Here is a 115,573-nt window from a genome sequence, read left to right as displayed (position 1 = left end):
GGGGGGGGAGCGCCGGTCCCGCGCCGGTCCCGCGCCCGCCCCGCCGGCGATGGGGCTGCGCTGAGGCCGCCGGTGAGTGGGGGCCGCGGGCACGGCCCGTCAGAAGAGGGAGGGTCCGCGGGGCCTCCAGCGGCGACCGGGGCCCCCGCCGGGTCGCGGGTCCTGCGGCCGGGGTAGCCCCGCCACCCGGGGATTGTAGGGGGCGCGGGGCCGGGGCGGGGGCGCGGGCGCCCGGCGAGTCCCGGACACGTGCGCGCCGGCCCGGCTCCCCCGCGCCGCCCCGGGGCCGCCCCGGGCTTTGGGGCTCCCTCTGGGGAGTCTCCAGCCCTCGGGCAGCGCTCCCGTGGCGCTTCCTCCGTGCCCTCAGCCCGGCTCCCGGCGGGGCCCGCGGTCCCGGGCGCCGAGCGCGTTCCGCTGGCCGGGCACACGTCAGCGTGTGCTGCAGTGCCGGGGCCGGTGCGGAATGTCGGTGCTCCTGCACCGCAGAAAAACTTTCCCAGCACAGGATGAGGACTCAGTGTGTCTCGTCCTTTTTTCGGCACATGAGTCAGTGCGTTCTGCTGCTGCTGACAGAGGTTACCGGGTGCTTTTCTATCAGCTGAGCTCTGGAGACGGGGATCTCGCACTGCAAGCACCTCTGACAGCCACTGCGTCATCCCAAAGAGGAAGCCTGTTTATGCTTGTTCAGGGGTAGTGAGTGAATTAAACACTGAGAATTGAAATGGAATTGGTACTTTAGGTGAAGAAGAACTTGATGAGTATCTGCAGTATTGGCTCTAAAAGCCTGCTGCTACCACCAGTGCTCTGGCTTGCCTGCTGGGATCAGTGTGTCCCTGCAGGTGCTGTGGTTGGAAGGCAGTTTTGGAGCCCTTCAAGAAGCTGAGATAACACAGCCTCCAGCAGTGGGAGACGGTGAACTCCAAACTGTTCTAACATGAGTGCTGAGGGTTGTCTGGCCGTGCTGGCTGGCTGCTTCCTCTTTGTTTGACGTTGCTGAGAGTTTTATTCCAGCTTAGAGTTGGTTAATGTGTTTTTTTTCAATATGCACTCATTAGGACTGTACGGTATTTTCTTAGCAAGGGCAATCAAGGTTACATTTCATTTAGCCTATTCATTACCCTGACTGTTATTTTTTTTATTGTAGGTGACTCAGACGTTGTATGTATGAGATTTGTCCACACACTGGCTCTTCAGACAGGTTAGGGATGTTTTTCTGCCATCAGTTCCATCGTATCTGAAATAATTGCTACTTTTACCTTTTCTTAAAGTAAAACTGATTTTTGTACAACACTGTTATATCCTGTAGAATATTGATTTTCTTGAACCTGTGAAGAAACAGCTTTTTTTTTGGCATTATTAAATTTACTCTGTGGTATAAGTCAGGCCCTCATAAACTTAATGTGTGTGTGACAGTGTAATGGGTGACAGCACTAGGTCTTTACTGCATATACACTGAAGGGATGTTTCTTTTGGTACGTGGTATGACAGTGAGGGCTACATACTGCTACTCTTGTAAGCTGCTTTTGCTTGTTGCCTAATTACAAATACATTTTTACAAAGTTTAAAGAAAATATACTGGGTAAACTTTGAACTCAGCATGGAGCGTTGCAGTGTGAGCACCTGGGTCAGCAGGGAAAAACTGATGTGCTCCGAGGTTACCAGCTTGTAAAGTGCTTCAGAAAATGAGTAGGAGAGATCTTGTTAACTTTGCTTTTGGCTAAAGCTGACTATCCATGACACAGGGAGGCAAAAACAGTGAAAGGGATCTGAGCAGTTCCACAGACTCTTCTCTCCAGCAGAGGTGCTGGACAGCAGCTGCCCCCTTCCTGAATACCTCCCGGGAGCAGTGGTGCCTCCAGTAGTGCTTTCTAGACTTTGAGCTCATTATGCTCTCAGCCCTTAGTTTTTTTGTTGGTTGTCTTCTAGAATCAAGTATCTGTTCCTCTATTTCATTTGTTTCTGCTCTGGGGAGGACTTCATGACTTGGGCAGGCACTAATTCATCCCTAACAGGGAGAGAGGGATGAAACGTCCTAGCTGCCCGGTCAGGCAGCTTGCAGTGCCTGGCAAGGGAGTGTGGGGGCTGCTGAGCAGGAAGGGAAATTGCATCATGATGGCTGAGTGATTGAGAAACTTTGTGATTCAGTCCTGTTCTGCTGGTGTCCCATGTGACAGGCATGGTGCATCAGACAAGCTATTTTGCTGTGGTCCTAATAAATTACTTTAAAAAATAAATTAACAAAAAACCTGTATTGATGTGGAACCCTCAGATAAATTTTTCTCGTTTGCCTTGAGGAGGTAGTATCCTCACTGTCTTCTATGTGGAGTATAAAACAGTCAACAAGACACAGATTTTCAGTCATAAGGAGACAAATTCCTCTTGTTCTGTGCGAGTAAAATACCTTTTTATTGTTAAAGCCAAGTCCAAGTGGGTTGCCCAGGTCATAGAGGAAATCTGACATGGAAAGGTCAGGTTTTCCTCAAGCATTTTGACCATTGCACCCTTGTTCCTTTTTCTGGGAAGTTTCAGATACCGTTTGCTTTATTTCTGTAAACAACAGAAATCTGCAACAAGGGATTACTTTGACTTAGCTTGTCCAAGGTCTGTTGTAGAAATTATTACTTCTGGTGTGATAAATGTCCGAGTTTAGTGCTGTGCAGGCCAGGCAGAACGGTTGTAACACTTTCCTTGTTTAATGTCTCTGTGGTATGAACCTGATGGTAGCTGGCATGGAGAGAAGAGATTTCATTCCTTTCTTACCTTGTGAAACAAAGTCCTTTAGTTAACTATTGAATACTTTGAGTTTTGGAAATTAGAAAAAAAGGGTTTCCTTAGATTTAATTTTCTCAGTGCCCAAACAATATCAATGTAATATGAAAAAGTGTGTGCAGCGCGTGCATGCTTTTTTTGGGCAGGGATTACTGGTCTCCACAGCATGGCATCTAGTATGGTCATACCTGCTTTGGGTCTGGAGTTGTGCTGTTGTGCAGATGAGTAGGTTTTGTGTACTTTCAGTGGTGAAAAAACCCCAACATTCTGATTAGTGCTTGGGTCTCATTATGTTTAGCATGTGAGAGTTCATACAAAACAAATCCTAGTCCAAAAATCCTAATTTCAAAATTAACCATTGAAAAGAAATGTTTTAAATAACAATAAAGCTAAAATGTTTCCCTTTCACTGTTACACAATGAGCTAAAAATAGTTTTCATTCATAAAAAAGCTGCTTCCTTTGTTAAATAATCTGTGTAGCAGAGAACAAAAGTTCATTTTGTAGTAAACTGTGGTTGTATCATAGCTCCAAGCCTGACACCTTCATTCCTGATTGAAATAAGACTGTAAACTTTAATCTGTGGTTGCTGAAAGGCAGGCTTCAATAAAAAAGGATGGGTGATTCACAGTTTCTGTTCAGGAGTTATGGATGTGTCTACACAAGAAACTGAAGTGCTGTATCTTGCTGCTGGTTTTCTAAAATGTACAACTTCAGCACCATCTTTGTGGAGCTCTGTGTGTGGGTTGGGATTGGGAAGGGATCCTTCTGGCCGTGGAATGTAGCAACGTGCTCTGAAGCGGTGCAGTGTCAATGGCATTCATGATCCTATCAGTCTTGCCAGAATTAGCTGCATTTTGCATTCATTCTGTATTTTCATTGTGTTTTTCATTTGAAAGAATTTAGCCCTTTTTTTTTTTGTGATTCTGGTTTATTAGAATTGTGGCATTGCATCATTTATCTTAAAGCAGCTCTTTGGAAGAGGACCAGGTACTGGAACTGGTAGCAAGTCCATTACCTTTTTTAGTTGGATTGAGCTTTTTATGTGGTATTTAAGACTAAAAGACCATCCTTCAAAATCAAAATACCCAACTCTTTTTATTTTTTGACCTTTAGCAAAGTTATATGATGGTGATATTTTCAGTTTAGAGGGTATATATAGCAACAAAAATGGCAACTCCTTTAGATTTTATTCTAGCTAGAAGATGTCAAAATGAAAGGTGATAAATGGCAAGGCCTGTGAAATCAAAGCTCTTGATTCTTTCAAAGGGTAGGAGATAGAACAGTGTAATGGAAAGGATTTTGAGAAGCAGAGAAAGTACCAGCTTATATTATGAGCTTTTACTGACTTTGGATGCAAGATTGAAATATATGTAGGGTGTGAAAGTAGGTCACATTATGAAGAACATGGATAAAAGCCTAGTAGAGGCAGATATTGCAAAGGCCAAAGTGCAAATGGAATGGCAACTAGCAAGAGGCATAAAAGCCTTAAAAAGTATGTTAATAGTAGGAAGAAGATTGGGAAATGTCTCACTTGGGAGGGTGTGTATCTACAGAAGGTGCGGAACATTTGAAGTTCTTAGTGCCTGTTTTGCTTGTCTTCTTTCACATAGTGTCATGCAGGTGCTTAATCTTATTAATACTTGTGATAAGGTAGTATTTTACACTACAGTGTACTTCCCCTAGATGTTTCTGTGTCTGCTGACCCTGATAAGCTGCACTGTACAATTCTCAAAACAGCTCAAAAATATTGTTTAGAAATACTCAGAAGTAGTAGAAGACTGATAAAGGATGAGTCTTCAGTCAGTTACGGTGGAAGAGAGATGAGGAAGAGGAGTTGAAATCTGACAGTTCCCTTTGTCTCAGTTTTTTCCGTGAGTTGAGATTAATAAGCAAACATTCTATTTTCAAGTGCTTGCAAGATACAGTGGCATGAACTGATCTGTGGCAAAAGTAATTGTGTCCAAAGTCTTAGTGTCTTTTTACTGCAAAGCAAAATGCTCTGTGGCTATGGCAGAGGCAGTGGAGGTTCTGTCTCCTGATTGATTGATTTATTTATTTAATAAGATTTGCCTCATTTCAGTGGTCTCATAAGTAAATGGATGCATGATCTGGGGGTACATGATCCTATTTGGAGAACTGTAATTAATGATTCGGTGTTAAAATGAGAGGTTATGTTGAAGGGTTCTGTCCTGGGTACAGTTGCCTTTAATGAAAACATCAGTCAGCTAACTGATTAAATGTTCTTATTAAATTCTCGAGGCCTATGTGTTGGAGGACATGATGAGAGTTCAAAATAACCTCAAAAGTAGCATGGCATTCAATAGGGACAAATGCAGAGTACTGCACTTAGGCAGGAATTGCCAGCTGTGGAATTGCAGGGTGAGGAATAACTGGTTATCTACTAGAAAAAGGACCTGGGGGTGTACTGGATCACAAGTTGAACATGAGTCAGTGTCATGCTGTTTGCAGAAAAGGCAAATATCTTCCTAGGATGTTTAAACAGGAGTATTGTCTGAGAGATGTAAAGTTTAAATCCGTTGGCTTTATTTGCTGTTGGTATACAGTCAGTGTGCAGACAGCATCTGTTTTGGGTGCCAAAATTCAAGAAGAATTTGGACCACTTGGAAAGAGTTCAGAGTAGAGAAATGAAGTGATCACAGTTCGAGGAAACAACTTCATAAATGTGGAAGAAAATCCAAGTTATTTTGGCAAAAGATGAGGAGTTTAAGGGGAATGCAAGAGATTTCAAGTATTTAAAAGATTTGTAGGAAGGAAATGCTATTTTCAGTGACCGTGATGGGCAGGTTGAAATGGGATTAAGTTTCATCACGGAAAACATCGATTAAGCTTTTAACATTTCTCAGAGTAAAAATAGTACTTTAAGAAGTCTTTTACTGGTGGCCATGGAGAACCGGTTTGTATTGAGAAGGACTGGTATATGGTTTAGGTTGGAGAATAGAGTAAACTGACTATTGATGTCCCTTTCATCTCATTATATAAGATTGTAGTTTTAGTTGGTGTCAAGTTTGAGGCAAGGTGGGAGAAATATGCATGATTCCTTTTGTCCATCTCTTGGTTGTACCATTTGAGTTTAGACCTTGTAGAGGTTCAAATGCTTAGAACCGTGGTGCTTGTATTGGTTTGGAAACGTGGTGTTCTGGGTGTTACTCTCTTCTCTTGGATGCTGCCTCTTGCCAACGGAACAAGTTTTCTTGTGCTGTCAGGATGTTCTGCATCTCCATGGTGGAATTACTGCATGGTAGCAGTGTGTGTGTGAGTTAAGCAAAGCAGAGCACTGATGAATTTCCATTCATTTTAGTAGTCTTAGTAACTTCAGATTACTGCTTTACACATTTAGGTGATAATCCTTATAATGCACAGTTACAGAGGTCCAGCTTTGGCTTTGCAGATCTTTTTGAAGTTCACATGCTTTGGTGTATTCACCAGGACCCTAAATGATGGACCCATTGCAAAGTGGAAGGTCCAACTGTGAGTATAGCCATGCTATTTTGTATATTATTATTTTCATGCACTCTTATAATTGCTTTTGATTGTCTGCAGTAGTCTGCATGACAAAACAAAGGATCCAGCTATTCCTTCTATTTCAGCAATTGATTTGTAAGAAAACTGGAGTGTGTGAAAGCACTTAATGCTGTGCATTTTGCTGTCATCCCACGTCTCCAGATCAATGAAGAAAAGTACGGTTACCCTTATGAACTCCGCCCTTTAGATCTGTCATGGTGTTTAACGTCAGCAATAGCAAGAGCTTATCTTCTGGAGGCTACATTTAATGCAGCAGTAGATAGCAGGAGCTGAAAGTTCAGTGACGTGGGTAATGGTTGGCCTCCAATGTGGAGATCATACAGCGTGTGGGCAGTTACATTGCATTACCTGCCTGACTTTACCTTTACCCTGTAATAGTATTTATTGAACTGTATAACTTTTGGGTACAGATTCATTTCCTGAAAAGTCTTATTACTGTTGAATTGCTAGAGAATTTTTTCTCTGAGGAGAGGGTTAATTTTTCTTGCCTCTGTTTCTCAAACAGGGGGACTATTTTTATCTTAGAGGGTTCTTAACATATCTGCCATTGTCACTAGGTTTGAAGGCTTGATCCAAAGCCCAGTGAATTCAAAGTGTTGTTCCATTGGCATGAGTGGTCTTTGGCTGAGGGTGCTGCTGTCTGGAAGTGGTGCTTCTGTCACTGTAGCAGTACTCCAGATCTGACAAGCCAGCAAAAAGTTCTTTTCAGACCAATTGGTAATTCAGAGGGAAACATAAAAGGGCTGTCCAGTGTGCAGTTTTGCAGAGTGCATTCTTTAGATTAACCCTATCTTCAGCTGGTCTATTTGGTGAGGGCCACAAAAACGTTAAGTAGTGTTTCAAGAGAGGATCCTGCATCATAACCGTGCTTTATGGCTAGAGGCAACCTACTGAGCCTTAATACTGAATATTGAATTTTGAAGACTTGTGTTGTGGAAAGGAGTAATGGTGTTAAGTCCAGTTTGGACAGCCAGGCTTTAAATGCCAAGAGTATGGATGAAACAGCTTCTGCCTGTTTGTTGTTCTGTGAAGTTTTACTGCTGCAATGGCTGGCTATCTAGTGCTTGGGTGAGATCAACCTGTGATGAAGGGCATGCGTCTGGAGCAGAGGCAGATGTTATGTGTCTAAGTGAACTGAAGCATGTGGAAAACCACTATTATGCAGTCTCTGTTGGTTGAAAGTCTGCTTGGGCTCCTGACTTCTTTTGTTAGTTCACCTACAAATTTTAATTTTTGTTTGCAGTATAAGTTGCATTTTCTATGACCATTTCTTCTCCAACAGAAATAACTTTAGTAATGAACAAAGGCAACAATGTAGGAACTCATGTTTCACCACACAAATTGCATGGCTTTTGTAGGGGAAGAGCACAATGGAAAATAACTCATGGTCTTGTCAGCCTGGCAGTCCTTGCTCTGTAGCATGCAGATGTAGGTATCCCCATAGCACTCTTCCCTCTACCACCCTTTCCGTTATCCAGCAACATCCCTTCCCCAGAGAGAGACAGGTTTTGTCAGTAGCGAGACTGTTGGCATAATTGCATCCCGAGCATGTGTTATGGAGGACTTTTATGCCTCAAGCTGGTACTGGGATGCTGGTAGTGTTTGTAACACCAGTTCTTAGCCTGTGGTCAATTCAGTAGTGACTATCTGTGTGTTAAATTGCAGCTGTCTCTTTGCTGGAGATTGCTGGTCCACATAACTCCACTGGTAAAACAGGTCGTAGAAGTCTTTGGCTCAGGTTTCAGTGTGAAGTATTTTGAATTTGCATAGTCTGTATCTTGTTTGTGGAACAAATGTAGAGTACCTAATTTTTTTTCTGCTTGCTGTTATCCTCTGATGGCATAAATGATTGGGAAGAAATAGTACATTAAATGCCATAATTGTTTGTCCACCTGAAGTCAGGTAACACTTGCATGAACATTGATGGATGTGGTAGAAGAACTCACACAGCCTGTAGTCAGACAGTTGTGCTGGTTTATTAAGGTATTGTCAAGAGAAGACTGGGTTGAAAATATTTTGGTGTGCACCCTGAGAAAATACTTTTTGTTGGCCTATTGCTAAATTGAAGTAGTTCACCTTTTGTAAAACTCATTTTCCGTGGAGACTGTAATTTTTGGTATTGTGGACGTTGAGCTGTACTTGTGCAGTTCAGTTTGCTAAGTTTGTGGGGCAGTATTTTGTGGTGAATCATCTGCTTGGTGTTTCACTCTATCCTCCCATCTTATCTTTGCTAGATTCCTGAAGTGTGTGTTTTATATCTATGCTTCCCTCTGTCAGAGAACATCTTTGTTCTTTGGATACTAATTTTGATTTTAGCTAGGTTAATATTTCTTAATTTTGAAAGTGTGCTAGTGAATCTACTATGTATGGCTATGAAAATGGGATTGATACCTATAACATCAGCTTGAAAGATAAAAATTCAGTAACTTGTGGCTGATTAATTTCTTGATGTTCCATAGAAGTAACTTAATATTTAGAGCTTCAGACTTTTTCAAAACCTTTTTGATTGTTTTTCTTACATTCAGATTAAGTAGTTGCTTGGCAGTTTCTTCTTCTGAATGCTGTGGCCAAGGAGAAACCAAAGTACATACAATGAGTTCATACAATGAGTTGTGGCAGTGATTGAGTCTTTCACGAGTTCTTTTGTTTTACCTTGAAAAATGAATGCATTTTTAAAAACTCTGTAAGGTCGTTGTTATGTTTGATGGGACTCGATGAGGAGGAATGTAGTACTGAAGTGATGGCCAGTTTAATTCCCTGCTTACTTATGAAAAGTCATTAAAATATTTGTTTTACATCTCTCATCTGGTGAGCCACCACTGTCCTTGAGTGAAAATGTACTGGGTGTGATAAATGGGATCTCAGACTCACAGGGTGTCTGAGGTTGAGAGGCAACTCTGAAGGTAATCTTGTCCAGCCCTCCTGCTCAAGCACAAAATCATGTCCACATGAAGTGTATTTTTTTTTAAATATACATAATGGTATTTAATGCTCCTATTCCATAGATGATTTTTTTTAATCATCAGCACTCATGTAACCAGCAGATTAACTAATGGTTTTTAATTGATCTTAATTAGCTACTTGTGTAGTGTACTATTTTCTCATTTATTTGTGGCATTAATGTGTTATTTGTCACATGCAAATCCTTGTTGGGGATGAGATGTTGACAGATACTGAGGAGACATTGAAAGATACTGACAAGGATGATCAGAAGTATGGAATGACCTCTGGAAGGGAAGCTGTTAATTGTTTCTGCATGGAGAGGATTGAAGGGTGTGGGATAAAACAGTTTTATAAAATAATCAGAGGTGTCAGGAAGGGAGTAAATGAGGCATGACTTTACTGTCCCTTCAAATACAAGAAGTGGGAGGCTTCAGCTAAAACTGTTAGATTGAGGGTCCAAATCCTTCTCCATGAACTCAGGTGTTCTTTGCAGGATGTTGCCAAGCTTAAAATGTGCCCTAAAATGATTTTAAAAAACGTAAGAAAAATCCATTTACTGTTAAATAAAATCTTAGTATATTTGGCTCATGAAGCTCTTGAACTACAAGTCCGTGGGACTGGAGAGTGTGCACTGTGGAGCATCATTACGTGACTCTACCAATGCTCTCTCCTTGATTGCTGCTCTTCAGAATGCTGGGGAAGTGCACATTAGATCTGACCTTTCTGGACTGTTGTTTTGTTGCTCTATTAGCCTTCAGCCTGGCTTTCTGTTCTTTGAACAGAAACAGGGTATAGAATAAAAGCTACTCAGGCATTTATTGCATGCGAAGTATCGTGGCAGTCATTAATGGTGCTTTAGGAAGCTGACCTCTATTTTCACCCAACATTTATGAAAAAACAATGCTAATGGGGGAAATCTGAGTCAAGCATCTGGACCAGAGGTATCTGAGAAGAGACTGCTTTTGAATATTTGGCTAGACAGTGGTGATATTTCAGTTAGTGAGGTCAATGCTTGAGGAAAAAGCGCTCCTTGATATATTTAATGTACTTGAAACATTTCTGTCTTGCTTTTAAGAAAGCTAACTTTCCTCCTAACAGCAGAGAAGATGGATATAGTTACATCTCTTAGTACTGTTATACAAAATTTTATTGGCTAGGAAAGAAAGAAAAATTCTAAAAAAGGTATTTCAAATGCAGACATAAATAGTGTTCTAGACATGACATGTTAAGGGAGAACGTCTCCTTTAAGGTAAGCCTACGGGATGAAAGTTAACTATAAATTGAGTGATAAGCAAAAGCTATTACTTACAGGAGAAGCAAGACTTGAGACCTTTACTGACAGTCATCAGTGCTGAGAAGATTGCAGCAGTTGAAGGGAGATCTTGTATCAGATTTTTAGAGTCTGTTTCTGTTATACAGGAGATGTCTCCCACTGCTGATGCTGTGGAGGTCATTCCCAGGAGGCACAAAAGCACTGCAAAGTATCATTTAAGTGGAGCTATTTAAGGTAATGATGAAATGTGTTGTAGTAGGCTGCAGGGAGGTAATTTAATTTCATGGATTGTAGAAACCCTTCTCCAAAATATAACTGTTTACTAAATCTCTAAAGCTCTTCTGGGTTTGTAGAACTGTTCTGAATGACTGGGACGTAGTAGCTGGATGGACGTGGGCCAAAGTTTACATTGCAGGCATGGAGGCATTGAGTTAAATGTTACAGTCCTGTATGTCTGTTCTCTTCTTGACTTTGTCAACCTTCTCTTCATGGAAGGAAAGAGTGGAACTTTTTCCCCTTGGTTTTCTCATGTTACCTCATATGGTAGTTGTGAGAGTAAATTCGTTATTTTCAGGAGCTAAGCTGTCAGGTTGTATAAATTCCTGTGCATAAGGAAATTGTCTTCTACAGCACTCTAATCTCTGAATGGAACTAGTCTGCAGATTTTCCTGTTACTTATTTCAGTCACTGTAAATTTGAGATCAAGGCAAATATGTTGTAATACATGACATCTTAAATTGTATTAAATTCTTTTATACAATCTTGTAACTTTAATTTTTTGTGTTATATGATATTTAGAGTTTTAGCAGTTTCTGTCACGTGTGGTATTTCTATTGATTGATGGGTTGGTTGCACACAAGAACAACTCTTTCCCAGAAGTGTTTCTGATCTAAGTAAAGTGAATGTGCAACATACTTGAGACTCTTTGTAAATTTATTATGACTATTTTAAAAAAATGGTGTTTTCAGTAAACATTAGAAACCGCAGATTCAATGTATAGATTTTCTTATAGAATAAATTTTTAGAAATGAGTACAATTTGGTGCTGTTTCTGTTATTCTAGAAAATACTCTTGTGTGTGCATTTAGCAGTTACGTAGTTGAACTTAAGAATCTTTAAGTTTTACATTGTGGCTTCAGGAAACTGGAGGAATACTACTGCTTTGTCTGAGAAGGATTGGCTGAAAGCAGTGAAAGGTATTAAGTCATACTAAGGATGGGAAAGAAAAATGCTAAAGCCGATTGCTTGCTTATGATGGGTATGACTGTATGTGCCTCTGAGAAAACAAAAGTTAAATGTCTAAACTTTAGAAGAAAGTTCATCTCTTGTGATTAGTCTGGTTGTGCTTGATGATCTGCCTGAAGGCGAAGAGAAATTTGATTCAAATGTTCTTATGTTAAGCTCAAAAATATTTTCCAAGAATTTAGAGGAAGAGGAAAAAAAGTCATTGCCTCCTTTTATTGAGCATCCATACTACAAAAGCAAATATATCCCAGGAAGCAGATACTCTACATCGCACAATAAGGCGGCAGCCACACAGGAAAGGTTGGGCTCTTGGCACAGCCCCTGAGGGGAAATGCTTCCTTGAAAGGACCTATTGTTGCTGGGTCTGGGTCTTCGGACTCCCATTTCTCCGCTAGAATGGTTGTGGGTCTCTTGGTGCTGGCATGGGGCACGTTTGCCATCTCCATTATCTAGCCTTAATAGAGTTGGTTATTTAATCCGATAGAAGGACTGAGTAAAGTTCACGCCTTGTGTGAGAAAGGAATGTTTTTTTGGAAACAGCTTCAGTGCTCAGCTATTGAATGCTCATGTTGGGTGTAATGGCACCATGCCTTTGAAACAGCTTAACTTTCTCTTCCAAGAATAAATAAAACATTTCATTGTCCCAGTTGTCAGTCTGTGAATTCTAACCCAAATGTCTGGAATACTCTTCCAAGAGAGAAAAGAAACAGTAAGCATCCAAAATAAATGTATGCTTTGTTGGATTCCCTGACTGTGGGACAGGTCTTCTTTCCCTCATGGCAGCTAGGTAGGAGATCTGGAAACCTGAAAAGGAAACAAGGAAAGACTGTATTTCTGTGAGCCTGAGAGTGGGAACAAGCTTTGGGCAATTTGGCTTTTGGTGCTTGATTTATCAGTTTAAAATTTTCATTAATGTGAGTAGCTGCTACCTGAAGTCAGATAAATGAGATATAGAAAGGTTAGGTGGTAAAATCTTATGTAGTTGTCCTTGAGATGACCAACAGCTCTCCTGAGTTCTCTTCTAACATATCTTCAACTTGTGCATGTGCTGCTACATTAATAACACATTTCTAAGTGGTTTGAGAATAGTGATGTGAAGACCAGGTAGAAAGTAAGTTTTGAGTATAGTATTTGCTATAGTACTTCGTTATCATGATGAATTGTGTTTATTGTTAGATGTAGAATTATCTTTCCTTAATGTAGCATGTACTCTACTATAAACATTGCAATTGCTATTACAGCCTGCAAAAAATATACTTTACAAAGAATACACTCTACAAATGTAAATACAGTTTTGGTTTGGTGATTGTTGGATACAATGGTCTTCCTTAAGCCTAAACACAGAAACAAAAGCTTGTATTATAACAGAAAGCCCAAGATGGGAAGTGATAAAATAGGTATTGAGTGGAGGGCTTTGTTAAAATTTAGCTGGTGTACTTGTAAAATTTCCATGTATTCATTAAACTATTATGTCATTCTTATTGTTAGAGCTTGGTTAGTTGACTAAAGTGTTAAGCTTTGTTTGTAGTACAAATTATAACCTTAACTCCTTTCAAAATACAGTTGGAGGATTTTTAATCTTCCATAGTTCTTTTAGTTTGTATGTCTTACCCAAGCATCTGTTGTCCATTATGTGGATAACTTTGTATTTAAGGGTTCAGCTGCAAGATACTGGAGAATTGTAAACTGCATCGGCTTCCATTTTTGTAAGGTGCATTTCTCAGGGTTAGGGTGCCTCTCAAGGAGAGTATCTCTTGTGTTTGTAATGTTAACCACATGCTTGTAAAAATACAGATACGTTCAAATAATACTGAAAGCTTTACAAATGCATTTAAACTACACATGTAAGCTCATGGTAGTGCATGTTGAAGTAAATGTGATAACCTTTTGTTTTTTATGGCCACAAAAACGTGATAGCCCCAGACCTTTGACTAAGTTGTATATCACCTGTGGAGGGTTGTGTTTCAGTTTCAAGGTGGTTTTTGAGTGACATGGGTTTTATGTTTTGGAAACAGGCAAAGAGACTGTCCCGCATGGTGTCAGAATTGCCAGGTGGTGTGAGAAGTCTCTAGCATTGTGCTGCAACTCAGACATACAGATCCGTCCAAGTCCAGGGCGTAGCATAATCCCGTCTGCCCCAAACCATGGCTGTGGTCCTGGGTACGAAGTGGAAGTTGTCACTGCAACAGTGGCACACACCAGAGCAGCAGAAATGCCGAGTGCTGGCATACCTGTGTACAGAAGCTCCTTGGAGACTGAGAATCTGTAAAAAAGAACTTGGAAACTCATTCTTTTGGGGACATCACGAGACTAATGATGAATCCTGATAACACACTGTTTGGTGATGTCATAATGTGCATTTTAGCAGAGCTTTCTTATAGCCTTTTAAATAGACTCCTAGCTTTTTAATTGTGAGTCTATTAAAAATGGTCCTTTTTTCATTCTGAGTGGCTGCAGGTTCTGGCCATCTGTTTCAAAAGCCACCAGTGGAGAAATTTTAGGAAATAGTACATTATTTTTATAGATGCTGAAATAGGATATCTTAGGATATAAAGGAGAAGGACTGGAAAGTAAATATGGGACTTATGTCCAAGACACTGTGGGCAGAAATTTTGTTTTCATCTCTTGAAAGCTTGAAATGTGTTCAAAATTGCTTTTCAGTGATCGATTTTTAGCTTGTGCAGCATATTATATGCTACATTTTGAGAAGAATGTGCTTGTGAATATTTTTTAATCTTCGTTTTTTTCTGGTCCTTTCTTTTTCTTAGCCTTGTGTCGTTGTCAATTTATTTATTGTTACAGCACGTTTCAAATGAAGCCAGTGTTTTAGGTTCAGCTTTTCAGGTATTGTATGTGGAACTCATTGGCAGTTGGCATGGGCAGGAGCTGCAAGCTCAAGTAGCAATAGCTGATAAGACTTTTCCTTCTATTTTTATAGCTCCACTTAAAAGTGTGCTTTTTCTGGAGCGTGTTCTCCTAAGCTATACCTAGAACTTTTTCCCTTGCCTGCTGGCAATTCTGACATGAGGATAAATACTAAAGATGCATTGAAGGTGGATGTATCAAATGCGGCTTTGCATGGCCAGTGCTGCCAAGTTTGTACAGCCCGGGAGGTCTCATTAAGCAAGATGGCAAAAGAGATCTTGGGTCAAGAGCAGATTTTTTTTGTGTCTGCTGAGAAATGTTTCCATGGTCTGGGGGAAAGGTGTTCTTAATCTTTCTGGAATAATTTTGAAGAAGTATTTTCATTGTTTTTTACTGCAGTACTTAGATAAGAGATACTGTGTTTTATATGCATATGGGCATATTATAGCATTCAAATTTGAAATACATTTAATATTCAGAGCATCTTTTGGCATTTGGCCCAAGTGCAGAACTGTCTTCCAAAGCACCATCTCCATGGATGTTTCAAACGGCCCTGTGCAACACCTGGTGCACAGCCCTTGTAAGGTGATGTGGAAAGGTGGCTTCTATGGCAGGACAAAAGAATCAGTCTTTTTCAGTCACTTTAGAAAATGAACTGCCATCCTCTTCTGTTAATGGTCAACTATAGCCCAGGCTGAGTCTTCATCTTTCCCAAGAAGTTGGGTGTAGTTTGAAAAGGAATATATTCTCAGAAGATACATTCATTCCTCTTCCTGGCCTGTTACGGCTCTTCTAGTTTGAGTATTTCTTCATGTTTATTTTCCTAACTGCCAGTATGGCAGAGATGGAGCATTAGCTGATGTTCTGTGTACATAAGGCAATTCTCTTATCTCCATTATAGATCCATTGCATGAATCCAGAACACTTTTACTATAATGCTTGGAAAAAGTGGACTATTTGGTAACTGCTTTCAGTGTGTGGGAATCTCATGTAACTGGAACAAGAATAAGCCCTGGTGATAAACATTGCCTTTGTAAGGTCTGTTACCTTGTGAGGTTGATTCCTTATTGGGGTAAAGTGCAGAAATGTTTAATTTCTGCATGACATAAATAATGTTTGGCTTTCTAGTTTCAAAAAAACCCTTTTTTTCCTGTGTTTTGGCACCTAGTCAGCATACAGTTGAAGATTACTTCCAAAATATTTTGTTAATTCAGAAATTTTAAAGGCTTTTAATGGAATTGAGCTATTTAGAAACTTAATTTTCAACTCCAGAGCTGTAAGGTGTCTCTTAGCATAGGATGCATTTATTGTAAATAAGTTCTGAAAGAGGAGGTTTAGCCTTTTCAGTAGCCTTTTGGATCCAGGAGAGCCAGGCAGGTCACTTGCTGAGACAATAGATCAGGATGTCAGTAATATGAATCATGTTTGATCTACACCAGGATTGTTTTCTAGACAGGTCAGTCAGGGTTTTTTTGTCTTAATTTTCTTCCTGTATTAGTTTACAGTGTTTGATTTATTTAATGACAGTGATTACATTGGGAGCTGAGTAAGATTTACTCATATTAATCTTTGCACATAGGTGGATTTGAAGTTTGGCCTGTCTCATGCACGTCTCCTGCTTTTTCTGTCTGCCTTGCTACGTCTTTGTTTGCCCTTCATATTCTTGCCAAAGCAGAGCAGGTTGAGCCTTGTCTTGTACAGAAAAGTAACTTCTTTCTGTGATATTCAGATAGTGACCAACTTTCCTTTCTTAGCTTTGTAGCACTCGATCTCTAAAGGTCGTCTCATTTGGTTTGTCTGATTGCTTCATTTATGCCCTGTGATAAACTGTAAAATGCTGAGAGTGAAAAATGTGTGTATTTCTGAACTGCCGCCTTTGCCATCGATTAGCTCCTCAAAATGACTGTTGTTGTCCTGACTCGCAACCGCTGTAAATACAAGGAAGGGTTTGGTCCAAAGCACACATGCTTTTAGCTGGACAGATAGTATCAGGGCTCGTGCGTGGACCTGCAACTGTCTGCAGGCTCCTGGTGAGGCATTTGTCCTTTGAATAGAAGGAGCTGGACGGGCGGCTGATGCCTGGAAGCGCAGCCTCCGCGCCAGCCCGGCCACAGTCTTGCAATTGTTTGGCCACACTGGAGGGAAGAGGAAAAAAAAAAAAAAGCATTCCAAGCAGTGCCAAATTTTCTTTGATATGTTAATCTTTTGATAACAGTTTGAAAAGCCCTTGGAGACTTTTTTTAGATTTTAGACAAAATAGTTCATTTGTCAGGACTTCCCTTGTAGATAGGGTCTCCGTTATTAAGAACTGCCTCGCTAACTCATGGTAACAAAAGCAAGTGGAGAGGACAGCTGCTGGACTGCTTGGTGGTAAGAGAAACTCTTAGTTATCACAGGATTTTTTACAAATATCTGAAAAGAATAATAGGGAGTGTTTAAGATACAAATGTGTTAGTTTATTTACTCGTGTATTTTAAGCAGACAGGGGATAACATAGCATAAGCAAATGTAATAACTTGATAATTTTTTATGAATATCCACACATGGATTTTACTAGACTTTAGCTTTAAAAATTGTATTTTAATCTGAGAATTCTGGGATTTAAATTACCCACTGATTGCAGGAAATATGAAAAGTTTCTTTTGTAACTGTAATTTTTCCAGACCTTGAAATTTTTCTCTTGAAAGTATGAAATTTCCACTTATAATGAAAAACTGGAAGAATAAACTGATGACAGCAATGTGTATATATATGAGTTAGGGTATTATTATATGTAAGGATTGTGGAATTGGGACAAATGAATAGAACAGAAGCAAGATATCTTTGCTTCCTACCTCCCAAATCAAACTTTAGGGTAAAATTTGCACTGAAGTAGAATTATGCCAACTGTTAGAAAACTGACTTAAGGTAAGCCAATAGTCCTTTGAAAGTGTTGCTTGCAGAACTCTTCAGGTGTACTGATTGAGACTTGCTGTGGTGTTTTTATAACAATTTCTTTGATAGACGTGCCATGAAGTCACTTGCATCTTTTATACTGTTGCTACAAATGTTTATTGCCTATAAATATTTTGGTAAAATTGCTTGTTTAGTCAGGGTAGAACAACAAATACCTATTGGTGTAGTAATTCAGAAAAGGTGGAGCATTTTCTTCACTCTGGGGGGGATGCATTTAAGTTTTAGGCTCTGTAAACTGCTGTAATTTCTTCAGTGATCCAATTTGTGATTTACTTTGGCTCCAAAATAGTATCAAATCTGAAGCTGCAGGTGCTGTCCTGCTCACAGCTTCATACTCTTTAGGATGGAGACAAATAGGAAATGCTGTTTAACTTAGTTTTGATGTTCTGTATTTTGCAAAGTTGCAGATTTACTGCTTAAGCTTGTGACTCAAATATATGCTCTTAGAAGTACTTGCAGTTCAGACACTGTTCACCTGATCTCTGGACGATTTGTTAAATTTATGTAAGTCCCTAAGTTGTTCTAAAATGTTAGAAGTGATTTCATTCTCTTGATCTTGGTGGCAAGCAGCATTTCTTTTACAAACATTTTTGATATTTCCTTTTTCTGTCTCTAGAGTATGCTTAGCTATATAATAGTAGCACCATAAGTAAAAATTATGGGAATGGAGTGGCAGTAACTTTCACCATTTCCATTGGTTTTAACCCCTTTTTTAAAAAGGTTTCTATTTTCAGTTTGTTAAAGGGGGAGAGGATTTCTCCAGCTATTCACTCCAGAGAACTTGGACTGGAGAGAAATTGAGCAGCAGCATATACTGTGCATCAGAGACACATTATATTTGGATATTCCTATGTCCATGTTGCTTATTGCAAGTGGATTTCAACCTCACTTCAATTTGAGTACTAGTAAAATGTCATACTCTGTCATGGTCTGAAAAGTCCAAGGCTCATATTTAAATCGTTGATTAAAGATTTAAATGTTTAAATGTTTCATTTTCCCCCCCATATTATAGAAGAAAGTAAAGATCAAAAGTAGATTGCTAAAGTCTCTTCTGAATTGGTGACATTCCTTCAGTCTGACCCAGCAGCCTGAAGTCACCCAAGGAAGGCAGCCCTGTGGAGTCCCTGTGCTGGTGTTCAACCCCAACTTTCAGCAGGGCAGTGAGAGACAAACAAAGCAGTTACCTGTTTGAACTCTTGATGATGAGCCTGGGCTGATGCTGTGCTGGAAGGGATACGATTGGAGAAAGAGTGCTGTTCTTCGTTGTGGAAAAGAAATTATTTGCATGACCCATCAACTAAGAAAATATCTCTAATGTTGGCAGTATGTGCAATGTTGAGAATGTGTGTGTTAGTTGAAGGTTGTTCAGTAGATGAGTATAAAATAATGCAGATGGAGCTAATGATGTAAGTCAAAAATAGCCTCCTAATGCTCCTCATGTATTCCCTGTTTGATTCTACCCAGGTGTTCATAGAACTCATTGAATCATAGGAATTATTCCTGGTGTTCTCAATACTGAGATTTTCCCTTGTGCTTCTTCAGACCCACAACTTGATTCTCCTTCATTGTAGTGGAACAGCCCTAAATGAAGGCAATTGCACTTCTCTCTCATGGTATTCCATAGTGTGCCTGTGCTGACGTGTTGGCCATATGGAAATTCCAGTTGAGATCAATTGATCTGAAGTCTGTTTGCAGATATTTTGCTGACTGGTGCTTTCCTGTATCAAGTTGTTGCTCGGTGTGTCTGTCAGGTTGGAGTGTTGCCTGCAGGCACTGTTTTTGGTGTTACCATATATTATAGGAGGAAAGCGCGTGTTTGTTTAAGAGCACACTAGTTCAAGTATGATTAATCTAATAATTCTCTTCTGAAGCTGTGAACTCTATTAGAAGTATAATTCTGTAAATACACAGAACTTTTTTTGACTGTGTGACTTCTTGATTGAAAATGTGATTTTATGGTGTACATAAGATTGTTTGATGTGATTAATTCAAAGATTGTCCTCAGGAGCTTTCTTAGCAATCCCGTAAAACAGATTTTTAACTGGTTTCATATATACCTATATCTTTACCAGAATAAAAAGCTGCTTAGTGAAGAAAAGGGTCAATTTAAGCAAAAGTGTGATTTAGAATTTGCATGACTTGTGTGGTTTAATTTCCAAATAAATCTGCAGTGAGATTATAGATTACTGTTGGATAGCAATAGAAAATTTTCAGTTTAACAAGGCAAGGAACATGTGAGCTGGTGTTTCTATCAAAGGAGACAGTTGTTGCCAAGTTAGCTTCCTTCCATTCAGAACAAAATGCCAACTGTATCAAGCACTCAATTTATGAAGCACTGAGCTGCTTCTCACCTGAGACTGAGCTCTGTCGTGATGCAGTTCTCTGCTTTGAGTGTGTGTTTCTTCTACTAGGACCTTATTCAACAGTGGGAGTAGATTTCTGAGGAGATCTAGATTTGGGCAGTGAAAGAAACCGTTTCTGTTGGGTTCCTGCTTCATTTGTAGGGTTAACTGGAAAGGAGCTGGTAGGTTGCAGAAAACACGTGAGGATGTGATGATGTTGATAAGCTGCAGGAGTTGGGAGGAAGGACCCCTTGAAGTTGGCATTGCTGATGAATGTAAGTGCATGGATCTGAGGACTGGCTTTGAGGGAATCTGACTTGGAGTCTGGTGATTTGATTTGTGAAAATGTTGGGGAGTTAACGACAGCAAATAAGTTGGTAATGGTTGTGCTACTGAATACTAATAACAGCCTGAAAAAGCACAATAACAGTAACTAGTTGTGCTATGACTTAATACTTGAGAACTGGTTACATGCTGTGGTAGTAAATGATGTTTTCTGAGAGATTTATGTAAATGCAGTAAATAAAATCAAAGGCTGTACCATGTCAGTGTAGAGACTTATAGTTAATCCGTGTCTTGGCAGGTGAGCCCTGGCTGTTCAGTGGTTTTAACTGTGGTAGTTGGTCCTGTGGGAATATGATATGGGTGCATTAATTAGACATTGTACACAATTATCAGGACAGGGGTGCCCAAATGAAGGTTAGATGCAGTTTTAATTTCAAAAACTTAGCTTTTTGACATGGTACTTTTGATTTTACTTGTTTATGTGATGCTGAAAATTGTGATGAGCCTCGTAGTATGGTGTAGCCTTTGTAGTTTTCCCCTATTGCAATAAGGATCTCTGTACCCTATATTCATCTCGTAGACAGCTTCATATTTTTCATGTCTTTCCCTATTCATGAAACTTGTGATCATAATCTGTCCTCAAAGCACCTCAAGATCAGCAACTGTGAGAGATTTACAAAGAGAAATGAACCTTTTGATACAAATTGAATACTGAAAGAAGGGGAAAGACTGACCATTGAGCATGTCTTGATTTAGAAATACTAAACTGGGGACCAAACCTTTTTTAGCATGTACCTATTTTTCTGCTCGGATGAGAAATGCACATCTCAGGGGTACAGTGCCTTTCCTCTCGAAGGACAGCCCAGCTTCTGAAAGCATCTGATTGGTGCTATTACATATAGAGTGATACAAATGTGTAATATTGACCTACTTTTAAGCTTTTTTTTGCAAGTTTAATTTACATTTCCATCATGAAGCTTGTAGAATGTACTAAAAACTGCTTGCTGCACGTAGAATGTTAGTGAAATTGGTTCAAGCTTCCTCCCCCTCTTTCCAAGCCTGCTCTTTCTGCAGTATTTCACTTATATTCATCCTGTGTTCAGTTTTAAAGCTTTGTAGAGCTCCTTGGATCATTACTTCTGGAAACTAGTAACAGTGCAAATTTAAGATCTGTATTAATATTTGTCAGTGTTTTATATATGTGTATGCACTTACAGAAAGTTAACTTGAAACAACCTCAAACTTGGGTATAAAATCAGTGATGTTGCATCAATTTTTAATTCTTTTGTTGTTGAAGGTCTTCCATATCTCAAGTCGAGAAGTTCCATATCATACTAAACATGGAGAAAGAAGAAAAGAAATATGTCAATAAAGCAGAGGAAGACGAGATGGTAATGAATTCTGTACATCTATTTTTATACAATGAAAGAAACACAGTTTCAGAGTTTTCTGTCTAAAGTGGGCATATTACATCAGGAAATGGACTGTCTCAGTATAACTAATGTATCAATTTTATAAGGTTATCTGTGATAATATTTTTTGTTATTAAGAAATCTAGTTTTGGGATAGGAAAGGTTTTTGTTGAAAGCCTTTGCAAAGGTTTTGGATGATGGTTGAGGTCACTAGTCCAATAGATAACACATTTTGGTACTTAACATTTCTTTCTTAAAATGAAAATGGAAAAGAAGTGGGTTATGGGTTTTTTTGGTGGTGGTGGTTTGTTTTTGTTTGTTTGTTTGTTTTTTTTCATCTCCAAATGCTGGAGCTTTTTTCTTGTCATTTAACAGGCTAATGCTTCATAACATGACTGTGCTTTGCATTCTCTTGCATATTTTTATTTATGCAGATGAGACCCACTTCCGAGCACCTGACAAGAACTTTTGTGGGTATTTGGTAGCACATAAACTTTGCTTCCTATTGGAGCGATGATACCTCTTACTGTTTGTCCTGGAAGATGCAGCAATAGGCTTTGACAGGAAAATACTAGAAGCTGACTTTTAAATTTCTAGTCCATTTGGGTATATAGGAAAAGATATAGGAAAAGAAATGATAGGTTTCTGTGAATTGAAGTCTTTATTCCATTCTTGTGCACACAGCTGGGAAAAGTTGCTCTTCACCAGACAACTCTATAATACAGAGAGTAGGCAAATACATCGTACAACAGGAGATGCTTATGGCCTGATCACTCAAATAATTGCTTTTTGGAGGAAATAATTTAATTTTGCCCTAAAAAGAGGCATTAACTTCTCCCACTGTCTTTCACCCTCCTATTTTTATTACTGAGAAGTGTTTTGGGGGTAACAGAGAATGGGCTTTATCTCTGCTTTTTTGTCAGCTGAGAAGGTGGCAAAACAAATTTTTTGAAAAGCCTTTTGTTAGGGAAGGAGTTTAAACAATTTCAAATACTGTTTAATAAAAAGTAAAAAAAATTTGCAAAAAAGTTGATGTCAATGTGAACAATGGGTGGGACTCAATGGGAAACTTCATTGCCCTTTTACAGCAGGAAATATAATCTAATGATGTAATGTGAAACTCAGGAATGTAACACAGCATCCAGTAAGTCACTAAATTACTTTCTTTTCCTGGCTGTCATCATTTTAAGTTGGTGCTTGCACACTGAATACTTTGAGGTTTTTTAGTGGGAGAAGAGGATTTTTGTAGCTGGTGAAAGTTACAGAACCTTTGAGTGTGACTTGCAGTTTATAATGTAGCATTTCTTGTTAAATGGCAAGCAAAATAAACCACTAAAAGTAGTGTTTGATAAATATATTTACAGGTTTGTTTAGAAAGTATGAAATTCAGCCTGCAGTGGTAATTCAAAAGTGTATATGATAGCTAATCAAATGCTAATAGTGTAAAATCAGCATTTGACAAAACCACATGCTTTTGCTCCTAAATGCTTAGTGACCTGTGCTGTCTCACGGTCAAAAATGTCGTTCACTGAGAGTTTTAAGGCAGGTTGTGTTGCAGCCTCAGTCCTTGGGGAGCAGTGCAGAGAGGAGCCAGGTCCTGCAGAGAAATGTTTTGCACAGTGTGGGTGATCTGCCTCTGTCCGGCTTTTACTGATGTTGGTATTTCTGACCGAGCAAAACAGTGTTCCTTTTTGCTGCCACTCCACCATGTACTAAATGTTTTTATATCTTTCCTTCCCCCAGAGAAGCAAGAAGAGAAAATGGCTTTGAAATTTGATTTTCTTCAAAATACTGCATGCTATGAAAAATTAATGTTGGCATCCCGAGCCAGAGTAGTTAAGAGGGTCATTGTTACTTCTTTCTGCTTCCATGCAGGAGATCTCTGGCTATGATCTGTGTCGCTGGAAGTTGGTGCTAGTTACTGTAGGAGTGATCTGTTCTGGTGGATTTCTTCTCCTCCTCCTCTACTGGATGCCTCAGTGGCGTGTGAAAGCAACGTGCAAAAGGACTACGCTCAAAGACTGTGAAGTGGTTCTGCTGAGAACAACTGTAAGTCTGCTTCTCCCGGTTTGCAGTTCTTTGGCATCCCTCTTCCTGCTTGCTGGAATACACAAATCCTTGCCTGCAGTGTAGACATGGTTGTGTTTTACAGCATGGCAGAATTGTTGCTCCTTGGTACTGTATGTAGGTTTGCTGCCTGTATGGGAAGACTAACAGCTGTTTGCAGCTGACACAGCACAAAGCAAGTCTTTAGCTTTCCATTTTAAGAATTAAATACATGAATGCTGTTGTCATCAAAAGTTACAGAGCAGATACCTTTTTCATATAAGCTGATAATGTGGTTTGCAGGTTTCCCCTCCCTTGCTCAGCAAAGATATATTTGTTGAAATAAGGTGTAACTGTTGACCCCAGTGTGGTTTGATTGCAAGACATTTTCTTGCTGCACAATTGCTATGGGTAGTCCCTGGTTATGGTCTTGTGTTTAGTCCTCAGTTATCAGAAGGTGTGGGGTGGGTGCAGCTGAATGCTTAGCAATCCCATAGTTCCTCCTACTACAGAGTAATTGTGAAGGCCTGAATATGTCAAACTTCTGGTACCAAGACTCATTGCTTACAAAAAATAGATCTTTTGGTGCAAAAAATATGCTTTTAGAATTGTGGAAAGAAAATTATTCTTAAGGTAGCTGATACTGGGGATATGTTCTGTAATTATGAGTGGGCTCTGCTAATCTTTTATCTGCAGTTGACGCATTTTGCTACAGCTGTTGTAGTAAAATGCTGTTTAAATGCTGTTTCAACTAACTTATTTGCCCCCCTCTTTTTAAGGATGAATTCAAGATATGGTTTTGTGCAAAGGTTCGCGTTATGCCTTCTTTGGGAGCCAATCCTTTACAGAATCCTAACCCTATAGTACACAAGGTTTCAAATGGCCATGCTGTTCATTTCTGTGAATCTTCTGCAGAAGAGAATAAAAACGATTCGAAAAAATATTTGCCTGTAAGTACACCTGCAATACTGTGCTTGCTAATTATCAAGTATCTCAAGTACTGCTGAGAGTAAACACAATACAGCACACGTGAGCTTCTACTTTTGTCTAGAAGGCTGACTCATTCTTTGGTGGAACACAAATCTTCTCAATAACCTTTTACTGGAAACTGTGGAATGCTTGAAAGATTATGTTGAAAGAAAAGTATTTGTTTTTCAGTGAAGCTTTTCTACATTCACTTACTGTCACTGCCCAGAATAAAGTCAGTCAGAAGAGAGGTGTTAAGTGGTGCCAGTTTAATATCTGTCTCTGTTGCCTTTGCAGATTCGTTATTTCACGCATCACAGTGTGAAGTATTTTTGGAATGATTCAGTTCAAAATTTTGATGTAGTACGGTAAGAATACTTTTTGCTTTTGTGTTGTGCTTCAAACGTTTTTTAAAAGGTACAATAGAACATGCTGAAAATTGGTGTCATATTCTGAGGAGCTGTTTTAGGTCACTGAGTCTTTGTTTGAACCAAAGTGAGCGCAGGGAGATTTTAAGTCGGTGCGAGTTTGGAAGAAAGGTGTTTGTTTGATCTGCCTTGATCAAGCATGATTCCTGCAGGGTGACAGGCTGCATGCCTCTGCAGACTTTTTGCCTGTTCTTGGAGTGCTATTTGAAAATCAGAGCACCTGTTTATAGATAGTAGTTGTACTTCTATAAACTCTCAAACAGTTTGCTTCTGATGGAATAAATTACATTTTTTTGTGTTGCTGCTGAGCTGAACCCAAAGGGAGTATCTAGTGAGAAGGGGAATTCACCAAATATGTTGTTGCTCATCTTGGTGTAGGTCTGCTGCTACATTTTAGTCTAGTTGAGCTGAATTTGATCCCTTTTTTGCTACTCTTTAGTAACATAAACAGATCTGTTGCATTGATAAAAAATGCCTTCTGGTGGGCAGTGCTAGCTTGGGGTGCGTAGTAGTTTCTTTTATCCAGCAGCACTGTTGCATGATATTAGGGTTAAAAAAGAAAATTCTTCTTTCTGATGCTACTGATAAGTTCTTCTCATAGTGCCACAAGTTAAATGAGCACAGGCTTCTCCATTTTTGGCAACTGCCCATTGAAATAATTCATTCAAATCAGAAACAACCTCTTTTAAACTTAAATCAATGTTTACTGCGTTGAACCGTCATGTGGAAAAGGTCAAGCACTACATATAGAAAAAATTCATGACCGGTGACTGAAGGAAAGAAAAACAGCCAAAATTTCTCTAAGAAAAAACATACTCTGCCAGTGTTTTATGTTTCAAAAAAGTGTGTGCAAATGAAATGGAAAGTTATCAGCAATTAAAACAGTTTAAAGAAATGATCATAACGCAAGCAGTTACAAAACTGAGCAATCCTCCTCTGGGAGGGTGAAAATGTCTCAGTTCATGTGTAAATAGTTAAAAGCTTTGTATGCATTTTTTATGTTAAGCTTCCCATGAATTACAGTGGTGCAGGTAGTGACACTTGTCATTTAGCATTACAAAGTCCTGTTTTCATGCCTATAGTGTTCCTAAATTAAACTGTTCAAAGGGAACATTTCCCACAGATGAGATTGAGAAACTGTACTTGTATGTTAAGAACAGGTATTGGAAAAAAAATCATATGACTCCATGTGTTTAGAAAAAAATGTTGTTCCTTAGCATTAAAGCACTGACTTGAAACTTGGCATTTGTTGGCTGTTTGACTGTGCCTTTTGATGTTCTTGTGATAACTCAGTCAATTTATAAGCCCCGGAAAAAATCTCAGATATGCCTGTGAAGTTATGTGAGCATTTATTCAATCACATTCTTGCTGATAAGCCAAACTTTCATTTGTTTGATGTATTAGCCATGACTGAGCCTGACCACTTGTTTAGTCAGGTACAGTAGCTGAGCTGGACATCGTTATTTAGCTATTGAATAATAAAGAGGAGAAAGAGCTGGATCTGAGACACTCTGGATATTGTTAGAGCACTAAATCACTTTTTCACAAGGTCAGATAAAAGTGCCAGTTTCCTACAACTTTTCTCTAAAGTGAATGGTCATTTAGTGAAGTACTGGATACCACATGCAAAATAATAGCTGAGTTTATGAATGATAAATAATCTGAAAAGAAGTCTTAAAAATTTGTTCTTTGCCAAGATACATTTTCTTATTCTGCTCTTCAGTTTATGTGTATAAACCAAAAGTTGGTATTACCTAATAACATGGTAGACAATCAAGTTAATACTTGAGAAGAGACAGTATATGAGACAAAGACCTTTAAAGTAAAATCTGTAAGGCAGGCAACACACTTGTACTTGTGATCTAAGCACAGTCCTGCATCATGGAGAGGATTCACTCTCTGCAACTGCTTATACAAGTACCCAGGGACAGAACAGTTTGATCACATAATGAAAGATGTAGCACAACACAGAAGGGAGCCAAATTAAGATTTCTTGGGCAACTAATTCAGTTATGAGAGCTTGAGTTTCATATCATTGTTTTTATATTACCGTCATATTAAGATCACTGTTTTAAACACAGGAAATGCAAGTGTAATTGTTCTTAAACTAAATCAGACTTGGTCACAAAGCCAAAGAGGATGCAACTCTGACCTTGGATGTCTGTTTTGTTTTAGCTAGTGTCAACTGAGTCTCTGAGTGGGTTGATGAGTGCTTTATGTAATAAACTGTGTGCACACAGAGATTTCTTTTTTTTAATGCCCTGGGAATTCAGTCTGTACCAGTACTGTAAAAAGCAGAAAACATCCTGCTAGAAGTTCTGTCTTTGCATGGACATTGCACACATATGCTTGTTTGGTATGCTTATTTGCATATCAAGCACTTAATTTTTAGGACCCTTCTTAAATACATTGTTACATTCCTTTTCCTGCAGGAAAAGAAAAACTGAATCATTTGGGATAGAATGGGAGGAAAAGCAGTTATTAACAGAGATTTGTATCTTTTTTTAATTTGAAATTTTATTTTTTTCAGTAAAGAATGGTATTTTTAAAATCCTTGAGCTTAGAAAATTTTAGAGAAAACTTGTAAACCTGAGGGCAGGTTAACTCATCATTTTCACCTTTTGTTCTTTTATGAGCAGTTGGTGGAAATGTGGTCCGAGGCTTTAGGATGTTAACGCTTTCCCAGTGTTCTAGAGAATGGAAGTAATTGTTACTACATATGCCCAATAAAGAGTTGTTTGTTTTGTTTTTTTTTTCCACTGGGACAACTCTGAATCCTTTCTGATATGTAACTTACTAGATAGCCAGTATAAAACACTTATGTGGCATAGTGCTGGTTTTGTCATGGCATCTGTGAAAGCCTTTTGGAAGGTAATATTTTCCTGTGCATTCAAAGTGTGTCCATGAGAAAATGCCTGGATACTGGGCATGATACTGTCTGATTTACTGAGTTTGGTAGTTAAAATGATCCCATAAGTGCAAACATAATGATGTTTCAGGTGTGCTTGTTTATCTGCAGATCTTCTAAAGTACAGCATTTGCTTTCAGAGCATGTAGAAAAGTCCTGTGAAGATGAAAATGTAGACTATACTTTTCCTGGTCATGGATAGCATTTTGATAGCAAGATGCTGCAAAATAGCTGTGGTACAGATTAATTTAATAAATTGACTAATAATTATTTCTCAAATACTTCCATTACTGCTTAGAATCAAATGAAGATAATTTGAAGAAATATTGATGCGTATTGATTGCTCACTTTTTAGAGGCCTTTGAGTACTAATAATGCAAGTATTTTACTTCATTTTTTTAGGTGTGTTTTATTGTGTTTTATTTTTGATTGAAATGGGTATGACTATCCTACAGAATAAGACATGCCAACAAAAAAATCTGCTGTTAATGTTTCATTGGTAACTGCAGTTCTGACAAAACCAGCTTAAAACATAGACTTGGTTGTTTTATAATACAGTGCAACTCTTGGCAAAGACCTAACTCTTTTGAATTGCTGAAGACTTACTTTTAAATATCAGGTTTCTTAAATAACTCATTGACTTTTTCCTTTACTTAGAGGTTTAGATGAATCTACATTCTGCTCTGCAATTCACAACGAACACAGCACAGGACTGACAAAGGAAATGCAGGATTACAGGTAATATTACAGTATTGAGGTAAGAATTGTTTTTGTTCCATTACCTGTGCTCAGAGTGCTAACAAAACTAAAAGGCAATAGAGTGAGCAGTGTTTGCAGACAGGCTGCTACACTTCCTTCAAAGAAGGCTGTTAGATGTATTAAATCCTTGTTTTTCTTACCTATAGATTAAGTAAGAACTAGACTCTGATATTACATTGACTTACTTTTCTCAAGCAACACTGACCATGGTGTAGTGGGAATTGGATTGATTAAAGTAATTCAAAATATATTTCTGAAATTTTCTCTAGTGCTTAACATTTTGAAATAGGATGAGGGTACAAAAAGATTAGCTAACATTATGTTTTCAACCACTTTGACAGGTGTACAGTGAAATTTGGCAGTTGATATAAAACAACGTAGTTATTTTTTCCACATAACTCGCCTTTAAGCAGCATAAATGTTACCACAACATACTGTCATTGTTGAAGGGCGTGTGTGGGTTCAGGGGCAAATAGACTAATGCCCAGGGGAAAAGTCCATCAGGAGTTGTTTAGCTGGAAAGGTTCTTGCTTGCCTCAAGTTGCAGATTGTTGACAGCTTGAAGGGAAAGCTGAGCAAAATCACTCTGCTGCTACTTGGTTTCTTCTAGTGGTCTTTGTGAAATAGGGGATAGTGTGCTAGATGGCTAATGAGGATTATTGGATGCCAGGAAGTAGCAAACCTGGCCTAAACTGCAACTAATTTCTGATTATTAGGAAGAGCAGGCTGAAGCTTCCCAGATCTTAGAACTTTGAAGTGTGTCCCATAGCTTACGTGGCTCTGTCTCTGGTTGGTTGGGGCTAAATGCATTTTCCACTTTTTCTTTAAATTATGATTGTCAAGAAATAACTTGGGGGAAAATAATTACTGTTTTAGTATGCTACTTTAGACTAATGGTGTAAATATGCCTGTCAAGTAATGCAGATGGAGTGCACAGGTAGAGAAGAACCTAGTCTAGAAGAAAGGTCTTAAATGTAATTTAATGGCATGTAGTTCAGGGATTTCTTAGTTCTCAATTGTGAACAGCAAGCTGGACTATATGTTGTGATATTTATTGTTAGTATTCTAATTCATTGATACACTACCAAAACTAGAATAGTTCGGGTTCTGTTGCATTCCTGGCTGATTTTTTGGCAAGTGAGACCTTCTTAGAGGTTAAAATGTGGAAGCATCTGCTTGCTCATCATTTCATTTTCTGGCAGTTTGTGTCTTTTGCTACAGTTAAAGCCTTTCCCCTAAGATCATATTTTAAGGGCTTTTTCACATCACTGAGATTTAACCATCTTGATCCCATCAAAGCTTAGTTTCTTGCTCCTCCTTTCATGGTTTGCCTTTCTTCATTCTAAGAATAAAAGTAAGATACAGGACCTTGAAAACTGTATCTAACTGTAGGGTAAGAGATAACACTCGTTTGAACTTAGTTTAATGAGAATCACATACTGGCTTTCAGAATTACATATTTAATAACATTGGACCTGTACACAGTTTACAGGAAAATCTTGTTATGAAAGAACCTAAAATTAAGTTACAGTGTAAATTGAAGTATAAAATAATTATCTTTGTATTGGAACATCTCACTGTGTAAATGTTTTCTGATAAACACCTTTTGAAACAATATGATAAATAAAAGGTGCCACAGATTTAGTAATGTGTTATACTTTCCCATATCAGTGGAATTACTTTTACATCAGTAAGACTCATAATAAAAATCTTACCTTTTTTTTCTATTTTTCTTTTTTAACACAGAAAAGCATTCTATGGAGTAAATGAAATTGCTGTGAAAGTGCCTTCCATTTTTAAGCTTCTGGTTAAGGAGGTAAGATCTTTTCTTTAACAAATTAAAGAAAAAAATGATATCATTGAAAGTTACTGTAAGTGCAATGACTATTGACTATTGGAAGCCTTTCCCCAGAGCCCAGCACTGTAAAGCAAAATTATATGGATGATTTTTTTTGAGCTCTTCATCTCTCCTTTGAGCTAAGGCTCTAAGAGGCCTCCTTAGCTGTAAACTCTTCAGAGTTCACAACCTGATGCCTTAGCAAGGACATTAGAAAACGTGTCAGAATTCTTGGAAAGGATCAGCACCTTATTTATTTTTTTTTTAGTTAATTTAACACATAAAATGACAGTGTTCTCCATGAGGAGCCCAGATATCATATATTACAACATATGTGGTGTTGTTTATACTTCTGTTGGATTGGTTCCATTTTCCTTTTGTGAAGTGGATTTGAATAACTGGCTTGTTATCTATGTGCTGTAATAATGCACGATAGAATTTTGAGCAAAGAAATTCTCCAACCTGAAATAACAGAGTAAGAACTTGAGGTATCAGTGCATTTGTTAATAAGAAATAGAAAATAACATCCTGATAATTTAAGAATTATCACTGAAAGCGCATCAGATGTTTCCGTCATTTTGCTTTGAGGTGTAGGGGAAAATGCATACAGTCTTCAAAATCTGCATTTGTGTATTATTTTAGTGAGAACTGTGCTTTCAAGGGTCAAGGAAGTAGTGGAAAAGTGGGATCAGCTTGGCAGAACAGACAAAAACTATGTATAAAGAACTGAAATGTTTGTCTGCTTCATGGAGGATGATAATTCAGACTTTCTTCTGATGGAGAACCCATGTGACCTTTTGGTGTAACTTTAATGTTCTGTCACTCTTCTAGGTTCTCAACCCTTTTTACATTTTCCAGTTGTTCAGTGTGATATTGTGGATCACTGATGAGTATCACTACTATGCATTAGCAATTGTGATCATGTCTGTAATATCCATTGTTAGCTCTCTCTACACCATTAGAAAGGTAAGTTCAAAGAAAACAGATGTATCTTTTTGGATTTTTACTGATTGCCTTATTTTACTGTGAAATTGCCTACAAATCTTAAAGAATTTTTCTGAGTTATACAGGTAGAATGTTGTTACACGTTTTCCCTTTTTGAGTTGAAAGACTGTTGCTAACTTTCCATAGTGATGAATCAGTAGGTTGGCCTCAGGTAGCAGAAACACTACCCTACTTAAATAAAATCTGGACTCAAGTTTATGTACTAAGTTGTATTGACAGAGGTGATTCTGTCTTGCATTGTTTGCTTCTGTTTGAAAAAGCCCAACTGAACTGAGCACCAGTGTAACATGGGGATGTGTTAAATTGGTCATTCAGTGATGAAAATCAAACTAGTAATCATCCTTAAACTGCAATCTCTGAATTCAGGCCAGAGGGGGAAAAAAAGCCCTCTTACCTTAATTCAAGTTCATACAACTACTGCAGCTTTCTCTTTTTTATGTGGATGACCAAATGTTTTTATAACATTTTGCATGACAGCATATATTTATTTGCTTCCAGAGTGCTGTTTGAAGTAGGAGCCTGTACAGGTTGATGCACTCAAATTTTATTTGCCCATAAGTTTTCTAAATTATGTTCAAGAGAATGTTTTGAGTAACATTTTGTTGTTAAAGAATGTTATTACAGAATCTCATCGCTTCTACTTGTAGAGCTAGAATGTACATTTAGAAAAAGAAGAAGACAAGCTATGCTTTTCAATAACAATCCTTTCTTCCCTTTGCAGCAATATGTTATGTTACATGACATGGTAGCAGCTCACAGCATTGTCAGGGTTTCTGTCTGCAGAGGAAACCAAGGTAAATTTCATAGGTGGTTTGGAAGGTTGAATTTAAGTTGTTCATGAAATGTGAGTGTAAAGCGTGTGTGCATCTGTTCTTTCTTTGACCGGATTGAAATGCTTGAGTTTCTTAGCAAAACTGCATGGGAAAAGGAGAAGTTGCAGAGTGAAATGTAGATAGCATAATCTGTTCAGGATTAGCCTTCTGGATGGTATTTTTAGTGAGCATTGGGTTTGTTCTAGAGTAGGTGCTTGTCCTCTTCCTGTTTCTCGTTCTCTACCATTGCACTTACGTAACGACTTTCATTGTAGTTTCTTTCTTGGCTTAAAGATGTGCATGCATTGGGTCTCCATTACAGTTTATTACCCAGCAAGGGCTGCATGTTGGTTTCTAGACTTTTGCTCATTTGGATACCACAGCAGTTAAAGTTGGTTGGTTTGTGGTGTGTGATATTGCTTTGTAAGACATACATTTGTGTTGGAATCGTGTCTTTTTACTGAAGTGACACTAGTTAATTGTTAATATCTCTTGTACAAGCTTGATTCCTTTCATTTGTTATGATGAACTATAGTCATGTGTTTTATCTGTGATGGAATTGGTCTTATCAAAATCATTTCATGCCGTTATTGAAATGCAGTTTTAATTGTCACCACCTGAATCTTGGCTGTGAGGATCTTTATCAGATTTGTAGATGGTGGCTATTTTCAAGTAAACTTGTTTGTGTTTTAATACTCAGAAATAGAAGAAATCCTTTCCACCGACCTTGTGCCTGGAGATACCATGTTGATTCCATCTAATGGGACAATTATGCCCTGTGATGCAGTACTGCTCAGTGGTACTTGCATTGTAAATGAAAGTATGCTAACAGGTAAAGTAAGCTTGCATGGCTAAATGTATTAGTTTATTATACCTGTGTTTATGCTTTACTTGCAGTATATACTAGCAGAAGTGGATATGTTTATTTTGCTTGAAATGTGTCTGCTCTTGCAATTACACATGCTCCTAAATACTTATATACTTGTGTTCTGCTTATCTGCAACAGCAACCTGGTGCTTTTTGGCAGTCCAAATATGAGTGATGGTTTCTTATTGAAAAGATTTCTTTGTGATAGTTTGCCTTCCTGCCTTTTCACTTGGTGTTCTCAGTGCAGTTTGAATTCTACAGCATTGCTTCTTCAGAAAATTTTTGCCCAAACTTTTTAGCCTCTTCCAAGAGTGATGGTAGTGAATAGAATGTTCTATTGTATTTAAACCCACAAATTATTATCTCAAGTTGTGCCTGCATACGCTGAAACCAGGGACCTGATGTGTTTGAAGAACACATCAGTGAGTAGGATGGACTTTGTGTTATTCCTAGGATAATCTGCCCAAACTGACAGCCTTTAGAAGACTGTAGTTCAGAGATTGTGTTTTATCATGTTCAATTTTTTTGAATATACTTGAGCCTCTTGCTGTTGCTGGCAACTGATAAAAATGGATTGCAGCCCTAGCTTGAGTGCACTTGATCACCAAAGGAACTGAGAGTAATTTTCTTCAGCTTCTAATTTTTCTGAGTAAAGATGGGGTGATGCTTTTCAGCAAGATAAGGAAGCTTGTCCTGTTTCTTTCAATGAACTGTATTTTACACCTATGTGATTTGAAGTAAGAGGCACAAAAGCTGTATTGGTGAATAAGGAATAGAGTAAAATAAATAGCATTTGGGTAAGAAATCTGGTGAGCTGAGGCTAAGAGGTGAGAGACTACCTAATAACATGCTGGAAGGAAGATTGCTCCCATAATCTGCCTGTGTGGTGGTGAAGTGAGATTATATTGTGTTACTTGTAGTTGTGAAAGATAAAATGTCCTTCTTTGATCTTGCTTAGAGACTCTTCTTCCATTTAAGGTGAAAGTGTTCCTGTCACAAAGATTAATCTGCCGAATCCTTCAGAATATCCAAAAGCAATGGGAGATGAACTCTACAGTCCTGAAGTGCACAAACGGCACACTCTGTTCTGTGGAACCAATGTCATTCAAACCCGGTTCTACACTGGAGAGTTGGTCAAGGCTCTGGTAGTGAGAACAGGTATTGATTGCTAAGTTTGTCACTTGTTAATGTACTACTCCCTTTTGTAGGTGTATGTCAACTGGCTGATACTGCTAAGCTTGGATAAAGGAGTATGCCCCAACTAATTTGATAAATGTCCTAAAACAGTGATGGAACTAGATGGTCTGGAGAGTATCAGTGACAAGCAAGAAAGGGAATCAGTCTTCAGCATCAATTTAAAATGTATTTGAATGCATTTTCAGGCCCTTTAGATGTCTTCTATGGTGTGTTGGTTGAACTACACGGGTCTCTTGGAAAAGGTTTGACATACCATCAGATTGGGGGGGTAGTGGGGAACAGATGATTTTAGTGGAGTCTTTGACAATGCCAAATGTTTTCCTTTACCCGCAGTTTTGTCAAAGCACATGGCATTTACTTAGAAAAATTAGTTTCATCTCTCTATCTACAGAAATGCTTATTCACACTAATATGTAAAGGATTTGGGGTTAAATAATACAGATGTTTTATGAAAAACAATTGCACAGGCTAACATAGTTGTGGGATTCTGCTTTACAAAGATAATCTTAAGAAAATTAGCACAAAAAGAATGAACACAAGCTATAATACAAGATAGAATAGAATTGGATAGAAGAAATTGGACTATGTTGATTAGACTGCTACTTAAAGCACTTGTAGCTTCTTGTTCCTAAGATATTTGATAGTAAGAACGAAAGTAACCCTCGCATAGTGACATACAAGTAAAGATTCTTTTATCTGAGGGAGGGTGATGCCTCAAATTGAAGATAATAGAAAATGTAGTCCTTAAAAGAATTCTGGGAGAGCAGAACTCCATCTGCTTGTGTGCAAAGGCACGTAGTCCTAATCTTGTCATAAACCAGGATATATGATGGATCTGCTGGGACTGTACTCACAGTACTCTTCAAGTTAAGCCTTTAACATGACATGTTTGATGTTACAGCTGAAATACACATAAAATACTGATGAGCTAAATGTATTCATTTTTTTCGTTCTGAAACTCAGTTCATGAATATGTTAGTATGTATGTCATTGTGGCTTAAATTGTAAATAATTTAAAATTGGTTATTTTGTTTTAGAGAACATAATTGTTCACTGTATGTCCAGTGTGTTCTCAAGGACACCACATTTTTCTTTTCTTTTATTGTTTTACCCTGATGTGTTGTAGCCTATGTGGCTACAGAACCTTCTGCAAAACCATTAAAAAAATCAAAAGTAGTTCTTATTTTTTCGTTGACTACTATTAAATTACAAAGCATTCATGACTAAGTACATACAGACATGCTGAACTTCTCTGAACAGGCCCATGGTTTGTGTTCTGCAGTAGCAAATTCAAAGTCTGGAGGCTTTGTGCCTTGTCCCTCTTGTGGTGAGCTCATCCACTTTTAGACTGATGCAGTAGATGCTTTGTTCTGGTAGAATCCTGTATGCCACATATCACGGTGGAGGGCTCAGCCTTTGCTGTGGTGCCTTGCAGACTGGGTAGCTGTCAAAGAGCTGTCACTAATGCCAGAAGACCTGACATTGATGTTGAGGTTGTAGTAATAGACTTTGAAGTCTAAGCAGATAGAAAATGTTTCGGGCATACAAAATTGGGCACTGGCGTTGGCTTCTTCACAGGTTGAGGCAAAGGTTCAAGGAGGATCTTGGAGTATCTATTGGTTGTTTGACTGTAAGACCCTTAGAAGGGTAGTCACCTAGTTTAGGTGTCAAAATGTGGTCAAGAGATGGATTTCTCCAAAAGATGACTCTCTGCACTGCAGTTTTTTTCTGAATCTTTCATTCTGGCTGTCAAGGAAATTACAGCGACTTTCTATTTATGTATGTAATGTTGGACTCCAAGAATAACTTTATTTTCTTTTTGCAAGAACTGGCTTAATTAGACAATAAATATACCCACTAGCTCTGCACTGTGAGGGACAAAATGCAGTACAACAAACTGCCATGCCAAACTTTACTGGGTTTACTGCTGCTGCAGAAGAAGGGTTTGTTTGCATCAGCTCATGTCCTTGCCATAGGAGAAAAGCACTTAGTATGATGTGCACGTACATTTTTGAAGCACCTTAATTACAGTATTGCAAAACATCTGTTACCGGATATTGAGAAACAGTCATAATGAAATTAGTAGCTTAAGGGTTTTATTGAGGTTTTTAGTATATTTGAATAGCTTTGCTGTTGTTTGTACTTTTAATAACTAACTGCTTTTTATTTCTAGGCTTTAGTACTGCTAAAGGACAGCTTGTTCGTTCCATACTATATCCAAAGCCAACTGATTTTAAGCTCTACAGAGATGCCTATTTGTTTCTTCTGTCTCTGGTGGTGGTGGCAGGCATTGGATTTCTTTACACAGTTGTCAATAGCATCTTAAATGAGGTATGTTTTAATTTCTGGTCCAGAACTGCCTTTTTTTAGAAAAGGGTTGACTATGACTTCCAACACACTTCAGATGCTGAGAAACAATTTGATTTAAGTGAAAATTTCTTTGCTTTATTTTGTATCAATAGAATGAGAAAAACAGGGTTACTGAGAACAAAATGCGTCACAGAAGCAGAATTTGTATATATTTACAGAGAAACTTGAGTTTACCTCAATTTCTGTTGACCCAGTTACTAGATTTTTATCTTTGTTATACGTAAGATTGCCATCTGACTGATATCTAGTTGGAAGAAATAGGATACAGCACATCTAAAGCATGCTGCGGGCAAAAAAATCCTTATCAAGAAATTGATAACCGATAACCTGATAACTGTAAGTTTTTTGGTTTGTTGGGTTTTTGTTCCCCTCTCAAAGTTCGTCATTATTCAGTTACTATTTTAAAGTCATATATTTTCAGGGGGAAAAGTGGAAATGTGAAGTTATGGGTTGTGGATTATTTAGGACTGGATTAGTGTGGTTGCTGATGGTGGGTGAAGATTGTGCAAAATGTCTGGGCAGTCCAGAACATGCTGTACTGGGCTTTGCTCTTGGTAACACTTCCGTGGGATAGTGAATCTTTTAAGCAGTGAGATCTTGTTCATTAACTCTGACCTTTGTTGCAGGTTCCAGCTCATACCATCATCATCGAGTCTCTTGACATTATCACTATCACGGTGCCTCCAGCACTCCCTGCTGCCATGACTGCTGGCATCGTTTATGCACAAAGAAGGCTGAAGAAAATTGGCATCTTCTGCATCAGCCCACAAAGGATAAATATTTGTGGCCAGCTGAATCTTGTGTGTTTTGATAAGGTTAGGTAAACTTTGGAACTTCGCCATGTCTTACAAATGGGAATTTGTATAGACAAAAAAGGAAAATTACTTTTCGTATAAGTTAGATAATTTTTTATCTCTTAGCTTCCAGGTATTCAGTGTTTGCCATCTAGTAACTCTCTTAATTTATTCTTCTCTAAAAAGTTGTTATAATAGAGATGCTTTCTTATCTCAAGACTCCCAAGTCCCAGCTTACTACTGGCACCCCAGAAATGTGGGAGTTGAGGTTTATTAAGAGCTTTATTTAGTACACAAGCTTCTGAAAAATTGAAGCGTGAAGTCAGGCTTGTTTCTCGTTTTCATTCATTTCAATGAAAAGCCAAGACAGCATACTTTGTTATTATTCCTTAACAAAAACATGAGTGAAAGACAGTAATGTCTCTAGCCAGAATTCTTTGCTTCTGGTTATTTCCTAAATAAAATTTATTTTCCTCCTTAGATTTTATCTCAAGTAATAAGTACCCACACTAAATTTATTATTTCCCTTGTAAATACACTCCAATTGCTGTTTTAGCTATGTAAGAAAGTACTACTAAGGGTCAGTACCTATTTTCCATTGTTCCCAGTCTCTGAATATTGAGATGTTGAGCTATCATCTTTGGATTTTAAGGATCTGTTTCACTGTCCTGTCTCCAGCAAGGGGCATGATTGCCTTGAACGTTTTTTTGAAGTTATTTAGTGGATTTGGAAGTTAGTTACCAGCAAAAAAAGCAAGAGAGATACGCTATCTTTTGTCCTGAAGGCTTGATTTGTAAGTGAATTTGAAAGAAAATATGTTGTTCAGATGTAATTTGGCTAAATAGCTGTTAATTTTTGCTTTACCTGAGGATAATTTCTTACCATGCCCCTTGGTCTATTTTGCAGACTGGCACACTCACTGAGGATGGCTTGGATCTTTGGGGAATTCAGCGGGTGGAAAATGCTCGGTAAGGGTGAGCTCAGAGCTGATAGCAAATGTGATACTCAGTTGTGCTGTAACGGCTTCAGCGGAATAGAATAGAATAGAAAATTAAGTGTGATCTGATGTATGCTTGTGTTTCTGTAATGAGCTGTAGGAATGCCACTGAAACTATGGCTTAGGTGTAATTCAACTTGTAACTCCCTTAGGAAGCTGAGGAGGAATTTTCTTTGTTAAAGTCTGAGACTCCATTAGGTTCATAAAGCAAAACTGTTGCAGTTAAACTGTTGCATGATTCCTTAATCCTGTCCTCCTAAGTGATGACTTTTGGTCTGCTAAAATGAATGAGCTTAGCTAATTGAGTTAACGACAAAATGATAAGAGGCCTTTTTAGGAGGGATCAGACTAGATAGTGAATGAGTATTTGAAGTGGAGTGTTTGAAGGAGGAAGTAGTTGTGATGTTTTCTGAAGATTCCAGCCCAGAGTCTTAATTTGTTTTCTGTGATGTGTGAAAACATGAGTGAAGGGACTTACGCAGTCAATTTTCTTCTGTTAATCTAAACAAACCTTTTGAATTGGCTCATAATAAATAATTATAGTGCTAAGTATATTATTACTTCATTGTTTCAGTTTCCTTTTGCCGGAAGAGAGGGCTTGCAGTGAGAGCTTGCAGAAGTCCGAGTTTGTTGCTTGCATGGCAACTTGTCATTCCCTTACAAAAATTGAAGGGGTACTTTCTGGGGATCCACTTGATTTGAAGATGTTTGAAGCAATAGGATGGGTAAGTGCCATTTTTTTTCCTGAAAATCGCATTATGAGAAAGTCAAAGTTAATGAATGTATAAATTAGTTGATTTTTTTTAAATACAGATTTTAGAAGAAGCAACTGAAGAGGAAACAGCCCTTCATAATCGAATCATGCCAACAGTGGTTCGACCTTCAAAACAACTTTCCCCAGAATCCAAACAAGCAACAGATCAAGAAATGGTATAAAAATTCAAAACAATTGATTTGAGTTAAAGTTAAGCAAATACATTTTGCTATATGTCGTAGTTCTGGCTGATAAAATTGAAATGGGATCAGAACTGATAGATAGAAGAAACATGTTTAAACTGTTGTTGAAGGTAATGGTTCAGTATAGGCCAGTTTCAAGGTGAGCAAACTGAGTGTCAGCATTACTGGCTTACAAATTGGTTATAAAGTACAGTAATGCTTTTTGAGCTTATCCCTTTTAATATTAGTATTGTTACCAAATTCTTACTGTGCTAATGAAGTGCCTTAGGTTTGCTCACCTTGCAGTTTCAGTTAAAACGATGGTTTGTTAATGTCACTGCGTGGCATGGAATTCTTACCACTGTTGTACCTTAGAGATCTGTTAAGTTCTGAGTTAAAACCAAGATGTACTTGGCAGATATAAAAGTTTGTTCTACCCATATTTTTAGTGTTTTTTAATACTTCAGGAAGGGAAATACAAGCATATGACTGACTGTATATCCAGATTATCACAGAGCAGGGTAGTGGGAGGGTATAACAAGTCAGTTCATCTGTATGAGTTGTATTGTATAGTAGATAGAAGTGTCTTTCTTTTGTTCAGAACTCAGTGTACATGCACAGCAGTAATTACTGTGCAGTAGTTGACACATGAATGTTCTTGAAACTTATTACATGAAATTTTGGGGATATACTCAATAACTGTGGCCTCATTCTGAAACACTGTAGTATTGTAGTCATTTACATAGGCTAAACAGACACAGGTTGGACTGTGAGAGGTCTTGCAAATTCTAGTCAAGAAATCAAGCCCTAAAGTTCTACTATGTCTCACTTAAAGAGTACTGAACAGATGCAGTATATTTATATTCAGTTTTTATGACATCCATTGAAAATACAGTGGGACAATATCAAGAATGCTGTGCAGGTTCATTTACTGATTTATGTTGAAATAGTTTGTAGCTGAAGAAATACTTTAAAATGAATATTTACAGTGAATGTGTTTTTTCTTTTTTTCAGGAATTGTTTGAGCTTTCGGTAAGTGTGCTTTTTCAATTAAGCACCTGCCTATTTTTGTTAGAATGTATGTGGATGTAACTCTTTTCCTTCCTTCCTGTGTGACACAGACTGGTTATGAGATTGGAATCGTGCGCCAATTCCCGTTTTCCTCAGTTTTGCAGCGTATGTGTGTAATAGCAAGAGTTCTAGGGGAGAAGAGGATGGATGCTTACATGAAAGGTGCCCCAGAAGTGATTGCCAGCTTGTGTAAGCAGGAAACAGGTAAAGGAACAAACTATTTTTATTTCTTGTGTAGCTCAGCTGTAATATGAATATTTTAATAACTCTAAACTTGACCTTTTTAAAGTTCCTGTTGACTTTGAGCATGTCCTGGAAGAATACACTAAGCAAGGCTTCCGAGTTATTGCTCTTGCTCACAGAAAATTGGAGTCTAAGCTTACATGGCACAAAGTCCAGACTATTAATAGGTAAGAATGACTTCACTTTTTTAATAAGTAACAGGCTTTAAAAGCTGCATGCTTTGGATTAATATGTAATGTGTATTTTTGTTTAAATCAATTACTACTCTTCTTTAGCTTTCTTCTGTCTTGACATATATAGTTCTGTGCATCCTTTAGTCGTGCCCTGGACAATACACAGAAATTTAGGATAAAGAAGTCTTTTCTGCAGTGAAGTGAATTCAGAGGCACATCTTTAAAGCTGGAAACAAACTGTAATGTTATTTTTTATGGTGTTTTATTTACACTATTGTGGCAGAAAATCTTGTCTGATTTCTTTGTTTCTTGCACAGACTTATATCATCTGTGTCTATTAAAGATAAGGACATGTAGTGGAAACCCTCCTGTACATGTTTGATACAGTTTCTTCATCTCCTAAAGTCAGCATGTCTATTTTGTCATTGCGGGGCTTGTCAGAAAGGTCTGGAAGGTAGAAAGGTTTCTTCCTTCAAAGAGTAGTATTTCTTGTTGATTGTTTTTCAGCTGGTCTTAGTTTTGTGGACAGTGCTGTCTTTCCCACAGTGTTTGAAAGTGTAGCATAGCTATGAAAATGCCAGCTCTGACTGTGCTCTTTTGTATCAGCATTGTGTACAAGATGAAGAGTTTGTAAAGCACGTGCACACAAAGCAGAGAAAGGTGTTTTCCAATTTCAGGTGTGAAAATCTACAGTAGCAGTGGAATACCCAAGACCTGTAAATACACTGACTTTTTCATGTAAACAAGGTTAATTAGTTTCTTTACTTAATTAGCTAGTGTCTATTAATCTTACTAGCTTTGATAGCATAATTTGGTAGCTTTTATGTTAAGGCTCAGCTAATTCAGAAAATAGAGATGTGAACTCTAAACATATCTTAAAATTTGGCTATCAATGCAGTTAGCTTCAGAGGATGTTTTCTAGCAATAGCCTTTTCGAGACTGTAATTTCCTTTAAAAAGAGTTCTCGTGGAAGAAACTAAAAATTGTGCTTGAGACGAAACAACATTTTCTCATGCTGGTTTTCAACTAAAACAAGGGGAATAAGTATAAATGATTGTGATGATACATCTCAGGTCACTTTTTATAAAGCAAATTATTAACTTCATGGTTAAAAATACACATTTCCCTTTTCCTTGATAAACAGAATATCAGACTTTTAAAGCTACATCTAAGAATTGTAACTCTTCTAATGTTTTCTTCCTTGTCTCCTTTTCATCAGAGATGCTATTGAAAGCAACATGGATTTTTTGGGGTTAATTATAATGCAAAACAAGTTAAAGCAAGAAACCCCTGCTGTACTTGAAGATTTGCATAAAGCCAACATTCGCACTGTCATGGTTACAGGTTAGCACATAAACATTCGTACTCAGAAGATAAAAAACCATCCCTTTTTGGTCTTTTAATTATAGTGTATGAAGTCAAATAGTGTCAGTAGGCTGGGATTACACTGTTTGTAGCAAGGGGGAAGTTTAGAAACTTGTTCAAGTTGCTTTGGTAAGTCAGAGATCAGAAACCAGAAGAGGCTTTAGTTCTACAGAGGCCAAAAACCAGAAGAGGCTTTAGTTCTACAGAGGTCAAAAACCAGAAGAGGCTTTAGTTCTGCTTCATAGCTTCCTCTCCCTAGGTCCGTGCACAAGTTACTTTATACTGAATTGAAGGATGAAAACCTTTAGAGGTCTTTCAAATCAGACTAAGGGAAAGTCCTGGTCTAATTTTATGACTGATCCTCCTTTAAGCAGGGGGTTAAATTAGATGTCCTGACAGTCCTTGCTATTTTGATTTATATTATGAAAAGTCACTTTGTATTGGATTTTTTGGGGGAGAATGAGTTATGTCCCCGTAGGTGTGCAAGGTGTCTGTGCTCAGTGTTCCACACAATACATATGTTTGCTTTTTAAATCACAGATATTGCAGCTTTGGAATGTTTTGCTAGGCTAGCAATACAACTCTGTGTTTGCATGTTCTGTGACTGTTTAAAAAGCAGTATTTTAAATGGCCACATGTTTTCTGCCTGATTTTTCCCGTATACTAAGATTTGATTAATAAGAGATCTTTATGGCTCATAGCAGCACATGAAGTTTATAGAGGAGAGGTTTCCTGGACTAGGCTTTGAATGTTGTCTGTAGGCTTGGTTTGTCCTGAGGTTGTCCCCTGGTACATTAGGCAGTCCTGCTCCTATTTCTAAACTGGCTTTGTTAGCTTTTCTCTTATGTGGAATATCAGTGTATGATATTGATTATTTTCTAACTGAAACCCTCTTAAATGCAATTGTTTAACAGGGGATAACATGTTAACTGCTATCTCTGTGGCCAGAGACTGTGGAATGATTCTACCTCAGGATAAGGTCATTATTGCTGAAGCACTACCTCCAAAGGATGGGCAGGCTGCCAGGATCAACTGGCATTATGCAGATACCCTCGCAAAATGCACTAGTTCATCACCAGCCATAAACTCAGAGGTAACGTGACCATTATTATGCCCTTAGAGTGTAAGCAGTTAGTTTTACTGTTGAGTTGCTTTTTATGTTATTCCGTTAAATAGTAAGTCTGCTGTTAAGATCAAATCAGAATAGATGTACTAGTTAACTTTCAGATCTTCAAATACCAAAGATTAGTAAAGCAGCAGGGGGAGTAGTTTTTCAACTGTGATATGACATTGGACATTTTAGGTGTGCAGAAGACAGGTTTTTTTCCCAACATTTCAATCTGTTAAGACTGCTCTAGCTGCTTGTAGTTGAAACATTAAACCACATTTTCTTATTGCTAAGTAAATGTTTTCATTGTATGAGGTTTTCTTTCAAGTAACATTCATAGAAACCTCCTCTTGTGTGGGATCTCTAGGAATACTCCTGAGTATTAGTTTGAAATGACCAGGTATCTGTGTAAATACATTACAGCTGGAGTATTAAACTACTTTTGATAGGATATTCCAGTTAAATTGGTCCATGAAAGCCTTGAGGATCTCCAGATGACAAAATACCATTTTGCAATGAATGGGAAGTCATTTGCAGTGATTTTGGAGCATTTTCAGGACCTGGTACCCAAGGTGAGCATTTTACTTGAGTGTGGGCATTTTTGATGGTGGGCAGACTTTGCCCTGTGAGATTAAGAAATCTTCTGTCTTCCAGCTTGTGTTACACGGCACTGTGTTTGCCCGCATGGCGCCTGATCAGAAAACTCAGTTGGTGGAAGCTTTACAAAATGTAGAGTAAGTATTTGCTTAAGCATAGGAAGTGGGAGGGTTGACAGTGTTTGGTGTGATAGGAGACAAAAGTTGTGCATGCTGCTAGCTGTTCTGCCAGAAGAAAAAGGTTGGGCTAATAGAAAATAGAACTAAGAGAACTTCCTTGTGTTGGTAAATCAGCCTGTTAGCTGAGCAGGAATGAGAGTAGTACCATCTGCTGGCTAGTTGGGAAAGTTTCACACTGTTCATTAAGTTTTAAATGACGAATATGTGCATAAACTGACTAACATTTTGTAAATGCAATTGCTTGGTTTAATAAACAAACCCATTAAATGTCTTCTGTGTATTACAGAAGTATTATCGGGATGGCTTCCGTTCACATTGGTCAGTATATGACTGTGTTGGTGTTGGGCCTTGCAGTTCTGAAGTGCCTTTGCCTAGAGCAAAGATGCTTTAGACCACCTCGGGGTGATAGAGGGCTAATTAAGCCATTATTGGTTTGACTGGCCTGCCATAGTCGTGTTACTTTTCTGTCTACTTCCTTATGTTTATAATGGCAACAGTAGTTGTTTTCAGCATTAATGATTGCCCATTGTTATGCAAATCTTGAATAACTCACAATAATATAGAAATATTTAATGAAATAAGCTAAAGGTACCATGGTTTGGGAATGCTGATGTCTGTTTGGTTTTTACAGTTACTATGTGGGCATGTGTGGAGATGGAGCAAATGACTGTGGCGTAAGTATATTTTCATTTTCCATACAATTCAGTTAAACTGTACAGCTGAAAGCAAGTTTTATAATGGTCTCTATTTCAATGTTAACTGGCAGGCGCTGAAGAGGGCACATGGTGGTATATCTCTGTCTGAACTTGAGGCTTCTGTGGCATCACCATTCACTTCCAGGACACCCAGTATTTCCTGCGTGCCAAAGCTGATCAGGTAATGCCACTTACTGTGAACTTAAATGCGTCTGTGTAACTCATTTTGCATGCCCTAGATTAGTATATGTTTGATGCTGTAGGAGGCTAGTTTGAATTAAAGAACAAGCCACACATTTTTAGTGGTTCTGTTTCTTTACTGAAAGTACTCTGAGCAAAGGCTTGCCATAGCGTGATTTAATATTTTGTTATAAACTCCTTTGTCCATGTAAAGTTAATATTTCAGAGCATGAGTGAGCTTCTACACATCAGTCTTTAATTTTATGTCTTAGTGACTACACTAGTTTCCATAAAGGCTGTGTGTAATTGCAGCAGTAAAATTCTTCAGATAATTGCTCAGCACTATACAAAGTACAATACTGATTTTCTAAATAGAGTTTGACCAATTTTTTACTTTAGAATTGGAAGTTAGGTAATGATTTCAGATAAAGGTCAGCCAAAGAAAAACCTAGAAGTCTGTGTGGAACTAATGAAGTAATGCATTATCAGAAACATTTCTGAAATCAGCAGCTCTGTGGCTGACTGCATGTTCATTCAGTCCATGTAGTAAACTAATGCTTCATAAATGCTTTTGCAAACAAACCTTTTTAAAACCTTAATTTTAAAACCTCTGTTGGAAAACCACATGAAGAACCACAAAGAAGACTGAGTTAAGGTGGTGGCTCAGTTCAAAAGACTTGCTCACAACTTTGATGTTGATGGGAGTGTATTTACTGTTCTGACTCCAATTTCTCTGTATTTCTGCAACCTAATGTCCCTCAAAGAGTTTGCTGGTGTGTTTAATTGCAGCTAACATTTTGCTGGACAGAACTTAACTGCTTGCACAGAAAGCTTTGTAGTTACATGATTGCATCTGTTTTGACAGGGAAGGCCGTGCTGCTTTAATAACTTCCTTCTGTGTGTTTAAATTCATGGCATTATACAGCATTATCCAGTACATCAGTGTTACTCTGCTATATTCTGTAAGTATTCTCTAAGTGCTTAAGCAGTGTCAGCATAATTCAGAGATTTGAAATTGATAGATACTTCATACAAATTGTTGCAGGTCTCTTTGAGTACAACACATGCATTCTAAAACTATATTTGGACTAAAAGTATTGTTAGTATTTTGAGTTTTTTCATATTAACTGTACAAAGTATATGGTAGTATATATTTAGGAAAGAAATTGCAAGTATTAAATTAGGAAGGGGGAAAAGTGAAATGGAGTATTTCCTGTTAATATAATTGGATTCAGAATATAGCATGTGGTAGAAATCCTGTATTTTAATTGTATTCTGGGTAAATTAAAGGTACAGGGTACTAAGAGACCTTTGAGGTGGAAATTTTGACAGCTACGTGACTACATAGTAATGTTATGATGTTTAGAGAACTGCAAGCCTAAGTTATCGTTTCATTGTAAGATTCACTAATATGATTACAAACAAATTGCAATTACAAATAACTTGTGCATCTTGAAAAGGGAATTGGTTCATACCTTGATAGTTCAGGAATTGTTCTGTGAATTTCCTGCAGGTAAAGGAAGCCAGTTTTTGACAGGAGACTGTCTTGTTTATAGAATGAAATTTAAAGAATTAAGACCGTAAGAGTGTCACTGTAAATTTTTCTTGGTGTGAAGCAATTACCAATATTTCACTGGTGATTTCTCTCTAGATCCTGAGCAATTTGGGAGACTTCCAGTTTCTCTTCATTGATTTAGCAATCATTTTGGTGGTTGTCTTCACTAGTAAGTATTGTGCTGAATTACCATTGCTGTCTTCTGTGAACCAGTTTTTGCTTGGTCATTTTTTCTTCAATATCTAATTACGTGTTTGAGTGAGCACTGTGACATACAGTGTAGATGTTATGACTACTACAGTATATGCATTAAAAAAAACCCAAACCACCACTGTATACTGAACTAGATTAATCTGAAATTTGTGAAATGTCCTCATACAAGAAGTAGGTTGTGGGCATGATCTTAGAGAAGTAATTCTTCATGGTACAGGAAGTCATTAATCTTTACTGATATGATGAAGCTGTTTTTGGAATCAAGCCAGGAGATGTTCCAATATCATCTTTCTCAAAAGTTTAGATTTCTTGCATTTTTAGTTGAACTTCTGTCCACAAAATGTTAAAGTATTACCTAGTGAAGCATTTGATTCCATGTATGAGCCTTGCACTCAGTTCACTGGCTAACAGTAGAATTCCATTTTCAAGTTTAATAGAAATCTATTCTTTGAAGCAATGGCAGTCCAAAAGTGAGGAGACGAGTTCTAAGTCCTTGTGCCAGACAAAGGGAATTTGGCCAGACACTACTAATTCCTTGAGTCTCATGGCTGCTGTTGTCCCCTGCTATGCTGTGCTGCTGGGGAACCAGCCTGTAGAAGGCACTGTGGCATTATTCTAGGGCTGCATAATCTTTTCAAGGTGGTTTCATGTTTACAGTTCTGGACTAATTTTTGAAGTGATGTCATGAGCAAGCCATTCTAATTCCACAGAATGTGAACAGGGTAACTCTTGAAAACCATAATGATGTCATTTGTTTTTCATTCTCTTTGCAGTGAGTCTGAACCCTGCTTGGACAGAACTTGTTGCCCGAAGGCCTCCGTCAGGTCTTATCTCAGGTCCACTTCTGTGTTCCGTTTTGTCTCAGATCATCATCTGCCTTGCTTTCCAATCCATTGGGTTCTTTTGGGTCAAACAGCAGTCCTGGTATGAACCTTGGACAGAGGACTCTGAGTAAGTGTTTCAGTGGCTCTGAAGGATACAGTAGTGATTGGAAAGCTATAAGCAATAGTTGCTCTCCCTCACCCCACTTTGGGGACTTTGTAAATAAAGCTTCTCTGTGGCAGCTTGTTAGTCTGCTGATTTTTTTGTGAAAAGCATACTGATAACATGGGAGTTGCCCAGTGGCTGAAAAGCAAAATTGTGTCAGAGCCATACAGCAGGGTCTAAGGACTCCTCAACTTTGAGACTGTTGAGACAGAAATTTGAAATTAATGGTTCAGATCTATTTAACTCTTTTATATTATAAAGCTTTGTTTTCCTATTAGAGTTACTGTAAATCAAGTTTGTATTTTTGAAAATGAAGAGGTATTTTAATGGGGTTTTTTTAGATAGCAATGTTTTCTTACCCATCTTTAAAGTCTATCTATGGTAATAGTTCTAAACAGTTAATGTAGCAAATGTACAAGCTGGCAGCATGAAAGAACTTGAAGCTCTGATATCACAAAAATTGCTGCCTCCCTGCCACAGTTTTGAGTCTCACTACCTGTAATATCTTCTCAGGGATAAGCTTTTTTTGCCACTGTTGCAATTTGTTCTGTCATTTTACCTTTGTAAGTAAGTAGGCCTTTTTGCATCTTTTCCATAACTCAGTATTTAATTTTTTTTATATTGTAGTGCATGTAATGTACAGGACATCATGAACAACAGCTCTGCACGCCATGGGAATGAGACTCTTCATGATGAACATTACATTAAAAATTACGAAAACACAACTTTGTTTTTTATATCCAGCTTTCAGTACCTCATAGTGGCAATTGTCTTTTCTAAAGGAAAGCCCTTCAGACAACCATGCTACAAAAATTGTAAGTCCTTCCTTAGTATATACAGTTCTAAATAAAACTCTCAAGTGTCTGTGCTCTTGTTTACAATTCTGTTTTGACACTTCATCAGCAGTAGTGTTGCTAAGAGAATATAATCAGTTACCCTCTGATAATCAGAGCTAGAAATAAGGAAATATTAAACTGTAGGGAAGAATTTGTGTTAATACTTGCTGTCTTTGTAGTAATATACGTGTATATACGTTTCAACTCCACAAGTGAGCCAGTGAGAGAGTGAGGCCTTCTGTCTCTTTATGGCTACCGGAATGACTAGTATATTGCCAAAATTTGCCTGGAAGGGGTTTAGAGGCAGAAAGGAGGTTATTTCCAGGAAGTAATGAACCCATGATACATGGAAAAACTGCCTAAAACTCTGATTATGGGATGGTCCAATTAAAATATTTTTTTTCTTCTTTTACAGTTCTGTTTGTTATATCTGTGATAGTTCTTTATGTCTTCATATTTTTCATCATGTTGCATCCTGTAGACTCTATTGACGCATTTCTTGAGGTAAGAGTCTGCTTCCTAGGATAACTGGCTGCTTTTGGGACAAGCGTGACCCCTTTAGAGCTGTAACTTCACATCACTGGGTGGGGAAGGGAGAATTTATAACTCTGAGCCTGTTGTGAATGTGTGTTTACTTGACATGTGATTTACTAACCGCTGGCAACTTCTTTTCTCAGCTCGTGTGTGTGCCAAATGAGTGGCGCCTAAAAATTCTCGGCATCGTTATCATCAATGCAATTGTATCTGTGCTGGTGGAGGTAAGAAATTCAAATGGAGGAAATGCTGCTCTGCTAAGTGTGCATGTATATCTTCTGTTTAGAAGATCTCCCTTCACAGTATGCCAGTGTAAGTGGCTGCTGTGTGTATATATAAGTGTGTATATCTAAAAATGACCTTGTAGGGTAGATTTTAGGTGTCAAGGTTTTCTGTGTTAAAAGCATAATTTTAAAACCTTTTTTTTCAGTTAGAAAAAAGGGGGAGAGGAGTTGAAAGACTTAAGAGTTCAACTATTTCATAGAAAAATATTTATTTCATAGAAAATTATTTATTTATTTTATTTATTTGCTGTGTTACTTCAGAATAATAACATACTAAAGGATTATATAAAATCCCTAGTGCAACCCACCTTCATTCATTTAGATCATACACATAGCTTATTATTCAGAATAATGCGTATCTGTGTGACTTGTTCATCTGATATGATCAAAATTCAGAAGTAGAGATATTCATGCAGATCTCCTTTTTCCATCCCCGAGCTTGTCCAAAGCCAGTCACTCTGGATGTTGAGTTACCTCTTCTGTTGTAATTCAGAAGTGTGCAGAAACATGCCCTACCCTTCATCCAGGACCCCATTGCTGTTTCCAAGAATCAAACTTTGACAGATAAATGTTCCAAGAGAAGTCTGGATTCCCAGTCAGTCATTTATTCCTGTGTTCTTCTCCCTGTTACACTGATGTGTCATTTCCAGCCTGAACACGTTTGGGTTTTGGTTGCAATCATTAATCACTTTTTTCCCTGCAAGATGACAAAGGCTTCCAACAATATCTAGTGCTTGCACACTACAGTTACCTGTTTTTATTCTATAATATTTTCTGCAGTTTCTAGTCAGTACTTCCATTACTATGTGAGAGATTGCTATCAAGGTAACCAGCATAATGTTTGCTTGGATCATATAATTTTGGCCTTTGAAGAGTACTACAGCATTAATATTCTTTCCAATTGACACTTTTTTTCCCTTTTATTTATTAAGTTAAATCAAACAAAGTTTTTTTTGGATAATTGAATCAAAATTATCACAGCTTTGTGTTTAAAATGTTGTTCCAAATAGAATTTGCAATATATGCTATTATGTTGCTGCCTATTGGAACATATTTCTCAGTGTTTTCATGTGACAGGTGACACCTTGTCTTTTCCAAAACATGGCAGTAGTTATTAATTTTCTTGGCCTTTTTCTTGTTAACAAGTTTATCCACTCCTACAGCTCCTGTGCCTTTCTTACATTGTCCTATAGCTACTCAAACCCTGCTTGTGATGTTTTCCTTTATGCCTTTTCATTCTTTCATTTTTCTTTATTAGTAAACTCTCAGTAGTTTTCTTTTTTTTTGTCTTCCTTATTTGTGAAAAGTTAAATTTTATGTATATTGCTGTCTTTGCCACTGAAATGAAAGTTATTCTGAAGCTGCAGAAGCATGGCTTTTTTTATCTTCTAATAAATTTAGAACAAGTCTCCTAGATAGAAATATCTTTTCCTATTCAATTTCAATTTTCAGTGCAGTGATAAATATTACCAAGAGAAATAAACTTACCTTCTGCTGAAAAATTCATTTGTTCTGTAGATGATCTTTCTAACTTTTATAGAATCTGATGTTGTTTCTGTTCTGGAAGTGTAAGGGCTCCAGTAGAAAGTCTGTACAGTGTGTCAATCCATGTATCAGCACGTGCCTCTTGAGGACAAATCGTTGTCCTCTGGTTTAAATAAATGTTCTTAAGGTTCCACTCCTCAGCCTTGTTGGTTGCCACATCAATCTGTAAACTTGTGAATTTCTACTAAGCATCATGTAACCAATGTAATTACTGCAGAGTGTTTGCTTTCACCCAGTATTTGAAACCACATCCCACTCTTTTTCCTATGCAGGTCTGGGTTAGCATCTTTCAATTTTAATCACTTAACTCATAACCAAACTCCTGGAGTGATTTGTCACATTCCTTTTTTAAACAGACTTGCCTATTTATCTTGTTGCTGGTACTTTAGTAATAAAATAGAAGTACCTAGAGTTTTCTTGACATGAAGTGTTTGAGCTGTTACACTTTGTCTTAAAATCAGTTTCTTCTGCTTTCACTGTTAGTTGAATGCTTTGTTTAGGCAGATGAGTTGTCTTATTGTAAGCATGTGTCCAACAGAAGTGTCTCGTGATTATCAAATCCCAAGCCTTGTTTTACAATACATACTTCACCTTCCATAACTTCAGTCCACCTCTTGAACTGCATTTGCCCAACTCCAGCAGTATTACTCAGGCTCCCTGGAGCTTTTTCATGTGCCAGCTCACTGGGTCCTGTGTGTTGTGTAGAAATCACAGGCAGTTTCATTCCTTCACTTCCAGTTTTGCTCATTGTCTTTCCTTGTGTGCCTGGCTGGATTTTCTGCTCCCTACACTTTCCACTACAGGCTTACCTGGGTACCACAGATCATATTCTGAGTATCTGGGAGAGGCCACTGCTGACATCTCCTTCCTTCTCTTAACAAGGTACTCTGTGTATATATATCACCTAGAGTTTGTTCTGCTGAGACTAATCCCTTAGTAATTGCCTCCTTAAGTGTCTCACAATGATGAGATACATGAGGGATTGTATCTATCTTCTTTGGTCGCACTTGCCAGTTTCACACTTTTGTGTCACACTACAATCATATGTGGTTTCTTCATTGCTTCTACAACAGGAATAATTTCTAACTGTGGTTGTCCCAAACGTGTTTTCTGAAATGCTCTGTAAAGCTTTGCTCCTTCCATGTGGGTGCCAGACTAGGTTCACAAAGCATGCAGATTCTTTCTACCAGATGACAGAAAATATTGCACAACAAAGGCAGATCTTAGCAGCTGTTCCTCCTTACCCCTGATGCCTGGCGTAGACATACTTTAACCAGACTGGCTTCAAAAATGAACATCTAACAAGCTGAAGATTTGTTGGCAAATGCTTTATAAAAGCACTGTCAAATTCTGGTATATTATAAGCACTATAAAATCTGTTATAAAAGTCTGGGTAATCAGCTCCCCATTTTCATTGGTGAGGTTAATCAGATGTTAGAAATGGAATCTGTCCCAGGATCAGAGTTGTAGGCTCAAGGCTATGGAAAGTACAGGTTCACACCTGTGTTGTCAGATTTGCTCTTGAGTCCACCCATGCAGCTGTATGAGAATAACCAAATGTACTGAACATACTGTTCAAGTTCTGCCCTCTTAAAATCTGGAATGACGCCTACTGAATTCCTTCTTTCCCGCTGGTGTCTCAGCTTTGCCACCCCACTGTAGCTTTTCTGGGAATGTCACTGCTTTTAAAACAGACTATGAACAAAGCATAGCTCCAGTATGAAGTACACAGTAATGTTAAAGATGGTTTATGGGGAAACTGCTTTAAACACTTATGTCTGTGATGTTTTGCAGGTTTTTTAGAGTATTGAAACACATTAAGAGTGTGTATTTGTGGTTTTTACCATATGTTTTTTACCAAAAGTTTTGATCGTTGTTGCTATCGATTTAAAGTACATGTTCATATTCTTAAATCTCACATGAGCACTTTAAGAATGAAAATGTTTATCACATAAGTACCAACAAGTAGTGCAGACTCTCCATTTTGCTTGGCACCGAATTAGTTATGCCTAACACACTATTTCAGGTTTTATTTGTAATGTGCACACTAACAACAAATGATCATTAGTTTCTTTAATTCTTCCCACTCGCTATAATGTCTCACAGAATGTCCTCCTTGATATGATCCTTTGGAAGGTTGTGTTCAATCGAGACAAACAAGGAGAATATCGCCTCACCATACCCCAGCCGCCCCAGGTTGGAGACGAGTATTTTGCTGTCATCATTTGAGTGCATGTGGATTAGTTTGGTTTTGTCTCTTAATGATCTATAAGTGTCTGTTGCCTTATCTTAAGCTTAAGTCTGCTTAAATTAGATTTCTGTTACTAGAGTATTAAAAGTAAAGGCTTCTGGGTTTATATTTTTCTCCTTAATGACACAGTTTAGTCTGTGTACAAGAACTGTGAAGCAAACCTAGAGGGTTGCTTTTAAGACTTTTCTCACTTTATCTTCAGTTTGCCCATTAGCAGATTTTATTTGTGTTGTCACAAATCAGTGTGCTAGGACTGGGAACATCTTGATTTGTTTGAAGCAATTAAATTGAATTAAAATTAATTTGGTTTAAAGCTTTAGATCATTGTCTGAGAGCAGTAACTGTTAGCATATACAAATGAAACAAAACAAGATGGGAAATGAAAGTACATTATTACTACTTCAGATGGTTTAGGAGACTGAAAGATTTTTCAGGTGACCATGAATTTTGCTCTGGTCTGCCTCTCTGCTGTTAGTTCATGAAGGAAATCTATGTGAATCCCATAAAAACTAGCTTTACTTTAAGCCTGTTGGCTTATTACTTTTGTCTGATTGTACATTTGTGCTTGCTAGAATTACAATGGTTTATTTCTCAGCACTAAATTTTATTTAATGTATTCAGATTTACATTTGTCCTTTTGAGGCAGTTGAAGAACAAATTGCTTTATGTTCACTGAAGAATGGAAACTACGCTTAAGGCTCATGTTCACAAATTGATAGAAATTTAGCATGATGAAAACTATAGAATATAACTCCATTTAAATGTCAGCCCTGCAGTCTGTAGGTGCTCTCTGAGACATGAGAGGGGTTCACTCTCTGGAATGAGGAATGGTGTTTCTCTTCCCCAGCTGGCTGAGTTACACGCATTTAAGACTGGGAGAGGAAAAACAGGAAGGAAGACTTAAGTTCAGTAATTTGTGTAATTTAATACCTGCAGTGCTTGAGTTTCAGAGTATCAGCAAGTTAAATTCTGCTACTTTTGGCTGGCTGGCTGCCTTCTGTGTAAAAATTCATTGCTGAAGAAGTGTTTTGAGACTCTGGGAATTTGCTTTTTCTAGACCAGACTTCTATTCTCCAGTAGTAAAATCATTTCATGTTCCCTGTTCTATCTGTGATTATTGAAACTGTTATAAAGTACGCATAAAAGCTGTTGGTGGTCTTAGATGTTATGATAATGCAGAATACTTGTTTTTTCTTAATGTTTTTTAAATGTCATGGCTACCATACTATAGAAGAGATGACACAAAAGAAGAGTTTCTGTACTACAGGTCCAATGTGACAATGGAATAGTAGATTAGAGACTGAAATAAGTGGTTTTCTTCTAGTGATTTACTGTATTGTTAGTTGTTGTTAGTTGGATTACCTACGGTAATCCAATTTTCAAATCTGTTCCCTTCTGCAGGAGGCTGTGGACCGTTGTGGAGTTTGTTTCCTCTCTTCCCTGTTTGGCTGTAGAGAGAAGACACCAAAAGCGAAGTATATGCACCTAGCTCAGGAACTGCTGTTTGATCCAGAATGGCCACCAAAACCCAGGACAACAACAGAAGCAAAAGTACCATCCCAAGAAAATGGTTCATATCAAATCATCACTGTAACATAGCAGTGGATCTTGGTGGCATGTATTTTTAGTAGTATGCAGAAGAATGTAATTTTAAGGCTTTATTTGAAATTGCAGTGTGCTAAATGTCAAATTCTAATGCAGATATTTCCAACTGTTTTGTCTCTCTGAATACAAAATTCAGAGCCAGACATCCTATGGCTATACATTTTAAAAATGTAGGTTACCTTAGGCAGAACAAAAATGATTGTGTTTCCTTCCACCTTCTTTCAAATTTCATTGTTCCTAAATGAGATGCATTTGAAGGTTTAAACTGCAGGGCAGTTAAAACATTATTTGCCTGGAATATCTTAATCATTGTTCTAACCTGCTTACCTGGGCATGTGTTCATGTAAACCCTACGATATAATGGTTTCATGGTTGTACTAGAGGTGCTTTGTCATGCTTTTGTTTTTTTGGTGTTTGTTTTTTGTTTGGTTGTTTTTTTGTTGTTGGGTTGCTTTTTTTTATCCTGACTGAAGAAAAGCTTTGTGCCTCAGAATGGTTCTAAAGTTTAGGTGTGTGTACCTCTAAGTTTGTCCCTACTAGTAAGGAGTGTTTCCAGGTGTAATGTTTGGGTTTTAAGTTCAATTCTTTAGTCTGCCACAGCAGAATTCAGAATGCTGTAGAAGCAATATGCTCTGTCCTTAAGAAGAAAGCACACTGCTTTCAAGTGAGTTCTTGACTGTTCTAGCTAACCCCAAGGAAGGGCTTAGGTGGCCTCTAGAGGAGGAGGTATTTGGCTACACCCTAAAGTTTTTGGAGAAGGAAGGCTGGAGAATCTAAATACTTTCTTCTATGTCATGTTTTATTACATTTAGCTATGCATTTTTCCTTAGACCTTGGTTTTTCTAGCAGAAGAGTTGGATTATCCCTTTGCAGACCATGTTTTATTTGTAAATCTCAAGATAGTGTTCCTATATACCTTGAAGTAGTAAGGCCAGAGTTACTGCTGCAGGGGAAATGGGAGCAGGGGGGAGGTGGATTTTCACATGCCCACACCTGGGATTTGTGCACGTTAAGAACACGGGCACTTCAAAGAGTCTGCCAGTGTCTTCAGTGCTATATGTGTAGCTGTATGAAAGAAAATTAAAAGAAAATTGAACTAAAATCTGTCTTGCTGCAGAACTATAAGGCTTAAGCGGATTTTATTTATTTAAAAAAAAAAAAAAAGAGAAGCTTGCATCACCACTAATGCTGCTTAAGCACTTGAGGTAACCATGCATCATTTTGCCATGAGGCACTATCAGAACACAAGACCACTAGAAAAATAGGTCTGCAAAGATGTAGAGGCAGGCATCGTTTTCACTTGCAAGGCTTAAAACTTTGGGTTTGTTTTTTGGTTTTTTTTTAAACCACAAATTACTTTTCCAAACCATTGACAACTTTGTAAATGTTTAGAAAAGTCTTCTTTAGTGTCTTTGGGAAGATGGTAAATATTGAGTCTTGATCATCTGTTTTGACCAGATGCAACTGACTGGTCCAGACATCACCAAGCTTTGGGAGGGGATCTGCGATCTGAAGAAGTCACAATTCTGTAGAGATCCTTTAGAGAAGGAAGTCAGGTTCTTTAGAGTAGTCATGAAATGAGGGCCCCAAACTCACTGGCCAGCTGGGATTGTTTTGAAATGTGTGTATTCTGATGATGGAATTTGAGGTTTTGATGTTAGGGACTTTTTTTTCCTTGGGTTGTCTTGTTGTTTTTTGGGGTTTTTTTTTGAAATTCCTGTGGAGACAATTCCATTCCAGCCTTGTTTTAATGAGTGGAATTTTTCGGATAAGGCCTAATTCCCTTGTGCTGTTCTGTAAGGCAGTATGGACAGTGTCCCTGCTGCTCTTAGAATCATTAAGGTTGGAAAAGACCTTTAAGATCATCAAGTCCAGCTGTAAACCATGTTATCGTCAGTTGTCAATCATGTTATGGTTTCTGCAGTGTTGAACGTACTGTGCCAACAGGGAATTTAAAAGTGGTGCTAAATGGTTTGGAAGACCTTTTCCTAGAACTCGGAGGTTGAAGTTATTAGAACTTGCTCCTCAGAAATAGTATGCATATGGTGTACTATCTCCAGTCCAGCTGTCAACTCTTCCTGATTTTTTTTTTGTTGTTGTTTGTTTTTGAGGAGTGGAGCAGGAGGAAAGGGGAAGTGGTTTTCTTAGCATTCATTCAACAGGACAATGTTCTTATTATCCTGGCTTCTTAAGGTCATAAACATTGAACAACATTGGTAGCTTTTAAGGGGTCTGCTATTGTGGACTTGGATAAACTTATTAGTCATGAACTTGAGTCACTTGACTAATTTCTGCTGATGTTGATTTTACAAAATCTTTGTAGCATGGAATAACTGATGAAGAATAACTCTTAGCTGCATAAGTAGTATTTCAGATTTAAAGAAAAATAATATTTTAGTTCAAAAATGTTGTGAAGCTATGCATCTTGGACCTGGGAGCTGTGACTTACCCTTAAACGCATAAGCTTCTGCTTTCCATTTCATTGACCATTTTAGATTTGCTGTTCCATGAGAAGTCAAAGAAAATATTTGTGTCTTTCCCTTTTATATGCTTTTGCTTAATACTTTCTCTAATCTGATAATTTCTCTTGGCTTATTTGGTTTCTGAAGGTAGTTTTCCAGTCTTATTCTAGTTTATTAGACTTACCTAGAAAGTGAGGAAGAAACAGCTTGTTAAGGTAGGCTTGTCTTCAGAGAACATTTTAGGGAACTCTTACTAAAACTGAAATTGCCAAGTGTCTCTCAATTGAGTGACTGATGGGTCATGAGCACAGTAAACTTGAACTTTTTGCAAATGGGAGCTGTTTTCCTCAAGGTCTGCGTTCAGGGTTGGTAAATGTTCCTGAGGTTGCATGCTTGAGCTCTGACGCTTGGTCAAAAATAATAAATCAGCTTTTCTGAGAATCCTTCTTCTTGTTGCAAGTTCAGCCACAAAATAAGCTTTTGCATTTTCTGCAATTATTGGGATTTATGCCTTCCTGCCCAAGAGCTGAGTTTGACCACCTATAATTTTTCTCATTTTGAGCAGTTTAGTTTTTCTGGTTTTCAGAAATGCAGCAAACTAGATCTGCACTAGTGTATTCAGTTTCTGTTTTGAAGTAAGATGAAATTCATTTTGTAGTGAAAAAATCTCTTCTAGTGTTCATCTTGGAAGTCTAAATTCAGGTGAACAGACCAATTTAGTGAGCTCCACTAGATACTGGGTAGACATTTTCTTCCTGCTGTATATTTTGGCCTTATGTTGAGGAGTTTGATTTATTATTAAATTATTTGTGTATGCAGACTTTAATCTGTACGTATTTTATTTTGATGTATTAGGATTTGTAAATATTACTGATTTTTAAATATTATTTATGCACATACTTAAAGGACTGGTCTATCCAGAAGAGCAATTGCTAAATAATAAATGTTACTTTTTAGAAATAAATTGCAAGATCATGAAATTGTATATCCCTCAGGGTTATTTTTAAAGTTTTTTTTTCTTTTCCCTTCAGATTCAAATAGCAGTAACTCTAGTTTCATGTACTATAGAACTAAATCTACTGTAAAAAGAAAGTGCTGCAAATAATGCTTGAGTTGAAGCAGCTAAAACACCCACAGAACTGACTGTCCATATTCATCATAACTTCAAATTGGAAACTCTTACTGTTGCACTTTTTAAAAGTTGTTGGATTTTTAATTTTATTTATTTTTTTCTTTCTTCATGAAGGTTGTGCTAAACGGTCATCCCAAGTTGGGTAAATAATCCTGTACTGTATATGTATATACAGTATAATACTAAGCAGATGTGGAGTCCTTTTTATGCTGCAAATTTTTAATGCTTATGTTGGTCATCACAAAATGAGAGAGCTCAAGTCCTGTAGGATTTCTCCCATGAAATTCTGAATTGTAAACTTAGGTTTTTGTATGTGTAAGGGAAAGCTGTGGGTTTTTGACAATTTTTAGAGTCTTGAATATGTTAATTTTATACAGTAAAGCTTCAGGTTTTTAAAACTATTTTCAACAAACTGCAGCTTGTTTAATAATTATGTGAATCAGAAACTACTTGGTTTGTCATGAATTCCTCAAGCCTAACACAGATTAAAATGTTCATCATTACAGCACTCTCTAGAAGCTCAACTTCCTTTTTATTTTTAGATCTGAAATGATACTACATCTTTGTATTTAAAATATGTATTGCTGCTCTAGAATGGTACCCTGTTGTCAAGAGGCATACATAAATAACTGTACAATAGAATTGTAAATAGACTTGTAAATCATTTTTGTGACTGAAGCTCTTTGAAAATAAAATTAAAATGAACAGATATTTTAACTCCTTTCATTAGTTTCATGAAATTGTTTTTAATTATTCTGTATGGAATTAGACCTAAAGCTCATTGAAGAGCACAGACTTATTCCCACTGATGTCATGGGTATCTTGATCAGCACCTCTGTATTTTTGAAGGTGGGGATGGAGAAGTTTGCATGCTGTGTGTCAGTGTTCTGCAGTGGGATCATACTGACCATAGTTTTACCTGGTGGTTTATAAAGAGCTGTTTTAAAGCCAGACCTTGTACATGTGATAGCGTCTTGTTTCCACCTTCTGTTATTCAGATGTTCCTTCTGTTCTGTGACACGTGGGAGGTGATCTTGAAAAGCCTCTTGGGCAAATGCTCCTGGTTGTGAGCTGTCACTGTTGTCATTATCATCTTCAGAAAAATCACATGGAAATGAAGAAATCTTTTCCATTTTTGGGCTCACCTTCCATTAAATGTTCATCGGCAGAGCACATTATTTTAAACTTGAAGACAAGATACTTGAAATACCTGGTCACTTAATAACAAAAACTTAATCTTTCAATTTCAAGCTACTATTTTTGAAATTTAGCTTTTTGAAACTTCACTTTTCTCTTTCAGAATCTTTCAGGCTTTAGGTTTTGTTGTCCTGTCACTCCAGAAGACTTTGAGTTAAAACCAGAAACCAAATATGTCGACCTTGGAATGCTTAGCCAAAGCATTAAGTAAAAAAAAAAATTAATTCCTTACTGAAATTTCTTTGACTCCAATCCTGCAAGAAAGTAAGTCAGAGCAGCTTTGTGAAGGTACAATCGCTTGGTTGTTTAAAGTGGGTGTGTCCACTCCTTTAAAACCTAATGCACCTGTGTAGCAGACTGTGGTGAACCTGTCTAACAAATTTGAAATTTCTGATCACAGTTTGCATGGAAATGTAGATTTCTGACTTCAGTAGTTTTGCATTGGGTTGGCTGAAGCCCATACTCCAATATCACAGTCAAAAGAAGCTACAAGTGGTTTTTGTGCTGTTGTGCATGTGATTTAAACCTTTTTCCTGTTCTGTGAGTGGCCTCAAACTGTACTTTTGGAGTTTCGTACAACCTATGGAAGTTGGTTGCTTGCATAAGTAATTGTAGGCAAAAATCTGCTCTGAAGCTTAAAATATTCTTTGGCCTTTCCCAGTAATTGGGTAAATATGGGTAAAAGTGTTATCTAGAGGATGCGTTTTGCTGGTTTACTTCCCATTTAAAGTGCAGAGTCACGGTGAAGCCTGATTGCCTGCTATGCTCCTAGTAAGTTCCTCTAAAAAGCAGATAAGTTTCTAAGGTACAGCTCAAAATTCCTTTCTCATGCTTCTGTGAGTTTAGGAACTTGGAAGAAAGTAAAAAAGGTAAGCACCCACTGTAAGTGATACGTGTGCTCAGTGTTCTGTGAAACTAAGTTCAAAACTGATTTGAGACTTTTAATATAGTAACAGTATTCATGTGTTGCTTCTGGCATCTTTTTGTAATCTTAAGAAACATTAAGGGTGTGGCAGAAAGGGAAAGAGGCTGCAGATCAGAACCAGCCAGGCTGGTGCCCTTTCTGGAATGCCAGGTGCCTCACGTGAGGGTTTGAGAAAATTCTCATACATGGGAATGTATAGTTATGACCTTTATTGGGGGTATTACTGTATTCTGTACTGTTAAAATCTTCAATTATGGAAATTTAAATATTTCTTCAAAAAACACCATCAGCAGCTTTCGATGTTTGAGACCCATAGGATTATCCAGTTGTTGTGCCAGTCACACACGTGTGTGGCTTTCATCTCTTGCAAAGAATTTCAACCATTTCATTGTTTGTTTGTAAAAATAAGCATTTTCTAGCACTTCTGAGCTCTAACCTTGTCTTGCTGTATACTCCTACCTTTTGTTATGAGACCAGGGAAACAGACATCAAGTGTTATTCTGTTTCTTACTTTACAGATTCTGGCCTGTAGTCATGCCCTCTGAGGGACCTGCATTTTCAGTCACTAGCATAACAGTTTCAGGGTTTTTTTCCCCTGTTTGGTTCTCTATATCCTTACTTCTCTTGTCTTACTGAATTTTGTAGTTCTGCTGTGGTCTTGGATTGAGTTGGTGCAGGTTGAGATGCCAGTCAGGGCTTGAAACAGAAATTTCTTACTCTGTTTCTGCATGGAGGATTGACTGGGTTACAAGTTTACTGAGACAGAAGCATCACTGGTTTCTGAGAGAGAGTCAGTTTGGAGGGTGGAGATTACTTAGGAGGGTGAGATTCTCTGAAAGATTCTTGTTTGACAGGGAAAAAGACCTTTGGAAGAGTGAAATCTTGTGCTCTCTTTGTGATGCACGTCTCATTCAGTGAGCTGTGGAAGGCCTAGTAAGATCTTGTTTTGTGGCACTGTGTTGCTGGTAGTTGATACCACTGGAGGTTTGTTTGTTTTTTTTTTAAGTACTCCCTTTTGATTTTTTTTATTTTTTTTTTTTTTAATGCAGCAGCTGGTTTGGATCTGCAGCTGTTTCGGGTCTGTATGGTATGGTATGTTCTTGTCAGCAGTTCAGGTGCATGAGAAGCTCTGCTGTTCCTCTTGACTTAAGTGATGGGAGTTGTACCTGTGTCTGTCTGTGGGGTTGGTATGAGAGACCTTTGTCCTTGCCCCTGGAAAATGGTATGTTGGGATGAAGTCCTCCTCTCACACAGTGTTCCTGATACAGAAGACAGCTATTCCAGTTATGTCTGTGGAAGTTGTCTAGCTATTCCAGCTGTCCCAGCTGCTGCTTATCCTGCTGCTCAGCCAGGTGCTTGACATCCAGGTTTATGATGCACTTGGAATTCTTGATTTCACTAAGGAAGTATTTCTAGACTGTGGATTTCTGTTTACCTTGCTCTTTTAAATATTACCATTTATAGCTACAATGATTGCTTTCCTGTTCCTTTTTTTTGTTTGGAAATCTATACAACTTTCCAACTTTGTGGTATATTTCATGCCACCTGAAACATACCTGTATTGCTACAACTTTCTATCTAACTTCGTGGCACTTCTTTCCTCTCATTTCACTGTGTTTCTAATACCAGGGATAACTTGGTGTTGCATTAAGCTGTTGAAGTGAGACTTGTTGGTTATCAGAGGCTCACTACTGTCCTGTGCCACGTGGGCTCTTGTGTGTTATTTAAGGCTATGTCAAAAATAGCCTGTTGCTTCTTGTGTGTTCTTGGGCTGTTCCAAGAAGCGATCACTTGAAAATGCTGAGACATGATTTAACTGAACTGTGCTGTTTTGCTTTTTGCCACTTAAAATATAGGACGCCCTTTTTACCTCTATTGTCTGTTTTTGCAGGCTAAACTTTATTTTTAAACCTCAGATAACCTACAATAGAAAAATATTGTGGGTGCAGGACCTTTTGATAATTTTTTTAAAAAGATTTTCTGCATGTAATTTAGTATAATGTACTAAACCTTGTCTAGCGGAAGGTGTCCCTCCCACTCCATGGTTGGAACTAGATGATCCTGAAGGTCCCTTCCAACCCAAACCATTCTGTGATTTTGTAATGCTTTTCTGTTCAAATAAATACATATCTTATGACCACTTGGAGTTTCATCATGGTTTTTATATGCTTTCTTTATACTTGACTAGTACAAATATAAACAAGGAATACTTGATTTACAGAAGGCCTTTATCTGTTCCTCTCAGTGTAAGCTGAGCAGCTTATAAATATTTGCAGTAACAGAGATTTTGAAGTTTGCTTTCAAGCCAAGAGAAATTTTGCACACATTTGCAGGTTTTATGATATAATCACACATCTTTGTGAGCTGCTAAGTTATTAACTACCTGTGATCAAATCCTGACTCTCTCTTATCTCTTGTAACAGCTAATGTTTCTGGCACTTCAACAAGGATGTTGGTGTTCCGTTTGTCGCTGATGATCAAGCTTTTCTTCCAGTTGGATGCATCGGTTTGTCCTGAGAAGTGTGACTGCTCTTCAAAAAATGCAATTCATTGCTCGGGTCCCCACATAAAAGGCCTGGAATCTTTAAATCTGCCTTGCAACATGACACAAATCCACATAACGAACACTAATGTGCCATACTTGCAGGATGTTTTTTCTAGGATGGTGGAACTGCAGCATCTCATCTTGTCTTCAAACAACATCTCTCTGCTTTCACCAATGGCTTTTAAAGGCTTGAGAAATCTAAAAATCCTCAAACTGCTAGATAATAAGCTTGTTGAGCTTCCTCCAGAAGTGTTTGATGACATGGTGCAGCTTCAGCAATTGATCATCGAAAGTAACAGGTTGAAATCCATCGAGGAAAATCTGTTTGACAAACTAGCTAGTTTGGAGGAACTTTACTTGAACAAAAACCAACTAACAGCACTTCCCAGTGACGTGCTGAAGAACCTTACCAAACTCAAAGTACTGAACTTGTCAAGAAATTACTTAGCAGCACTGCCTAGAAATATATTCAGTGCATTAGCCAGGCTTGAGAAGCTGATGCTGTATTTTAACAGGCTGTCTTCAATAGAGTCTGGTATGTTTGATAACCTGACGGAGCTGCAGGAACTCTTCCTGCATTGCAATAACATCCAGTCCATTGCCCCTGATGCATTTCATTGTCTTCACAAACTGAGGCGCCTGACGCTCTCCAGAAACAAGATTGAGGTTTTACCTTCTGGGCTTTTTTTGCACTTGCATGACCTGTGTAAACTGACCTTATACAGGAACCCACTGAAGTCTCTTCCAGAAGTACTGTTTGGAGAAATGAGGCATCTTGGTAGCCTGTGGCTGTATCACACAAAGCTCTCAACAATACCAGATTTTGTGTTCAGTAACTTGACAAATTTAGAGCTTCTTGTGCTGAGTTTTAACCCAGAGCTTACGGTCCTTCCTAGGAATGTGTTCAGTGGCCTGAATGAACTGCGAGGCCTTTCTCTGCATACAAACAATATTTCCAGTTTGCCAGAGGGCATATTTCTGAGCCTTCAGAAATTGCAGAACGTTTCCCTCTTTGATACAAGGCTTGAGGTTCTTCCTAGAAACCTCTTTCATAATCTCAAGCACCTCCAGAAGGTTTACCTGAATAGTACTAAGCTGCAGTCTCTTCCTGCAGACTTCTTTGCCGCTTTACCTGAGCTGCAAGAAGTTGTTCTTGACAACAACCCTTGGAAATGTGATTGCCAAATTCTTGGCTTCCGAGAGTGGCTCCAAAAGAGCACAGAGATAGTTAAAGATGTGCCATCTCTGATGTGCCACAGCCCGCTGGCACTGCAGAATATTTCTCTTGTGGCTCTAACCATCGATGGCCCGAAGTGCCTGCCAACCACAGCCATTACATATCAGACCCTCAGCTCAACTTATTCCCAGACCTGGACGTCTCCTGTGATGGAGCACTTAAGATCATCTTGGGAGATTTCTGTAACAGCAGTGTTTGACATGGAAAGCAGCACACCCACATCAATTCCTCCTGAGACTCCAGGTTCTACCTACTCCCATGCTGAAGATGTTGGACAGCCTGGGTTTCATTTCTCAGATGTTCCAATACAAACTTCTCCCAGCGTCATAGCACGAACTGACAGTGTCAGAGGAACAGATTTAACTACTCTTGTCTGGTGGGATGAGTTGCCAGCTCACAGGAGTGCTAAAGCCTATTTTAATACCAGAATTGCTTATTGCCAGCTATTCTTGTGCCTTCACAGTTTGATTTTAGCACTCCAGACTGTAACCATTGTGCTCAGTCTGTATGTGATGGGTAAAACCAGGCAACTCTTGCACTCCAGAAATACTCCTGCTCAGCCTGTAGTTCTGATAAGATTGTTAAGAAGATAGAGCATACTAGCCCAAGAGAGGAGTAGAAGCATTGCCTTGGATGCAATTTGACCAACTGGTACTCGATTCAGATCTGGATTACAAATTTTCATAGCAAAGATCATAAAGACCTGGGCTTTACAGCTTTTATGTACATCACAGTTTTTGCCAGAAGTGGCTGTAATTACATTGCTACAGCACCTGGTGCAGGAACCCAGAGGGAGAGCTGAAAGTGCCTGTGGTCACCTCTACATGTCCTCTGTGGGTTTCCTGCTTTGGTCCTCAGCCCTGTCCCTGCTCACACTACTCCTGTGGAGTGGCATTAACATAGGGAGCTCTACACAGGAACATGGCTTTAACTGTGCTTTAGAGAGTGCCCAAAGTACTCCAAATGCTATTATGCCTTATACTATCTGTTTTGTCTTCTTATTGAGAAAACAAATGGTATTTTTGGGAGGAGATGCTGGGAAGGACCTTTTAACAATGGGAGTGTGGGTGGAATGGTACGGTGCAAATGTCTTAGCTTTTGTTCTCTGTCCTCAGCCCCTTTCCAGGATGTGGCACGAGGAAGGGGTACCATTTAAAGCTAACAGCAGAGGAAGATGCTGAGATAGGAAGTATAATCTTGATGTATTTTATTGTTTGTCTGGGGAGGGGGGGAGTTGGAAACTTTGTAAAGTTACTACAACTCTGAATTTGAAGTAAACACTTTCATCCTTAAACTTTGGCCAGTGGTCTGAAAAAGCAAGGTGTTACTGGCTGTGTGATGCAGGGAATCTTGAAACTGGAATAACAGGCAGATGCCCAGAACTGAGGCTGGGCTTCACAGGAATGTGTTGGATTGGAGCTAGTCTTGACTGAGGTGGGAGAGAAAGGCATGGTCTCTCCTGGGTGGGCTAGCCAAACAGGTATGCAACAAGTGGCAGGGAGCCTGCCTGAACTGAGGGCCCTGAAGTGTCACCACTGTTTTGAAGTTGGCTGGGGAACGTACGCAACTCCATCAGCTTGGAGTGTGCAGTAGCATTTTCAGTCTGGCTATTTTTTACCTTATTACATAGTGCTACTCCCTGACTTCCAGGCCTTTCAAGTGTTGATATGCAAAGGCAACTACAAGGCAATAATGTGGGTTTTGGTCTTTATACCGAAATGCTTATTATTATTTGAATTATATAAATATTTTAGTTTGTAAGTAGACCGGTAGCTTTCAGACTGTCTGTGCTTTGGTAGGTCTTTGATTTAACTATTACCTTTTAATTATGTGACTTAACTTGTTCTTAAAAACTCTGATGTTGTGCTTGAAAACCTTTGGATGTAGTTCCCTGGCTCTTGGGCCAGAGAGCCTGTACTCCAGGAGTCCTTTTTTAGTTGTACTGACTTTCTGACTATTGAGGGCGTTTCTGGATGGCCTTAAAATGGCACAATACAGACCTGAGGTGAAGAAAGCTTGCATTTGCTGCAGATTTGTGGCTGGTTCCCTTCTGTGTGTTACTCTAGGCAGTGAGAATAAAGTATTACTGCTTTGTTTCAGGGCATTCTGCTGCTGGGCTTGAATTACTCTTCCAAGCTGTGAAAGGAGACAATGTGACTCTGTGGTGTGAAATGACCATTGTCTTGCTGTGAGGTTTAACAAAACTTAGTAAGCCTGGCTAAATGGGAGTTAGAGCCATCTCTAAAGAAGCAGAAATGCCAGTCACTACTACTGGTGCAAAGCAAACTGTGACTGGATTCAGAAAACAGATGCTCCAGAATTTTTATTGCAATACATTTGAGAGAAGCACAAAACCAAGAGGAAGCTCTCTTGGTGGTGGCTCTGGGTGGTTGCATGCTGGTGTTTAAAAGGAGACAGTTGTTACAAATTTAGGTTCTTGTTGGACAGCTGTAATGACCACTTAGTGTTGTGCCAGCTCCAGCACTGTCATATGGTGCCACGCAGGCATCTGCTTCCAGCAGCAGGAGATCAGTGTAATCAGGACTAGCAAGGAAATGGTTCTACAGGCCATGCTGGTGATCATTCTCCTTGGAGAAGGCAATGTTCTCCTGGCTCCAGGCACGCACAGTATCTGATTTCTAAGGAAAAGCACCCGTTTGCTCGCCATGTGGGTGTACGACACCCTGATGTCTGACCTCGGGGAGGGCAGTGGGGCAGCACCAGCTGCTGTTTTTCTGAACCCTCCTCTGGCCACCCCAGCCCTGCAGAGGGGCCAGCTGGGCCCCCATGCTGCTCCTTGGCTCCCACATGAAGTCACTGAGCTCCCGCTCTGGCACGTGGGGGCTCTGGCAGGCAGCTGCTTACAGGCAAGTACTAAGAGGAGGATGATTCCTCTTCACATGCTGTCATCGGGCTTTCCCCATGCTTGAGCCAGACGGGGAAGTGAAGTCATCAGGCAACAAAAGGCTGGAGCAATGAGAGCCTGGGGTGTTTTACTAACTCTTCCTCTGAGGTGTCCTGTTTTGAGTGCCTGTGATTCATTGTCTCTTGCCCAGCAGAGCTCAGCCCTTCCTGCAAAATTCCCTGGCCTGAAAAATCCAAGGATATCCTTATTTATACTCCATCTCTGTTTTTCCCGGAGAGGGAAAAAGGTCAGCATGATGCAGCTGAGGCAGGGAGGAAGGCAGCAGAGGGTTCTTGGGCAAACTGCAGATCCATCTCAGACCCCCTCTGGGCAGCCTTGCCTGGCTGCTGCCTCAAGGCACCGATCCCTTGCCACTGAATAGGAAAGGTTTTTCTCCCTCCCTGCAGCCCAGGCCTCCATGATCTACTGCCCAGCCTTTGCCACCAGGCTGGGCTGGGGAGACAGTGGGCTGGAAGAGCTGGAGGTACCTAATCCCTGGTCAAGTGGGTCCTGACATTATGGAGCATTAACTGTGTCTCTGCCAGGCCTGCGACCAGCAGCTCTTGCCTGGGGCTGCTGACTCGGCAGCCCTGATATCAGAACATTTCCTATGGATGACAGAGGAGCTGGAAGGAGACGCAGCCAAAGGCACGTACCCTCTGGACAAGACTGAGGCTGAATGTTTACTAACTCTTACAGAGGTCAGGGGCCCAGAAGCTCCTGCTTTGTCCCTTCTAGGAACGGACAAGCTAAGGAGGTGTCATGCCTCCGTTTTCATAGCCAAAGTCTGGGTTCACCCTTTCTCTTCTGGGTGTTTATGAATGGATAAACCCTGGCACAGCCTCTTGCTTGGGCTATACAGGGCGAGTCCCACTTCACTTCAGGGTGGGGGGCTGCTGTTCCAGCAGCACCCGGAGCCACCCCCCACCACTCCCCCACCGGCTCAGCCCCTCTTGTGCAATCTCTGCTGTAGGACTGATGTGCCAGGCTTCCAGCTGTGCCTTTGTGTCTCTCTGGATGGAAAAAGCTTGGGGCAGAGAGCCAGTGATGGCTGGCAGCAGTTCTGCATCCTGCTGAACACTCCTCTGCTGCCTTCCCCTGGGGAGAGATGGGGTCCCTTCCCCCTTCGGATGTTGGGAAGAGGTCCCTGGGGCCCTTCCTGGTGCCTGGGGGGGCTTTACAGAGATGGAGAACAGGGTAAAGCTGGTCCAGCAAACACCTCATAGTGCACAAGCCCCACGCCATCGCCTCCTGCTCCAGCTGGTCCTTCCCCCCTCTCGGACAAGCTCTTTCCGCTTCGGATTATCTCTCCAGGCGGACTTGGCTGCGAGCCCCACATTCCTTCCAGCCTAGTGCTGCCCTGAGCCTGCGCCAAGCCCTGCGTGCTTCTGCTATCGCTCGGGCCAGGTCCGGGTCTGGAGGAGACGGTTCTGCTGGTGGGGTGAGCCCCACTGGTGCTTGAGATCCTACCTGCCATTTCCCTTGAGCTCCAGTAGGGTTGTGGTGGTGCTTGGATGGAGGTTAGCCTGATGGCCATCCCTGCGACTGTCTTGGAGGGACCAGGGCTGCTGCTCCCTCCCAAAGCTCCCACTTTGCATAAGCACTTTCCCAGGGAAAGCAGGATGTCCCCATCCTTTGGGTCAGATGCAGAGAGGGCATCATCTGGCCCTGCATTCCCTGAGAAGGGAGCTGAACATGCCACTGGGGCTGGATCATTTCCTCTATCGAGGAGCTCTCTGGTTTGGGTTCCTCAGGGGATTAGGGTGGGCATGGGGTGAGGTAGGGGCTACTGGTGCTTCTCTAAGGGGTAGGGGGGCCCCAGCACCAGTCCCTGAGGAACTAATGCCCCTTTCCTCACCCCTCAGCTCTGGCTTGAGCCTGTGGGTCCTGCTGCAGGGCTCAGACCCAGAGGTGTTCCACTACACTGGAACATGGGGAAGATCCCCTCCATGGCCCCTAGCCCAGCCCTCCACCCTCCTCCTCCACTTCAGCAGTGTTTGGCCTGATGCCCCGGGCGAGCCGGTCTCTGCGAGCACCAGGGGCCAACATGGAGGTTTCTTGTAACAGGGCTGGCACTTTACAGCAGTGCAAAGTAATTTGGGGGGGTCCCAGCACTGCACTGTGGGGAGTGGTGGGGCCTGGGGACGTTCCATCCCACCAAGGGTGCCAATTTAGCCAGGAGCTGGAGGTGTACAGGGAGCAGGGGCTGAGAGGGGAGCGGGGGCTGCAGGGAGCGGATGAGTGTGCTCAGCTGCTTGGCAGATGAACAATGCACTCTCCCAGCCAAGCCCACAAGCTACTAATTTTAGTGATTACATGAATTTTTCCAAGCAGTCTCGAGTCCCTTGGTGATTCAGAGCCGCTCAGCTTTGCTGCATCCGCCACCCTCGCCATGGAGATGTGCTGGAGCAATGCCAGCACGGACAGACACAGGACTGGTACGCTGTCCTGTAGGAAGGCAGACCTCCCTAGTAATAAGTGACACTGCTCTTCTGGGGCTCCATAGCCTCCTTGGAGGTGCAGGGATTTGGCAGTGGCTCCTCAGTATCCCAAGGTTGGTCAGGGGAGTTCAGCCTCTGGCTGGTGTGGCTGGAGATGAGAAAGGTCCACAGAGCAATGCTGGATGTGGGGCTTTCCCCCAGCATTGGGAGACTTGCTCCACATCCAGCGCTGTGTGAGCTCCTGGCTATGCGGAGTAGCCTCTCCCTGCAAAATGCTAATCTCACCCTCCATCATATCCTTATGCTGTCTCGGGAGCTGCCTCTCCCCTCCAGATGTGTGGGGTGTGTCTGTGCTGCTGTCCCAAACTCTCACACCCTCTGCTTCTCTGCTTTGTGAGTAGCCTGGGGCAAGCTCCCATGCGCTCACCTCCGGCTGCGGGAGTGGTGCACGGGCTTGTGCATTTATTTTTAGGAATGTCTTGAAAATAAGTCATCCTTCCCAGCCAGAGCCAGGTTCCCAAGGCCCAGGTAGAGGCTGGTGGATTTCTGTCAGGGCTGTTAACTGGACTTCTCTGAAACTCTGGGCACTCTGCGTGGCAGTAGGGATCATAACCTGATCACCCCCCTCTTGGGGCAGGGTGTTTGAGGGTACCCACAACTAAATCCCTGGGGCAGCACTGCATGGAAGGAGGTGAACCCAACATTCCTCTGTTAAATTGGGCTTGGGCATCGGAAGTGCTGGGATTTAGTTTCTGTGTTGCCTTGCTGAAAAGCTGTGTGCTTCTGGGTGAGTCAGAGCAGGCAGGAGCCCAGCAGCACTGGCAGTGGGCAGACAGAGCCCAATAAGGCTGCGATAAGGCTCCCAGAGCCCCACTCTCATGCCAGGGCTGCAGGGAGTGGGCAGCTCCCAAGCCTTGACCTCCAGCTGCACTGCTGTCAAGGAAGCGGGGAGATTATTTTGGGAACCATGGTTCTGGGAAAATTTGCTGTATCAATAGAGTGTGAGCTAGAGCACTTGGGGGGTGGTGTTTTCAAAATGCCCTTTCTCTGTGCCCAAATGTCTGGGTTTTGCCCTGGAGCAGGCAGAGAGCATGGCCTGGGAGTTGTTTCAACCTCTGTGCTCACTCCCCAGCCGGGAAGGGGTCCATGGCCATCCAGCATGTCCTATGGCAGCTGGGGCCATGGCAGTGGTGGCAGTTGCCTGTGGCTGAGGTCCCACTCCCTACCATCTTCCCACGATCCCTGTCTCCTCCCTCCAAGACTGTCTGGGAACTCTGCTCTCCATCCCTGGAGTTTGCTGTTTATCCTGGTCTGGTCCCCTGTCTGAACAGGACTGCTGTCCCTTCCACTGCCCTGCACCCTCCCACCCCTCACAGCACGACACACTGCGGCGTGGGGATGGAGGCCGCCTTCCTCCCCCTTCTCCAGCAGCAGCCCCACGCTGTTCCCATCTTGAGCAGCTTGTCAGCACCAGCTGGGACCTGAGCAGGGGCTGCTGCAACTGGCGGAAACATGGGTGGGCTCAGACGGGATTAGATGTGGTCAGGCAAGTTCCAGCTGCCCCGTGGTTAGCATGGGACTGCTCTGGCTCCAGGAAGCTCAAAGGGGCCACGTATGCTGACTCTCCTTAGCTGCTTCCTGCAGAATATCCGTTCCCGTTAGCTGCTGGACTGGGACTGCCCCAGAGAGGTGGGCAGGGTGGGGAGACCTGGGCTAGGTGGTGGGGACCAAGGGCACCCTGGTGTACCCATGTGGGCTGGAGGGGGCAGGGTAGGGGTGGCATCAGGTGCCCCTGAACAAGTGGATGGGATGACTTGGATGCTTCCCAAACACCCTTGTGTGCCAGGTTCCATCACTTGTGTGTCAGGACTGCTGAGGGTCCAGAGCAGCGGCAGCTCCTGGGAGATGGCAGTGTGTGCTGCTCTGGAGTTGCAGAGATGCCTGCAATGGGTGTTCCTCAGTGCCCAAGTGTTCCTCATGGCTGCTGAGAAGTGCTCTGGTTTAGGCTTAGGGCTCTCTGAAGCAGCCTGACCCCTGGCTGGCACCTGCACAGCCACTGGCCCTGGCATGGTGCCTGCTTCTTGGCAGGGCTGGTTGAGGTGCTCACAGGACAGAGCCTGGAGTGTGTGCTCATGGGTTCCTGGCCTGTGTGCATCTGTGGCTGTGGGGGGGAATGAGAGCTGTGGCATGGGCAGGGTCAGTGTACTGGAGGTCCTGACACTTGCAGGAACCATAGAGGGGGAGACAAATTCTGTGTTTGTGCTGAGGTGATGCCATGGAGCAGCCCTGGTGTGAAGTGTGCCAGTGAAGGCACACAGCTGTCCCACTGGGGGCCAGGGGGGTTCCTGGGGCCAAGCTGCTACACTGGCTGACATGAGCAGCATGTTCATGGGGCTATCTTCTTGTCTTCAAACAAGAGCACTGAGGTTCAGGAGAGGGAAACTCCATCCTTGAGATGCTTGCTCTGCCGAGGAAATAGGAGTTGGAAGCAGCTCTGCTCCAGCGCTTTCCCTAACCTCGACACTGCCCCTGTGCTGATTCATTGATTTGGACGGGTTATATACTGGGAGGGGAAGCATGAACCACACTCAGCTCTCTTGCCAGCACGGAGCTGTGCTCACTCGGCGTTCGTGGCTGCAGGACACTCGGGTAAGTCTCCTCTCTGCTACTGCCCCTGTGAGCAGCCCTGGGTCTGGGGGACTCCCAGGGCAGCTCCGAGGGTTGGTGGTGCATTGGTGGGATCTGCATGTTCAGCACCTTTTGATTTGATGGAGATGTTTATCTTGCAAGGCTTCTCCAAAAAAAGTGAGACCACTTAGACACTGTGGGAGCTGAGAGAGTTACATGGGCAATGTATCCTGAATAATTATCAACAGAGAAAATTAAGGGAGGCAAAGTAACATTTTGGGGGGCTAATGTTAGGAGCAGTGGGGTGCTGAGGGGCTGAGCAGTAGGGAATATTCAGCCTCTTGGTCTGTAATTTTTTTGTCCCTAGAAGAAAAAGGGAGATCAATTGTTTCCAGCTGCCTTTCCTGAAGGTCTCTCCAGTCTGGATGCTCTCTGCGCTGCATTACCAGGGAGTGACATGAGCCGGGCTTTTGATGTGCTGAGCCTTTGGGGAAGTTTATAAATGGCTCACTATAAACAAAGCTGTTCTTGGATGCAGATTGTTTCCATATGGGAAACATAAACTCTGCTGGCTTATGGAGGGTTCCTCCCACCCTGCCTGAGAGCAAGCATGTTCCTTGGAGGGAGTGCAGGGAGGGGGGCAGGGGCTGTGCTCCAGCACCCCAGGGTGCTGTGCCAGCTGGGGCACTGTGGCCACACCCCTGTGCTGCTGGACTCGCCTGTTTGGCTGAGCTGTGCTCAGAGCTGAAGGTTTTCCCCCTCCCTTGTGCCCTCAAAGCTGTTAGAGGGGGGCTGCTCCATGCCAGCCTGGCACAAGGCTGCTGCTTTAATCTAGGGAGGGAGGAGAGGGTGTCCATGGGTCTGTGCTTGTGGGGGAATGGATAACTTCACTGTAAAGCTCTTGCTTCCCTGGGCACCGCCCCTGGGACCAGCCTGCAAAAGGTGCCCACGACAGTCAACCTGCTCTCATGGCAAAAATCAGCCAGGGCTGAGACCTTCTGCTGGGAATGCTATGAAGACAGGGCCACCCCTGTACCCAGCCTGTGCTGGGGAGCTGGCAAGGGTCCTGTTGACCCAAGCTCCTGCAGTACTGGAGCTAAAGCGTGCCTGGGCAGTGGGTGCTGGCACTGCTCTTGGCTCTGCAACAGGCGCTCAGGGCCGCTCGCTGCCAAGGCAGAGCTGGAAGGGCGCTCGCGGATGCTGGGGGAGCACCCAGCACCCTGGGTCCTGTGTGGCTGCGGGTGCCCCAGGCTGGCTCTGGTCAAGGTCTGGACTATTCGGTCATGCCAGGAGGCCAGTGCTGCTGGTATCAGTTCATCACACTCTGTAAAACAGGAAACCACGCTCCTGGCTGCCAGAGGAGCCAAGAGAGGTGGGATGCCAGGGATGCCGCTAATAGCTGTGGCATGGCAGCCAGGCACTGTGGCCCCCAGCTCTGTCTCACTTTGCACTCCTGCCTGGGCTGTGCTAAGCCCTGCCTGCCCCCACCTTCCTCACCTTCCCTCCTCTGCCTCATTGCCATGCTGGGGACAGGATGGTCACAGACTTGGTGGCCCTTGCCAGGGAGAAAGCAGCACCCACCCCTGGCAGTGGCCCTGGGAGCTGGGAAATTGCAGGGGCTGAACCCTCTACCTTTGTTTTTGCAGGCCCAATGGAGCAGGGAGACTGGCAGCGGTGGCTGCTGCTGCTGCTGGGCATCCAGCTGGCCAGTGGCCAGTGCCCAGAGCAGTGCCAGTGTGTCCGCAGTGCCCAGGTGGAATGCTCTGGTGCTGGCATCACCACAGTCCCCATCATCCCTGAGAATGCCATGACCCTTCAGATCATCAACACGCGCATCACCGAGCTGGGTGAGGCATCCTTTGGCAACGCCTCCCTGCTCATTGGGCTGCGCATCGAGAAGAACAACCTGTCCCACATAAGCCCCGGGGCCTTCCAGCACCTGCCCGACCTGCGCTACCTCAGCCTGGCCAGCAACAAGCTGCAGGAGCTCCCTGTGCAGGTCTTCGAGCCTCTGGACAAGCTGGAGTCTCTACTCCTCTCCAGTAACCAGATCCTCCAGGTTGAGCCTTCCCACTTCACCCACCTAAGCAACCTCAAGGAGCTGCAGCTGCACGGGAACAACCTGCAGGAGCTGCAGGAGGGGGTGTTCGACCAGCTCACCAGCCTCACCAAGCTCAACCTGGCCAGGAACAACATCGACCGCCTGCCGCCCCGGGCCTTCGAGCGGCTGGCACGGCTGCAGGTGCTGCGGCTCTATGAGAACCGGCTCCGGCAGATCCCAGCAGGCACCTTTGATGGGCTGCCAGAGCTGCAGGAGCTGGGGCTGCACCAGAACCAGCTGGAGACACTGTCCCCGGAGCTCTTCGTGCACAACACCAACCTGCAGAAGCTCTACCTGTCCAATAACCTTCTCACCACTCTGCCGAGTGGCATCTTCTTGCCCCTGCACTCCCTTGCCAAGATCACCCTGCATGTCAACCGCCTGCGGGAGATCTCCCCCAGTGCCTTTGGGCCCATGCCCAACCTGCGGGAGCTGTGGCTCTACGAGAATGAGCTTTCCAGCCTCCCCACTGGCGTCTTCACCAATCTCACCCAGCTGCAGCTCCTGGTTCTCAGCAAGAACCGGCTGCGTTCGGTGGCACCGGGGGCTTTCCAGGGCTTGGGGGAGCTGCTGGAGCTGTCGCTGCACTCCAATGCGCTGCGCCGCCTGGATGCCCGGGTGCTGGAGGGGCTGCCCAAGGTGCAGAACATCTCCCTGCACCACAACCAGCTGCAGGCGCTGCCTCGGGGCCTCTTCCGGGCCACCCCTGGGCTGCAACACCTGCAGCTGCATTTCAATGCCCTGGAGTACCTGCCCGCCGGCATCTTCTCCCCCCTGACTACCCTGCGAGAGGTGAGGCTGCACAACAACTCCTGGCGCTGTGACAAGGGCATCCTGCCCCTGCAGGGCTGGCTGGAGGACAACCCCCACAAGGTGGGTGAGACACCCCCGCTGTGCGCCCAGCCTCCTGCCCTACTGGGCACCCCCGTCGCTGAGCTGCCACGGGACCAGTTCCTCGACACCCAGTCCCCCACTGCCTCCCCCCATCCCAGCACCCACCTTCCTGCTCACAGCTCTGAGGCAGCACCGCCGGAGGGCACCTGGATGGAGCCCCCCGCGGGGCTGCCTATCTCCCCACGGGAGGAGGAGGAGAGGGAGAAGGAGCAAAAGAAGGAGGAGAAGAAGGAGGAGGAGGAGGAGGAGAGAGGGCAGTGGGGGCTGACACGCATACAGAGTGGAGTGGTGGTGGCAGTCATCGTGCTGCTGTGTGTGGCCCTGCTTGCTGCTCTGGTGGCACTGGTGGTCTATGGCTGTAGGAAGAAGAGCCACGTCGTGCTTATGAGGATGAAGGCACCGAATGAAGCCTGAGTGTCCAGCAGACCCTGGGGGGAGAGGTGCTCATGGGGCATCCCCTCTCTGTGGGGCCAAGGGACATGACAGTGGCTCTGCATCAGCTGCCCTTGCTGACTGGGATGGGACAGCATCATCCTGTGTGCTGCATGTACCGACCATTGTCCTTCTCTGCTTTGCCCGGCCCCTGCTCTGCAGCAGGGCATCCCCCTGGGTGATCTCCTGTGGCTGCCCTCTATCTCTAGCCCCTCCTGCCTCCAGTGCAGCCTCTGTGCTCGTTCCCTGCCCAAGGTCCGGCAGCTAGAGTGTGAGGTGCTGAGAGGGATCCCTTGAGCCAGGAGCCACAGCCTGGTAATGATGGTGCTTACCCCAAATAATAGGACTTCCCCATCATTCAGCTTGCATCCTTACCTGTAGTGCTGCTGCTCTCGTGTTTCCTGCTAACCTCACCCCTGCCCACCCCCTCCTCCCCATCCTCTGCCCCTGTCGTGCCTTCCCCCGTCCCTCCCTGGACAGGCAGTGTGAGCCATCAGGCCGTGCCGAGCGAGCACCTTCGCCCCGGGAGAGCTCCATGTCCTTGTGCTGCGCCGTCACTCGCCTGTGCCGGGGCAGGGCTCCCCGCGGGGCAGGGCTGCTGCCAGACTGATACACCCTGAGTGTCTCAGCCGCGTCCCAGCTGCCCTCCCTGCCTGCAGGCAGGGCATGCCAGAGCACAGCCAGCATCCTCCCCTGCTCCCGGCATCCTCCTGCTCCCCTCCTGCACTTCCAGCCAGGAGAGTCACGGGGCAGTGTGCTGGCGTCAGTGGGGTAGGGGCAGCCCCCCAGCCCTCACTGCACGCTGGTGCTGACCGTGCCGTGGCCGTGTCCCTGCCTGCAGCCTCAGGCCCATGAGGTGCTGAGGGGCCTGGCACTGGCCCCACTGCAGGGGGAGTTAGAGGAGTGGAACGATGGGTGTGAAGTGTCTGCAGGGCCTGGGAGAGACTCTTGTGCTTGTGTCCCTGAGCATCTGGAGCATGTTGAGGCTGCTCCTGCTGCAGCCCATCCCTGGTCCTCGATACCTCATGCATCCTCCACCAGCTAGTGAGCAGCCTGTTCCTCTTCTGCTTGGCAAAGCTTCTTCACGCTCTTCTTCCTCTCTTGAGTGCCCTGCCTGTATGTGTCCAGTCTCCCTGCCTGTTCATAGCCCTTGGGCAGTGGGAATGCTGGCAGCACACAGTGGAGGGGTCAGCAAGCAGTAGCTGCTCTGCAATTCACAAATGGGTGCCACACCATCCCCCCCCCAGCACCTGCATCCAGTGAACACCCAGCCTTCTCCAGCTGTAGCACAGCCACAGAGTCCAACTCACCTCCACATGTGCTGCAGTGGCACCAGGCTGCCTGAGGATTGCAGCCATGGGACAAGGGTCACACTCAGTGGCCACCCCATAGTGCTGGCTGCTCACAGCACCTCAGGAGGCAGTGCTGGCACAAGCAGCTCCACGCTGGTGCACATGATGGGTCACTCCTCTGGGCTGGGTCCTGCACGGCAGCAGGAGACACAGGACTGTGTCCTGGGGCTGTTGGGTGCTGATGTGTGACCTCTTCATTAAAGTACCTTTGTCTACCCTCAGTGCCAAGAACTGTTTATTCACTCCTTCATGGTGTACAGCAGGGGAATGGCCCAATAGGGACAGGGGCTGTGCTTGATTTCCACTCCTAAGAGGTTTTTGTAGTGTTGAGAGAAAGCCCGTACAGGCTGGTGGGGCTGGGAGAAGATTAGTGGATTGCTGTTGCAGAGTCCTTGCTGGTCCCTGGACTCCAGCCTGGGGTGAGGGACCAAGAAGGGCTCAGCCATCTAGCAGCAGCAGATGGCTCTTGAAGAGTGAGCTGAGACCACAGCGAGCTTCTCAATGGAGCCACTGACTGTGTCCTGTGCAATCCACTGCTGGGGTGGGGAGGAGCTTGCTTGGCTCCCTTCAGAGCTGGCTGCTGCTGGACTGTGTCTGCTGAGTTTTTCTGTGTATCACTGTCTGCTCCATCAGGCCAGCAGTAAAGTGTCCCCCCCTCTTGACCCTGGGGGTGCCTCCATCGTGCTGCCACCCTGTCCTGTTCCAATACAGGCCCTTGCAATGCAGCCCTTATGCGCTGCTCCCCCAGGCAGGTTGAAACTTCTAGTGAGTCCAGCTGGTCCACGGGTCCCTTGCCATCCCACTGCTGGCTGGGATGCAAAACACGTGTTGTCACCATGATGGTCCCACAGTGGTCCCCTCCCCACAGAATCATGGAATAATTAAGGTTGGAAAAGACCCTAACATCATCAAGTCCAACCTTCATTTGCCTTGCTAAGCTGTGCCTGGTCCCCTCTCTCATGACACAGATGCTTTCTAGCATCATTTCCCAGTGAGATTTAATAAAGTCCTGGGGCTCTCCTAGGGGGTTTCTGGAAGCAAGCCTGCTGACCTCAGTGTGGAACTGGAGCCACCCCTGCCACTATCCCTGGGTCAGTGGATGTCCGGGGCCAAGACCCCACTTCCTTGCCAGGATGCTCACGGGCGGCTGCCTCTGGCCTCACCTCCAGTCCTCCGGGGTTGGGTTATTTTTCAAAGTGTTCCAAGGACACGGGTTGTTGTTGCCGATAAGCAGTGAGGGGCAGCTCCGCCCCAGCAGGAACAGCTCGTCTGCTGGCTTCCCATCCGCCCCAGAAAACACTGTCCCATCTCAGCAAGCAGCATCCCTGCAAACCTGCCACAGGTTTGGTGACCATCTCCACGATGCCACATTCGGTAAGTGGTGGGGCCACAGCGCTCGGATAGTTTGGGGGGCCTGGGACGGGTGGGAGCCACTGCTGGCTCTGGTGAAAACAAGCGAGGTGGTGGAAAGGAAACGCCAAGCCCAGCGCTGTTCTCAAGTGTCGGTGTAAGTCCAGGATGGCTCCACTGATGAGGGGTGTCTGCAGGTGGGCATTGCTGTGGGGTGGGCAACATCCCCCATCATGAGGCAGCACTGGCGGGTATCCCAAGTAAGGAGGGACTGGCAGAGGTCTGGAGGTCACTGCCTCAAAAAGTGCCTCCCATGGGCTGGGAATAGGCATTTGGTCAGGCTGAATATCCCTTGGGCATGTTTGATGCTGCTCTAGTTGCTTGTGGCAAAAGAAGTACCCGATGGGCAATTGGAAATACAACTGATGGAGCCCACTTCTCTTGCCCCTGATGCAGAGCAGCCCTTCAGCTTTGTCCCCATCACCCACTGTGTGCAGCACAGCCCTGTGCTTCACCTGCTCCCCTGCACCAGAGCCTGGCTTCGTGCCCTTGGAGACATCTCATGAGGCTACAGGTACCCACCAAGACAGTTTCCTTCCACAGACCTACATGGGTCTCACCTCAGTCACTGCTCTGCAGGATGTGGGGATCTTTGTGAGGGTGGCACGACGCTAGTTGTAGTAGGGCAGGCTGGGACAGAGGGTAAGAACCCTGGGGAGAGATGTGGGAGGGAAGCACTCCCTATTCCTGCCTGTGGGTGCAGATTTCTGCCTTGTCGAGGCAAGAGGGTGAGGCTTGGATCCTTCTACAGTGCAGGCTGGTGATCTGCGTGCTGCTGGGGCTGGGGTCCCTGCTGGTGAGGGGGCTGCCCCCATCCTGCCCCCATACCTGCCAGTGCTACGACACCTCCAAAGTCTTCTGCTCAGATGAGAGGATGCGGGAGATCCCGGCGGGCCTGCCAGGCAGTGCCACACAGCTCTTCTTTGTGGAGACAGGCCTGAGCAGTGTGCGCAGGGGGGCCCTGGGCACCAGTACCACCCTCACCAAGCTGGTCTTCCTCAACAACAACATCCAGGAGCTGGAAGCCGGTGCCTTTCAGTGGCTGCCCAGCCTCACCGAGCTGGAGGTGTCAGGAAACCCCTTGCCAGCAGTCAGCCTTGGGGTGCTGATGGGGTTGACCAACCTCAGCAAGCTCTCCCTGGGTGCCAATGCCATCAGCTCCTTGCAGCCAGGGTTCTTCACTGCTGCATGCAGCCTGCGGGACCTGCGCTTGCCAGGGAACAGGATTGTGGCATTGCCCCCTGGCATCTTCCACCCACTCCGGCAGCTCCAGGCCCTGGACCTCTCGCAGAATGTCCTGGTTGAGCTGCCAGAGGGGCTGCTGGCCCCACTCACTGCCCTCCGCCTCCTCAAACTCAGTGACAACCTGCTGGTGCGGGTGCCCCCCGGCGCTTTCAGGGCACTTGGCCAGCTGACTGAGCTCCACCTGGATGGGAACCGGCTGGAGGAGCTGCCACCTGGCATCTTCACCGGGCTGGGGGGGCTGCGGCGGCTGCAGCTGCAGCACAACGCCCTGGGCAGCCTGGCCCCCGACATCTTCACTGGTCTCCTCAACCTCACTGTGCTCAGCCTGGAGGGCAACCGCTTGGCCACCCTGCCTGCCACCCTCTTCACTGGCACACCTGGCCTCCTCCACCTCTCGCTGGGTCGCAACCAGCTGGAGACGCTGCCCCAGGAGCTCTTCTCCAACCTGTCGGCGCTGCAGACCCTGGTGCTTTCACACAATGCCATGGACCACCTGCCCACTGAGGTTTTCCAGGGACTGGCAGCACTGACAGCACTACAGCTGAGCCACAACAACCTCTCCAGCCTGCCAGCAGGGCTCCTGGCTGGGCTGCCCCTCCTCACTGCCCTGGCACTGGACCACAACCGCCTGGCCCGCCTGCCCCTGGGGCTCTTCGATGCCAATGATGAGCTGGTGCGTGTGGGGCTGTCTGACAACCCCTGGGCCTGTGACTGCCACCTTGCCTATCTCCTGCGCTGGCTCCAGGGCTTTGCTGAGCCCCTCATCCATGGGCAAGCCTTCTGTGCCAGTCCAGCTGCTCTCCAGGGACAGTCCCTGCTGGAGGTCCCCCGGGGGCAGCTGGAGTGCCCGAGAGGACCTGGTGTCCCCCCAGAGGAAGGCTGGGACAGGGATGCTCCAGGACAGTGCACCTACAGCAACCCTGAGGGCACTGTAAGCATGGCCTGTGATGCCACAAGCTGCCAGCAGCTCAGCCTTCGCCTCCCTTCTCCTCCTCCCGAGCAAGTGCAGGGGTTGGGGCCGGTGTACCAGGGTGCCTGGGTGCTGCACTCCCACTGTGGCACACTGCAGGTCAGTGTCCTTGTCACAGCACAGAGTGGGAGTGAGGCCACATCGCCAGGTCTCCCTGCTGTGCCCTAGAGCTCAGGCAGGTGCCAGCTTCTGCACTGGAAACCTCTGAGCCAGCCTGGGAAACAGCACCCAGTCTTGCTCTGCTACCCCTGCCTTGGTCACCAGCCATCATTGAGCTCTCCACAACAGCTGGCCTAGTGGTATTTATTCTCCAAACTATGTGTTTCCTGTATATTTCAAATATAATTAAAATGTATATATTATTTCTGTGCAACCAGTTCCCATGGCAGAGAGAGGAATCATTCTGTTCCCCCACATCTGCCTGTGTACCTGGGAGAGGTGGTGAAGGTCGATGTGACCCACTGGGGTCTGGTCTGGGGCTGAGCATGGTGTGGTGTGGGTGCAGGTGCATGGTGGTGAGTAGGTGGCTCTTTGGCACACTCATGGTGTGCTCATCTCTACCCACTGCAGCCCACCAGCCCCACCTCCTGCCCTGCTTCCCTTGGCACTGCAGAGACCCAGCTGCAGCCTGGCAATAACACTCAGGGCACGGTTTTGGGGTGTCCAAGGGAAGCATGGGTGAGTGCTACTGACTACCCAGCAAGGGGCATGGGCTGCCTGGCTGCAGGGTGAGCTCCACCCCAGGTATCCACTGGCTGGTCCCCCCATACCCTGCCAGGGCTTGGTCTGCAGCCCTGCAGCCTGGACCTGGAATGCAGGAAATTCCACCTGAACAGGAGGAAGAACTTTACTGTGAGGGTGACTGAACAGGTTGCCCAGCAAGGCTGTAGAGTCTCCTTCTCTGAAAATACTCAAAAGCCACCTGAACAGAGCCTTGAGCAACGCACCCAGGGAGTCCTACTTCAGCGTGGAGGTTGGATTAGATGATTTTCAGTGGCCCCTTCCAACCCTCAGCTATCCTGTGATGATGATTCTGTGACCCGTGGAGAGGAGACACAGAGTCCCAGCAGCGCTGCCCACGCAGGGGGTGGCAGGTAAGGTGGGTGCTCCCGCGGGAGGAGCAGGTGTGGGTGCACACACGGTGGTGTAAGTGCGTGTGTGTCTGTGAGTGTAGGTAGGGCGGTGCTGCGGCACCATCTCGCGGCGATAGGGACAGGGCTCCGCGGGCCGGGCAGCGCCGGGGGATCCCTCCCTGAGCCCCGCCGCCCTCCTCGGAGCGCCCCTCCCGGCCCGGCCCCACTGCTGGGCTGTGTGTCCTTGGAGCCCCTGCCCTGCTGCTGCCCACCTGGGGTGGGCAGGGTCTCCGGTTGGCCCCACTTGCCCTGGTAGTGGGCTGCGATCCCAGCCCTGCTTTAGCCTCTGGATTAAAGAAATGTGTGTATGTGGCATTTAGGGGCATGTTTTAGTGGTGGACTTGTCAGTGCTGGGTTAACAGTTGGACTCGGTGATCTTAGAGGTCTTTTCCAACCTACATGGTTCTATGACTGCCAGCCCCATGCTCCTGGGAGCAATGCAGACAGGCAACACTGCTTCCCAGATACAATTCTGCACAGTCATCCTACTGTCTCTCCCAAATGGGGGACTGCCACTGTGCTTCAGACATCTCCCAGGTGATGCTGGCATGGCCACCTCCAAGCCTGGACCAAGGGTACTGCAGCTGGATGCAGTTCCCCAAACCCTGGCACAGCTGCCACACTGTGACCTGAGGTAGCTGGTGGCAATCCTGTTGTGAGCTCTGTCCCCTCATGCACTTCAGCTCCTGCCACTCTGCAGCTTCTGGAACAGCCTGGCACCAAGTAGGAAACTGGATGCATATGGCATTGATGTTGGAAAGGAGTAAGGCTGTTGAAAATGTGCAGTGGTTTGTTTTTAAATTTGCCAAGAAAGGTGCAATGAAGCCCAGCAAACACAAGCTGAGCCTTAATAAGTGCAGGTGAAAACTAAAGAAGACATGTTTAAATGCAATCAGTGCAATTACCTGTTGGGAAGAGATGGATACCCGTTTCTTCCCACAGGATGCCCTGCAACAGCCAGCAGCCCTGGATGTCCCTGCAGGAGGGTCTTTGGCCTGTGTTAGGGTGCAGGACAGGACACTCAGCCCCAGCCCTGTGGTGTGGAGCTGTGGGGCTGAGCACAGAGCGTGGGCGTCGGCATATCTGTCCAGCCACAGATGTCATCACTGTTATGAGCATAAACAAATGGCTCCAGAACTGCACCTTTAGCTACATAAGCTGAATCCTGAGGAAGGAAACAGCTTATTCTTGTGTCGGTGGGGGTGGTGCCTATGAAGCTGGCGGGTTATGCTGCTGGAGATATGGGACTGCAGAGACCATTGGCTGCAAAACAGGCTGGCCTGGAAATCTTCAGGTTTCCCTGGATGTGACTAGTCAAGTGGCGCCAGGAGATAACGCCTGGGGAGTACGTGACTGAGTCCTCTCCGAGGGGTTTCTTCCACGGCCTCCCACACCGGGGGCACAGCTCCGCTGCTGCCTCCCTGGCCGTCCCTTATCTCCCCACGCAGACCTGTGCCCTGACCTCACGTGAAACCAGGCCCTGGGCCTGGGCTGCGGATAAAGAGCTGGCCAGGTGATGGGACCCCCATCCGGTGTCCTCACTCCACACATGGCATGGTTTGTTCCTGCAGCCTGGACTTGTCTGTGAGTGCACCAAGTAAGTGATGCAAAAACTTTTTTTGCTCTTTAAAATGTTCTGGGAGGGGCCCTGTGGGGGGCTGTTGATTGTTTCCTTGCAGCAAGAAGCAGGAGAGGCTGGAGTGCCATGAGCTGGGTGGGGACGCCCCTTCATGACCCTGTGCTGCTGGAGGGTGGGACATGCAAGGGATCACACTGAGGGTTTTAAAAGAGCTTTGCAGTTCAGAACTGTCTGTTTTCATCCCCGTGCACCCAGCTGTTTCCACCTGCACATTTCACCCACTGTGCTGCTCCTGCAGCTGAAGTGAAGCAGGCACTTTTACACCTGCAGCCCCGGCTCCTCCACTTGAGTCTCCCTGAGGAGAGGATGGGCAGGGATCAGCAGTGGCTTCTGCCCTGGGCAACCCTGCAGGGCAGCCTGCACAACCAATGTCACCACCTCCCATTGGTTTCTCTTCAAACCCAGTGGCTTTCAGCCTCCTGTATTTGCTGACCTCTCGACATTTAAAAAAAAATAACTCCTCATAGCTAATGTACCCTCGCAACATAAGGGTTTTGCATGTCAGCTTTGACGGACACCAATAAGCAGCCTATAGCTCTTTTCCCTGCTCCCACCCACGGCTGCAAATCAAAAGTTGGAAACTGTGATCCCAGTGCAATACTCACGGTCGTTAAACCCCAGCTAATGTGTTAGCTGAGTGTTTCCAAATGTTTCCATGGAAGTGGTGGGCTCTACTAGTGGTTGTGCATCAGTGACTTCACTTTCTACCTGCAAGGCCAGAGCCCTAAAACCTTAGGTACTAAAGAGTTCATCTATGGACATTTCATAGCGTTTTAACAAGCCTTGCTCTAAAGCTTGGTTGCTGCTCACAAGTTAACCATTTCTGTCTGACAGAGCTGCACAACCAAGGCCAAAATATGGTGCAATTAGCAAGAATCCTGAGAAGGAGATGCTTAGGGGCCATGTTTTAAATGATTGCCCTGAACTGAGAGAAGCAGCAAGGAAATAGCAAGTCCACCCAGCACGGTGTGGAAATTCTGAGTACACAAGATCCTCTGGTCTTGGCTGCCTCCTGGGACCCTTGTTGATCCCTCATTATCAAGTGCAGGGCTGACTGCTCCTGTTGTTCCATGAATGGGCTGTTGCCCTGCTGACTAACTGGACCCACTGGGGCAGCACTAATGGGCAGCAGCACTTTGCCTTCTTCACCCAGGCAGACACGGAGCCTGCAGCTGAGACGTGGGAGAAGAAGGGCAGAGAACACACTGTCCAGCCCTTGTCCCCCTGGAGCATCTCCCAGTGCCAAGCCATGAGCTGGCTCACTCTCCCTCTCCATCCCTCTGTACTACAGCAGTGAATTCATCTAAATGCAGTGTGTGTTTGCTTGTATGGTCTCTCTCTTTCTTATTGAATGAGTTACCATATGTGAGTAGAAGAGTCCTGAGAGCTGAACAACAGTGTGATGCCACAATTCATGAGCTGTGAACACAGGTTTTTTGTTCTTCATAACTGATTTTTTTAAACCTTTTTTTTTTTCAAGACAATGTACCAGCATTTCCTTTTCCTTTTCTTCCTCTCCTTCCATCCCCATAAATGCCAAGATCAAATCCTGGGTGAAGATCCATATGAAATGCCCAAAGACTACCAGCAGGTCTACAGAGGGACAAAAAATGATGTCAAAGAGATCCCAAAGATTGCAAAGCCCTTCATTTCTGAAATGATCTTTGTGCAAACCAGCATCACTGCTATAAGGAAAGGTGCTTTCAGGTACATGCCCAACCTGATCAAGATTTTGTTTATTGGCAACAAGATCAAGACAATTGAACCTGGAGCCTTTGATAATCTGGACAAGCTGAGGGACTTGGATATCTCTGGTGCCTCGTTAGAAGAACTATCTGTGGGCACTTTCCAAAACCTCCCAAGCTTACAGAGGCTGGAGCTGAGAGATAGCCAACTCAGATACATCCCCAAAGGCCTCTTTGATGGGCTGGAAAATTTGGGAGAGCTCTCCCTGCACATCAATGCAATCCCTTCTCTTCCAGAAGGCATTTTTGATTGTCTCGTCAATTTAACCTTTTTGGACCTGTCTAGAAACAGGATAACAACTCTTCCTGTGAATGCCTTTAGCAAACTTACCCGGCTGCAGGTCCTCCGGCTGTATGAGAATGAGTTGCAAGACCTCCCAGAGGGACTGTTGGACAGTCAGATGGAGCTGCTGGAGCTCAGCCTCCAGAGCAACAGGCTCAGGGCGCTGCCACCCATGTTCCTGAGAAGCCTGCCTCACCTAGAGAAACTCTTCTTGGACAACAATCTCATCAGGGTTCTCCCACCTCAGGGCTTTTTTGGTTTAAAGAAATTGAAGCTGCTGACTCTGGGTTCAAACCATATTGTGGAGCTCCCCTGCTGCCTTTTTGACACCATGCCACACTTACGGGAGCTGGACCTGGGCAGGAACAGTTTGGCCACACTTCCAGATGGCATCTTTGTCAACCTCACATCCCTTGGAAAACTCATCTTGTCCCACAACCAGCTGTTAGCCCTGCCAAGAGGAGCCTTCACTGGGCTCAGCAAGCTCCTGGACCTCCAGCTGGACACAAATCAGCTCTCTGCTCTGGATGAAGAGGTCTTTGCTTCTCTCCCAAATCTGAAAACCCTCAACCTTCGAAAGAACCAGCTAGAGAGTGTTCCCCGAGGGCTCCTGGACCCCCTGAAGAAGCTCAGCTCAGTGTATCTGAGTGGTAACCCATGGAGATGTGACTGCAACCTCTGCTCCCTGCACAGCTGGATCCTGAGTAACAGTGAGAAGGTCAAATTGTCCACCCAAGTCTCATGCAAGAGCCCACCCCACCTGGCAGGGCAAGCAGTAACATTGCTGAGGGATGACCACTTAATTTGCCCAGCTACTCTGCCTCTTTCAGCTTCTTTTATCCCATCTCTGCCATTTAACTCCACATCATCACAAAGGATGTCAACTTTGCCATCACTTGGAGGCTTGTTCACAGCAATGCCAACCTTGCTGTCATTGGCAGCCTTTCCCATCAGGACATTCACAACTGTTCTGTCACCTGTGGTCACCTCTGCCATGTTGCCAACTGTCCCAACGGAGGGCACCTTCACCACTCCATTGCTGACTGTGCCATCTAAGGCCTTTGTCACCACCCCACCATCAGCTGTGCTTCAGAAGGCCTTCAGCAACAGCCCATCAAGAACCAATGTGCCCAAGTCCTTCATCACCACACCGTCAACAACCGTGGTGCCAAAGGCCTCCATCACCACCCCATTACCAACTGCGCTGCCAGAGACCTTCATCAACACACCAACAACAACTGTGCTGCCAACAGCCTCCATTGCCACACCATCATCATCAACCGTGACGCTCAGGGCTTTCATCACCAGCCCATCACCAGCTGTGCCAACTTCAGCCACTGTAAGCTTCCAGTCTCCTGGGGCCACCCACCCAGAACCTGTGCGATCCACCCTAGCTTCTGCCACCACACAGATGCCAACAAGCCCGCTGGCAGCCACCACCAGACATGTGCTTCCTGTTCTTCTGGTGCCCACCAGACCACTGGCAACCACCACCAGACAAGTGCCTCCTGCTCTTTCAGTGCCCAGGGAGAGGCCAGCCACCATCCCACAGGGAACACCCAAAACCTCCCTTGTCTCAGCCCCCTCCATGGCACTCAGGCCATCCCCCAAGACTGCTGCACTGGGCACAGTCCCACTGGCCTCACACTCCCCATCCCACCATGCTCCTGCACCAGGCAGGGAGCAGGACCGTGCCACCACATGGGACTTGTCCCCAGCTGGCACCCAGCCCACCCCCAGTGCTCCCCAACATGTTCCTGCCCTGGCAGGCACCGTCCTACTCCCAACGCCTCCCATCCCTTTGCCGCCAGACCACACGAGCCCCTGCCCAGCCTCCCCGCCCCTGGCCCCCAGCGGTCATCGTGCCCGGGGCTGGTCCCTGTGGGCCAGTCCACGGCAGTGCCGGCTGTCCCTGGCGCTGGGGCTGGCCGCTCTGGCGCTGCAGGCAGCCTGCACGCTGCTCTGGGGGATGCTCGCCCTTCTCCTTCACCAAGACACACGACACCGCCCCGGGCCGCCTGTGAGGCTGCTGAGCCTTCAGGCTCTGGCTGATCCGGGGACCCCCGAGCCAGCTCAGGCACCACTTTAAGCTTTGCTGTCCTGTGTGACCTGGGCTGTGCCTGTTGTCCTTCTTTGGGATCTGCAGCGGTGCTGGCCGCAGGGTGTGCGTATCCCTGGGGCTGGGGACCCGGCACCCAGGCCGTTCCCAGGGTGGGGGACCCGGCACCCAGGCCGTTCCCAGAGTAGGGGTCCCAGTAGCCAGGCCGTTTTGGGATGCCTTCCCACTGACGCTCGGCGATGCTCGGAGACTGGAACCCTATACGCGGTGTCCCTGCCTGACGGCCCTTCTGCCGAGCGACACTAGATGGCATCCCGACACAGGCAGTGGCTGCCACCGCCTTCCTGCGGCCACCGAAATGCCAGAGCCCCCGCACACCCCGGCCAGGACCCGCCGCACCGCGGACACGGCCACTCTTGCTCGCAGGGTCAGGAGCCCCGGCCCGAATCGACTCGCCAGCCCTGGAAGGTACCTGCAGTCCTTGGGGAAGGACATGCCAAGGCTTCCTGCCCCGTGCCCTGTCTTCTTTCCCATGCCACATTACGGGATGTGTCAGTGCCTGTACCCCTCTTCCCCTCTCCTGTTCTCTTTCCTCCTCTGTGATATTAAAGCCCCCCCTGCACCTCTGGGCTGACAAGAGGATTCTTTTCATCCCAATGCTTTTCTTGCCATGACCTGCTGTGGGGTGTTCCTGTTACTTGCTGGAGCTTGGGGTCCCCAGTCAGTACCAGCCACTGGGGACTGGTGTAGGACCAGGGCTGCACACCCTCCGCAGGCAGCAACACAGTGAGACAATAGATGTGCTTTTCTTCCCCCTCTTAAACCTCATGTCCCCCAAAACCTCTTGACAATGCTGCTTGCCCTGGCCCCTCTGGTAGAGTGATGTTTCAGCATGGCCAGCCATATACTTCTCTACCATGACCTCACCTGATGCTGAGCCCCTGCTGCAGGCCGGACACTGGCTCTTGGGAAGCTTGGGAGGAAGGGGCTAATGCTCCTCACAACTGAAGGGTTGATGTGCACCTTCACCTCCAGTCCTGGGCTCCTGCAAGGCCTAGGGAAGCACCAAACTTCAACAAAAGTAAGGTTTCTGCCATTGCAGAAAGTGCTGAAACCTTCCCTGGGAAGCTTTATTCCAGAATTTGAGCCAATGAACACAGGGGTTGTTCTCTGATTTTGGTCTCTGGGTAGCTTTTTGGCTCTAGGCTCAGTGTTGACTTTGCCCTGTGCAAGGTAAGCTGCTCCCAAATTTAATCACTCCAGTTTCTAGAGTGTCTGTCTTCAACTCCTTGCCTTTGCCACCGGCACCTGCTCTGTCCTGTCCTGCCTTTGGGTGCCCTTCCCCTGTTGTGGGGCTGCCTGGCTTTGCGGGGTCCCAAGGGGAGAATCCCTGAAAATCAATAGTCTGGACCTGTGTTTTGCAAGGAAAAACAGAAAAGCAGCTCAGAAACCTCCTGGCCAGCAAGCCCTGAGCCTGGTGCCCAGTTCCCTGGGCCCAGTTCCCTTGCCTGGCATGAGACCAGGGAAGGGGGAAAGGGGCTTTGCGTTAGGGTACGTGCCTGCAGCTTTGCATTAGGGACCTGGATATACGTCTTTGCTAAGAACCTGTGCAGTGTTACAGGCCCTTCGGCTATTCCTTGAAGTCCTGCTGACGGCTGTGAAATACGGGAGGCGAGCGTGGGGCAGCACATCTGGGCGGGATGGAGCGAGCGGCTCCGAGGCTGGGGCTGGCACGGCAGGTAATGAGATACAGATGAGGGAGAGGGAGTGTTTTTTCTGGCAGTCCAGATGGACTCGGCTTAATACTTGATTTAGAGGGTTTGAAAGTGGGGCCTGGCTGCTGGGGAACAGACCCCGAGTACTTCCCGGGGCAATGAGGGGGGGGTCTCCGCTGGCTTTTCAGATATTTAATGGCCCAGCGCAGTCTAAACAGGGAAGTACTTCGGGGTGAGATTAGCACAACATAATCACATCTTAAAAGGTCTTCAGAGACACAAGGCACGTCCGCTCTTGTATTAATTACTTGTTATTAATAAAGCTGGGGTCAGGCGCGAGGTGTTCTCTCCGGAGTGGGCTGGTTCCCTCTTTGCAGAGCGGTGGTGTATCTGAAGGCAGCACAAAGCCTTGCAGCCTCCACCTGTGCCCATCCGGCTCTGGAAACCAAATGGCCAACATTCCTACAGCTGCCTTTAAAACTAATTTGCCCCATAATACCCCGAAAGGGCCATGTCTTTCTAAGTGCCCAGAACACCTCGGAGTGTTGTAAAATAATGACAGCCAAGGGTGTTCTCAGCACGGGAATTTCCTGCTATGATTGATTTCTAATTTGCAATGAAAATACAGCCGCCCATGTTCCCGGGGCCAGGCTGGTGCAGCTGGCTCACAGGCAGGAGTCACCTCTCTCCATCACTTTAAGAACAATCCTTAGAGGGCTATAGCTGGGCTGGAATGCTCAGGATTGCCCATGCACCGAACGAGATATCACCTCCCTTCGCTCTCCCTCTGCTTGCCGCTCCTTGCATAGGATGCCCCTGCTTTTTGCTTTGGAAATAAAAAAAGTGTAAGCATCCCTGTATGGCATCTCCAGGCTGCTTGTGGCACTGTACACCTCTTCCTGGTTGCTGTGATTGCCTGAGGTCCTCATAGCTCACCTCAGGTGACCAAAGTTAGAAGCAGAGACAGGACACCATGCATGTGTGTCCTAGAGTAGTGCTGAGATCAGGGATCTCCAGCAGGGCCTGTCTCCAGCTGCCACTGGCTCTCTTCCTGCCCTGTGCAGGTGAGAAGTGGTTCCCACAGCTCTGTCACTCATGCTGCACTGCTGACCTATAACCCCTCTGCCTGTCAGCCCTGCTGGGAGCCCCCCACACTTTCGGGTGTGTTCCTTCCACCTGCCTCTGTTCCCCTTCCTGCCCCTGGGGGACCCCATGGGCAGGAAAGGGGCTTGTGAGAAAGAACCCTTTATTGTGGCTGGTGGGAAGTGGGGCAATGAACACCTGCATGAGGGGATTTGCACAATAACCTGGGCGAGCAGCAAGCCTGGGCTTTTGGCAGGCAAGTTTCACTGCTGGCTTATGATGGGAACCTGTCCCAACTTGTGGCCACGCTGCCATGACTTCCTCACGGGGTGCCTGCCTCGTGTGCCTGTCCCGAACACGTGCAGAGCTGTGCTGGGAGCAGTGTCTCAATGGCTGCTGGTGTGGTTTCAGTGGCATGGAAGGACTCGGGGCTGGCTGCTCCGTGTGCTCTGGGCAGGGCAAGAAGGGGCTGGTTTGGCACCTGGTCCTGTAGGAGCAGGGAGGTGCTGGTGATGCTGGTGGAAGAGGTGGGATGGGTGACCTGGGACCTGCAGGTTGAGGACCTGAGCCAGGGTAGCTCCCTGGCAGGGGCAGCTGCAGCTGCTGGCATCAGCCTAAGGACTAGCTGGGCAGGCAAGTGCAGCACTCATTCACCCCCTATTGCGCTCAGCAGAGATGGCCCTGGGCTGGCAGTCATTGCTCAGTGCTGCTGTGCCCCCTCGATGCTGGTGTTGGTTTTGAACACCAGCACCACTCCTCTATGTGTCTTCTGGATGGTTTGTCTCTCCCTCTCCATCCTTCATCTGCAGCAGCCCTCCCCACACCCACTCACAGTACCCATCCAGCCACATCAAGCTGCCCCTTGCCAAGGAGCCCCGTGAGACGCAGGGGGCAGGAGCTGAACTGGGACATTCATTCATCTGCTTTGGCCTTGGCATCTCACAACCCTCCTGCAGCGGGGGCCCGACCTCCCCCGGGGCATATGGGGCAGCGAGAGGACACCCAGCATGGGGGACAGGGCTCAAATGGGGGGGGGGGCTGGCACCGCTGGCACTCCCATCCCGCCTGCCTCATGCCTTGGGCTGCCCAGGCTTTTATCCAGGGTTTGGGGCAGAGCATGAGAGCGAGGGCAAGAAAAACAAGCCAGTGCATCCACCCTCGAGCAGTGGGAGAGCCCAGAGGGGCGGAAGTCTCTGTTTGTTTAAGGTGCAAACAAGTGCTGTTAATCTGCTGCCTGTTTGTATTTCTTTAGAGTCTCTGAGTGGGGGGGGAGCGGAGATGGGGTCTCCCCTTTGTGCGGGGGCAGGGTCAGGCTATTGGAAGTGGAGGTGAGAAAACACAGAGGGGCAGCTGGAACCTGCTTTGGGAGGGAAAGATTTTTTTCGGCTATTTATGATAATTAGTGGGAAACGTTCCTCAAGCGTTTCAGATGATTCTGTAATGAAGTTGGGCCGAATGTTTCCGCTTTGTTCCCCTGGAACCATTAAAAATCCCCCGTCTTTGGCTGCCTTAATGCAATGCTGAAAAGGCACAATGGCATAAAAGTGGCTCTGGGCAGGGCGTCATGCCTCCCACCCCGCCAGATAGAGCCCTTCAGAGCCCAGATTTTCGGGGTTATAAAACCTCAGCACTCGCTGCTGTGGATCCCGTGCCCAGGGCTCCTTCATATCCCTGATGCGGGTGTGTGTGTGTGAGCGCCTGCTTGGTGTGCTCGGGGGGAGCACAAACACACCGGAGTGAGAAAGGGCAGGCACAGCCAGGGAAGCCATCTCTCCTCTGTTATAGAAAAGCTGCTTCAGCCTGTGGTTGTTCTGGGAATTTGCTGGGGTGAAATGCTGCGCTGGGAGAGGACCAGTGTCTGTATAAGGGGAAGTGGGGAGTCCAGCCCAAAGGAAAGTCCTTCTAAGTCAGTGCTGTTCTGGGCCAGATCCTGCTCTACCCACTGGGCTGGGCAGCATCCAGGCACTAGCGGAGACCAAGGGGCCTGAAATCCAGCCGTGACCCTCCGGGTGAATCATTATCAGTCTCCTCTGAGCTGGCTCAGTCTTCTCTTGCTTTTAGCAGTGGAAGGCTTTTCCAGCATACGTGATGAAAAGAAAATCCACCTGCCTGATCTCACACATCTATCAGCACTATTTCCCCAGGGATGATATATAAAGCTAATGGGAGCTCTCCTGCTAAAGCTATGATAAAAAGAGGAAATGGCAAGAGCTTTTAGCATACTGGTGGGAGCTGAGCATGATGGATTTTGGTGTCCCCATCAATATTCTCATGTGGACTCCTGTCAATTAGCTTAGTGTCCTAGGCTGGGATATGGGGCTACAGCTGGCCAGGGGAGCTGTTCCCCTTCTGCTTCACCTTTGGCTGGGCAAGGGTGGCTGGGGAGCACTTGGGCACCCAGTGTGGGCACCCAGCAGCAGCACAGTCCTGCAGTGCTGCTGGGGCAGGAGGGAGCCATGCCTGCTGGCCAGGCACCTTCTGTCCCAGCCACAGCTGGTGTCTTTTAGACAGCGACTGCTAATTGGGATCACATCGTCCTTAATGCCCACCCCCTGCCCCATGGCTGGAGCCAACATGCCCCACTAAGGCACTAAATTATCAGGCTGTGGAGGAGAGGTTAAGGACTGGGAGCATGGCTTCCCAGGAGCTGCCTCATCCCTCCGCCTCTCCTGCTCCAGTCATAATCAAACAATCATATCAACCCCCTCACTCCTTTCAATAGGGGAAAATTTGCAGACAAATTCCTGCTAGTGGAATGCTGGAGCTCTCCTGGGTGGTGGGATAAAGATGCCTGTCACCTCTGCCCATCCCCAACACCGGCTCATGCTGGGAGCATGGCTGGGGAGCTCCAAGATTTCCACAGGCAGTGTGGGAATGGATCAGGAGGGCTCCCTGGAGGAGCACATTCCCTAAGATAATGCACAGCCCACAGTGACACAATGAGCCCTGCTGTGAATAAGCTGGAGTCCTTACCTCTGGTTTCTGTTACGGCAGGTCCTGAAGCACCACTTGAATTGTGATGCCTTTGCCAGTCCCCGTGTCTGTACCACCAACCTTTTTCCAGGAAAAATCTCTAGATACACAGTAAATTTTCTGTGGGAGCTGGGGTAGAGGTGCTGGGACTGGGATGGAGTATCTGACTGGTGTATGTCCGCAGGCAATGGTGATGGGTCCTGGGCGAACTGCAGTGTGTTGTCTCAGAGATGGGGACATCAGTGCGGGTTGCTCCCTGCATCATGCTTTAAGCCTCCACACCGAGCCAAATTGCTCTCTTGGCAAACTTTGCAGTGGAAAACCAGCTATCTTAATGTATAAAAGTGATGATATTAAGCCTCACGGAACATGGCAAGCCCATGGCTTCACCAGCAGCACACAGCAGCTCTGGCCAAGATGCAGTGTGTTTGAGGGACCAGGTAGCTCTGGTACCACCCTCATCCCCGCCAGCACATCTCCACCCCTTCACTCTGCCTCCTTCCCAGGTCCAACGATTGCTTTCCAGAGAATTATTTACATAAGCTCTCAGCAGTGGCTGGAGACAAAAACTCAGGTACAGAGCAGCAGCAAGCTCCTGACCTTTCCCACCGCCGGACAAACGGAGCCAGCAGCACGAGGCGGGCGCACAAAGGCGCTGTGCCGGCCAGAGCACTGACCCCGCCGTGCCACAGCTACCTGCTGCTCTGCCACAATGGCCCCACGGCCCCGGCCGGCCTGCTGGGGCGATGAAAAAGGGTCTGGGATAATAATGAGCCTGACTACCACTGCTCTCTTCAGAGAACCGAGTCAACTCCTTGGGAAGAAAGAAAAAAAAAAGAAGGAAAAAAAAAAGAAAAACCCCTCTTGGATAATAAAGAAGTAACAAATGAAGACTGAAAGCCTATAGAAGGCGTCTTAACCCAGCGAAGAAAAAAAATGTCAACATCTGTGGAGCTGTCTGCAAAAACAGACCAAACCCCTAATGAATACCCTCTAGAAAAGACATTCACTCGAGGAAAGGCAAAAGGCTACATTTTTCTATGGAGGTATAAAGATTTTGATGAATCTGCCCTTTCCCTTTCCAGTGCAGTTGAACCAGGCACTAATGTTCATCTTCAGCTGTATTAAAGAGTGTGGAGGGGGGCAGAGGGGGGAAGAGTCTTGATCTGAAAGCTTATGGGGAGGGTGGATTTAGGGAGCCTGGATAGATGTCTGAGCACTAAACTAAGGAAGAAAAGCAACAGGCATTAGAGAAAATACTGTTTAACAAGAGTTTCTTTAGTCAACCCATTTGAGCAGAGATTGGTGTGCCATAAACGTAATCCTCTTAGTGCTGACTTAAACATGTTTGTACAAAACAGGGAAATATAATATGAATGTAATAGTCACGTTTGCTAAAATGCTTAATAAAAAGACAAAAGTCCTTTATTTTGATCTTCAGCTCTGGTGAGGGCTTGGGGCACAGCAGATGTTTTCTCAGAACTCTGTTTGGAAGGAAAAAAAAAAGAAATTGAGAAGATGGTTGTGTCCCGGCTGGCTGTGTCACATGGCACTGCAGCGTCTTCCCAGGGTTTGTTGCTGGAGAAGCCAACCAGCTCTCCAGTGTGCCAGGTGAGCCAGGGGTTCGAACCTAAAAACACTTGGTGAGGAGCGGTCGGTAAACAAGGCATGTGTCAGGTGGGAAGGCACAGGCAATTTTCTTTGCTGTGCCCAGAAGATTTGCTGAGGGAAACAGAGCTAAGGAATAGTCCCCAGCTGGTAAGGGTGCAGACAGAGTTTAGGTCCTGGGCTGTCAGACTCAGATCCAGCTGGAGCTGTTGTGGAGGGACCATAACAGTCATCCTCAGGTGCATCCTACCTTGTGCTACAGGTACAGTGGGAAAACCAATGGGTAGAGTTGCTGTAATCACCATCCTAACATCTATGTTAATCAGAGATGAATTTTAAAGACATGGATGAAATGTTGCAGGTTTATTCTCATTTTTTTTCTTTTCTATAGAATAATCATAGAAAATGCTAAACTGAAATGGCAATGTTTAGTTTTGACTTTGCTTGATAAACTTTCAATTCATGTTGATGCTGTACAGCCATATTGACTAATGTTAAACACATGTTTATCTTGGGCATTCTTGGTACTTCACACTGTAAAGTACCAGCAATATGGGCAGAAGATATGGTGATAAAGTCAGGTCACTTTTCCATGTCTAATAGTCAAACATCCCTATTCCACAGTAAATTTCAGACCTTTTCTTATGACTTTGGCCAAACAGGGGTGCTGCAGTATGGGCAGCTCACATGGTGGGGCAGAAAAAGGTATCTCCATAAGTGCCCTGGAGGGTGGGCACACTGTGCTCCCCTTGGCTCTCACATGGCACCAGGGAGGTGTTGATAGGACTAAAATAAAATGTTTTTCTCTCTGTTTCTCAAACAGGTATCATATTGCCCCAAGAAGCTACAGTTCCCCTTTGGGCTGGCTTGGGTGGGTATTGGTGGTTGGGACTTGGGCCAAATCTTGGGCCAATGCCAGGGTTTGTCCCACAGGTTTGGGTACCTGGTCATGCCACAGTGCCACCTCCTGGAGATGGAGGGGTGACATGGGGACAGGGCTGCTTGCTTTCTGCTGCAGCCAGTGTCAGTGCAAACTAGGTAAAACTTGTTTCCTGAAGAAAATTTCCACTCCAGTAAGAAAAGAAATGCCCCGGCGGTTTTGGAAGCACATCAGATGTTTTCTGGTATGGTCCACAATGTGTATAGCGAATGCAAGGCATTTTCTGTGGAGAGCAGATATTTTCCACAATAACAACATATTTTTGTTAAAAAAAAAATAATCCGGTCTCCCAATTAAAAAGAAAGAAACAGGGCTTTGAAAGCAGATATTTTCTGACTGCCAGGGTCCTGTGCTTGGACACTGCAGCAGCGAGCAGGGATGGAGCAGCCCCTCCAGCTGCAGGGCAGTGGAGGGGAGCTGGGGGTTCAGAGGTGAGCTGGGTTGATACCCGTGCCTGGTGCCTGTTAGTGGGTATGTGCAGAGGTTTGATGCCATGGAGTTCAGTTCCCTGGCATCACCCATCACCCTCTCTGTCACTTGTCACCAGGTGGGGAGGATGACAAGTCATGTGTTTCCTACCAGGGACCTGCTTGGCAAAGTCTGCCAGGGCCACCAAAACAGGTGGCAGCTCCAGGGAGAAACCAGGGGCATTTGGAGCCAAACTAATGGGGATGTGCCTGAAATGCAGTTCATCCAGATCTGTGCAGCCAGACAGAAGCTCTGGTGCTGGTCTTGGACAAACAGTCCTGGTTTGGGTGCGAAATGGTGAAAAAAGACTTTAAACAGCCAACTTGCTGGCCTGCAGGGAATGGATGCATTTTTGGTAGTGGGAAAATAGGAAATGGGTTAATTGTTAGGGTCCACCATCACTATTTTTTGGAGGCTGCTTCCTTGGCTAGAGGAAAATTAAACATAGGTGATTTTTCCACAGGGCAAGGAGGCTCTTGGTGCTCGGGGCTGCTCCCTTGGGTGACAGTGCCCTTGTTCTGTTTCAGGCAGCAAACCTCCTGTACTGCATCTTCTCAGGTACTGTGGGAGGCAGAGGAAGTGCTGGAGCAAGGCAGAGCGAAGGGCATCAAACCAGAGCCAAGGAGCCAGCAGTTACTTGCTGTCTCCCTGTCACCTCTTGCACCCCCAGTCTGAACGTCCCAGGCAGAGAGCAGGGTGTGCAGCCCCATATCAAAAACCGGCAGGCTGGGTCTGGGGCAGATAAATGCAAAGGGCTGAAAGGCACAGCAGCCCCGGGGGCAAGGGTTGCATCTCCTTGGTGCCTCCTCCTGCTTCCTCCCACGCCTGCTTTGTTTCTCTCTCTATTACCCCACTGGTGACAGCAGAGCCTCCAAAGCCTGCTATGTTTCCTTCCGGCACACCTGGTTCCCAAGCCTCGTGTGCTAAAGGCACATATCTTCACCAGCATTGTCGTAACTGTAACGGGAACAGCGCAGTTTACAGCCCAATAAACCCCAGGTCCTTCTGTGCAGGCTCCCCTTACGTGATGCTAATGCTTACAAGATGTGCAGCGCTGCGGGACAGCCCCGGGAACCAACGCCCAGCGAACGGCTCGTGTTTTACATTGCTCAGCAGCCGCAGCCTTTGCTAATTAATCCCAGGGACGCGCCTCCTGCTATCGGCAGCCCCACGGTCGCTGGGCGCCAGTGCCCATTGTGGGTCCCGCTCCGGGCGGAGCACAAGGATCTCTCCCGCCTGCAGTGGGTGCCCCTGGCGCAGCCCACCCTCGGTCCCCGCTCTCGTCCGCAGCCCGGGGATGTTTATAGCCTAGCGCCGGCCGCGGCTCGGAGGGATGCCCGGGCACCGGGGGAAGCACGGCATTGTCTCTCAGCGGCGTTGTGATCACACACTGCGGCTAACGTGATTTACATCCCATATTCGACCTCTGGCGACTTCAAAGCTTGGACGAGAGGGGGATTAAGTGGAGGAGCTGGGGCCAAGGGAGCCGGAGGGGGGCCTGGCTCACCTTTGAGCTCCCGTCATCCCCTCCCCACTGGACCCGGGATAATCATCTCCCTTTGTGCTGCCGGGGAAAGCTGGGGTGCAAACACAGGGACCTTGTCAATATTGGTTTTTAGGAAGACTTTTTTCTATTCTCCCATGTCTGGAGTTTTTGTACCAAAATCCCCCTGGGGCTGCCCAGTCTTCCCCTGGGAAATCGTGATCCCAGGGGTCCCTGCTAACACCAGCCATTGATTGAAATTTCACACCCACCTGTTTGCACACAAGATTTAATTTGGTTGATTCTTCATGCCCTTTTCCTGCTTAATCGTCAACCTATTGACCTTAATATTAAAAGGGGCTAAGGGCGAGGGAGAGAGAGAGTACATTTCTGTAAGGGAACAAAAGCTGCCAGAGAATAAAGTAGGCACAGCCAGCCCTGAGCTAATGAGTCCCTGCTGCACACAGAAGCAGGAGGCCCTGTGTGCTGCCCTTGGCTGGTGCCATGCTCCTCTCCTGTGTGAGAGGACACGTTTCACTGCCCAACCCTTTCCACATTGCCCTTTACAGGACCCACAAGTTTAAGGTCAGGAGGGTTGGGAGACCACCCAGGCTGAGTCTGGGCACCTACCAGCGTGCTGTGGTCTGCTTTTCCCTCTGCACTTGCGCAGGGTGAATGTGCCTTGCTGAAATGTGCCCTTTTTAACAGAAGATGCCAGGATGGAGGAAACTTCAGTGATGCAGCAAAAGTAGCAGCAGTGGACGGAAGTCAGGAGCATCCTGCACACCTGCATGGCATGCAGTGGTCTGTGCCTTATCCTCGTGTTGTCATGTGACTCTTACACACACATCAGAGCAGCTCAGTGCCGCTGCCTGCACCCAGGGATAATGCTGCATCCAGGTCCTGCTCTGGGCCTGGCCAGCATGCCCTGTGAGCTGGGCTGGGCACCTCTGCCTGGCACCAGGCAGCTGTGGTGCATAGCTGCCCTGGCCTGTGAACTAAAAGGTGCATGGGTGCACTCAGCCCCAGGGCTGGCAGTCAGCAGAGCTGTCCTGTGGCATATGTTGGTCACTGTGCAGTGGCCGGGCACCCTCCCCTGTTCTCTGAGGGTCCAGCTGCTTGCTCTTCCTCAGAACACAGTCTGGGAAAGGGTGGGAGAAAAGCCTTTAGGTGTCCATCAAAGTTGGAGAGGGGGAAAACACAGCCTTCAACATCCTGGTGGAAGGGAGAGTGGGATTGTCCATTCCCGCTGGCTGGGCTGGCAGGATGTGCAGAAACCTGTGGGATGTCAGGCTGTGCTGGGACTGTGGGGGCAGCAGAAGGGACTGGATCCGCAGGTAAAGGCAGGACACAGTCTGCATGACCCCACGTGTGGTGTGTGCACGCCCATGGGGAACGGCACGTGGCTGCTCCTTGCTGCAGGCATGTGTCCAGCCCAGGGGTGAGACCCCAAGCAGCAGCTTTGGATGGGGGATACCAGCCAGCCCAGACCCCGAAGGTCTCTGACCACCTTCCCTGCATCCCCCCGTTTCACAGGGTAGGGTTTTCGGGGGCTTCTACACTCGCAGATGTAATCTGCCTCCTGGAAAACCAAAACGGAAAAGGAGCTCTATTTTTTCCCCTGCTCTGCCTTTGCTGACATGAAACTGGAGCCGTGTGGGAGCGGGCGAGCGTGTGGCTGTGTCACATGTGTGCAGCGAGCCGCCCGTCCCGCGCCCTGGCCGGGGCCGTGCGGGGGGAGCTGTGGGTGTGGGTGCATGTGCGCCTTCCCCAGGGGCACTGGTTTGGTCTGCAGAGTGCGGTCGTGTTTATTTAATATCTGACGTCCCTTCTGTCTTCAGCGCTGACATTAATTGCCAGACAATGAGCAATGGAGCCCAGATGTTCCCTGGCGGTGGCCTCCCTTCCTTCGCCAGCGCTATGCGGGTGTTAAAAAATCCAAGGGGGAGTCATGTTTTGGCCGCTGTTGTTCCAGGGCCATTATGGGAGCACATGTGGGGCTCAGGTCAACTGACCCAGTGGGGATGCCCATGCACAGGCAGTTCCTGCCCCAGCCCCTCTGTGCCAGGAGCTGGGCATGGACAATGTGCAAGTCAGGGAGCAGAGGCTGTGCAAAATGCGGGAGGTGAGAGCCACTGGCAGACGGGCTGATCTCCAGGACCTCCCCAAGCACTTTCCTGCCCTGACTACAGAAAGAAGCTTTTGCCGGCTGTGCCCAGCTGCCACACTGCTGGAGTGCTCCCTTGCCAAACAGAGATTAACACTGCAGCCTGTCATTTCATAAATACCCTCACTCACAAAACAAGAGACAGACATGGCCTTATCTGAGAGCCACAGTGCCACTGGGGCCCCCACACATCCAGCTGAGCACTGTGCTGTGGGTCTGCAGCTGCACGGGGGCTCTGAGTGCCTCCGGGGTTTGTCCTTTAGAGGTGGGGCAGGATCAGTGGAATACTGCTGATGGGTGTGTGAAGGCTGAAACAGTTGGGATGGGCACAGGAAGGCAGCATCCCCTCTCTGTCCTCTGCCATCAGTAGGACATGCCACCAGAGAAGATTGTCAGGTGGTCTGTGTGTGGAGAGTAGCCCAATTTCTTGCTCTGCCAGGGGCTTACTATGCACCCACCACTGATGATTAGCCATTATTCTATGATTGGGAATGAATAATTAGAACAAAGGGCAGTGGAGACTAGTGCAGGGGGTGGTGTTATTCTTAGAAATTATGTCCCTCACGGTGGCATCACTTCCTAAAGGGACATGCGTGACAGGGAGCATAACCAGCAGATCGGCCTGACCAGCAAATAACCCCTTGCACGGTTTCCATATTGCCTTTTTAAACAGGAAGGGAACATGATACAAACGCTATGCGAATTATGATCTGAAAAGTTTTCCTGGCAGGTTGTCACATGAGTTGTTAGTGTCATTCTTTGACATGCACACTCAAAGCCTTTCTGAACCACTGACTTAACCCTCTCACCCCTTGTGAGGGCTGCCAGGTGCAGCTTTTTTTCCCCATCTTTTGAGTCAGCCCTTTTCTCAGGTACCCCAAGATAGGATTTCACACCAATGCCTGAGCCAGGGCTCCCCAGCTGCTGAATTTCAGGTGCAGCTTGAGGGGCTGGTAAGTCAGGGCAGGCAGGAAGATATGATGCCCACTGCAGCTATCCCTTCACCTCAGGGCTGCCAGGCTGGGAAGTGACTAAATAATTCTTCCTGTGCACCACTACCTCCTTGCCTCCAGAGCACTGGGGCATCCTCTTTCCCCGAGACCATCCCCAGGCCAGGCTGGGAGCATGCAGGGGCCCGTTGGACCCAGTGGGGCTGTGCGTGTGGGCAGGGGTCCCTCCCTGCGCGTGTGCTCATCTCCTTCTGGGCTGCCTTAGCTACAGCTCAGTGCAGAGCCCAGCTGCACTCTGGCCAGGGAACATCCGCTGTGGAAACCTGGGAGGAGCTGACAATCCCCAAAGATTGGCTGCACACCCGGCCAAGCAAGAGCTGCTGGCTCCCAGCCTAATTCATTGCAAATGTGCTTCCATGTGGTTCCAATCTGGAGCCCCTGCTCACCCCCCCCCCTCCCCCCCGTGCTGCCCCCCAGGGTTTGACAGGGGCTGGGAGCAGCCACGCAGGACAGAGCCAGGAGCAGAGCCAGGAGCAGCCCCAATGCTGGCCTGAGCATGTGCCAACCTCCTTGGCTTCCTGACCTGAGATGTGTACCCCAGCCACTTCTCTCCTGGGGGCCATAGGGAACCTCCACCCCCACTATGGGGTGAGAGCAGCTCACACCAAATTTCTGCTGGGGACATGATGCCTGGAATGATTCTCGCTAGCCCACATCCTGTGAAGGGGCTAACATCACTCCTTTGGCCCTTAGCCCGGCCCCAGGCACTGTCTTCCAATTGGGGTTTGATTTTCAACTGCCACTGGGACACTGGTGGGAGGCACTGGGCTGGCAGTCACCAGTGCCCAGCATCCTTATTTAGGCTTTGCTTCACCCTCCTCAGCTGTTGCTCAGGCCTGTGGCTGCCTCCTACCTGTCCTTGGGCACAGGTGGGCTCCCGGGCCACGGCACCCCTGTGCTGCCAGGGTGGCAGGGTTTGGGGCAGCAGAGAGACAGGCCAGGACCAGCCCCCGAGGCTGCTGACAGTGCTGAATCCCTGCCCTTGCTCTGTCCTGCCTCTGCTGTGCAGAGGACCCCATCGGTCCCGGGCAGTGAGAGGGACACTGCGTCACCCCCATGCACCCCTCACACGATGACTCCAGCAGAGATGTCCCAGGGCAATGATGGGCTCTGAGACCCCCTGCCCCTGCAGGTCCTTGCTGGACTTTTTTTCCCCAGAAGTGTCTTCCCTAGAAGCAGGGCAGTTCTCTCAGCCCCCCAGAAGGGGTGCTGTGGGGACTAAGGACCAGAAGATCTCTGCCTACACCCTGGTGCACAGTCCCAGCACCAGCACTTCCAGGCAGGTCTTGCCCTTGTCCCGTTCATACACCTGGGTTTAACATCTCAAACTAGTGCAAACGCCATAAATTCACTTCACATCTTCCACCTGAGGGTCTTTCCCCATCTTTTGGGGTCCTTGACTGTGTCCTGCAATGGCCCTCCAGGGCCACCAAGCAACTTTAAGCTCAATTTAAAATGAGTCCAGGCTCCTCTCCCCCCAAGCTCATGCATTTGAAAGGAGATTGCATCAAAGCTTCAAAATAGTCAGTAAAAAATTGCTCATTAAGCAAAGTTGCAGGCCCTCTCCTTTCCCGTGTTTATAGCAGGATTAAAAATACCTGGCACAAGGTTAACCCTCAGAGCATTGAAATAAAATGGCATAAAATGAGTTCAGTTCTCCTCAGATTTCAGGAGAAGCAGGGTGAAGCATGTGGGGGAGCGAGCAGGGCCAGGGCCGGCACCTGGAATAACATCTTTGGTGTCAGTGCAGCAGTGGAAAAGGAAATGAGCAGTCAAGGAGCTGGGAGCAGCACGGTGGTGGCCAGGCAGGCTGGGCTCTGTTGGTTGCCCCATCGCCCCTCACCAAACTGAGAGCCCCCCACAGGCAGTGCTGGCACCCCAGGGTGGCTGCACTGTGGCCAAGGGCAGCATGGCCCTCCGGGCAGCCTGCAATGCTCAGGGCACTGGGAAGAGTGACCTGGACATGTGGCTGCTGTGGTGGAGATGAGGAGATGGGGTCATTCTGTCACCCTTTACTTCCAGCCATCAGGGTGGGTCCAGGTGCTGATAACAGAGATATCTCCTTGGCAAGTGTTTTTGGACCCTGGGGAATAAGCAGCTCAGCTGAAATGCAGCAGCAGCAGTGAGGACTGAGGAGGCTGTGGGAGGACAGGGATGATCCCTGCAAAGGCCTTTGCCACATGCTGTAACAGCAAGGTCATGCTGGGATGAGCTTGGCCGGACCTTGCAGAGCACAGGCTGCCTGGGAAGCCCTGACTCCACAAGGCTGGGTGCCCTCCTTCCACAAAAAGTAAAGTTAATCCCTTTGAGAGGGCTCAGGGCTTCTGTCAGCCTTGCAGGGGCAGTGTTAGGGTCTACATTGGGGTGGTGGGGGAAAGCTGATGCCTGACGCCCTGCAAGGTGTGCAGCCCTCACTGTGCTGGAGTGCTGCTGCCCTGGTGCCGTCAGGCATTGTGCTTGTCCTTTACAGATCAGAAAGGTTTTGTGGCTGACATTAGCTCTGATATGTGAAGGAAAGTGTACAGCAGGGTAATTAAAGTGTAAGAGCAAGGCTGGGTTTGCCTTTAATGGCTTGCAGCTGCAAATATTTTTGTCTTCCCAAGTCCACTTGTAAGCTGTCTAGCTGTATTTCTCATCCTGGCCAATTAGATTCCCATGTGTGCTGCAGGAGTGAAAATATAGAAAGTGAATAATCCTCCAATTCTGCTCCTCGCTGCAGAGGCCTTTGAACCTCTGGCTGCCGGGGCTCCTTTCCACCCCAGCCCCACCACCACTCTGGCCAGCCCTCTCTGCACCAGCCCTGGCTCCCCTCTTTGCAACCAAACTTCAGCAAATCTGCCTGGGCATCACCATGTTTCATCTTCAAGCTTTTCTGATCAAAGCTGGGGACTGTTTCCCCTCCCCCACTCTTTTTGCTGAATTTTACAGCCATTTTCCCTTTTGGATGCTGGTTTTCTGCCAAAAGTTCCACTCTAAAATCAAAAGGGGCAGTCCATTAATACCAGGCAGCTGTAACAAGTACACTATTGTGTTGTCTCTTCCAAGGTACCCAGGATTTTTAATAAACTGTGGGGTGTGGGGAGCTGGTTGCCTGCAAGAAAGGGGGGCAAAGGGGAGGAAGAGGTTGCTGGCAGAAACCGTGGTACCATAAAATCCAGCCCAGCGGTGCAGAGCCCACGGCACGCTCGGCACTGCGTGTTGGTGGGAATGGTGAAGGAGGCACTCGGCAGTCTCCCTGCTCCATTCCAGCTCCAGGATCAGGTATCGGTCGGGAAATGCCGCTTGCTTTGATCTCTGTGGGCTGATGAGGCTCCTTGCCAGGACCCACGCGGTGGAAACAGGCTCGCTGTCCTGGCTGACCTGCACCAGGCACCCACGGCTGCCGGGTCGGGTTGCTCCAGGGCACCCATGCACCAGCTGGGAAGCTGGTAGGGAGCTTTGAGAAGTGCAGTGGGGTGTAAACCTGAAACAGCTATGGCCATGAGGAGCCCAGACCCTGGTTCACAATCAGGTTTGGGTTTCTCTGGGAAATGTCCATGTTATTTCCAGCCCAGCTGGGGAAAGTCCCCAAGACCTGTCTCATTCTCCATGAGGGACATCAGCCAGCACCTAGTGGGGCCACGTGAAAACTGCCTTGTCCAGTCAGGAGTCACGTGTGATTCCCCTCGAGACCCCAGCAACCCTGACCAAGCTGCAGGAGCCAGGTGGGCAGAGCAAACCCCAGCCAGAACTGCCACAGCAGCCAATGCAGTTAAGCACCCCTTGCTGCAAATCCCTGAGGATTCTGCCCTCTGTTCCTGTGGAGTGCAAGAAGCATGCTACAGCGAGGTGAGCAGAGAGGGTAGGGAGGCAGGTTCCTGCACCAGAGTTTGGGAGAAGCAGGGCAGAGGGGCCAACTCTGTGGGCTCACTGTCGCAAGTCAAGGTGAGGCTGGGCTGGGAGCAGATGGGACCTGTTCTGCTGGTGAAAGAGTGTTTCTGCTATTTATGCTAAGCGGTGGGAATGCTTCTCAAGCATTTCGGATGGTTCTGTAATGAGGCCGGCCTAAATATGCCAGCATTGTTTGTGCCGGACAATTAAAAGCTCCCCCTTGCCACATGAACGGTGTCTCTGGTGGCGGAAGGGCCCGGGAAGGCGCGGGCGAGGGCAGCCACAAAGCCCGCCTTTTGTTCCGTGCTCCTTTGAACCCGCTCAAAGCCCCCGTTTCAAGGGGTGGCTTTTGTTTCCTTTTCAGCGGGCCTGAACCCAGAGCCGCCTGTTGTTTAGCAACACAGAAATGTGACCTTAATTGACTCTGCTCTCGGGTGCACTGTGTAAATCACTTCTGGCACCCAGGGGAGTGTGTGACGTGCCCCCCTCCCTCCCCAGCCCCAGTACGCCCGGGAAGCATCCTCCCTCCGGCCTCTGGTCCCTGGCAGAATGGACCCCAGCTCTGCGCATCCCCGTGTGCAGGCTGGCAGAGGAGCGGGATGGGAAGTAGGGCTGGGAATACTCCTGTATCCAAGGCAGAGGGTTTCCAATTTTCACGGGACAGCTGATAAAACCATTTCTCTCTGCTCTTCAAACCCCATTTGCAGCCAATGTCTCTTGCTCGTGTTTATGGTCCAGCTGGGCTGATAAACCTCTTCACCTGCCTTCCCCGGGACTCACCGGGTTAAAGTGTATTGCAAGATAAATGAAATGATGATGATGAAAATGATTAAGTGATGAAAAGGTAACAACTCCTCCTGTGAATGTCTGACACACACTTAGCCAGAGACTTATTTGTAGGATACCAGGGGGCTGATACATTAACAGATATAATTTGCGGTCTCCCGAGGAGAGGTTAAGGGCTGGGAGCACGGCTCCCTGGGAGCTGCCCTGGCTCTCCACCTCGCCTGCCCTAGCCTTAATCAAGCGATCATCTCAGCCTGCGCCTCGCTGGCCCCCTCTCTCCTTTCAATGGGGGAAAATTTGCAGACAAATTCCTGCCAGCGGGACGTTGGAGCTCTCCTGCGTGGTGGGATAAAGATACCTGTCACCTCCACCCGGCCCTGCTGCAGGCTCACGCTGGGAGTGTCGTTCAAGGAGCACCATGCTGATACCCTTATTTGATTACGCCTCTTCATGCCTTCCTCTGTGCGGGAAGAGCTATTCAACAGCGGCACTGCTGTGCTCCCAGCACGGGCTGGCCCCACTGCTGGCCTTTTGCTAGCCCCACCGGCGGCACGCCGGGCATCAGGGCTGCCCGGGGGGGCCCCACACCACCGCCTTGGGCCAGGGCTCTTCCTGAGGCTTTGCAAGAGGGCCTTGGACACACCATTGATTTTTAACCAGAAAAACTCAAAAATTAAAGGAAAATGGAACTTAAATAGAAATATGAATGACTCCATGAGATAAGGGCTCTGTTCCTCCTTCTCCTTCTCTATGCTTTTGGCATGATGGAGGCACAGCTGCCCAGTACCTGTTAGCTGTGTCCACTGGGAGAGCCCAGGGCATGTTATTAGGATCAGCCCCAGATGCTGCTGGCTGCTGGGTGATCCAGCTCCTCTGTGGCCTCAGGAGTTTTTGGTCAATGTTGTGAGCTTGCAGAGAGGGGATCAATTGTTCCTCTGCTCAGGAGTTGGAAGATCAGCACCTAGAGATCCCTCAGGCACAAAGATCTGCAATCTCAATGGAAACACAGTTTTGCAGGTTCCCTGGCCAGAACCACCCACCCAATGTCACACTACCCACGGCTCCTGCACAGTGCCACCTGTACCTGCCTTGTCCCAAGGACGAGTGGTGGCCACCTCACCAGCCAAGGAGATCTGCCCTCTGGAATTCAAGCAGAGGTCACCCAATGATGTCCCAACCATAAGCCCCTCTGCCATCTCCACGAGTTTCTTGTACTTTATGTTAAGGTAAAGTACATTGCTCCAGGTGATGCTGAGGTGCGAGTCCCCAGCCAGCCCCGCAGCACTCTGGTGGAGGGCAGCCCGGGTTCCTGCCTCTCCTTCTGGAGTTAATCACCCGGACTGCTGGAAATGTGGAGCAATTGCCCTTGTTTTGCTTTTGCCTGCTAGATTAAAGAGCTCTTAAGTACCTGGTTTGTTATTTCTGCCAGGATACTTGCACACCAAGGTCCTTGTGACTGTAATCAAGCCGCCTCTTGATCTTCTTCCTGATAAACTAAGTAGGCTAAGTGTCCTGTCTGCCTCCATCGGAAACGTCCTCAGTCCTTGTCTCCCTCCCCCGGGGTTTCTCTGCAGGGTCTCCAGCTTGGGCAGAGCCTGCTTTGGCGATGGCCTCGAGCGTGTCAGGATTGGACTTGCTGTTGCAAAGTCACTACCCGGTGTCAGCTCCTCCAAACCAGCGCTTAAGTCTTGCAAAGCCAGAGGGGGAAGGGGCAGGGTGGCTGCACAAACCTCCCTGCACAGGTACAAATACCACCACAAAGCCTGCAGACTTCGGGCACCTGCCCCTTCTCCCTCCCCCGCACTGAAGTTTGCTCTGAGCATCATCCCCCCTCAAATCTCCCTTCAGCTGATTGCTACCAGTTTCTTCACCTTAGCAGCTGATGGACCTACACATGGCTGACTGGAGAGTGGTGACCAGGGTGGCCACAGTGCAGTAAGGAAGACATCTGGGACCTTGGATACAACGTGTCACCTGCAGGAGCCCAAACCCTTGAGTCAGAGCCACAGTACAAGTAGCGCCTGTGGTCTTTGCTGGCTCCACAGCTCACTGTGAAGAGAGAAGTGCCAGATGGGCCAAACCACCACTGTGTTTATAAAAATAAAATGGCACTCTGGTACTTAATTAAAGTAATCTTCAATGTCTTACTTTTGACCAAAATACCCCCATATTGCAGGTGTTTCACAGACTGGGGCTAGCTCTCATTATCAAATGCTTCCTGCCCTGCAGCGAACATCCCCCAGTCCCCGATGCCGAGCTGGCTCTGCCACCCCGTGCGCGCTCACTGCCCGGGACGAAAAGTGGCATTTGCTGGACTCAGGTCACTGCCCCCCAGCAAAGGGGCTTTCGGCTGAGCCCCAGCAGCATGTCCTGCCACCGGCACCTCCTGAAAGGGACCTTCCGCTGCAGCCCCGGCCCATTGTCCAGGGGGATAATTGGAGGGAGAAGTGGAATGGGGCTGTAATGAATTCTGCTGCTATTCAGCAAGGCCGAGAGGCAGAAAGCTCGCTGCTCCTGCCAAAGTGCTGAGGCTGCTACTTCCATTCTGCGGCCGGAGGGGAGGTCTCCAGAGGGCAACTCGCTATTGAGGAGGCTCCGGGGTTGAAACAACACCCGGCATCTGAAGTTTTACTCTTTCTGCGCAAATGTGCTCCGACGTGGCTGTGCACAGGGTCCTTCCCTGCAGGCTTGGCAGGGCTGCAGCCGAGCTGTTGGTTCTCTCCGTCTCACACAGAGAGGTGCCAGGGTGTCCCCATGCCCATCACTGTGTTGTGCTGGCACCAGCCTCAGCTTTGCTGCCCTTCTCCCTTTGCTGCCCTCGGGGGCTCTGCCTGGCCAAATCCTCATTCCTTCATCCCCGAGGTCCCAAGCAAAACTCTCTTGGCCACAGTGACCCCACCAACCAACACCTGACCCACCGTAGCACCCAGTAATGCAAGCACAGATCCCCCAGACCCCTACGAGGGGCTGCTTTGCCCCCCTTCCCATGTTTTTAGGAGGGATGGAGCAGCCCGGGAGGGAGACCCAGCTTGGGGGCGGATGGAAAATCTGCACTCTTCTTTCCAGGCGCCCCGAGGCTGCGAAGGGCCGGCGAAGCGTCTGTGTGGTCCCTCCCGCGCAGGCAGAGCCCCGTGGAGGGCAGCTCCTCTCCCACACGCTCCCGCCGGTAGCTGGCCGGCTCCAGACATCTTGCATCGCTCTGCTCAGCCCTGCCGCAGCTGCTGCCGAGCTCCTGCTGGGGTCTCACACTCAGGGTGGGGTTCCCCCTTCTCAAAAGCCTCCCGGCAGCATCCGGCTGGAGGCAGGGACACTGCCAGGAGCAGTCCCCTGGGATGCTAGGCTGGCTCCAGCACACACAGCCTGGGTCCGCGGTGCCTCAGCCCCCGGGGAAAGCTTTCTGCCAGTTTGATTGAGCTGCAGAGGGGTTGGTGCCAGAAGAGCTGGCAGCCTGCGTGGGCGTTGGCCTTCTGCACATGAAGCCCGGAGGGGGTGTGGGAATGCCCCACTGCTTCCCCAGTGCAGAGAGGCATATGGGGGCTGTGAGCTGGTGTCACAGGGCAGACCCCAGGGATGCTGGTGTCGCCCCTGCCCTGAGGCGTACCTGTCTTATTTTACATCCAGAAGCTCTTTAAGCAAATGCTTAAGTAAATATCTTCTCCTTCTTGCCCGTAGAGATGACACGTTTACAGATCTTTGAATGGGATCTAGGACTTTTGTCTCCACCCGGCAAACCGGGTGGGTGTGCAATCAGCAAACCACTGGCAATTGCAGCCATCAAAATTTTCTGCATCGTGTCCATAAACAAGCGGGAGGAGGAACCCAGAGCACAGCACCCTGAAGAGGAAGAGAAGACAAACAAGACTTTGTCTCAAGGTTTTGAGCAGGCTGCAGGCATCTCTAGGGCTCAATGCTATTCTTCCCAGCCCATGGTGCTCTCATAACACCTTGGCTCAGCAGAGCTTAGCAGGCTGTCACAAGCCCCAAGGAGAGCCCTCCTGACCTCCTGGGGAAATGACTCCAGCAAGCAATAAAATGGGTCCTGTTTACTTTGAGGGGTGTCTTGTTGAGCTTTAACACAGGAGGGACAGCTCTGAGTTGTGAAATGTGGCTGACACTGGAGGCATGGCTAGAGCAGCCCACGGCCGCCAGCACGAGCATGGGGCCAGCTGGGGTCTGAGCCTCCCCGTGAAGGATGGGGGGCCATGGATAGTCCATCCCATCAGACCTTTTCCTGTCCTTTTTCCCATGGGTGATGGCTAACCAGCCCCAACTACAGCATGCTCCTCCAGACTGGCAAACACTGGGCACTACGGCAGCCCTTGCCCCATGTAAGATCTACCATGGGGGTGAGGATGGGAGGGGGGAGAAGTGTGGCTGTGCTGTGGGCTGACCCAGCCTGAGAGGAGCTCCCCTATAGCAGGCCAAGCTCCTTTGAGACCCTCGTGCTCACTGTGGTGCTGGATGGGCAAGCACAATGCCGCTCACAGCCATGGCACTCTCCCCTTTGCCTGTTTGCCGGCTCTCATCCCACTGCACTTATCCATTTGTTCAGCAGCTCATGGCCATGGTCGTCCAGCTCCTCGTCTCGTTGAGGAGACATGACCCCACTCAGCCTGTGCCCAGCACCAGACCCACTCTCAAACCTCTGGGGAGAGCTGCCCTGAACAGGCAGTGCCTCAGGCAGGGGGCTGCCCACAGGCTTTGCCTGCAGCCTGCCCGCACACAGCTGAGCCCAGCGGGGAAGGCAGTGAGTGCCAGCCCCGTCTGAGAGCACAAACATCTGCTTGGAGCCTGCTCAGAAACACCAGCCCAGGCTGTCCAGCTGCCAGCCCCTCTGTTTCAGAGCACAATAAAAGCTGAAGGATGGCTGAAAGCAAGTGCCCCGTGGGAAGGGAAGTGCGGAGCTCTGTGCTGTGGTACACACCAGCACTAATCCCACGGCAAGAACCGAGGCTTGGCTGCAGAGAGAAAGGAAGCATCCATCAAGGCCACCAGAGTCCTTGCTGTGAGACCCTGTGCAGCCGCTGACCAACCAGAGCCCTCCCAGATGCAGAGCTGGGGATGAGTGCTCCAGTTTCCCTGTTCATTCACCATACATGGGACTGGTTTGGTTGGGAACACTGCCTAGTGGAAGGATTTGTCCTGATGTATCATCATCCCAAAGCTCCCCCTCTCCATCCAGGCTCATTGTCTCCTCTAGCACTCACTGAGATGCAGCCCAGAAGGATGTCCTGGTCCCTTCTCCATAGGCATGCAGGGCTCTGGTATTTCTCTGCACTTACATGTTGCTGTCGAACTCCTGAGTGTGATGGGCCATTTGCTCTCCTCCACCATAAACAGGATTCATTTCACTGCTGGGACAAAAGCAGGTTGTCTTCCAGGTCCGGACACAAGGTTGTTGCTGACGGCGGCAGGGATGAGACTCAGCCTGTTACTGGAGATGCAGATGAAGTCAAACGTTTTCCAAGCCTGGCAGGATCAGCCTGTGTTGGTCCTGCTTTACACTACTTGTGGCCTCAGTGAGGATGCTGCTGGGGAGTGGGTTGAGGCCCAGTACCATTTCCCTGTTTTGGCAGATGCCCCATGTGTGTCAGTGCTGCCAAAAGAGGTGGGGGTTTATCTGTGCCTGGGCTGCAACAGGGCTGTGAGGGCCAGAGCCAGGCAAGATACGTAACTGTGAGGTTCGGCATGTGTCCCTATATCCTGCTCCCTCTCTTGGTACAAATACTGTCCAGATTTCCGACGTCAGAGGGAGAGACACCAGCCAGATTATTTTACGGTTTCAAGAACTCATAATGTTTTCCAGAGAACAGAGCTGCAGCTCATCTTCTGCAGTGGGACAAGCTGTGGAAGCCTCCAGTCTCTGCTGACAGCCCTCTTGTTAAAGAAACGTTCCTGTCTGACCATTCAGGAGCCACTCGGGGGGTCACACTCACACCATCCTGCACTTTCACTGCTGGGACCAAAGTCCCTTTGCAGCAGGCTGCTCCAGTGAGCCGATGGGTGCCCTGTTTGACTCCCTGCACATTCCATACTCACACTGTCAGACAAATTTCCCTCACCGACTCCACCCCAGGTTTACCATAGCAGAGTCCAGATCTCTGGTTCCTTAATTTAATCATGGTGCTGTGATATGATAACAGGTCAAGTCAGGAACTGCCGGAGAGGGACCTGAACACAGGAATCCCTGGGGTTTTATACCCTCACAGTCTGTGCTGCACGTGCCTCTTAGTCCAGTGGTGATATTTAGTCATTTTTCATCGGGTCCTGCAGAGTCTCTGGGTGACCGGCCACACCCCTGCCGGGCAGCACCGCAGCTCCCCGCGTCCTTTGTTAGGCAAAGGATCGGTGCCCTTTCACAGCTCGTTATCTGTGGCTCCAGCCATTTCCCCCCACCTAGGGCACAACCTGCAGCTCGCACACCAAGCTACCTGCAGTAAGTGTATTCCTCAACAACTCTGATCTCCTCAGCAGCCAAAACCGCTGACAAAACAACGGAAAAAAAGCAGGGCACCCTTGGAAAGGCTCCTGCAAGGCAGCCCAGTGCACCCACATCTAGAGGAGTTGCTGCCATCCCAGCCCCGAGGACCTGGAGCAGGGGGCAGGTTCCTCCTGGCACAGCCTCAGTAGATGCCTCCCTCGCAGGGCAGGCACCGTTGCTGGCGGTCCTGGTGCCAGCGTGGCTGGGCACTGCGGCAGGAGGTAACAGTCCCGGGATGGTGTATAACCCCACCTGGGCAGAAGGATCCAGCAGAGGCCCCACTCCAGGGGCAATTTTAGGGATGACTTTTGGCGAGGTGCTATGCCACAGCAGGGACCCCTGGTGGCCTAGTGGTTAGCATGCGGGACTCTCACCGGTGCGACCCAGGTTCGAATCCCAGTCCCCCGGGCAGATGGAGCTCGTTAGCCCTGTGAGGCCATCCATCTATGAGAAGGTCACTCTAAACAAACCTACGTCCTGAGGACCTCACTGCCATTGTCCAAGCTTGCTTGGCCCCGGCAGATGAACCTTAGGATTAAAGGGTGGGCTCAGTTCAGCGCAGGCTGTGTCTCACCTAAAAAATCCATTGCGCAGGCTGGAAAGGTAAAAGACCTTTCCCAAAATCTTCGTTCGCGAAGACTGGCCATTACATGCCACAGCAGGCTGGATAAGGGACAGGCTGTCTTTCTTTGGGGGGGGGGCTGTGAGGACACAGAGAGAGACGTGGCTTTGCAGGGAGTCACAGGGTGACCCAGCCCTGGCTCCCAGCCTCAGCTCACAGCCTTTGGGCCACCTCATGTCCCAGTCCTGCAGTGAGGCTGAGTTCCAACCTCCGCCCTAGCAGAGCTGCCCGAACCATGCTGTTGTGCTCGCAGGCTCAATACAGCAGGTCTGCTTTTAATTAAGCAGGATGCTGCTTTTGTACGGCTGAACCCCTTGGGATTTCGGGCACAGACCCTTCACCCCTGCGGCTGGGCTCCTGCTGCTCTCCCCTGCGCGGAGGGCAGCAGGCGGAGCGCTTTGGAAGCACGTGCTGGGGCGGTGTGTCCCACCCACGCAGGATGTGAGCTGTGTCCTCAGGGTGACATGGTGCAGTCTGTGCCGTGCCCTGCTGTGGGTGTTTGTCCTCCTTGGGCCGGAAGGCAAAGCCCAGGGCTGTTATCAGGCCAGGCAGATAAGGGTTAATGCCCCCACAGTTGTGCTGAGCTGGCTTTATTGGCAATAAACCCCGTCTGAGAGTAGCTTCTTAATCATTACAGATTGCAGGCAGCCCTATCTCCACGGCTGTCCTTCAGCAACAGCACCTCTGCCCTGCCCTGCTGCCCCTGCACCCTCCTCGGCAAACACACCAGGGTCAGGCCCTCTCCAGCCCCTCACCCCCTCAGTGCCACACAGCCCCCTTGTCACCCTCACTGTGGTGCCAACACAAAGAACACGTGCCCCCAGCCTCCTCCCAGTGCTCACTGTGGGTGTCAGCGCAGGGCTAAGCTATGGCTGTACAGGAAAACGGTTCAGAAGCTATGGCCTGCATGGATCAGATCCTTGGACATATGTAAGGCACTGGAATGGGTAGCTGGTACCCCTGGGGCACAGCTCTGCTGGGGCAGAGACATCAGATATCGCTCCTGCCACAGAGGCTGGGAAGGGGAGATGATTGTCCCAGCCATTCCCAGGACCAGCTGATGGCATGGCCGAGAATGTTTTCTAAATGGGAGTGGAGTCATTTGTCTGGGCTGACCCCCCCAGGAAGTCTGTGCTCTGCAAAACAAGCCGGGCTTTTGTTTGACTTGTTTTAAGTAAAACACATGTCACCCCTGTAAATCACAGGTCCCCTTCACTGCCTCAGGGGCAGCATCAGAGCAGAGGTGGGTGCTGGCCTCGAGGTGCTGGTGCAAGCCAGAGCCACGGGCTGTCGGGTCTGGTCCAACTGCTGGGTTGTATGTCCCGGCTGGGAGCCATGGGGCTGGAGCATCCTGGCCCTCACAGCATCCAGCCACCCCAACCTGCTCGCACACCCTGCGGCATGCAGCCCCCAGGGAGGTTTGCAGCGCTGGTCCTGGGGCACTCTTGCCCTGGCACCCCCACAACTCCTGCCTTGCTCCCCCAGATCCTAACCCGGCTGCCAGGCTGCTTTTTCACCATCCCACACTCCCTTCGGGCCGGGCGCCTGGATCCCAGCCCAAGGTCAGCCGCCGGCTGCGGGCCCTTGGCATGAGCGAGGACGATGGTTCGGGGCAGCCGGCCGGGGGGCTGTGCCGCTGCGGGGCCGGGTCCCGTCCGCGGCGTGCGGGCGGCGTCCGACCACGGGCTGCCGGCGTTCGGCCACGGGCTGCCGGCGTTCGGCCTCGCCGCCTGCCAGCGGGGGCCGGGGCGGACTCGTGTGCCGGCGGCAGCAGCCGCGCTCCCTCCCGCGTTCCCCACACCGCTGGCAGCCCGCCACCGCGCCGGGGGTTCGCTCCTTTCTCACGACCTCTCAGGTTCCTGAGCTCATCTGGGAGCTATTCATTTCCTGCCAGAAAACAGCCTTGCCTGCTAAAAAAACCACCTTGGCCGCAGAGCGGCCCAGGGCTTGGTACGAGGGCTCTCCCGGCTTAAATCATAAAGCTCCGGCTGTCTGGCTGGAATCAAAGGCAGGGCGGGCGTGGGGGGGGGGGGCGCGGGGGCCTGTGCCATATGGTAGCACTTAAGAGCCAAGGAGGAAGCAAGGAGGGGCTTTTGCGCTGCTCACGAGGAGTGTGGGAAAAGTTAATTGACTTTAATGACAGGTTTCCCGGGACGGCAGCAGCGGCGGATGGAAGGGAGCTGCAGGGATGCGAGGGACAGCCGGGACTGTAAGCTCTTGTGGTGGGTGGGGGGCAAGGCAGGGTGCTGGGGGAGGCAGGCAAAGCCCCCTGCCCACAGACTCCCGTGCAGGTGCACTGTAGGCAGGGATGGAGCACTGCACCCTCCGGGCTGCAAATGCACCCACCAGATTGTGGCAAAGTGCCTACCAACCCAAGAGTAGTCATGAGAGGGACAGACCTGGCTCTAGCCCCTTCCCAGGGTCCTCTCCGTTGGCACACAGGGCTCAGCAAAGGCTCAGCAAAGTATGCAGGGAAGCCAACAGGAGCTGCATCCCATCTGGCAGCACTTAGTCAGGTCTCTTTTTCTACCTGTCCTGCACAGTCCCCTGCAGGGTCACAGCTCAGACCTGTCCCTTCCCTGACACTCCCCATCTCTCCCTTCCCCTTGCCTACTCATCCCACAGCACCAGTTTGAAGGCACTTGCTGCACCTGAAG

General features: G+C 45.9%; 4 protein-coding genes across 7 annotated transcripts; all 4 read left to right on the top strand.

The window, feature by feature from the left end:
- The first annotated feature begins 16,969 nt into the window (after positions 1-16,969).
- ATP13A3 (ATPase 13A3) lies at positions 16,970-59,945 on the top strand. 3 transcript variants are annotated; one of them, XM_027686005.1, is made up of 34 exons: positions 16,970-17,008; positions 21,518-21,611; positions 23,508-23,681; positions 24,458-24,628; positions 24,942-25,012; positions 28,638-28,718; positions 30,486-30,555; positions 31,408-31,542; positions 32,303-32,375; positions 33,094-33,225; positions 34,239-34,418; positions 36,631-36,788; positions 37,454-37,642; positions 38,528-38,589; positions 39,193-39,343; positions 39,432-39,548; positions 40,569-40,586; positions 40,676-40,829; positions 40,915-41,035; positions 42,261-42,385; positions 43,321-43,499; positions 43,964-44,086; positions 44,169-44,248; positions 44,922-44,964; positions 45,057-45,166; positions 46,031-46,127; positions 46,817-46,889; positions 47,707-47,884; positions 48,548-48,735; positions 49,172-49,260; positions 49,434-49,514; positions 53,226-53,315; positions 54,772-54,940; positions 59,870-59,945. In XM_027686005.1, the coding sequence occupies exons 2-34, from the start codon at positions 21,561-21,563 to the stop codon at positions 59,884-59,886; spliced, it is 3,750 nt and encodes a 1,249-aa protein (XP_027541806.1). In that variant the 5' UTR covers positions 16,970-17,008; positions 21,518-21,560; the 3' UTR covers positions 59,887-59,945. The 3 variants fall into 3 exon arrangements, with proteins under 3 accessions (XP_027541806.1, XP_027541805.1, XP_027541807.1); XM_027686004.1 differs by lacking the exon at positions 59,870-59,945 and having other exon boundaries at positions 16,972-17,008; positions 54,772-59,295; XM_027686006.1 differs by lacking the exons at positions 53,226-53,315; positions 59,870-59,945 and having other exon boundaries at positions 16,972-17,008; positions 54,772-59,295.
- GP5 (glycoprotein V platelet) lies at positions 59,931-66,438 on the top strand. Of its 2 annotated transcripts, none has more exons than XM_027686008.1 (2): positions 59,931-60,030; positions 63,115-66,438. In XM_027686008.1, the coding sequence occupies exon 2, from the start codon at positions 63,141-63,143 to the stop codon at positions 65,064-65,066; it is 1,926 nt and encodes a 641-aa protein (XP_027541809.1). In that variant the 5' UTR covers positions 59,931-60,030; positions 63,115-63,140; the 3' UTR covers positions 65,067-66,438. The 2 variants fall into 2 exon arrangements, with proteins under 2 accessions (XP_027541809.1, XP_027541808.1); XM_027686007.1 differs by lacking the exon at positions 59,931-60,030 and adding an exon at positions 60,043-60,635.
- Positions 66,439-72,371: 5,933 nt separating this feature from the next.
- LRRC15 (leucine rich repeat containing 15) lies at positions 72,372-81,019 on the top strand. The gene is given in 6 exon segments (XM_027685976.1): positions 72,372-72,468; positions 74,094-75,850; positions 76,716-76,789; positions 78,359-78,559; positions 78,561-78,600; positions 79,388-81,019. Coding segments are annotated over 5 exon segments (3,699 nt in total). The 5' UTR covers positions 72,372-72,468; positions 74,094-74,098.
- Positions 81,020-83,005: 1,986 nt separating this feature from the next.
- On the top strand, positions 83,006-87,740 carry LOC113968963 (leucine-rich repeat extensin-like protein 5). Its single transcript, XM_027685975.1, has 2 exons — positions 83,006-83,581; positions 85,104-87,740. Exon 2 carries the CDS (start codon positions 85,107-85,109, stop codon positions 87,738-87,740), a length of 2,634 nt encoding a protein of 877 aa, XP_027541776.1. The 5' UTR covers positions 83,006-83,581; positions 85,104-85,106.
- The last annotated feature ends 27,833 nt before the right edge of the window (positions 87,741-115,573 follow it).

This window comes from Neopelma chrysocephalum, unplaced genomic scaffold (genome assembly GCF_003984885.1).
Source record: "Neopelma chrysocephalum unplaced genomic scaffold, ASM398488v2 Primary Assembly neopelma1_70, whole genome shotgun sequence".
In the NCBI taxonomy this organism is placed as follows: Eukaryota; Metazoa; Chordata; class Aves; order Passeriformes; family Pipridae; genus Neopelma; species Neopelma chrysocephalum.
The sequence above is the reverse complement of the archived record's forward strand: the minus strand, read 5'-3'. Positions and strand labels throughout refer to the sequence as shown.

Bases quoted from the DNA above. Each gene is read 5' to 3' on its own strand.
- LOC113968963 (XM_027685975.1), top strand. From the start codon at position 85,107: ATGTACCAGCATTTCCTTTTCCTTTTCTTCCTCTCCTTCCATCCCCAT.
- ATP13A3 (XM_027686004.1), top strand. From the start codon at position 21,561: ATGGAGAAAGAAGAAAAGAAATATGTCAATAAAGCAGAGGAAGACGAG. The intron at 38,590-39,192 runs GTAAGGGTGAGC...TCATTGTTTCAG, and splicing joins CAGCGGGTGGAAAATGCTCG to TTTCCTTTTGCCGGAAGAGA. The intron at 45,167-46,030 runs GTAATGCCACTT...CTGTTTTGACAG, and splicing joins TGCGTGCCAAAGCTGATCAG to GGAAGGCCGTGCTGCTTTAA.
- GP5 (XM_027686008.1), top strand. From the start codon at position 63,141: ATGTTGGTGTTCCGTTTGTCGCTGATGATCAAGCTTTTCTTCCAGTTG.